We start from the raw sequence: 143295 nt of genomic DNA, 5'->3' as shown, positions 1-143295 counted from the left end.
TTCATTTAAAAAGTGACCCTGGATGAGACCCTCGACAAGGCAGGGTGTAGATAAGTCTACTGTACATCTAACATCTGTTAACTGTATGCGCACAGGTTGTATGTGTACTGAAGATAACCTGTGCACGTAGCTTTCGTAGGGAGTCAAATATGGTACTGACAACAGTTAGCCTCTGAATCAGTTATGACACTGAAACCAATGAGACAAATTAGTCCTGAGTAATATAAACCTCATTAATTTCAATTAGACTTAGGTTTCTGGTGAGCCAGAAATAGTGTAGACCACTGTTCCCTCTAACAGCGATTCCCAGAGGATGTTGACTACAACTCCCAGAATCCCCAGCTGCAACGGCTTTTGCTTGAGGATTCTGGGAGTTGTAGTCAACCACATCTGGGAATCGCTGTTAGGGGGAGCACTGGTGTCGAGTTAACCCAGTGTGAAAACCAGACAGATCTTCCCAAGTGCTAAGATGGGCTACTGACCTTGAACTTTCCACCAGTTTGCCCAAGTTTAATGGACATAAACGAACACTACATATATTCAGTTTAACTTTCAGATATTCCCTCTTGAGAAGCTTGTAACGCCCCTGCCCCAACACTGTGAATGTATTTACCAAGCTCATCTCCAATTGAAGAAATATTTAGACCAATCATGATCGCATAACATCTCTACTTTAAATTATTAACCCAATTAGTGCTTTATTCACATTTTAAAAACTTGTACAATTTTATTACAAATATAAAACAGTGCAGTTTTCCATACATTATCCCAATTCTGAGACAAACACTTAAGACATGGAAAAAGCTTTAATTTTTATAAACATAACATTTGCACCATTCACACTCTTTATTTTCCTCTACCCTTGATTCAAAAAGATCAAACTTACAACATACTGTAGGTTTATTTTTATTCAAAAAGTTACTTGTCTCAAGACATAAATACAAATCAGAAAACAGTACAATTAGGACAATAGAAGTGGAGGACAGCAGGTTAAGGTAAATATATAAAACATTTTTTAGTTTGAAAACATAAAGCTGTAAGAACTGCTTTCACAAAGAAACACTCCTTCAAGAGTAAGAAAAAAATCAACTTAAGTTTAAAATCATATATACAGTCCTCTCAGCAGTTCTATTAAATGCAGTGGTGTGAAGAAGAAGAAGAAGAAGGAGAAGGAGAAGAAGAAGAAGAAATAATAATAAGATAGGCAGTATTTTTAGACATGAGAATATTTATGTAAAATGGAGCTAGGCAGATCGGGCCTGTGTTCATTAACCCATGATTCCACAAAATAATTATGTTATATCATGATCCTCTAGAGACTCTATGGTTTATGGCTACCACAGCCCAAGATTGACTTTTTCTGAATATATTTGCTCATTTGGGGAAGTTATTGTATTGCAAGCGTTATTAAGGCGCATGGAATGATTAGAAATAATATACCTCAAGAACTGAGAGACAACTGACAAAAAATATACATATGCAATATAAGTTAACAATTCCTTTACATGATGTCTAGCTGCCTAAGCCTTGCAGAGTGAGTCAGTGTCAAAATGGCATAGATCCATGTTTGTATGTTTTAAAATGATTTAATTCAATTGTAAAAAGGGTGCAAAATGAAGTTTAAAGCTTAGCTTTCAAAGAATATTATGGGGGTATTTATGAATTTCTATTATCCAATTAAATTTACATACAGAGGAAATGTACTGTAACCTGTTAGAAGTATCATTAACCTGAAGACTGCTTGCAAAGACAGATAGATAAAACAATATAAAATACAAATTTAAAAATCATTTTTAAAGCATGAATTCTCACGCTTATCTATTTTTAAACATTGTTAAACTTTCAATATATTTCTGAAACCTCATAATTTTTAAGTTGGAATTTAAAAGTAAGAAAAAACTAAACAAACTGCGCAATTATAAAATCAGCACCAATTTATATATATATATATATATTTTATTTAAAATTTAGACCCCTATTCCCACACTCTAATAAGCTGTATATTTTTTGTTTAGAATTTTTCTGCAAACATACTACAATAAGCTTCTTTATTTGGAGACAAAATACAGTGGCACTACTGGAAGGAATTTCACAACATTACATTTTTCTTAAAGGACAAGCAAACTCTCAGGGTCATTAATGGGTAAGCAGGATTGATCTCAGTGCTTTCTGGCAGTTCATGGTTCCTGGATAGTTCATGACTACGCAGCAAGGAAGTGTTGGGATGTTTTGTGTGTGTGTTTAAAAAAATCTAGAATAGCTTAAATAAAATAATCAGCTTGTATGCTTATTTCTTTATGATTATCATAACTGAAGCAAGGCTTCTGTTGACCAGAATTTAAACATTTCACTGAAAATGCTTTAATTTGCTCTTCTGGTTCTACAAATGCCAGGGCTTGAGATAATGTCACCTATCATTTCAGCGCATGGATTTCAACAGTAATCTAGCAAAAGTCATAATTATTTGAATGCATCCAACAGATTACGAAGAGGGGGACTGGAAAATGTACCTGGCACCTCCCCAACAGCTAGGAATTTCAAAAAGGGGATGTTTACTATGATTTGGAAATAAACTAATATTACATAAATAAAATACTGGTTTTCCAACTGAAATTGTAGCTTATCCTCAAGTTGTTTACTTGTCCTTTATGTTTCAGGCAGACAAAACTGCCCCTTCAATGCACTTGATCTTGTAAGCACATCATTCTCCTTAAGAGAAAAATCTTGTTCATAATATCACTGTATCTACCACAAATTTTTAGTTTAAAAATTTCCTCTTCCACATTAGAAAATGACTTCACCACAGAGTTATTTGCTGTACTGTTATTAAAACATTGATACTCCGAGAACCTAGAAAGAGAGAGAGAGAAAGTATGTGTTAGCTATGCATTTTTCATCAACATACAGAAAAATATCAATTAGTGGCTGAGAGTTATGGCATGTTCCCTAATTCAAATTCGGTAAAAGGAACACAGAGAGAACTGTATAAGTAGAAGCTTAAACAACCTCTTCATCTCAAGACAACAGTTTCCAGCAACACATGGAGCAAAATCAAGGAGACCTGGTCTTATGGTAGCAAGCATGACTTGTCCCCTTTGCTATGCAGGGTCTGCCCTGGTTGCATATGCTTGGGAGACTAGAAGTGAGAGCACTGTAAGATATTCCCCTCAGGGGATGGAGTTGCTCTAGGAAGAGCAGAAGGTTTCAAAGTTCCCTCCCTGGCAGCATCTCCAAGAAAGGGCTGAGAGAGACTCCTGCCTGCAACCTTGGAGAGAAGCCGCTGCCAGTCTGTGTAGACAATACTGGGCTAGATGGACCAAGGGTCTGACTCAGTATAAGGTGGCTTCCTATGTTTCTAATAATGTGAATACTTTTAGTGAGCTGAAGGAGACATGAGCCTAAATGATAACACATTTAGCACAAATTTGAGAACTGTAACCAGATTGCTAGAAGGTGAGCTTTTTTTTATTCAACTGTGTGGTGAAGTTTTATTTTGTTAAATTCTTTTGAGTTTAGAGAAGCCAAGGGCAACCTAGAAATCTAAAGGTCTCTCTTTTCATGCTGCCAGACGTCATGTTCACCTAGTTCTCCTTTAAAAAACTGCCTTTCTTTCTTCGGCCTATACTGAAAACAATGAAATCAAGCATGCGATTTGTGGGAGGATAAGCTGAAGTCCGCAACAGTCAGATTTTCTTTAGAAATTAAAAGGCAAACTATATATGTATAGCAATCATAAAACTTAGTTCATGTTGCATCTCTACTGCCCTCGTGTGGTACCACTTCCAAATTGCACTTTGAGTGGTCTTGAAAGACAGCCTTTCAAGACCACTTATGACCTTGGGCCTACAAATTTCGACTGGGGTAGCTACCCAAACGTGTGGCTGCCGCAATCCTGCTCCTCTTCTGGCTTGGGGAAAGTGCAGAGTTTGCCTCTGATGTCTGACTAACTGCACTTGCAGAAGGATGCTGTGCTAGCACCAGGACATGGTGCAGTGGCACGGGCAAGTTCCCTGGAGTCTGGCATTTGCATTCCCGAGTAGTGTCGCACTACCACAAGCACCCTTACACTTGCACAGCAGTTGTGCAGCCTGCATTTTGCGCAGTTCTGCAAATCCCCGCTCTTGGGTGACCTTCTTGTGCCAGAGCAGCAGGGTTAGTTACGCAAACACCTCGTTAGTCAGGCTGTCAGCCACGACCTGCTCAGGAAAGAGGCCCAGCCATTGGACACACTGCACAGCCTCGCCCCACTCTCCTCGGGACAAGGGCAGGGGGGCTTGTCACGCCTGCCAGAGTGGGGAGGGATGCTTGCCCTACCGAGAGCGTTTGTGGACCACTCAGCGTTATGTTATTGAAGACACTCCGTTTATCCTGCTGCACTTACGGATTCGTCCATGATTGAAGCGGGATCAAAGAAATCTGGCTTTAGCTCCGTTCTTTCTCTCCTGTTCTTTGATGGTGGCTAAAAGAGCGAACCAGATATCATCATTATTTGCATGACAGGAGTACAAACATAACCATCACCCACCAAATGATGCATGTTATAAACATGACATAATGCATGGTGATATAAACATGTATGCAATTCTTATTTTAAAATAAACCAGCCAGCTAGTGAATACAATCTAGTAACTTGTCTGTATCAGTTGGGGCACAAGGCAAGAGAAGACGCTCGGTCAACTTTAGCGAATGCAAAAGCAACATCTGTAGCTGAGTCCTAAAGCCTACTATGGCAGAACTACAGTAGCACTACAAGCCAGACTGGGATAGGAAAGGAACTGGATTTTTCTTACTAGATCTATGTCCATGGTGTCAAAATCCATGCCTTCGTTAAGATCTTCAATGCGTCCCTCTGATGACATCATCACATCTTCAACAATTGGCTCCTCATCATCCTCCATTAGACCTGTGCCACGTCGACTGAAGAAGGTATTTCAGCATTAATATACATATTCACAAAGGCTGCGATGCTATGCACGCTTACCTGGGAGTAAGTCCTACTGAATTCAACTAGACTTACTTCTGGTAAACATGCTGTTAGTCATTTAAAAACATACTGAAGATCTCTTGGCAGAGATACAATAACCAGGGTTGATTTAAAAAAATCAATTTTAAAAATTAATTTTCTTTATTTAAATCAGATTTTTTAAAATTTAATTGATTTTAAAAATTAATAAAGAACCTAGTCAAAGATACCATCATGAATATTAATCATAATTATATTCTATGAACATGTTAACAGCAGTATATGGGAATGACAGATAACAGACCTGATCAGTCCTATTCTGCAGGTGGTGTACATACATACACACACACACACACAGAGTCAAGACCTTGCTCTCCCCCCAATCCACATTCCCAATGCGAAGACAAAGAAGGTCAATGAATGAATGGAGGACTGGGGTGGGTGGGGGTGAAGGAAATAGAAAGTAAAACCAAAAGTGAGCAGAATGTATCCTCCATTGTAGAAGGGAAACACCTATCATGGCAGCAGGCCATAAAATAGACCCCATTTGGGAATGCGTGTGGAAATGCAAACAGTGCAACAACAAAATGCAAGGCCTGGTTGCCTGAATGAAACTGCATTATTAGAAGTGTGTACCAAACTTCTACAATGAAACCTACATCTATCTCTAAATGTGTATTAAGGTTATATTAAACAAGAATGTACTTTTATAGAAAAGGATGGCGATGACCAAATAGAATCTTCCTGACTAGTAATTTAAATTGTGATGTAAAATCATTAAGTCCTTCTGTGAAGTGAAGTCATGATTTAAATTGACTAAACCCTGGCAAGAACACTGGCAATAGAAACTGTCAGTCAAAAAGGATGTTGTATTTACTAAGTGAGTCTCAAAATAAATACAAATGAGGCATCCCAGCCCTTCCTTAGTATACATTGCAAATAATCTTATACAGAGATAGCCTTGTTGCAAAGTATGCATGAGAAACCTGCCCCACAGCAAACTACTTGGGCAAACACTAAGATGTCACTCTGCCTTCCAAAGCAATTCATGTAGCACTCCAAGCTTGCAAGCATACGATGTGTCATTCCCAACAAACTATGAGAAGGAATTTGGGGATCGTTCAGGGCCATGGCTGCATGCACATACAGTGCAACCATCCTCCTCCACAGGATGACCAAAGTTCCATGTGGCTGATCAGAAGTGACCATGCACAGATTGCAGAGCGCTGCTTGAGGATCCGGTTTGCTCAACCACATGGAAACTTGACTTCCCCCCCTCCTCTGAACACTGCCTGCCTCACCAGTGCTTTCAAAAGCACTGTTTCAAGTACTTTTGCAAAGTTTCAGCTACTTCTGAAAACTCCCAATCTCAAAAGCACTTTGACAAGTAGCACTGCCCCGGGGAGGGGAAGGGAAGGAGCTGCTTGTATTGAGGGAAAGGAAGCCTCTTCAAAAGCTAGTTTCACAGGCCTACATATCACGGCCCTTAGAAGTGAAGAAAATAAATGAGAACACATGATAATTTGTTGTAAATTTGTTGTAAACTGTTTTTTACTGCTGTAAAATGTTTGGCCTAGTTCTCCAGGGGTTTTTAACTGTTTAAATGTTTTAGCTGTTAATTAGTTTTATGTAGTTTTTGTAGTTTTGATGGTAATTGTTAATTGATTTTAATTGTTTTTACTTTGATGTGAACCGCCCTGAGCCATTTTTGGAAGGGCAGGATATAAATCGAAGGAATGAATCCACATGCTGGCGAAGAGGGAGTAAGCACAGCCTCCTTGCTGGCCGGGTCTGCTGGCACTTACATGGCATGTTGCAAGTTAGTTCTCAGCTTCACGTAATTCATCGCTCTCTCCTGCTGCTGCCTAGCTGCCTCTTCTTGCTGCCTCTGAGCCAACATCCATGTGACCTGCGTACTTGAAGAGAAAAACATTTGCCTTGAAATAACGAGAGGCCAAAGAGTCGAGTAGCGACAGCACAGGACAGAACATTAAAAGCATCCCGTATATACTTGTAGTCGATTGGAGGTTGATGGTGTTCCGCCTGCATGGGATAGACGCTCATGTAATTCTCCTCAGGCCGTAGTCTTTTGGGCTCCCTCATGATGGTGGACGTGAGGTGTGGCGGCGTCTGCATCATGACCGGTGTGTGCATGGTCTGCTCCCTGTTCATCCACAGGCTGTCGCTACTGCTGCTTTCTTCGGCTAGAGACACAGCAAGAGTTTCAGATCAGTTCACGGCCTGAGTCGCTTTAACACAGCTCAAATCTACAGCAGCAGCAGGAGGTGTCACGTCCCACCTGTGCAACTGTGACACGCAAGACGACCCACCGGATGTTGCATCATGACTGTGAGCTAGTTTGCTCTGCTCTACTCTCCCGGAAGACCTCCGCCATGCTCCCTCTCTCTCAGTCTTTTGAAGGAACAATTGAAGCCACATCTTTTTAGAGAGGCCTTTTAATATCTCACCCTCTGCTCTTCTCTAGTAGGTGTCTTGGTCTTTAGCTTTTTGCAGGTAACTTTTAATTTCAGTTGTAAAACATTTTAATTGTGGTTTTAGCTTGGTCCTTAAACTTACTAGTTTCTTATCCTATATTGTGTCTATTTTATTAACGCTGAAAGCCGCCTGGAGCTGTAGTGCACAGAAGGGGCGGGGTATACATATTTCTATGAAGAATAATATACTTAGGTTCCTCCTCTGCAGTTATTTCCCCTTTCCATTGCAGACCTATCCCCTTCCTAGCACCACCGCTGGCCAGCAAACCCTTCAAGCTACACTATGCCTCTGTGCTCCGATGTGCACAGAGGCATAGTATCCTATATCCTGAAGTCTACTGCCCCTTCTTTACAATGATGTCCTGCCCTATCAAAAGAATCCATCGGCTCACTCAGGTTCAGTTCAAACATCATGTTTCCCAGCCCCCAAACAATGATCTGGCAATCAGGAATGTCTTGTGGGCTCATGAGCTCCCTTAGACAAGGAACTCTCCCCTCTGCTGTCATCATAAGCTGGCTAAGACTTCAGGCAAACAACAGTGAGGACTAGCCAGCATTGCCTCCAAATTGTGGACTGCAAACTCACTTCAGCCATGGCTTCAAATTAATATGAGGAGGCCATTTCAGGTTGTTGCTCGAGGGCGAGAGGGATGTCCTATCCCTCATGGGATAGGACATGGTTTCAAGAATGAGTAATAGGCCACTTGAATCAAGCTGAAATATGTCTTGTTTCTATATAAATGAGCTGGGATCAGACCTTGGGAATGGGGAAGGATAAATAGCCTGTATTATATGAGGGAGGCCACAACATACGACAAGGCCAGGCACTATGGCAATGTTTGCCCCAACATCCCCTTTGAAATGACAAACTCTACTCATGCTGTGTAGTAACCGAGATCCAAACCTTCGGGTAGTTTCCGCTTCCCTGTAGCTGGTTTCGTCTTCTTATTCCTTACTGTAGACCCTCGACTACTGATTCCACTAATGACCGACATTGTATCATCATCGCCCCCAGCTAGCAAAGAGTTCCGGTACGACATGAGCGGAAGCCACACATCTTCTCTTCGCAGAGACATCTGGAAGGTCATGAACTTCTCCAGGTAAACATACCTTTAAACAGAACAAGCAAGGATTACTGGACATGCTGCCCGGCGTCTAGAGCAATGAACTGCATGTGGGATGGGCACTGTTGTGCCAGTGCGAGGTGACAGCACTTGTGTGTGCCCAGGATGGCACCCGAGTCTCCCTCTGCCTTAGGCACTCTTACACCTGTTGCTCCTCCAAAAGCTAGATAAGAATGCTGAGTAAGCCCTAAGCTGAACGCAACCACAGTCTAAGTGAGCACACAGAGGCGCCTTTTTAAAAGTGGCGATTCTCTTATATTTAACAGGGGGAGAGCAACTGGCCCTCTCCATCCCCAGCACAGCATCCCTCCAGTGGCCATTGCTGGGGTCTATCTTATGTTTATTTTTAGGGGACCATCTTTGGGGACAGGGGGACCATCTTTTTTATTTATTTGTGAGCCGCTTCAGGAACTTTTCTTGAAATGCGGTATATAATATCCATCAAATTCATATTCTTATTGTTAGAAAGGAATGTCAGTTCTGGAACCAGCGCCAGTTCTTCACTGCAAGGTCTGGGGGCCCCTGGGGGCTTCCCCACGGTGCGTGGCTCTCCGACTGTTTGTTTCAGGCCTCTGCACAGCACTGGCTGCAGAGCTGATGGTCCCCGCGGTGCAGGGCTGCCCTCTGCTCAACACAGGTGCAGCGCCTTTCAGGGAAACAGAACCCTCTTGGAAGGAGCACGTGGAGTGCTCCTTCCCAGCACTTTCCCCTCTGTGCCTGCCTTCAAAGAGGGCAATGGGGCCCAGGATGCCGTTTGAAGCCTATCCTCAGTGCTGCGAAAAGCCCAGCACTGCATGGAGGTTAGCCCAGTGGGAAATGCCTGTCACACCGGAGGTTTCTTTGTGAAAGTGGTCCCCACATGGAAAATGGTGAAGATCACTGTCCTATAGAGTCTGGGGTAAAGAGACTACTGCTCCTCTTTCAGATCTAAATGATGGCCAATCTACTTGCCTGCCCATGTTCTGATGGCTAAAAAGAATGATTTTTTTTTAAAAAAATGGCTAAAATATATCTTAACTCCCAGTGTTAAAAGTTTGTTCAACTACAACAATGTGAAACAATCCTATACAAATGTTTTGCTCACTGTGCTAATATCTGTATTTTTAAAAAGTCCAAAGCTTATTTGACTCCCTAGTTTAGGAGATACATAGGGGCAATTAATTACCAAGTAATGGCACAGTGGGGAAGTGATTTGACTAGCAAGCCAGAGGTTGCCGGTTCGAATCTCCGCTGGTATGTTTCCCAGACTATGGGAAACACCTCTATCGGGCAGCAGCGATATAGGAAGATGCTGAAAGGCATCATCATCTCATACTGTGCAGGAGGAGGCAATGGTCAACCCCTCCTGTATTCTACCAAAAGAAACCACAGGGCTCTGTGGGCGCCAGGAGCTGACACCAACTCAATGGCACACTTTACCTTTACCTAAACTCAAGGTATTCGGCGCGTTATGAAACATGTTTAGTGTGGAAGCAAACAATATATGTTTTCGCATCATCATAATATTTAAACAGATCCTGAAGAAAATCCCAAAATATTAAGAAACATGCGCAAAATACTTACACTGTTTTTTTGTCTTGCCTGAGAAGTTTGGAAGAGAACTCGCTCAATATATCAAGAAATGCCAAATTTAATGGTGGGTGGCTCTCACCTTGAGGATTAGGCTCTTTAAAAGCAAACTCTATGCCATCCCTGGAAAAAATTAGGAATCAGAGTAAGTCTAAGGAAGTCTTCATAGGAGCAAAACAATGGAAAGTCTGTATTCTTCTGACATAAAGAAGCTCTAAACACATTAAATGCTGTGAAATGAGTATTGCATAAGGAAAATCAGCATTCCATTTATGCGGTGTTTTTTCACATGTAGCATATTCCACATTGCATTGGCTTTACAATTGTGAAGGCCACATTGTTCTCCAGTTCAGCTAAAAGTAGCTGAAGGCTCCCCATCCCCTACCATACATCTGAATTCTCACTACATGTAGTAACTTCACAATACTGGAGTACCTTGACAAAAAGGTGCTCCCTCCATGTGATGTTATTAAAATTACAGGAAGAAACCTAGGTATACATTTCAGACAGGATGGGTTCACGCCAGACCAGCCTCTCTCATGCAAGCCTACCTAGAAATGGCCGTCTGATTCTAGTTTTGAAAGCCTATGGTAATTAACAGTTGTAATTAGCGTTCAACTTAAACCAATGCCACAAGGACTGGTTGCAAGTCTATACAAGCTGAGCAAATTTTAAGTTGCCAGTTTAATTGCACTATTCATTTTGGGACTCATTTCACTTGCTGGAGATCCTAAAGAGTGGGAATCACTGGTTGCGTTCAGTTGTGATCACAAAAGCGACACAGCCAGTATAGGGTCTGTTCCTGTTGTCTGAGGCAAAGAAAAACTTAGCAATTACTTGTGCAACATAGCAATGGCTTCTCTCGTTTTTAGTTGATCCAGTCCAAATGTTAAAGCAAAACGTCGCGCTAACTCCTTAATGCCGCTGAAAGCTGGCGATGATCTGTCAAAATTATAACCATTTTCTTGAATCATCTCATTGAAAAGCTGCATGAAGAAAACATGGTTCAGTAATACAAATTTTTAACAGCTATGTTTCCAGAAAACATTAATGCCTGCTCACTCTCTCTGTCAGCATGTTGCCAAGTGTTATCAAGAAACTGGCTTCTAACAACTTTAAAAAAAATCTTAAAAGGTGGTCTGCCAATAATATACTGGTCTTTTGTTTTTGTTTTTTAAGTATTGTACTTTGCATTTGTGTTTACATTTCAGTGACACAAAACACAATCATCCTTGGGAGACCAAAAAAAAGAAAAGGAAAGAAGTTATGCCTTACTGTGTTTACAATGTTTAGTGCTCAGAATGTTCAAAAGGCAACGTCAGCACGCTGAACCTACCGGAGCTGCTGCACACATGAAAGCCAGCCTCGGCCAGGTTGCACAAGAGTGCAGATGTGGACCAACTTAAAAGAGCATGGGTGCACCTGCACAATGCTGCTTCAACGGTTTCATGGGCATGGCAGCCCTGGTGGGTCAGAAGCCTTGTGCAACATGCCTGCCATTGTGTGTTCTAAGAACTAGTCATCCTCAATTTATCGATAAAATGAGCACAGCTAGGGTGACACTTACCTGTTGTAAACTGAGAATAAGAGTCTTTGCACACTGGATTTTGTCTATTTGCCTTGTTTTACTCATTGTTTCTTTGATGATATCGCCATAGTCGTTGTAATACTACCAAACACAAAAGCACAGCACGACATCGTTGGAATTCAGTTTATAGGAGAAGTACATCTATTTGTTAGTAAACTAGGTTTTGCACAAGGAGCAGCGTTGAAAGTTAACTGAAGGGACTGTGCAGGGCTGCACAACTGTGGCTGGGGAGAATGGGAGTTGTAGTCCAACAGCTGAAGTTGTGCAGCCCTAAATAGCGGCAGCAGTGTCCTGCTTTGAGCACACACAGTCCTGTAACTATCACTTCTGCCCTGCTGAGGGAGATGAGAAGCGATTCAAAGGAGACCTTACAGTAAGTGCAGGCTGTCCTTGTGTACATTTGTAATAATGAACTATTACACACGCAGGCCCAGAACTGTCTCATCAGGGGAAGCGAGAAGAAAAGTGGCTCTTCCCCACCCCCGCCCCCACTTAGAAGTGTTGAGTGGAAATTGATATATCAAAGTAGAACACAATTTAACTGATTACAATTAAAATGCAACCCCACCATTCCCTGTGCTTAAAAAAAAAAAGTCTAGAATCTTCATTACCTTCATATATTGCTTGAAAATATCTGCAGCAGTATTCATTTCCACCACAGTATATACAATAAGTTTACAAAAAGCTGCGAGTAAATTTCTTCTTTTGTGCAAAGCTTCAATCTTACTAGCTTCATCATCCTGCTGTCCATCTAAAAAACAAGGGGGTGCACAGCAATAATAGATTTAGATCTGCATACTAGTTTGTATCCGAGGAAAGTGAATCCTGACGCAGCATAACTAAGGCCAATGAGTGGAATTAGCTAGCATTCGAGTCCAACGTTGATGTCAGGAATGCCTCATAACTTGTGCAGCATCAGCATAGACTGGAGGGCCAGCAGGGGCGGGCGGGCAGGCGGGCTGTAATTTATAAAAGCTCTATTTTCTTCCTTAGGCCCCCTGTCCAAGCGAGTGATGGTTCAGAGTGCTGGTACCTGGTGTTGAGCTCTTAGGAGAGAGTGGGGATTCTGTGGTGTAATGCCCACCCCTCTGCCCAGCTGTCTCCCTGCCTGAGCTCACGGAGGTGGTCTGGGAATTGGTGTTGAGGACTTATGGAATGATTATTCTGGGTGATTTCAACATCCATGTTGATGGGGGCAGGGGGAGAGATACTGAACAGAAAGGAGTAATGAAAGGAGATCATTGAAAATAAAAGGGGAGAATTAAAAATAATACGGCTAGCAAGCTTTGCTAGCTACTGCAAATATTTCATTTAGTGTGCCATGGTACTCCCCAATGAAATATTTTAAAAAAAAACAACCCACAATGGAGACACAGCAGCAACAACCATGGGAGAGACACAATGCTGCCTGAATAGTGACAATTGCTCTCCTGCTGCGAAACATAAGAGGCTCCAACCACCCCCTCTAAAAGGTGCCTCTTTTGCCAGTTAGCAGGAAATGTTTATCCTTTCCCACATCTCTTATACTGTAAATATTTACAGAGAGAATGTCGCTTAGGAGAATCCCTAAAGCTTGGTGTCGAAAGTAGTGTAGCCATACAGTTGACCTGTTATAAATGGACAATCTCACAGCAAACCCGAGTTCCTGAAGTTTAGACTGTGTGACCTGATAAGGGAGAAACCAGAGCTCATTCTCACTGAAGTGGACAACTTGTGTCTGGGCTGAACCACTTCTGTTTGTCAATGAAGGCTCACATGTCAGAATGTTCTCTCACCGGGGGGGTGAAGGGGAGGGAAACACCTACACAGAGAGAGCTAGCTTTTATAGCATTTACATCTACAAGATGGCCATCAGCAATTACGTTTTACAGGAGGGCCACACAAGAGGGAATCAAAGTGGTGGTGGGGAGTTAGAGAAGGCCCTATGCCTACCAAAGTGGATTAACAGCAAGTTCCACCACCCAGCCCTCTTGTTGGGCAACCTGGTTGGGGGCCAATGAAGGCCTGGATTTGGCTCTGAGGTCTCCAAGTTGCTGATCCCCACCCCAGAACACTGTGAAAAGTGCATACTGTTTTGGGAAGTCAGTGACAGAGAAAATCAAAGGGAGAATTTCACTGCTGAATGGAGTTGACCTGGGGATATTTTCTAGCCCCATACCTGCACTGTTGCTGTCATCATCCTGGTCAATGAAGACATGATCGAGAATAAAGCTGAGCAGTTCAGATTGCAAAGAAGAATCAGGACTGTAAACTAGTGGCTCTAACATGTCACGTCCTCCTGACATAATCTGATGGCTGAAGATCATTAACACATCACACAAAATAGTGAAGGCCTGCAAGAAGTAGTAAGAGTTTTAATCTGAAATGCTGATGTTACCAAGGACATCGAGTAAAAAAACAAAAGCAAAACCTAATTCCATACAGAGTCTACTCTAGAGGATTATAGGGATGTTTCTTTACTGGCTGCAATTTTTGTACTAAAAGTCCCTTTCTCAATAAATAACTTGCAGCTCTCTAGGTTCTGCTGACATCCGGGCACTAACAGATCTAATTATGCTTATCATTGTCTGTGTATGAATCCTTCAAATCAGCAACAAGCATGACATCCTAAGAGATGGAAGTCATCGAGAGGTGTGGAAGGACTAGAGGCCTGCCTAGTCCCTCCCTTTCTAAATATGAAAAGCTTTGCTAAACGCAAGGGGTGGGGGGAGTGCCCCCAGGCTATTACTGAAAGTAGCCAAGTCAATTTTTAGAAATTGGAACAGCTAGCACAGAGCTTTCTTCCACTCCTCTGGACTAGAAAACCTTTCCCTAAAGAGCTCCCATATCCTCATATGTCCTGAGGTATTGTCTTTCCAGTGTTCTGAATGTGGGCATCCAAATAAACTCTCTGCCAAACACAACCGAAGCATTATTTCTTGCTTAAAATGATTAACATAGATGATCTTCCAATAACCTACGTACAAAACAAAGCGCCGAAGTGCAAAACAGTGACTGACCTGTTCTTTAACAGCAGTATTTACATTGGTAAGGTAGTGCTGGCAGATTTGACAGAACACCCTCATCTGCTTCTTTAGGCGTAGAAGGTCCTCCTTTGAAATAAACGTATGCATGCTTGTTTTAAAATCCTGCTTACTGAAATGTTTCCTAAAAGGCTGAGAATCTGTAGCATAGAAATAATCTAGACAAATAGAAGAACAAAAAGCAGAGCAAAGGGCCTCAAAACACTGGCCTTTTGCTCCTCGTCTGGCCCTGGATTTGTACTTTGTATGACTTGGAAGTGGTTCATGAGTTTCCTCTCCTGCTCTCCTCACTACCCAGGGACAGGAGAGGCCTTTTTGCACATTTGCACCAGATGGGGTATCTCTGTGATCCACTGACCCCCCCCCCCCCTCAGTGGCCTGGAAGAGGTCACCACACTGACAAGCATTTCAAGGAAGAACAAAAAGGGCTTGCATGGTGGCACAACATAATTACAGTTTTTCCAATCTGTTTCCATTCAGTAAAATTATAAAATCGCCAGCGGCATCAGAACAAAGCTTACCTTTGTAGAGCTGCTTTCGGTAATTTTTGCTAGCTGCCAAAGGATTACATAGTGAGTACACTGCAGTGCGTGAATAACAATCTGTGTTTAAGAAACAAGAAAAAGTTAGTAAACGAAAAAAAACTTAATTTTTGTTTTATTTAAACGTAGCTTTAAAACACACACACAAACCTGTTCAGGCATGTCTCCATTTTCAATGCCCGTTTTTAATAACTTGTAGTTGCAACTGAACAAGTCCCATCTTGACAGATCATGGGCACTGAAAACAGGAATAAGGAGAAGGGATAACATCATCATCAGCTCCGTTTCAACAAATCAGGTGCTTTTTTAAAAAAACACTCAGAAATGTACTGATCACTGTATCATTGCAGTGCAACTGGCAACCAAGGCAAGCACCCAAATGACCATCTCAGCATCAGAAATAAACCTGTTATTTTTATTCACTGTGTTTAGCATAGCAGACGACTATAAAGATGGCAATACTTTGCATCCAACCCCAGTTTAAGACAGACAGTGGGAAGGAAGAGACAGACAGCCACACATTCAGTTATAGGTTGTCTGGCTTATGGATCGCTGGCAAACCAAACACTAGCATTAAGGCTGCCTAGATTGACTCTTTCCCCAACATTAAGAGCCAGGAGCCCCTTGAATGCAAAGAGAAAGGGAATTCATGATGGGACAGGAGGAGTAATAGCTGGCTGCATGGAGCAGGAAGCAGACAAATGCATCTGCCATTTATTTAACATGGCTGGTGATTGAATCCCCAACAGCTCAAATAGTTCGTTGTTTTATAAATAAAATAAAGAGTTTGCACTATCAGCTTGAGTAGCGATTTCCACTGAATGGAACGTGCATTTTTAAATAAAAATGCAAAGTTAAGAGTTGAAAAATGTGGGATAGGTAGTTCCTCACTTACTTATGAAACGCAGTGATTCGCTTTAATGTTGATAAGACCTGGTAAGCATCATCTTCATCAGGTTCTTCACCCTGTTTTTAAAGTCACACCATCACAATAAAAGCAAATATTTTCAAGAAGTGACATAACACATCTAAGTAACTCAAAAAAGCACACTAGCAAAACTAATGGCAGCTCTCTTTTTCTTTCCTTTATCAAATAATCTGTGCTTTAGTTTTCATGTCATCTGAACTCAGGCCAGATATAAAATATATCTTCCTATAAAGGCATGAACCCTGAGTGTTTGGACCTCTTTGTTACGAGCAGTCTCGAGATGCAAGTACAAATGCAAACAAACCTCATTTCCACCTCTTTGTAACATGTGAAAAAAGATCTCTCATATCAGAAATGCATATGCTTCCTTTTGCACCTTCCAGCAGCATGCTGTGGTAATCAGAACTCTTGTCTACCTTGGTCGTTTGAATATCGTCATGAGCAACCTAAGTTTGGAAGAAGGCAAAGATATAAGCTGCATACCTCCTGCAGAAAGTCTTCAAGAAGCCTGTTAAATTTGTCTGCCAGTTCGTCTATTAGCTGACTTCTTGCAATGTCAACTCTATTGAAGATTGTGAACTCTTCGTTACAGAGCGCATGGTACGTTTTAGAACAAGCTTCCAAAACATCTGTGTCTGTGTGCTTTTCTACAATATCCCGGATCTGTCGCAATAAGGCATCCAAATGCTGCAAAAGATGGAACAGAGAAATGTTCAGAAGGGTTTTCAGGCACATTTGATCAAGCTGACAAAACCAGAAGGCACTTCACTAAGATTCCTTAAAAACGTTAGGACACAAACTGCACCTAATTACTGTGGCATTAGCATACCCCTTTTGAAACAAGGTACCCCACTGCTAAGCCCACATTAGTGCCCGACTGTGGAACGGAAACCTGCTGGGGCCACAACCATACTATTTAGCAGTTTACGTGCGGGAGAATTATTTGTTCACATTTTCATCCCCTTCAGTTCTTTTGTATCAATCAGTAAGTTTGTTTACCTTTTCTAATCTCCCTGTTGTGTAGATTTCCAAATCAAAATATTGTGGCAACTGTAACAAATTGGTGACCTTCTCTGCATCTATAGAATACTGTGCAATTAAAGAGGAAAACATTAAAGTCTGAATGTTTTTCAAAACATGTCCCAAAATTTACAATCCCAAATATAAATTTCACAATAAGAACCAGAATTTTCAGTATTAAGTAACACTCTAATACCATAACAACCTACCACCGCTTATGATCATATTTTTATTTCAGTTTTTAAACTTTGCATGCTGTTTAAAACAATGCAAGCAGAGGAGAATTGGGACCTAAAATGCTGTGAAAATGCCAAATACAAATAGATATGCAAGTTACACTCACTTTTGCTAATAGCTGAGGGAGTGCCACAGCAAAAAGTTCTGTGATCCTTGTCCTGTCATCCAACTGTGCTTTCTTTTCCTTTGCTGTAAGCACCTAGGTTATGGAAGTGCAAGAACTGTTTGTTAATTAATTAATTAGTGTACTGATATATCAACACATTTAGTACAACCCTGTGCTAACAAGTTACAAAAAGATCACTCAGGACATGCAATTTACTTAAGCAAAATGCCTAAACTCCATTGTGACAAAAAAGATCTCCTGAAAAGAAAAACAGAATTCAACCACACAGCTGTTGCACCCCATTTCCTCCATGCAATCATCCTTGAGTTTGCACACACCCACACATGCTTAAGGACAACTGGGTAGAGGCAATTTGGTTGAGAAGCTGCACATCTGAACTGATTAAAAGGAGTTTTTTTTTTAAACTTTACACCCAGTTTTTAACCGGAGTACAATCACGTTCTCAAAACAGCCTCCCCTAGGTACAAATGAAAAATGCCATGATTGTTTTAGCACTACAAAATAATGTTTCACTATTCTGGAACTGAAGCCCATCATTGGACTGGTTTATTCTGGTCTCAAAGACAAATAAATCTACATTTTTAAAAACATATGCAGAAAATCAGACATTTTCATTGATATTGTACCATAAGCATGATTTTTGTTTCCAGACAGCACATACTGTCCAGTTACTTCTTAGTACTGCAATATTCCAATTAAAGTTAAAAATTGACTGTTCAGGTAAGATAATTTTGAAATGAATTTTGGTACATTTGGATGTAAGCAAAGCAACATTGTAGCACTGTGGTACTGCTTTCAAGTTATTTACCCAAATATGTTGAGAACGACCACCATATATCACTCTTGACCAGAAAACGCCATTAAAAAGTAAAAACGCAGAAAATAAATTTAACTCTATTTTTGTCCATCACGAATGTTTCCAACGGAACACCATACCCGCTTTCCTGTGCCTCTTCCAACAGGGGGGTGACACTCAGCCGCTTGTCTAATGGTACACAGCATTATTTCAATTAGTGCACTTTCCTGTTTGTCTGTCAAAGCTGAAATTATGAAAAGGGGGGGAAAGCGTATTTCAAAACATATACTGTATGTGAAGGAAACCACAAAACTGTCAGCTTGAAATACAGGTTTAAATGCTTCTTTTAAGTAGTTTTTCCTATGTTTCCTTTACATAATTTTTGTTGTATTACAAAGATTGCTTTTATTGTATTTTGATTACTGTGTGCATCACATGGAGGCTGGTTTTTTGTTTTTGTTAGGGAAAATGATATAGCAATTTTGTTTTCTAGAATAGAAAAAAAATTCAGGTTTCCTCCCCATTATAATGTTTGGGAACCTTACATGTGACACAATAAGTCTGGTAATGAGGATATTGTTCTGTAGAGTTGACAGAAATACCTACCAAATTCAAACTACTAATGTAGCATGAATAAGTAATATTTAGCGACTCATTATGAGGAAAAGTCATTACACACCAAAGAGTCTAAACACTTCAAAAATAGTGATCACACATTTTGCTCCATAACTCCATTTCTGCAAGGGCAAGAGCTTGGTTTGTTTTTGGGTTTTTTAAATGAAAGCTGGGAATCACAGGAAATGAATAAGGGAAACTCAAAACTTGAATTGATTCAATTCCAATCGATTTGATTTGAACTCGAATTTGGCCAGGGGTGACTGGGCAAATTCATTTCGAGGTCGAATCACTACGAATTGACCAGATTGGTCAAACTGATTCGACCTCAAAACAATTCGCATATCCCTAGAAATGAGATCTTTCTATCCAGAAGACCCAGACATCTGAAATGGGAGGGCCCAGATGGCCTCCAGTCCAGAAGCAAGAAGGCGGTTTCACAGTAAGAAACCAATGCTCCTTTCTCTGCTGCTGGACGAGGTCATCTATTGTGGGATATGCCACAGCCAACATCCCGGGTGGGTGTGCCTGGGTCTACCAGAGAGGAAGTGCCGGCTGAAGGACTTGGCAGCCAAAGGTAGTCTGTACAGAGGAGCTAGTCTGTGATTTATAGTGCCAGGTGGAAGTAGACAGTGATTTCCAAGAAGCTACTCTACAGATCTTGGAAGAGAAACTTTGGTCGAAAATGCTGCAGACACAGAGGTGGATCAGGTAGATTGTGCTGAAATGTATAAAGGTTCTTAACCACATGTAAGGAAAGACATGGATTGACCCACAGAGCTATCGTGAACAATGACACCTGGCTTCATCACTTTGTTCTTTTAGATGCCAGGTGGAGACCTTCTGTTCACTCAGGCTTTTGAAATTTTTGATCTGATTTTAACTGGTTTTTTAAAATGTCTTTTAAGATTGTTTTGAATTGTATTTTCTTCCCCTCCACCACTTCTTGGTCTGTTATGATTTAATGTGTTGTGTGTTTTTATCTTACATTTTAAAGTTGTGTTGTAAGCCACCCAGAAAACAATTTGTTATGGGGCGGCTAACATTTATTATTACTACTACTGCTGCCACTACTACTACACGCTCCATGGTTTCGCTAGTTTGGGCTCCAACGAGGACCTTCCCCATCAAAAGGGAGATGCTCAATACTTGATTTAGCTTCTGATGTAAACCAGGAGGACCGAAGCCAGGCATGGTGAGCGGAAGCTATAGAGGTCACCACAGTGCATGTTGCGATGTCAGCGTAGTGTCCTGAAGAATGAAGCTGTTTAGCTAGGTGGTAAGCTTCTTTCTGAAAAATTGAGGCAATTTCCTTCTCATCTTGGGGTAAGAGACTCAGAAAGGGGTTCAATGTTTCTAGGAGAAAATGGTTGAACCTGCCCATACAGGACAGGCAATTCCCTGTAGTTGGCAATTTTGAGTCACAGAGCCAAAGTGAAACAGATGCAGTGACCTAGTGAATCCAACTTCCCATCCGCACAGTCAGTAGATGTAGAGAGGTTTCTATGGCGGGATCGTGACTGAGCTACCTCAACCACAATCAAATTTGGCACTGGGTGTTTTTGTACAAAACCACAATTGTCTAGTTGGACTCTGTAGAGCAATTCCAGTTGTTTGGATGTTGGTTGGATGGGTGATGTTCCCCAAAGGGGTGTGTGTGTGTGATGTCTAACCGAGTGAATATCCAAAAATATGCCCCTGAGAGCTGCAGAACCCACAGGGACATATTTTGGGGTGACTCAGGGCACTTCTGGACCCAAAGCAAATAATCAAATTTGCTCCCTGCAGCTGCACGTGAAGCTCCAGCGCAGCTAGGAAAGCTCTCTCTTGTGGGAGTGTGTCTTCCTGGTGCACAACCAGGCTACTTTGGATGTCAGCCAACGAGATTTACTTCCAAGTACTTGCACAGAATCAAGATTTTAGACTCAAAACACACAAATATTGCATGCAATGGTTGTGATCCTGAGTGCAGTGAGGCTTCCCTTTCTCCCCCATGGAAAAGGAAACATCTGTACGTTCGGTGAGACAATGCCTCTTCCCTAACCAGAATCTTAATATTAGAAGGAGGTGCTAAAACAAAATATAGTGAAACCGTACGTTCTTCTCCATTGAGTGGCTCCTCCAACAGAAGACTATTCATACATTCCCAGTCCTTCAAGAGGTCAGTTGCACAATCCCACATACTGTCCACCAAGTAAGCAGCATGCTCATGTAACTAAAAATATCAAAAAAAGAAAGAGATTTTCAGCTGTATTGAACATTTGGTCTCATGAAACCTAGTCAATACACTCATCCTAAGCTAACAAAAAGTCTATGGTTTCTCGACATGTGGTACACGACACACAGGCAGTGAGTACAGGTCAGGGGATGGGGGGAGAGGTGAAGCCCTGAGAATAAAGAGATGCTATCATGCTCTCTCTTTCGCACACTTTTTTCACCAACTCACATTAAAGTTATACAAGATAAGCATCATATGAATAAAGACTGCCTGACTTTGCAAAGCGCATGGGATTTTGTTCCTGGTTCCAATGAAATCTGATGGATGAAAATGTGAAAGGCCTGATATTCTTCACTGATGAAGTTTGGTTCCATTTATCGGGCTAATTTCCAAAACAATTGTTATTAGGAGTACTGAAAAGCCAAATGAACTCCACAGTATCTTCAATGGGATGTTACCCTCTATCAGTAGCACTTTGCAAAATTCTGAAATGATAGTATCTATTTAAAAAGAGGGAGAAGTTGTGTAAAATGATTACATCTCTCCTATTAAGGAGATGTGTATACTTTGCAGAGTCAGAGACACTTCTTCCTAAGGACTGCAATTGCTGGAGTATCCACTCCAAACTAAAATAATAATAAAACAAACATTTCCATTAACTATAGCAACATTAAAAGACACTCACAACTTACCTCACTTTCCAAGAAGAAAAATACTAATGTTTTGACAAGGTTAGCATTTGGGCCTTGTCTCCCCCTTCTTTTAAGAATTCCATCTTCTTCAGGGTCTCTGCGACTAAAAAGCCTTTCAAAGGAAGGGGACACAACAACCACACAATCATTTTATATGACAAGCAGCAGAAATGATTGCAAATTAATTCATTAATTCAGGTTTATTTCAAAATTTAAGAGCAACAACTGGCAATTTAAAGGAAGGTTCTTTTTCCTTTTAAATGGAACTAGCAATTAATAGGGAATCTTCACATGACAGAAGATGAATGAATTTTTGTAACATTGTTGATTAAAAGGAATATTGAAAATTATTCTTAATCTTTATGGACCGGTTGCCTACAGGAATTATTCAAGACAAAAATGTGTTCAATTCAGACATCCCACTTGTGATAACAATGGTTTAGAATTCAAACCACAGTTTGTCCCGCTGAAAATCCAGGCAAACCATGCTTAAGAGCATCTCCTCAGCACTCCAATCTTTAGGTGCAGAGGCTTCCAGAGGCTGAGCTGAGCCATACCTATAGTTCAAACATCATGACAAACTACATCTAGCATAAACTATGATTTACGAGCTCACTTCAAACCCCAGTTTCTCAGTCTGGGTTGCCAGCCAACAGTAAATCACCATTTGTCGATTCACACCAAACCAGTTAACCTTCCTTAGCCTTGATCTAGCACGACGCCTCAATTCAGTGATACAGAAGTGTCCTCAGGATGCGCCTATTCTCCTAGTGCTAGGGTCACATGAACTATAATGAAACACAAGTATCATGTTTCCCTGCAGGAAGCAACAAGAATGGGGCATGGTGAACATGTAGTCTGTGAAACTACTGCTTGGATGAGCTGTTGTCCCTTTAAGATATAAGCAATTGCTCACAGAAAGTCCTCAGTCTTATGACATAATTGGTTCCTAAAAATTGTGTCTTAAGTCATAAGAACGAAAGAACAGCCCCACTGGATCAGGCCCAAGGCCCATCCAGTCCAGCATCCCGTTTCACACAGTGGCCCACCAGATGCCTCTGAGGCATGCCCTCTCTCTTGCTGTGGCTCCCCTGCAACTGGTATTCAGAGGCATCTTGCTTTTGAGGCTGGAGGTGGCCACCAGACTAGTAGCCATTAATAGACCTGTCCTCCATGATTTGTTGAAGCCCCTCTTAAAGCCATCCAGGTTGTTGGCTGTCACCACATCTTGTGGCAGAGAATTCCACAAGTTGATTATGCTTTGTGTGAAAAAATACTTCCGTTTGCTGGTCCTAAATTTCCTGGCAATCAGTTTCATGGGATGACCCCTAGTTCTAGTGTTATGTGTATGAGAGAGAAATTTATCTCTCTCCACTTTCTCCACAAAATGCATGATTTTATAGACCTCTATCATGTTTCTCTGCAGTCGTCTGTTTTCTAAACTAAAAAGACCCAGGTGTTGTAGTCTTGCCTTGTAAGGAAGGTGCTCCAGGACCCTGGCCACCCTGGTTGCCCTCTTCTGCACCTTTTCCAGTTCTACAATATCCTTAAGGTACAGTGACCAGAACTGTATGCAGTACTCTGCCTACACCATAGATTTGTATAAGGGCATTACATTATCCATGGGGGTTCCGTTCCCACATATTGCTGTGGGTAACAAAACCGCAGATAATGAGGCATGGATGGAACATTGAGGAACAAAATGTTCTTACTTTTTGTAAAGAAATTCTCCTGCTGCTACAGCTACTGGCCGATGAGCTGAGTAAACCAGATGGTAGACATTTTCACAGTCTTCTGCAGTCAATACTTCTTCACTACTCCTACAAAATGGAAACAAAGTTGTATCCTCAATACTAAAGGAGTGCATTCAAAAACTTTCAAAAAGTCAACATTTAGATGGCAGGAAAGTGGTTTATAAATTGAAGTAATACTACTAATAATCTGAAATAAGAAGCTGATACATAAATAAGCTGATACATCTGGCAGCTCCCTTAGATGACAACAGTCCCTGTTCTCCAAAGCTAGCACTAGCAATGGTAAATGAAGAGCTAGCTTCCCCAATCCATTCCTCTGCTACTGACAGCTGATAGTCTCCACAGCTGTTAGAGGTGGCAAATGAGAGCTGGAGGAGATTGATTGATTGATTGATTTAGCATATTTGTATACCACCCAAAATGCAAGTCAAAACTATTAAAAACTGTCAAATTATTGTTATGTTATGTTATGTTATGTTATGTTATGTTATGTTATGTTATGTTATGTTATGTTAGATATGCTTGTAACATTATTTGTATTAGGGGAGATGGACCAGATTCCCATTGGTATGGATGTTTCAAAAACACAAATGAAATACATTTTATACTTGTGTCAATCAAAATACAAAAAAAAATGGGGGAGACTGGATGATTGTTTACTTGGTAGCTGCAGCTGCTCAGAAATCTGCAGGAAAGGGCTATGACAGCACCACTTAGCAAAAGAATACAGGTAGTAATTTTACCTGTATAAGTTAACGACAATCTGAAGTAACCATATAGGAGATTGTAAGACCTCATTACAGAAGCATATTCATCAGGCTATGGACCTGCAAATAGCTTCAGAAGAACTTGTGCTCCTGGCAGAACACCAAGAATCTTAACTTTCATTTTGAAAAAGATTAATAGCCCTAGTGGTTGCAAGAAACATTTGCAAACTTGCTCAAATAGCCTACTGGCAACATACCCTACTGTGACTATAAGTGAGTAAACCGGAATAACTGTATTTTCTTCCTCTGTTTATTCCTGCCTCCCTTATGTAAAAGTGCCTTGCAGCTGAGACCTGTAAGCATTTACTTTTGTAAAGTGCCATGCATGTTGATGATACTATATAAATAAAATGAGGTCATCTTTGGATGATCCAAAAATAAATGATCTTTCAGCAACATACATAGTACAAAATCTCACAGGATATATATTTTAATCTATTTTTAAGTCTTTCAAAATAAAGTTCTGAAAAGCAGCTACGCAAAAGAGGCGCAACTATGTTCAATGTTTTGTAAAATTTCATGTGAATAAAAAATTAACTGTGCATATATACTACTGATTGGTCTGAAATACGTACTGTAAAACAAGAGTAAGTAGTTTTATTGCTTGTACTGCAACATCATATTCTTTGTCGAGAGTCATAGACACAATTCTATCCTAAAAAAGGGTAAGAAAACAGTTTGTAACATGACAAATATTAGAAGTGGCAAATCTGAAATACTAGTTTTAAATTCTTTGTTAAAAACACAAACACTACTAACCTTGAATCGACTGGTGAAGAGTTCCAATTTGGAATTAAGTTCTTTATTATAGTAAAGCCCTTGCAAAGCTGTAAGACATTTGAGTCTTACCTCTCCTTGCTAAAAAAGAATATATACCAAAAAAACACATAAACATACCATATTCAGTATCTCACATACATTAGATTGAACAGCTAAATCAATACTCCAGGTTTTCCACTCTTCTTGTTCTGCTCCCATCCCTCCCCCATGGAAAAACAAGACAGCAATCCTGATCCTAATAAATGGGGAATATTCTCAAGAGCATAATTGTTCAATATACTGTACACCCAACAGTGGCCAGGGTGCAAAGAGCTATTTTATACATGGCCACGGGCGTGGACATGCTGAGCATTTTTCACTTTTGCCTTTTTTTGGAACAAACTCTACCACAAACTACTTTTGAAAGTCCTGAGAGTTTCAAAAGTTTGCCATGTAGCATCTGGGGCTGCTGTTCAGAAAACACAATACCCAAATCCCCTTAAGCACGCAAAGACAATGTCCTTTTCTTTTTATCCAGGCCAGAATATAAATCAACACTAATGGTCAAAGCCTTCAGAAATACTAGATGCCAGGTCAGTATTTATATAAACACTTCAGCAGGCAGTTTAAACACAGATAGATGTTTTACAGATATTAAGTTTAATTGGTTTTCTTTTTTATACTCAATTAATTTGGATTTATTTCCGAATGAGCAAAAAAGAACAATCCAAATACTTAGCCAGCAATGGAAATTGTGTGCATGCATGCAGAAATTTATCTCATGTCAATGTTCAAAAACAAGCCACAATACTATAATGATCTTTTGAACCCTATGAGAATATTATTTTTGTATTTCAATTTTACATAAATTATTTTTTAAAAATATATCTATTTTAAAGACCACGGACAGCAAACACAGTATTTTTTCATTCCTTACAAAAACAGGTGCTTCTGTGGCACAGAGCATCTTACCTTGTCATGCATTGTCCACCCTACATATTTTAAGTAACTGTCATTGAGAAAGGCATCGCTATACATTTTCATCCAAATCCCAATTTCTTCAATGCAGATTGCTCTGATTTCAGCTATTGCATCCCTAGAAGTAGTGAAAAGAAAAGGAAATCAGAAGTATGTTCAAGAAAATGTAACCTATTCATAGGCAAATCTTAAGACAGTCTCATAGTTCAGAGAACTGAACTCACCTGTATCGATGAACAAATACTCCTTTAAAAATTGCATTCATCATATTTTCTATTTCATCCTGATTTTCTTGAAGCTGAAAAACAGCAAGTGTGAAATGAATACACTGTAGTTTTAAAGCTACATCAAGGTAATAAATCAATGTAAAATTGATATTATTCTCAAGAGTCTTTCAAGGAAAGTTAGTATACAGATTAATTTGTTTAAATATTTGGACAACTGATAATTTTCTCGACAGTAAAATATACTAACATTCTAGGAGTTGGGCAAACTACTCAAATGCACAAGTACTACTGTATACCATATAATAAAAACATCTTGAAATGCATCCTTAAAGCATGCAATCATGGTAAGAAATGGCTTCGTAACTGTTAACTTTAGAACTGAGGAGGACTGAACAGCCTTGAGCTTCTTCCAGAACATCTCTCAGTACAACACCAAAAGTTTGAAAGTATCCTCTTTCTGGGCTTTTACTCATCTTTCTTTCGTGGGACAGTTATTTTTATTCTCTCCAAGAGCTCTTGGGTAAATTAAATTTGGCCAAGGGCGGGCAGGGAGAGACGAGAGAGTTGGAGAAGCAATGTATGCCCCTTACACCCATGCAAGAGAGGTGCATGTTAGCAAGGTTACAAATTTACACCATTCATGATGCCTTTTAAAATAAAGTTGTGGCCTTAGTTTACTTCAATCTCTCTATCTGATCTAAAGTAAAGTTGTGCCATCAAATTGGTGTCGACTCCTGGCAACCACAGAGCCATGCAGTTTTCCTTGGTAGAATATAGGAGGGGTTTGCCACTGCCATCTCCCGTGCAGTATGAGAGGATGCCTTTCAGCACCTTCCTATATCGCTGCTGCCCAATATAAGTGTTTCCCATAGTCTGGGAAACATACCAGCAGGGATTCGAACTGGCAACCCCGGGCTTGCTAATCAAGTCATTTCCCCACTGCACCATAGGTCTGATCTGGGACACCAAATTTTCAACTTGTATCAACAGCAAAGAGATGTCAGGATACATTTCACTCAAAACTGACAGTCAAGTACATCTCATGAGAATTTCTCAAATAAATTAGAATTCAAATTTTGTAGATACTCTCCCAAATTACTTTCACACATGTATTTGGACACATGAAGTGGTTAGTTGTCATTCTGTCCGTTCGCCTCTTCCCCGATGACAATTAAAACCAACAAATGTTCTAACCTCCTTCCTTTTTTGTAGCAACAGTTCCAGCCTATCATTAGCTCGTTTTCCAATTATTTTATTTCGTTCTGCTTCGTATTGTCGTTGTGTATTGTCCATGTTAATGCTCAGATTTAATGCCACATTCACTAAAGCAGTCATCAGTTTCATCGCTAAAAAGCAGGAGGAAAAGAGTGTGTTACATCAGGTGATGATAAAAAATAAGAGTGAAAAATGAGAGACATGGAGCCAAATGGAAGTACCACACTGAAACCAACCCTTTCAATGTAAAAAATGCACTGGGGGCAAGAGAGGGGAGGGGGGAAATCCTCATCCCCCACTGCCTGGGGGAAAGGTTCTTATACAAGGATGTTACTTTGGATGATGCCCAACAACTTGCTTTACGCCATGAACTATGTTCCAACTTTTAACTAGTCTCCAGAGTCCTTCCAAAAATGAAAGCATCATGACATCATTAAGATGTCAGAGAAGTATTTAGAAATAATTTAAATGGATAAAAACCATCTTTATTAACAAATGCTTACCTGCCAGTGTGCTAGTATGTCGAAATGCCCTGACTTGTGAGTCTGATAGTCCTGTAAGTAGCGAAATGACTGTATCCATCATGTATTCATCATATATGATACTATATTGACACTGTCGGACCAAAACGCCAATGAACTCACAAAAGCTTGACTTAAATTTCTTCCACTGAGGACCCGCCATGGTGAGCGGATAATCTCCACTATCCTACAATGCGAAACATTTATACATTAGCAGCAAAATAAAATTATTTCATATTGTGATCAGGTGAAACACAGGACGACTGAATTCAGATTACTTTTGGAATCAAAAAGCTAGATTTCAGTATTTCTCTAGTTCCAAATTTTTCCACAGCCAATAAGGAACATGGCAATTTTTATCACTGTTTCAAGTAAACAAGGAATTCTGGGTTTCATATGTCCTCCACGATGGAGCCAAGAATTCTGATCACCTCACAAAAATACAAAAATTGTTGCACAACCAGAACTCACAGGCACCAGGTGCATACACACATGCAAAAATTACAATAATTACCATGGAACTGTCTTGGGGAAAGGGGTTATTTTAAGTAACAACACAATCCTGGGGATATTGACAGGTAGTTTTCAAAACAGGCCATTTACAAAATATACTAACTTTGATTTTAAAAAGCTATAATAAAACCAGAGTTTCCTGTACTACAAAACTATGAGAATTTCCTCTCTTTATCTCCTGAAAAGGTACTTGCTTATTGCACATCCTTTGGAGAGGAAATCCCTCCCTATGCAAGGCATAAAGTGGTAGCCTACTTAGAGAAGATTATGGTCTCACATTTACAGCAGGATTTTTTTTTCCCCAGCAGACAGTGTTAGACTATTTAAGGTGAGTAGCTGGTAATGGTCTAAAACACACAGCTATACAATATTTCCAGGAATAAAGCAGCAGTTACATATTATCCAAATAGTCCATGGCATATTATTTCTGAACTACTGCTCTAGTGTATTCAGTACAATACACTAGACTGAACAATGTCAAACACGTAAGAAGGTGAATTAATAAAGCATTTAATTTAAAGGCAAGATGGTCCATTAAGAATAGCAAAAGATTAAAGTTGTGCATTTACACCAAGTACTTCCCATGATTCCTGAGTTAACTACTATAAGAATGTAAGAACTTTAATCATGAAATCAACAACTATGGATTTCAACACACAACACTGTCACCCCTTATGAAACACATTTAATTTATTATAACTTGATTAAAGAGACACAGTCATCCATTCAAAGGAGATATATCCAGGCATTCTGATTGCAAGCCCATTTACACTGCTTTTACTTATCCAGTCCCTCTCCCTCTCCCAAATTAACGACAGGACAATCCATTTCAATCCATTCCAAATCTGAAAGAATTTACATGAAAGTTTGTATCCAGTAACATAATTTGGTGTATTTTAGAAATTCATTCAATTTTCAAAATATATATAAACAATTACCTCATCAAATTCTTCAGTCATTTTCCGAATTATTTCCGAATTCTGCATATGTCGAAACATCTCTGCTGTTACAACCCCTACAAGATAACAAATTGAATGCCCCAGATCAGTCTTGTAGAAACATTATGAAAAAGAATGTGTCCTTTTTTTGGTTTGAAATGTTTAAGATCTTAGTTTTAAAGTACGATTTATACAACTAAGACCTGTTTTACAAGTCTAACGTGAAAAGCCTTAGGAATATTAGTGTAGATGCCTCAAACCTTCGCAAAGACAGCACAGGCCAGTTTGGTTCAACAGTTCGGGGTAGAGCCAAACCGCCCCCAGTTCGGCTCGACCCCAAACTGAACCTCCCCTGGCCATTCAGGTGTTTCACCGGCCAAAAGGGTTTTTTAATTATTATTTTTAAACTTACCCCCTCAGAGGGGGCTTCTCTGAGGCGGTGGCGGGGGGGGGGGGTGCGGAGTCTCCCCCCGACACACACCTCCATTATGCACCCATCTCATGGTCTGGCTGGTCTTCAGCCCTTTCTGGGCCATGCCCCCACCCCCGTGCAGCGGTCATGTTGGAAGCTGCCGCACATGTGCAAATGGCCCTTGCGTGGCCAGATCATGACTCAGGGGGATCTAAGGTTTAAAGCAACAACAACCCTGCATCTCCGGGGGGCTTCTCCAAGGCTGGGGGGGTGTTTACGGAGGTTCCCCCTCCCCCCACTACTGTCCAAATCGCCCAGTTCGGGCAGTCTTTGGCCCATTCTGGGCCTGCTCTTTGTGGCAGCGGACATTTTGGAGGCTACGGCACATGCCCAATGGGCCTCTGCGTGGCCGGGTCATGTAATAGGATACTGAAGGGGGGAAATGGCCTGAGAAGGGGAGTATCAACGGTGGTGGAGTGCAGGGCTCCCTGCAAAAGGGCCGGAGTTTTTTTAAAAAAACAATAGAGATAGCACTTCCAAAATGCACATTACCTTTGCAGCCTGAACACTGTATAAAGAAGTTGATGAGATCAAGAAGTGCTATATCCCTGTCATGTTTGTAGGACTCTATCCAGTCATCCACTACAGACTAGGAAAAAGGAAAGAAAAACACAATTAAACAGAACACAAGATGAACATTACTTAGAATCTGCTCAGGACACAAATGCAAAAAACAAACCAACAAAAACCACCCAAATTCTCATCTGCTTTCCTGAACCACATTCTTCAGACCTGCAAGCTGAAGCTTAAATGTTTAATTTTCTCTCAACTCACAAAATATGGTCTACAGGAGCCACATGCTTCCCATGTTAGTTTGTTTCAAGCCAGAAAAGGTTACAACACAAAAAGAATTTAGCAAGTAAATGTTAGGCTAGAAGTCTAAACATTTGTGAATATATATAGGACTGAATACACACAAACTTCAAGCACAGCAAATTCAAGCCATTGCATTATAAGCGCAATGTATTTTGATGTAAATCAGGCTATTATCTACAAAGCAAAACAACAACAAAATATTTATTATGGTCTTAGACCAGCAAAATAAGCTAACACGCCTTTTATTTTTGACATGCCGTTTTGCTGGAAGGGAATTGTTTTGTTTAGAAGCAGATTCAGTCAGTGAGGGAGATGAAGCAGAAATATTTTAAATATACATTTTTTAAATTGCAGACAACTCATAGTTAGAGTAGAGTCTATAGAATAATGACAATTAAATAAAAATGGGCACACTATCTTTCAATTACCAAAATTATTTTAAAATCTTACATAATGCTGCAATCCTAGGCATACTTGCATTAGCACAAGTTGAGTGGGACATTCGAGTAAACACACATATCTATGTGGGAAGGATGATATACAATAAGGAATACCTTCGGTTTTTCTACCAATACTAAGATTTGAAATTTTAAAAAATAAATTTAGTGCTGGTAGAATTAATTTCTGGAGATAGCATATTGTCTCTTCTTCAGAAACTGTTATAGATTGCATTAACCACCTTTAATGTAAACAAAGTTGAATAATCTATTTTAAGCTCCCTAAAAAGAGGACGTACCTGCATAGCACTCTTGCCCATTTTAACAACTTCAAACAGCATCATGTTTTCCACACCATTCTGCTGATGATGCCCATTCATTCGATTTGGACCACCGGGCTTTCCTCCTCCGTTTCCAACTTTCCCTTTTTCTCCTGTACCTTTTTTCCCCTTCTTACAGGTCTGTAGGAATATCAAAAGCAGAAGAATGCATGGGCAGATGAACAACTTTTTAAGCATGAAGGATGATGCTTAATTAGAGTTGATAAGATTTTTATTAACTTTTTAATGGTTAGCATTTCAACCAATGGTAAACGGCCTTCAGCAGCTGTGTTAGATGGCAGGCTATACTGTGTTTAACAGCTGATTCACACAGGTCAGGACTCAAAGGGCTTCATGGGGGCTTTTCCGCCACTTCATTCCAAAGCTAGCCCACCCCTTACAAAAGCATCTCCCAAGGACATTCTGAGAGAGGCTTCAACTGGACATAGTCCATGAGTCAGGCCTGCCCATTTTGGCCACTGGTACCATCTCAGGAGACGAATGCTCATGCTGATTTTTGGTAACGTCTAACCCCCGTTTAGAGATAGAAAATAGATGTTGTTGCACTTACAGCTTTCTCTGTGTTGTGCATCACCTCTTCTTTACCCCCACCCCCAAACGATTAGGGTGAAATTGCAGTCATTTATGAACAGAGGAGAGGCTTAGGGCAGGACTGTCCCAATGGCAGCCCTCCAGCTGCTGTTGGCCTACAACTCCTGTCATCCCCATTCACAGTGGCCAGTAGCCAGGGATGATGGGAGTTGTAGGCCAACAACAGCAGGAGGGCCGCAACTGAGTTAGGGTAATAATAACCCAATTGATGTACTCTCCGTCATAATCTTTGGAGGACATTCCTGCCAATTTTCATTTCCACTACTCTGACAATGTAACTTTTTAAAGTTGCGGGGTGGGTGGAGAGATAAGCTTTAAGAAGTTTGACACCATTGCAGATTTGGCCACTGCACACCCCAATAGCCAAGACAATAAAAGCTGACAACACACGGAAAGCTGATAGCTTTGCAATGCTATAACTCATTTTCCACCTCTAGGGGTGCAGACTTCGTCAAACGTTGCAATGGGATTCATACCTGCAGGCAGTACCAACCACTTCAGCTGGCTCATGAGGACTAAAAGGGAAAGAAGTCAGGAGTCTCTCTATCCTCACTCCTAGCCATGCCAGTACTGCACCAAACATCTTGGGAACCCAGTCCTATAACTCAGAGCTTGACAAGTCTCAGGAGCCAAGGAGCCTAGAACTTTAACCATGAAGCCTAGACTAGTATATTAAGAGACAGAATTTTAAAAATAAATAAATAAAATCTTCATTTGTCCCAGGGACCCGTTTCTGTTCTAACTGTGTGACTTGTAAAGGGGATAAAGAGAAGCCCACTTAGCCTCCCTGCTCCACGATGTCTGTCACTAAATCTGGTAATTTTGTCAAGCATCCACTGTCTGGCTCCTAGAGCTAAAGAAAATTTGTCAAGGTCTGGTATTGTTATATGAGAGCACTGCAGGCACATATTACAATATAGAGAAGTTTTGAGAACACCATTCTCTCTCTCTCTCTCTCTCTCTCTCTCTCTCTCTCACACACACACACACACACTCACACTCACACTCAAACACACACACACACACACACACGTGTATACACGCACACAGGCACACCCACACACTGATGCCATGGCTATTCTGAATGAACACATCCAGATACACATACCTTTCCTTTTCCTGGCTTCTGATTTTTGCCTTCAATATCTTCGAAGTCAGTATCAGAAGAAAAATGTGTTTCAGAATCCCTGAAAAAACATTATGTTTAAATTTGTTTGCTATAATTTCTCTCTCAAAACTTTTGTATTTACATCTAGTGCTGCTGTGATACATAACGGTATACTATTAGAGCAAATTCAATTCCCTGGAGCACTTTTTAGTATGAACAAGTAGGTACAGGACAGATCTCAGGTTAATAGGCTCACCCAAGGTGAACTTGCAGAGGAAAAAAGAACAATAGTTTCCAGGACCTGCCAGTTTATGCAAATACGAGTACAAAAATATCCTACTTCCCACCTAGCTTTACAGCTGCCAAATTTCAATATATGACAAGTACATGAGGAGGAATGTTTAATAGCAATGTTTGTGTGCACACATTTTCATTTTAGGAGACTGCAACAAAAAAATAAGGAGTGGGGGAGGAAAGGGGGAATTCAAGTATGAAAAGGTGAAAAGGAAATCTCTGTCAGATCATCTGTCCAGCTCATATGTAACTATAGCAGAGAAGCTGCAGACCAAAGGAAAAGGGAGATTTTAAACCATTTCTGCACTGCCCAGCAAACTGTGAAATAATTTTGTAGTTGTGGAGAGCATGCAGGTTTGGAAAAGCTCCATGTTAAAATTATTCCAATTCCCTATCAAGGAAATAGAACATAGCAGCCAGAATAAATGTCCAGATTCGGGTTTTCAAAAGAGTGTAAATCTGCTGTCAAAGAGACAGGAGGGGACAAAGAAAGGGATCCATAAGTGTATCTACTGTATACATGTAGCCCTTCACTCAGACAAGGAGTTTTTGTTGCTGCTATTTTTGCATTAAATCCAAATGCCCCACTTTTCACAACACTACTACACTTTTCATACATCAACAAGTCTTTGTGCTTCAGTTGTGCTATGTGTGACATTTCCAAAGCTTCAAAGAAGGCCTACAAGGAACCAAAGTAAATTCACCAAGTTGCAAGGATTCATCTACTTTCCCCTACATGATTTGCAGAAACAACAAAATCTATACCGTGAGAGCAATCACCATCAGAACCAAAAATAGCAGTAACACATAACTTAAAAAAGGGAAAAAATGCAGTTAAAAGTAAAATTGGCTGTAAATGTTGTTCTGTTGTCTTCTAGTATGCAAGACTTTTTTGAACAATTAAACAGATTTCAGAAACAGAGCAGAAGTTCTTTAGCCCAGCTTGAGGACTGAAGGAAGTTACATCCTTAGCTGTACTGCTCTGCCCAACATTTATAAGCAACACCAGGGCTCAGGAAAACCACTAGTCTACTAGTCTGTGATGAGTGAAAATGATGCCTGACGAGTAAAAAAACCTCCTGATGAGTAATATACCAACATAGCTCGAGAATCATCTGCTGAGTAAAATATTCTGTCTAGCTTGTGAACCGAGCAAACTTTTCTTGACCCCTAAGTAACATCCCAATATTTGTTGAGTTCTTTATTCTCTCAAATTATTAAGTCAAAAAGAGAATAGCTTAAGCAGCACAACCATGGTACAAGAGTGTCATACCTGACAAGTCACAGGACAATTATTTGCAGCCACTGTATTGTGGTAGTGCCTAAATCATTTAAGCATAATTATAAACCCCATTCATCATAAAATTTCTCAATGACATGGAACTATATTATGACTTTTCCATTAGTTTGTGGTTTATATTAAGGCAATGATAAAATATCATCCCTTCCAGCTAAAAAGGAACCTAAAAGATGTTCTGCAGTTTTATAATTTGACACTATACATTTTAGTTACTTACTGAAGAAGAGCAAAATTAGTTGTTGCGTCTTGAGCTGCTATCATTTCTTTATCATCTTCTGGATCACTACTGTATTAGAAATACATTCAAAAAGCAGTTGTAGGTGGATGTGTCCTCTCGATTTATACTTTCTTTCTTTGTTGTAACAAGCTATACCTATTAAAAACAAACCAGAGGTCGAAATTATACTTTGTGAGAAGATAACAGTCTTACTAGATCAGACCAAGGGTCCATCAGTCTCCTGTTTTCTACAGTGGCTAGCCAGATGCTTTCTGGAAAGAAGGCATGTCATCTCTTCCTGGTTACTTACTCTCACACTAAATAACTGGTATTTAGAGGCATATCGCCTCTAAAAATGGAAGCTCCATGATAAATCCAACCTCCATTATGAGGATGTCCAATTCCCTTTTAAAGTCATCTAAGTGAATGACTAGCACCGCATCTTGTTGCAATGAATTAAGCAGATTGTGCAAAATGTAAAGAATGTTCATTTATCTATCTTGAATCTATTAATTTCATTGTGCAATTCCAAGTTTTGGCTGATTACTAGGAAGGCAGGAGAATCTCTCTATCCACCTTCTCTGCACTAATCATAGATGGCGCTGCAGATGGTCACATAACTCAGTTTGTTGGAAGTAGCTGAGTTGAGACAGATGTACACCCCCTGGTTGGACCTCCCAGTAAGGCCCTGGATGCTACCCCAGCCTGCCTGGCACTGCCCTTCAACTGGCAAGCCTTGCCTACATCATCCACTTTGCAGTCATTGGTCTGATGGCAAAGGGTTGTTAGCTCCCCTGCTAACCTGGCAAAGAGGCACCTTTTAACGTGGAGATTCTCTTTATTTATCAGGGGGAGAGTAACTGGCCCTATCCACCCCCAGCACAGTACCTCCAGTGATTGTTGCTGGTGTCTATCTTATGTTTCTTCTTAGATTGTGAGCCCTTTGGGGACAGGGAGCCATTTTATCTTATTTATTTATTATTTCTGTGTCAACTGCACTGAGCCATAATTGGAAGGGCGGTATAGAAATCAAATAAATAATAATAATAATAAGGTTCATGAAGCGCATAGAAAGGACTCTCTCTCAGCCTTATCTTGGAGATGCTACCAGGGAGGGAACCTGGAACCTCAATGCTCTTCCCAGAACAGCTCCATCCCCTAAGGGGAATATCTTACAGTGCTCACACTTCTAGTCTTCCTTACATATGCAACCAGAGAGTGGACCTTGCTTAGCTAAGGGGACAAGCCATGCCTGCTACCACCAGACCAGCTCTCTTTCACATGCCATGCCAAGGCTTGCTGACCCCTGTTCGATATGTTTAATCATTAACTAGCAGAGCATCTGAGCCCAGTTCTCCTTGACTCCCCATCTTCATTTTCCCCTTCCCAGTCTGCTTTCCCTCGCCTGTCGGCCTGGCCAGCACTTTCCCTACCCGCCCACCGCCATTTTCTCACCCCATCCCTATCCAGGCAGCTGCTCACAAACTCTCGCGAGAGCTGCCATGCATGGGATTAGTGACAGGTACGCCTTGGAGAAATATATATAAAGATGATGCTTTCCGCCAAATTCCCCAGGCCGAATGGAATGCTCATCGGCTAATAGTTTCCTTTTAAAAAAAATAATAATAATCAGTGTTATATTGGGCTACCTTCCACTCTTCAAATAAGAAGGTAGATTTTAATGACAAGTTACAAATATTTGTTAGAAAATCAACTTTCAAATGCACACTCTCCAGACCTAGTGACTTGATCATTGTCCATTTGTTGGTTTGCCCAGGAACTTCATCTCTCCTCTTCACTTCCCTGCCCCACCACCAACAAACTTCCCTCCCAGTCAAAAAACCAAACAGTTCAAAAGAGGATATCTGTCTAATATTGTCTACTGTGGGCCAATAATTTGCTTTGCTTTAATCTCATCTTCCTTCAGTAATTCTTAATTCTTTCGCACTTGTCATCCAACCATCCAATGATTCCTTGCCTTGTTTTCTCCTTCCAATATATTTAAATAAAATTTGTTTCCTTTAATGTTTTTCACAATATGCTCCTATACACTTTTTTTTGCTTGCTTTATTGTCAATTTACATTTGTTTTGCCAATGATTTCTGCTTCCCTCCCTGCCTAATTTTAAGACTTCCAGGAAACCTCATCTTTAAAAGTTCCTTGACTCTGAGTGTTAGCCACATTGCTGCTCTTCTTGACTTATTTGTGCATCTTTCAATTTGTGATATATATTTCATCCAAAATTATATTGCAGTGGTTGTATAAATCCTCCCAAGTATCTTGAGAAGATCTGACTGTTGTTCAACTTCCTTCCAAGCAACGCTCTCCTTCCTGCTCTTTTGTTAATAGCTGTGCAGTCCTCATGGACATATTTCCAAAAGTGAAAATGGCTTTTGCAAGGAGGGGAGAGGAGTGAAAATTGCTTTCCAATCCCACATCCACCCATACACTAGGTTGCAGAGCAAGCCTTCGGCACTACAAGTCTCAAGGCTCCCTGTGAGAGCAGAGCCAAGCAGAAATAAAAGACAGGCAGTTGCATGGGGGTGGGGGGTGGAGTTCTAGAGGACACTCCAGCACAGCATGCAGAGAAAATAACAAAGAGCAGAGAACAGATCCCTGAGGGACCCTAACAAAAGAGAGGAGAAACAGAGGGAAAGCTACTCTGCAGGAAACACTGAAATTAGGCAGGCAGAGCCATAGAAGCCTAGCATGAAAGGAAGTTACGGACAAACACATTAGACCTTTGCGTTAGGCAATGAGAAGATCATCAGTGATTTTGGCAACAGCGAATTTAGTGGTGTGCAAAAGGCAGTCGCCAATTTGTAGGGGTAGTCAGAAAATTTGGATTTAGTTCCACCTCTTTTGCGGGTTCAGTTTTGGTTTGAATTCCAGGACAAAAACAGAGAGATTTGGGAAAGAAGTCCATGAAGGGCATTTTCCAACTACTATATTCTTCCAGAGAAAACACTCAATTTTCAACATACAGCATTTCATAAATATATTTTTTGAATTTTATACCACCCTAAACTTCCATCTCTGTGTGGTTTACAACAGCATAAAACAGATTTAAAATAATCTTGGAACAATTTAAAACCACAGTCCAGTTAAAAAGCTTGGGTGAAAAAAATGACTTTTAAAAAGTTGTCAGAGATGGGGTGGCTCTTATATCAGCAGGGCAGAGTCGACGCCAGAGTCGAGACAGTGGCAGCTGCAGCCGAACTTCTCCAGATGATTTCAATGGGCGGTGGGGCTCATAGTGAAGCAGATGGTCTCTTAAATACCCAGGGACTAAGCTGTTTAGAGCTTTATTGGTTATAACCAGCTCTTTGTATTTTGCCTGGAAACGTCTTGGTAGCCAGCAGTGTTCCCTCTAATTTTTTCATCTGTGTGCAGAATGAGTTTTATTCTGGGTGGCAGTATCAAGGCAGTGTGCGTAAACATGCATTCAGAGTGCGGCCTTCCTATTCAACTGAGTGGGATCTAAAATCAACTAAGCAGACATAAAAAAATTTGTGAGCACGCAAACATGCGCACATCTTAGAGGGAACACTGGTAGTCAGTGTAGATCTTTTAGTATAGGAGTAATTTTAATGTAATTTTAATTGTAAACCGCCCTGAGACATTTTGGAAGGGCAGTATAAAAACCGAATTATTAATAATAATAATAATAATAATAATAATAATAATAATAATAATAATATGGCCTCCTGAGTTGACCCAGAGACCAACCTGGCTGCCGCATTCTGTACCAACTGCCACAGGGCTGTGTGGAATCCTTGGCTTTGACTGCAACCGAGGCCCAATAAACAGTTAGTGGGGAAGCCACCACTGGCTTCAGGGTCTCGCAAAAAAGAACAATGGAGTAAACCATCATTTTAGTAGAAGTACACATAGGCAATCCTTGAAAATATAGCTAGGTATATTTATGGGTTCTGAAGGAAAGAGAACTGCCTCCCTTTGATTCAGCTGGCAGTCCTTTCCCTAAGCAAGGATTGCCCAACTGACCCATAAATTTCACACATACTGTATCCAGGATGTTTTCCAAATGGTGATTTAGTCCTGCTTCGCTACCCTTAGAGTAGGGGGGAGTTCATACAAGGGAGGGATTTACAGCGACTTCAATACACTGGCAACAAGGTGCCATTCATACAGCCAAGCGCTTGGGTTGCTGCTTCTCTTGTGTGCGAAAGAAGACACCTGATCCACCCACTCGCCAGCAGAAGCCCGAGCAAGGCAGGGAGCAGAAGCAGGAGGAGGTGGGGAAGGCCAAGCCACAGCAGCTCTTGCTAGTTTTCCCAGCCACTGAGCAAGAAGGTGGACGGGTTGTTTCTTCTATTGTTCATGCACAAGAGAGAAAACACTACCAATCTGCCCACTCACCAACAGGAATCTGTGCAAAGCGGGCAGTGGAGACAGGGGGACAGTGCAGAGAAGGCCAAGTCACAGCAATGTGAACAGTCCAGTTTACTCAGAGTTTTGTGTGCTTAAAGATGCTTTATATACTCTCATCCTAACTCATGCCAACTTAAGTCACTTCCTCCCACATTAACCTCACAGTCTGGGAAAAGCTCCGGAATTGTTAATGCAACCATCAAATACAAACAACAATGCAGCATCAATAAAGCCATCTTTAAAGACGGTCTGGAATGTAATCAAACATTCCAAACTATAACAGAATATAATCAACTAGCTTAACCCATGCAGAGAATCTGCACGCTAGCACTTGATTGCTCCCCTCAGCCCCCACCAGAGCCCCCTCATCTCACTGATCTCTCCACCCTCACCTGAGCTGCACTCACCCTCCTCCTCCTCCATCCTGTTGCTTCCACCCCCATTAACTCCTCACACCTCTTCGTCGCTCCTCCACTCCATTGCTTCACCCCATTTGGTCGTGGCTGTGGTGTTGCCGATGCCAAATGGCCAAACCGCAGCCCCCTAACCCCAAAGACCTGACCTCCCCACCCTCACCTGCTCTTCTCTGCAGGAGCAGCAGCAGCAGTTGACCGGGCCCTTCCTCACTGCCACCGCCATGGCTGTTCATTCCCCTCATGACGCTGACAGGCCTGGGCCCATCCCTTGCCTGCCTCTCTCTGCCAATGCCCTCAGCAGCCCCAAGCAGCAGCAGTGGCGGCAGTTGACCGGGCCCTTCCTCGCTGCTGCTGCCGCCGCCACCACAACCACTTGTTCCTCTCAGGCCACTGACAGGCCCAGGCCTGTCCCTCACCCTTTCCCCCCCTCTTCCTCTCCCTCCTTTTTCTCTTTCTCTCTGTCAGTCAGTCAGTCATGTTTATTTACGGTCATAGACCAAAATTTAAAGCATACATAATAATACACATGATATAATAATAATATATACAGACCCCTGCCCACTATCCTTTTATATATATGGATTCCTCTCCTCTACAATCAAGTACATCTCCCAACCAGTAACAGATGCATTCCAACTGACCGTAACCATCACAGGCTCCTCCTCCCTATCTGCATTTGGAATCCCCACTGCCCAATCACCACAGTGCATCTGCTCTGTTACCTCCGATTGGTAAAGCCCTGTGTGGGCGGAGCTTGCCACCTATGTCCGTAGCCTTTTAAATATATATATAGATATATGGGACAGTATAACTTTTGGTATGAAATAAGCTATTTGCTTTGTATATTAGGAGAAAGGTTAAGTAAAGGAAAATAGTGTAGCATAGGTCAAGCAGACAAAAAAACATATTAAGGGCAACTGTGGGTTGCAGCTAAACCACTCACTTGCATCAACTGTGTGTGCTATCATCCAAATGTCTGACATGCAGGCATTTTAATAGAGGTTGAAAGATTTGCCTGGAACAGACATCTTAAGACTGACAGTATAGAGTTTGTTTGTTTGATTGATTGATTGATTGAGGAATTTCTATACCGCCTTTCGTTAAAAACAACCCCAAGGCGGTTTACAAAAGTTAAAAACATACAATAAAAATGACAATTAAAATATTAAGCTAAAAATATAAAACAAATCTAAATTTTAAAACTATAAAATACAAGCATAAAAACTATAAATGAGTATCGTTTAAACCAATCCCTGCCACTAAAACAGAATTAGTTTGCCACAAGCTGGAAATAGTTGTTTGCTTTGTTGTATCAATATATGTCCTGCCACGGTGCCAAACAAGATGCCTCTTCTGTAATGACACGGTAGCACACATTAGCTAGCAGCAGATACCTTGCTTTCTGCTAACAGTGTGCCACGACAAACACACACATACCGATTTTAATTTCCAGCATCTGTTTGAAATATTGCCACACCGAATAATCAGAAGATGGTCTTTAAGAAGTGTATGCACAACCCCTCAAGTGCCATTCAAGAGGTTTCAGTTAGAAGCAAACTCTGTAGCTGAGGACTGCATACAAATGTTTCAGATTTCTGTAAACTTTAAACCCAAATCACTGAACTGAAGTACTGTTCAATAAAAATGAACACTTGGTTTGTTTTTAGTTTCTGACCCAAGTTCCAACAGTGCAATTTTATCGAGTTCATTTCCCAGCCTGGGAGTGAAAAAAAGGAAATTTTCAAACTGCCACTAAGTGATGCTAAAACATAATCAGCTTACTTTTTAAAAGAAAATGTATCATGCTGAAGGATCACTTGGTGGAGCTCTAGCCTAAAGCTAAATAAGACAGGTCACCCACGGGTTGACCTAGCTATTCCTTGACGTAAATACATTGTTAAGACAAGCAACAACACTATAAATGAAACAGTTTGTATTTTGCAATTCTCTAGAGTTACCCAAGTAAAGAACTCCCTCAACTTAATCATACTGAGCTCATCAGAGAACAACTATTATCCCTCATAATTTGGCATAACAACAGTGTTGCAGGAGAGGGGGAAATAATGTGCAATTGTTTGGGAAAGAGGGGTTGGCAGGAATTTCACAAAATTTTGACGACTTGTTTTCCTGTAGTGATGAAACTAATCCAATAGCAAATCTGAATATTTATTGTTAGTTAATTTTGTAGGCTAACAGTGTTTCTGAAACGTGATTGTAAACAGGAAGCTTATTTCTGGAAACAGGCCTTTTTTAAAAAAAAAACATTTAGTGCTAGAATGTTTGAAAAATTAATGATGGACATCCACTAAAAATCATGGTACTGCCATGCCTCACACGGCCACTAGGCTAGCGGCTCCCAAACTTGGAAGAACCTTCTTTACCAGCATTTCAGTGCATGAGCAAATATATACCATTTTGAGAGAGAGCACTGTTCTGTATTTTATTTATGTATTCATTCATTCATCCCTCCAAATTTGTAGATCGCCCCAAACCTCCGTCTCTGGGCGGTTTACAACAACATAAAACAGATTAAAAATGCAAACCTTAGAACAATTTAAAACCACAGTCCAGTTAAAAAGCTTGGGTGAAAAAAATAAGTCCTTTGAGGCTTTTTAGAAGTTGTTAGAGATGCGGAGGCTCTTTATGAAAGGAAAGTTGTATCTGCCGTTATACAAACAGAAACCTCATTTATATGCAGTTGTTCGCTCAAATGACAAGAACTTAAACACCACGCTGCTTCCTTAGGTCAAGGACAATAAACATCTTCTGCATCAAAAGGCTAGGCCTGTGCAAAGATTTGGCTTCAAAACCAAAACCAAAACCAAATCCATTGCCCATACAGGCAATGCAGCCCTTCCCCATTCAGCTCTATAGGAAAAGGGGCTGGCAAGGGCTATATTCCTCGCCATTCCACGCTTGGCTTCCACAAAGTCACTGGGGCTCCCTGAAGCTCCACTTCCCCTTCAAGGGTCTTCCCTGGTGTTGAGCACACAGACCACTCTGGGCTGCCTCCACATGGTGCCAGGAGCAAACATGCAAATGATTCAGCTTCATGGATTCAAAGCTAAACCTCTGCAAGGGCCTACAAGAGGTGATTTGCACAAGTGGTTGAGCACCACAAAAAACCCTTAGCTCACAAACAACGCTGCATGCATTCTGCTGGCTGATGAGAAATTGAGGGGCGTGTATGCAAGTGCAAGACAGTTCTAAATCTATATATTAATCTTTAAGATGGGAATGCCTAGCCCATGTTCTGCTCACCCCAAAGAGGAGTCAGCACCCTCATTCCCTCAGTAATCAGTTTGAAATTGATTGAAATAAATAAAATATTTTTCTATAGCCTTTTAGAACTATTTATTATCTAATAATAAAATATTTTAAAATATTAAAGAGTATAAAATACTAATGACCTTCACTTCCACAAACAAAAACATAGAAGTTTCAAAACACTGGCAGCAACTTTCCAAAATAGGATTCCTTAAAGCAATCCTTTTTTTGATATTTAAATATGTTTTAAGTACAAACTATTTCAATTCATCCTACAATCACACATTTACAAACAACTGATAAGTATCCCAAGGATCCTAAATACTGGCATATCTTGCGCTGCATTTTATACAAATGGGTATTAATAATAATGACTTTGATAGGTCCTCATTTGATATCAGAGTTAGCATATATTCTTAGATTTATTGAACAGGCCTAAAAATAATCAGCTTCTTTCAAAGAAGTCTTATCCAACATGATAGTAAGACCAGTTCTTATGAATTAACCATGAATGAATCCAACTGAAAGCAATGAAACAAGCTGCTATGATTAAGAAGTCCACGGACTTAAAAGAGAACGTGTACTGCATTCATATACTTATTTACTCTGAAGGATGTCTCCGTGAGTTAAACTGAACTTTCTCCCAAGTAAGTGTGTCTAGGTCTACAGCCTTAGACCTAACTTTTACTGGATTGGGGCCATCGATTATCCGTGACAAGTAATTTAGAACTGGTAGTCTTACCTCATCACTCTGACCAAAGCCTTAAGGACTACACTCAGAATGTTAGATGGAAATTTCTGAATTGCAATATTTCCCCATGCAATTTTTTCCTCATATGAATGAAGTTTACATTATACCCCACCCCCGCCCCTCAAAAATGATGCAAATTCTCCTTATGCCTTAATAGACTGATGTGGCTTGGCAGCATGTTATTTGACTTATTTAAAAACCCACCATTTTAATGTGTCTCACAGAATACTTCAAAGAAATTTCAAGTAGTTGAACTGAAATTCTTGATGCAAGGGAAATCAATGTGATTTAAATGATATACTGAAACAAATAGGTGGAAAGAAAGTATTTTTATTGGATTATTCTATAAATCAACATATATGTAGTCTCTCTCACACTTCTTACAGATAACCACACGAAAATCATCAACTTCAAAATTGCCAAACTTAACTAATATTGTTTTGACATCCTTTCACTGTTGCTAATGAGTTTTAAGAAACAATGATTGGCATCTGGACGAGCACGGTGCAGGGAACTGGGTGATTTTCACCCATCATCCTTTTCCTCTGGAACCCTTAGTGCAACACCAAAGTATGTCCCTGACCCCCAGGGACATATGCTGAGCTTCATTCAGAGGGAAAGAGAGATCAATAAAAATTGTTCCTTCCTCCGCTCCACTGTGCATGTGCAGCAGGAGTTGGGACTCATGGTGCTGCACGTGTACAGTGCTAACCTGGATATCGACCAATGATTTTTTTTAGAAATGGAAAATTCTCAGCAGAAATATGGGACATTTTCTGGATTCTTTCCCCCAGGATCGTTTTTCACCCTACATCTCCATCTGGGTATAGGCATGAATTACAGGGGCAGGGAGAGACCAAATTAGAAAATGCCCACTCATTAAAATTAGATGCTATAGATTTTATATCCCTTTATAGAATGTGAAAGTACAAATGATGAACAATGACTTTAGGATATCTGTGACAGGAAAAAACTGAACAACATAATCGTAAATCATCATCCAAGACTAAGGTACCTTAAAAGAAGAGAAATCCACTACCACGTTTAACATATTTTTGGTGCACTGAATGTTTTGGAGAACGAACAAGGTACACTACAGGTAGTTTTTCGGACACGAGGCCTCTACAGAACATACACACACAGTTCACAATATACCCACAGTCTTTTCTCAGCTACATTCCTAGTTATTTAATTGCACAGAGTGCAACAGATGAGTCCAGGCTTCCATCATGTGCCAGCAAGTTCACTTACTGGAAAACACAAATATTCTATAGTTGAGACATACATATTGTATACACACACAGTAAGCTCTGTATTACACAAACTACTCTACCTGCTTTCTGTGACATTATTTCTTAGTCAGATTGCACTGCCTTGCACACTCGTATGCTCTGCAACTTGCATGTATCCCACGAATGTGATTGCATAGTCTTTCTTTACAGCTTTCACCAAATAGTCCAGTTGCACAGAAGTAGAGGGTTACAGGTTCATTCCTACACCAAAGAAGCTCTCTTTCATTTTGCTATAGGGTAAACAGCTCTGTCAAGCTGTCATGTAGAAAATACACCCTTTGAATTGTGCCCTCCTTAGCCAAAGGAAAGGGGGGGGAGGGGGAAAGAGGCCAGGTTGGAGAAAATTCTTTCCCCAGACCAATTTCCTCCTAATCAGAGGAGACTGATTGCTCTGCCTACTCATTCAAAAGATAGATAGATGGCTGAGACTAGATTATTTTACCACAGACCAGTAGGGAGCAATCTGCAGATCAAACCCAGATTAGCAGGTGGAAACAGGCCTGGTAAATAACTGCCACCAGCTCTGCTAAATATTAGCAGAGAGCAACTAAAATTAAAGTGCTCTCTATGGAGACAAAGGTCCCCCAAATATCCATCCACTTTGGGGGGAAATAACAGCAATGAAACAGTTTGTGCTTTTATTGCCATGGGGGCGGGGGGGAGTCTCAGATGGGCAGGGGTGGTGGTGAATGAATTATGGTCCGATATTATAGATATAGTATTACATATATCAAGGCATCACACCAATAAAGGTAAAGGTAAAGTTGTGCCATCGAGTCTGTGTCAACTCCTGGTGCCCACAGAGCTCTGTGGTTTTCTTAGGTAGAACACAGGAGGGGTTTACCATTGCCATCTTCCATGCAGTCTGAGATGATGCCTTTCAGCATCTTCCTATATCACTGCTGCCCAATATGCCTGAAAGTTCTAGAATAAAATATTCTAGGAATTCTCAGAAATTAACTGGGTAAAGAAGTTAGCAAAACAGCTGCAGAATCAGTTTTCTTTTTCAAGATCTTTTTCAAGATCCTATAGAGGGAGCACAAAATCTTCCACCACCATTACAAAATTACTTGATGGTTCTAATTAACATGCTCACTGGTTTTGGTCTACCATAGTTGGTCATTAAAAGCTGTTGTGTGTCTTAAATGGCCAGGATCCATGGGCGTTCCATGCTCACGGGAAGCTGAAATTTCCTTAACTTTCTACACTCCTGTTCTGAATTAAACATCAAATGGGCAAGATATAGGACTATAAGCACAGAACAAGACTAAAAATCTTCAGGTGCCCAGACACCTAAAGTACATGCAGAGGCCTAATAACATGGAATACAGGTGGCTACAGTAACATAATTTTTTCATCTACTGAGGCAGATGTCACACTATCACAAAACTGCTTATGGGGCTTGTATCCCTGGCATTCTGTGTGCCACTTGGCTGGTAGCCTTTGATGAGAAACAATTCCCTCATTTTAAAGGGTTCTTTAGCACCTATTTACTTCCTCCTTGAACTCTTGTTTTTCACAGCAAGCATCCTGCTCAAAGCCCTTATGTGGCTCTGCACTAGTGGTGTGCGGGCCAGCCGTTTGGTTGGCTCGATTCAAATCCAGACCAGATTTGAACCAAACTGAACCAGACTGGCTTCGGGCTTCATTTTAAATGGTGAAGTGGTATACCTGTAAAGGGGAATCCTTGAGGATACAAGTAAAGAGCATACCTAATCCTAATGGTACCAGCACAAGTTGGGCGGGGGGGGGGAGAGCCAAAAAAAGTGGTCTCCTTACCTTTAGGAGGAGGTGGTGGAGGCAATGGAGAGACAGCAGAGAAGTGGTGGAGGGGACTCCTCCGAGCCCCCCACTGGCCTTCCAAATTACAGCCCAGGTCACTGTCATTTGGGAGGCTGCCGTAGGGCATGGAGGAGCCCCTGACACCACTTCTCCACCACCTCCTCTAAAAGTACAGAGGCCACTTTCCACTAGCGCCACCTTTACCATTAGGATTATGGTAATCCCTTTACTTGTAAACTGGAATCCTCAAGGATTCCCCTTTACAAGTATACCTGAGCCGGCCCGCAAACAGGTTCTTTGAACCAGGGGCTGGTTCAAACTTGGATCAGCACCATCCTTAGGAGGGCCCGGGCCAGGGCCAGTCCCAATTTGGACCACCCAAACCGGGCCAGTTCGATGTCAAGCCAGCTCGCACATCCCTTAACAATCAATCACTCTGCCCATCTCAATTCCATACAGCCAATCAAAACACACATTGTGCATATGCAGGCTTGAACAAACAAATTAAAAGCAACTCAGCTGCCAAGCCCACAACGAAAGATGACCTACAGAAGATTAGTTAAAGGCAGCTAAGCAAAGTCAAGAAACATGCTTTCTCTGGACAAAGAGTACAGCACCCTGGGCTCCTTGGAGGAAGAGCGCGGCAGAAATGTATGTAAAAATTTAAAATAGAGGTGGCAGAAAGGAAAATAAGGGGAAGGCAAAAGAAGAGAGGCAAGGATAGTGAGGTTTGTACTTGTGTTAAATTTGGGAGGTACTGAGGTCACATATATAAAGGATCTCTCCTTTCTCCCCACCAACTTCAGGGATGAGGTCCCTGTGCAGTGTTTAAGCTGGAAGAGTGGTGGTTTTCCTAAGTCAGTTTCATACTTGTTGCACTGGCTCCCAGTCCATTTTCAGGCCCAATTCAAAGGGCTGGTTTTGTTTATATAACATATTTATACACCACCCAAAACTCTGGGTGGTGTACAACAAAGGCGGTGTTTTAGCCTTTAAAGCCCTAAATGGCTTGGGACCAGGTTACCTGAGAGAGCGCCTTGCCCCATATGTCCCAACTCTGACCTTAAAATCTTCTTCGGAGGCCCTGCTCCAAGTACCCTGCCAAACAACACGAGTCAAGTGGCTACTAGTGAGAGGGCCTTTTCGGTAGTTGCAGCCTCTTTATGGAACAGCCTCCCCAATGAGGTTCACCTGGCACCATCACTTTGTTCTATTCAACGCCAGGTAAAGACCCTTCTGTTTTCTCAGGCTTTTTAAAGTTGATTTTTAAAATTGATTTTAATAGGATGAATTTTTAATTGTTTTGTATTATTTTTATTATTATGGTTGTGTTGTGATTTGAAGTGTTTTTTTGTTTTTTTTATTGGATGTTTTAATGTGTTGTGAGCTGCCCAGACAACACTTTCTTATGGAGCAGCTAACAAATAACGTTGCTTTATTATTATCATCATTAGTAGTAGTAGTAGTAGTATATTTACACACAGTCTACCAAATGTTGTTATTATTATTGTGTTTTTTTATTTTTAGCTGCTTAGATTACCTACTTGTGATTCTCTTTTCCTTCTGAGTAAATTTTATGCTTCCCAGTTTGTGGTCAACTGCTGCCTATTAAAGCAAAGCAGCTGTTTCAGCTTCCTGAGGGGTCGCTGTGTTAATCCACTGCAGTGAAAATAGTACATCAGATGCATGATGAAGCACCTGATGTAGCGGACTGTGCTCCACAAAGTTTTTGCTATAACAAAATTCGTTAGCATTTAAGGTGCCACAAGATTCTTTGTTGTTTATGCTGCAAAAACATTCATCTTCTGTAAATAACTATGAAATTATACAGTTTAAACTGTACATGTGCTTTAGGAACAAGTGACAAGTTCAAATCATTATGCTCACACACTTTAGAGTGCCAATTTTTGGAAAATCAGATTTCAAATAATTACTGACAGACCAGCTTGACACCTAACAATCACTTTGTTAGATCACCATTCGGTCTCCAACAATGGACAATCAAATACCTCCGAGAAGCTCACAATTAGGAGAGCATAATGGTTTTAGTTATCTACTATTGCTTGTCCACCAAAATCTCATACTCAGAAGTATACTACCTGCAAATAAGGATATTCCACTTAGCCATCAAAAGCTTTATAAAAAGCCCATGTATGCAAGGAGTGCAATCAGATACCATCATTATGAAGATTAGGACTGAGAAGAGGCAAGCCTCAGGTTTTCACATGCCACCTTCTGTTTCCCCATGTGCACATCAGGAACTTGGAGGCTCTTTCATCTAGTTAGAAAAAAATCATATTTTGCTATTGCATCAAAATGTGGCAAACTAGGGTTTTTCTCAAACCAAGATCCAACCATTGCTTGGGATCCTATCTTGCGGGCAAACTATGGGTTCAGCATACCAACATTCCTCACATTCAGACACAATGGCAAACCAGGATTTTACTGCAACTAGAAGCAGAAGCCCCTGATCTCATCCTCTCACGCATGGGGATGGAGAGGAGGAACCATATGAGTCTGAGGCTCATTCCAGTTCCTCCAAATTGAGATTTGGGAGATCATCTGAATACAACCAGTGTTTACCAGTTTATTCCTACCTACCTGTCTTACCATACTCATACCAATTCTAAAAAGGCTGGGGAGAGAAGACTTCCCCTTTGCAGAATTCATACCCATTCTTCCTCAGAGGGACCCGTGCCTCTGATTCTACCTATTTGTTCTGTATTTTCTGGTGGTTGTCTTCCATGTTTTGCAATCTAGAGCCATGCTTTTTGCTGAACTGAGTTCCCCTCCTTCAGACATCTATGTTATTGGCTAGTAAAAAAAGTTATTTTCAAGATAGTAGTGTTCATGCCACCAAATTTTGAATTACTTATAAAAACTGAACATTTAAGTGCAAAACATGTCAATTCAAATTATTACCAAGGTGTCACTGCACACCTTTACTTTGACCTGGAGTGCTCTTTAAAACCAAACAGATAGGTTACTAAATAAGTAATTGAAGGCAATCTGTAGGTGCCCAGAAGGGATGTTCCAACTAGAGGTCTGATAGTCCAAAAGCCCATGTCAAAATCCTTATGTCATATGGTACAGCAGGTTTGCCTGTCTAGACTTGTTAAACTAGTTCTGGCATTTCTAAAACTGCCTGTCTAATGAGTGGCTGCTGGGAAATTTATGGGATTGAAGTCCCCCACCCCCAAATGCGGGGGGGGGGTGACGAGGTGGCATTAATTGCACCACTTGATAGAGATGACTTCCTGCATCTTAAAATGTGCTGCCGTCTGACTGTTTTACATGGGGCCAATCCCAAATCAAACTATTTAATGTTCTTGGGGCCATAATGCTTTCCATTGTACTGAACTGGAAACTTGGAACCTTCTGCTCTTCCCAGAGCAGCTCCATCCCCTGAGGGGAATCTCTGACAGTGCTCACACATCAAGTCTCCCATTCATATGCAACCAGGACATACCCTGCTTAGCTAAGGGGACAAGTCATGCTTGCTACCACAAGATCAGCTCTCCTCTCTTGTTAGATGTTATCAATGTCTCAAAATTTAAGGTTGTATCTAGAAAGCTCGCTACAAAATTAAACACTATCAACAGGCAACTACATTACCCTTACCCGAGTAACTGAAAAATGTAAGCTCCAACGTGCAAACTTTATCTTTAGGAAGCAATAAAATTAATTTCCAATTAAATAAGTGAAAATATTGAAATTTTCAGTCTCTGTAAAATTACTACCATTTCCTGTTTGTCGTTTACAAGTTTTTACCAAACTGTTTACAGTTTTTCTTCCCAAGACTGTCCCTTCCTAGCAACACTGTCGCTTTGACCCTGTCAGGGTTATTATATGTGCAAAGCAGGCTTCTGTATATATCTACTTGGACAGGGAACTGTGTATGCTAACAGAACATGCAAGGGTCCCCTTTAAAAAAAAAAAAAAGATTCAATTCCTGCCAATCATCAGTTGTTCAAGATTCAGGCCCTTCTCCGCTCTCCTTTGCCTATCAAACAGAAGATCAGCAGACCTTTGATTACATTGAAAAGACTCCACATGCCCAGCCCTAGATTCTTCATGCACACGCCGCTGGGGGGAAAAGTGTGTGTCTTTTGCCTCCCAGTGCCTGAAGTTCTAGTACAGCAGGAAGCCATCTGTTCACCACACTTCTTTTCCAGCAGCTAAGATCATAAATTTGTGCTGTCCATTAACTGAAAGGAGGAGGTGGGGAGGGGAAAGCTGTGCAAACTGGTTGCAAGAAATCGACTATAGAAATCATGACAATGACAAGTCATAGCTTAATTTTCTCCTCCAAGCTAAGCAAGCTCAGTTGTCAGCATATGCATTTTTTTAAAAAAGCTCGAAAGTGACAAGTATGGATTTTCAAGGCCACACAATAGAAATAAGCTTTATATTCCACAGCAGCATATGGCAGGCAACTCCTGCGTCAAATTTCTAACCTTCAACTGACTAAACAGTGGCCACCAAATGCCATAAGTCTGAACAGACTGCCGGTTAAAGTCAATCCAGCTAAGCCAAATTAGCCGTGTTTAACGTATCCTTTTAATTTCAATTCGCACTGCCAGTTAGTCAACCCAGGTTTTAGCAATCCCTGAGAGGATTCTAGGGCAGCCACCAAGAAAGCCTCTGTACATGCTAAGAATGAAGAGTACAGTGAGAACTGCTGATTATCGTACTGGTGGTCAAAGTGCGACTGTCCAGTTACTGTATTATCAAGGGCCATCCTTCCACGTGAAGCAGATCAAGGTGCTCAACAAAGGTCTGGAAATACAATATAGGAAGGCAAGCTAAAGTCAAGAAACAAGGAACCACTAAAAAATCTATAAGGCAGACACAAGCAGCAGCCAGCAGAGGAAAGCAAATTATACAGGAGCATAACTCCAATATTTCACTGTTGCCCACACAAGGCCAGTTAGCTGTTCATGAAGCAGTTACAGCAAAGCTGCTTAACTTCAGCCCTCCAGCTGTTTTTGAACTACAACTCCCATAATCCCCAGCCACAGTAGCCAATAGCCAAGGATTATGGGAGTTGTAGGCCAACATCTGCATCAGGGCCAAAGATGAGCAGTCCTGATTTACAACTTGTATGATCAGCAAGGCAGTGTGAGGATGGAGCTATCCTATTACTCTGGACTATGCACACCACCATCGGCAAGCAGGTGTCAGTATGTCTGGATACTAACTAGAAGAAGCACCAGTATATCCTACACAAGATTCCTGGCTCAATCCGATCATTTACCAGGTTCAAACCTACAATGGCTCCTGAACTGAGGAGATGCTGGCAGGCATTATTCAGCTTACAAACCACCACAGAAAATTCTGGACAAAGGGAAGAACTGCAAGATGGCCTGTTGAACCTGTATGGGAACATCAGTGGGATAGAGCAAGAGAAGGTCTGACCATTCTTATCACTGTTTATTATTGATTTGTATGCAACTTCTCAACGAAGGAGGAGGAGGAGGCTGCTTGCGCCCAAAGGGATTAATCTACATATAAGGTAAACACCAACAACAGCCCCACTGGAGGGACTTGTGCTGAGTGGGATCAGTTATTTTCCCCTTGCTAAAAATATGAGAGCCACCAATTTAAAATATGCCCCTTTGCCCATATAGCCGGGGGGGGGGAGAGAGAGAGACAGTTTCCTCATCGGGTCTGTTCTCTAATCACCCAAGAGGGCTTAGCTTGCAGCTGCTCCCTGCCACAGGTCCTCCACCTCCCTGCCACCCAGTCTTGATTTGTTCCTTGGATGCACGGACTTGACAGGAGTCAGTGAAGCCACTGCCCATGATAGGGATAGAGAGAGGTAGTGTTCTCTGAAGAATGAACCAAGCAGGCATCCTCCAAAAGGACAGCTAGAAAAATAATGCCGGTGCTCTGTGCTGAAATCAGGCTATAATACAGCAATGGCAGACAAGTAATTCCAAACTATGCAAACAGCTCCCTTTTGTTGGCAAACTATATACATCACTGTGAGTTAAGGGGGCAAACAGAACTGGCTGAAGTGTTCAATCGTGTTCCAATTCCATAGACTTTTTCTTAAGGCGAGATGAAACTCTTCATATATAAAAGGAAAGCTCTTCAACACTACTCGTGATATAATTGAAAAGAGTAATAAAAACATTATGCATTCCAGATATAACCCCTCCCCACTGCCCTGCCACTAGCAAATTACTGAAGTGGACTGAAAAGAACAGTTAAGAGTGACTTAACAGGTAATGGCTGAATTAAGACAAAGGTTTACATCAGACAACTCTTCTCAGTTCTTTACTAACAGTCAAACTTCTTATCACAACCACTACTGTGGAAGGAGAGTCAGTTATACAGAATGTCATCAGTGTGTAGCTATTCCAATGTACTGGTGTACCAATAACTAAAGTGACACAAATAATTCAATATACTGAACTTGATGCTGCCTCTTGAATGTAATTAATGCTTTAAATGCAGCTCTTCATTAACTGGAGCATAGAGATGGATTTTCTTGCCTTCCTGGATGTTGCTCCTTCATGAAGTCAACTCTTTTCTAAAACACTGGCTACACTGAATGCTCCTGGATCTTTTTTGGTTTTTTTTTTACTTTTGGTGAAAGTACAAAGGGAGGTACATCTGTGCACCTCCCTTTTCTGATCTTCCCCAACATGAGAAGTGGGGGGGGAGCACAAATATGCACATCTTTGTGTCTACCAATCTTATGTTAAGCTCCCGCTGCTTACTGAGTCCCAACACCTCTTGGATTTTATTTTTAAACAACAAAAGCTAGAAGAAAGGGTTGGTGCAGACACAAAAAACAGCTGACTACTCAGCCAAGTCAACATTTGTAGGCCCCTGAAACTGTACACATTACTTCTCCCTCCCCTAAGGCTTCCCTAGCAAGGCCAGTGCTTCTCTTTAGCAGGAGGCCTAGTCTTACCCAGTGTTCCCTCTAACAGGAATTCCCAGATGATGACGACTACAACTCCCAGAATACCCAGTTGCAATGGCTTTTGTTTGGGGATTATGCGAGTGGCACTCAACAACATCTGGGAATCCCTGTTAGAGGGAGCACTGGTCTTACCCAGTGTTCCCGACGACAGGTTGGGAATGATAAAAGGAAGAATTGACTTTGGGGATCAAGGCTGGGTCAAGCTTGAGGACGACTGCATCCCATTAGAAGGCACAGAGTTCCTTACGTACCAACTTACACACCAACACAGTCAACTCTGAGACTCTCCTGGTAGATATGATAGCTACCAGGAAGAATACCTTGAATGAGAGATTCTTAAGAGAGGTTTCCCATAGTGGCTTGAAAGGCATCTGAGGGCATTGAGTATTTTATTTAAGTCCTAAGATGGAAATCTGTGGATAGGAGGTGGCGCTTCAGAAAGCATCTGATGTGCAGGTGAAGCAGAGTGGAACCAGGTGCCGTGAGCTCAAGGATAGAACCTAATGCAAAAGTTTGTCTGCAGAGTGTGCTAGGATGGAGACTCTGATCTAGTCCCCTTTACAAGAAAGACAGGACCCTCAGGAACACCCACTGAGTGGGAAGAAGACTCTTCCTTCTAGCCCATCTAGAAAAAGCCATCCAGGTGGTTTGATAAATTCGGGTAGTCGAAGGATGTCATGAAGCTAGGATAGTTACCTGGACTTTAGAATCATACCCCTGGTCCACTAGTGCCGCATGCTCAGTGTCCATGCGGAGGAGTGGTCCTTGTGACAGGAGGTGTGGGAGTCTCAGGAGCAGCCAGGAAGGCTGGATGGACAGCAAGAGCCGGTTGGTGAACCATGAGCTCCTTGGCCAGCGGAGGGGGGGGTGCTACTAGGATGAGTAGGCCCCTTTCTCAAGGAAGCTCCTGGAGCATCTTGGTGATTATTGCCATGGGAGGGAATGCATACAGAAAACGCCTTGGCCATGGGGATGATAGTGCATCTATGGACTGCACCTGTGGATGGCCGAAGCAGGAGAAGAATCTAAGGAGTGGGCTGTTGGTGTGAGTCATGAACAGGTCCAGTACAGGATAACCTATAGACTTAGACAGTGTTTGGAATACTTCCAGGTGAAGAGATCATTCCGCCAGATGAAAAAAGAGATCATTCCGCCAGATCAACGTTCTGATGACTGAGCCAGTCTGCTCTTTAAATAGAATCTGCTCAAGTGTTCGGCAGTTATGGAGAGGAGATTCCTTTCTACCCAACTGAAGAGTCTGGCAGATTCAGTCATTAGGGATTTGGACCTTGTGCCCACCCCCACCCCCCCACCCCATTTCACTGTTACACTGTCAATCCTGACCAGAATGTGATGTCTGATGAGAGGGACAAAGTGAATGAGCGCCAGGCAAATGGTTCTTAGTTCTAGAAGGTTGATGGACATCCTCTGTTCCCTCGGATGCCATGTGCCCTGAGTGTAAGTAATGGGTGACCCATCCTGAGAGGTTTGCATCCGTGGTGATGGTTACATGGAAAGGTGGGTTTAGGGGCAGCCCCTGTGATAGGGCTGAGGATCTTCACCATAGTAAGGACATGCAGACATGTAGTGGAATGGGGATCTGAATGTGGGACATGGTTGCGATCTGGTCCTGGTAATAGGCGCCATTGTAAGGAGCGGAAATGCCACCTGGCCCAGGGAGTGTACTCCAGACATGCTATCGTGGAACCCAATAGTTTGGCCAGTACCATGAGATTGGCTGATGGGTTTTTTAGCAAGTTGTTGATGAGAGAGACTATTTGAGCTGGGGGAAGCGAGATTAGACCCTGGCGAATATCGAAAATGGCTCCCAAGTGGAGGAGCCTCTGAGTGGGTTGTAGGTGACTCTTTTGTTGATTTACTACAAAAACCATGTGACTGGAGAAGGTGAAGTGTGTTCCTGTCATCCTTCTGAGCCTGGGAGAGGGACAATGAGCAGATCAGAAGATAATCCAAATACAGATGGATGTGGATCACTTGGGTGTGCATGTGCTCTATCAAGGCTTTGTGAATACTCGAGGGGGGGGGGGATAATAACCCAAAGGGCATTACACAATACTGGAAGTGAAGTTTGTTGAAGCAGAACTTGAAGAAGTGGTGGTGGTCTGGGTGGATTGGAACATGAAGGTATGCTTCTGTTAAGTCCACTAAAACTAGGAATTCCACGGCCTTCACTGCTTCTTTGGTTGGTTTGAGAGATTCCATCCTGAAGGAACATTTGAGGATGTGACAACTGAGGGACTTGAGGACCAGGATTGCCCTCCAGGTCCCATCTTTCTTTGGGACCAAAAATAGAATAGAATATACACCGTGACATGATTACGTCCAAGTTACAGGTTCTGTGACCCAGATGGTTAAGAGGTGGCAGATAGCCTGGAACATGCGAAGTTGTTTGTCCTGTTTCTCCGGAACTAGAGCTGCGATGAAGTGATTTGTTGGAGTTGAGGCAACTCCAAGGAAAGACCTTGGGATACAGTCATTGTTTTTGGGTTTGGAAAGAGGTAGATTGGGAATGTCTGTAAAACTGTTGCCTGAAGGTTGCCCTACAACATTATTGCCAATGGGGGCAAGTAGATGTTTTAGCAGAGAAGTTTCTGTTGTCCCAAATGGAGCTGCTGGAGGAGTAGCTTAGCTGCTTGGAGGAGGAATGAAATTAACAGAAAGAGGATGAGTTACCCCTGACCGGTCTACAAGGGTCTGTCCTGGAAAGAGGCATGGCCTTCTTTTTATTGCACGTCTCTACCAGGATGGGATCGAGGGAGTCATCAAACAGTTTAGCCTCTTTGAAGGGGGTATATGTGAGGCTGAGTTTAGATTTGGGATCTATCTTCCAATGTTTTAACCAAAGACATCTCCTGACCACCACCGCAGAAACCATCATTCTAGATGTGTGTTGTATGCAGTCAAGGCTGGAGTCGTCCATGAAGGTTGTGGCTTTAGCCATCTTATTAACCCCTTGTCGTAGTTTGGTGTTTTCAGAAGGGATGTATTGCAAGAGCTCCTTGGCCCAAAGGACAGAGGTCTTGCAAAAACAGAGTTTGCTGCTGCAGCTTTAATGACCGTGGCCGAAGCATCATGGTTTTTTCTAAGAAGAAACTCACATTTTTACAGGAATGGTATAGATAACATCCTTGGTTGCCGGAGGGGGTGGATAGGAAGGGGAATTATGGTCTTAGAGAACAAAATTCATTGGCAATAAACTCTCTAAGCCACTGAGCGGTGTCATCAGAAATGGGGGAGGTAGCTGGAACTAAGGGCCCCGTGTCAGTATTATTCACATGTACCAGGACAACTGGTTGTTCTCCAGGATGTTGCCCCTCCTTTGGTGCCTCTAATGTTGCTGGCTGGGCTCCAGGAGGAAATGGGTTACTCAGTCCCCGCCCGGCCCCCACAAGTTAGAGCCAGATAGTGAGATCGCAGGCGGTAAAATGGTACGTGTCTTAGCCACTTTCATGTTCACAATTTGTGAGGTTCAGCAGGAGCGTTTGCGAGGAGGTACAGAGATGGAATCCTCCGCACCTACCTTTGTCGGTATATTTATTTATATATATATATATATATATATATATATATATATATATATATATATATATATGCGCATATAAAAGAAGCCATTCGCTCAGCTGAGCGACTGGAGGTTTGCTCTTCTTTTGCGGCTTTGTAAGCGGTGTGACAGTTGGTTGGGTGTGTTTGTTTTTCTTTTTAGGCGGCTTCGAAGCTTCTGTGTTTGCTAGTGGAGCAGCTGAAGGCTGAGCAGAGGCATCCTTAGTGCCTAGGGAAGTGGACAGAGACCATTTTCATGGGGTGGAAATGAGGCAGTGGAACAGTCGGGGCTTCCATGTGAGGACCCTCGGACATCAAGCCCAGTAGGACTTCTGCTGCTTGTGAAAGATCCATATAGGAAATCTTAGAAGCCAAAACGGAACGAAAAAACCAAATTGTCCCAATGGATCAAATTGGAAATGAAAAAAGATTGTTTGGAATTCAAAAAGTTTATGCAGACTCTCTTCCCACCCTCACACACAGAAAAATGAGGAGGGGGAAGGGAAGGGAAGCTAGCAGGGATAGTATATCTGCAAGGAATTGAAGCACTCTCTCTCGATGCTGTTGCCTGAAGCAAGACATGAAAGGAACTGGGGTCTCAGGGCTCCACCTACTCCTGGCTGGAAATTATGGTGTGGAATCCTCCTGTCTGTGCCTGAGGCATGCTGGGTATACAACCCTAAATATGAGGATGGGCTTCGATTACGGTGGAAAAATCAAGAATAATTCTGAATGGGTCATTCTAAAATTGAAAAGATAGATTAATCATATTCTGCAGGGGCTATTTCTGGTTCAAGATCTGAATTAATGAATCAGATAAAGCAGAGCAGAGCTTATCTATTTGGCAGGTGACCCAATCCTAGCAGGGTAGAATTAGACTGAAAAATGATTTCATGAATAAGAGGGTTTATCCTCAAAACAATATTAAATGTCTAGTCACACAAGGAAGAACAGAACAGCTATAAAAGTAGGAAGCAATGAACTAGGAAGTTGTGGCAAAGAAAGACCCAGAGATTACTGTTGATCCCAAACCAAGTAATATGAAGTAATGTAGCACACATTAACGAATAAAATGTTCTATACAAGATGTCAAAAGATTCTCATTGTGCAAGACATGCAGGGACTAATGAATGTGCATAATAAGAACATGCATCAAATGTACCTGGTCTGCTCACGCAACTATTATATGCCACAGATTCTCGTGGAAAATGTATCATTTGTTCAAATACTGTTTGAAGTGAAAAGAGGTTAGAAAGGTGCCCGCTCATTTGCCAGTTCCAAATGGAATCAATTTTTACTCTCCACAGGTAACCAAAATAACTTGGAAAAATGTAAATACAAGTTTGTATGTGCATAAAATGTATTTCATTATATAGCTAGTAATAGTAACAATAGATATAACATCAAGTAGACAATATTGTGAATATGAGCAGTAGGCAGGTTTGGGAAAATCTCAGGTCCTGGTCACAGTTTCCTAAAAAATGTGATCCACTTTGGAACCTGATCCCCACCCCCAACAGTGTAAGAACTGGACTTGAGATAAGTCAGAAAGTATATGTGCAGGAATACTTCAAAAAAAGAATATGTATCCTTAAATGTTAATCAACGCTTCTCCAATACAAAATAAAGCAAACATTCTTTATTACAGACAGTAACTAGTGGCCAGTATGCTGCAATACCTATTTGTTTAAAACAAAATCAAAACAAGCAAACTTCACAGAGTTGTTTTTCAACACGGTTAGCGATTACCTTTTGAAAGGATAAATTGTATGTATGCAAGATAAATTGTATGCTCAACTTACAACTTCTATTTCCATGTCCAAAATTATTCTTAGACACACTGGCCCAGTTCAGCTGCAACACCATACAATGGTTGCCATGAGAATGAGCTACAGTCAGCCTTGGCCTCATGAGCTCCCTTATTTTTCTCCTTTTTTGCATGCAAGGGGTTGAGGGGCAAGATGAGGAACATTCATTTCTATTAGGCAGCAAACTCCAAGTTGCTATTACATCCAAATGTGGCAAACTGTGATTTCTATAAACCATCACTTGTTCTCAAATCAGGGTTTGAAGTTGGGTTGCAGAACAAACTATGGTTTACAGTTTGCTGCATTTGGGTGCAACGGCAATCTGGAGTTTGATGGAAGTCGAAGCTTCTGATATTCTTGTAACATCAAATCAAAGTTTGTTGTTACATCTGAGCCAGGACGTTATTACAAATGAGCTTATGGCTGTAATCATCAAACCAGATGTCTCTGGGACAAACTCGGAGGCAGGCAGCGTTCCCTCTAACACGGATTCCCAGATGTGGCTGACTACAACATCTGGAAATCCCTGTTCGAGGGAACTCTGGTGGCAGGAGCAGCCCTGACTTTCTGACCAGAAAATCCGGGTCACAACTTTGGTCCTCCAGACTGCAACTCCCAGCCACAGTGGCCAATAGTCAGGGTTGATGGGAGTTGCAGTGCAATAACAGCTGGCAGGCTTATGTTGTGCACCCTTGCCAACATTGTTATCTACTCCATTCCTGGTTGTTCTGGGAAACACTTGTTATCTGCCACAAGACCTGATGCTAATACTAGCAAGAGAAGAGGGCAATTCCTTCAATTATAACGACCCTCAAGCTTTCTGTGGAAAGATCTGTGTAGAGGAACCCTGACCTCATCCTGGATATTACTACCTGCTCTGCTCTCAGATTTGGGGGAAGGAGAGATGATAGATGATTCCAGGGAAAACTTAACTGGAGGGCAACACCAGAAAATGCTGGGTTTGCCCTCCAGAGCAGACATCCAGCACAGAGTGAGGTTTGTTGGTTTGCTATCAAGTGTAAGACCTGCATCTCAAAGGCTACTTACACTGAGACTAAGAACAACTTGTTCAGATGCTTACTTGAAAACTGAAATGGTGGAAAGGCAGGACACAAATCGGTAAAATAAATAATAGTTGACTGCAGTATAATACTGAGAGCACACGTGGGTGGGTATTCAGTAACATTTTACAGTGTGCGCTATCTTATCATAAAGAAACTATGAACTCCAAGTATCCTGAGGTGACTTTCATAACTAAAATCTAGGAAAGCAAAAATAGCAAAAGTTGTTAACTCATGGAACAACTTTGGGGCAATCACCACCTATTGGCCTTACTAGAATGCCTGTGACCTTTAGAGGGAAAGGCAATTTTAAAAAATAAGGAAGTAAGAGATGGTATAGCCAGGTGCTCTATCAATTTAAGAGTCAATGGTACAATTTAAGAGTAATGGAAATCCTCTCCCCACCACACACACCTCTCAGTGTAACTACACTACACCATCTGAGGATAGCAACTCTATCTCCCATTTATGCAACCATGTCTACTGGAAAAGGTAGGCACAGTTGAATTTATTTAACAAGCAGCTCCTGAAACCAAATTACTAATCAGAACGCCAATATTAAGTCTTTATTTGCCAAGAATACATTTTCCACCAGTATATCATAATAAAGATAGTGGCACATTGTTTTCTGATAGACTTTGATCAACGTAAGCATAACTTTTAAATCAATGGCGAAGCAAGGATGATCCAAAGGTTTCTGAACACATATGGCCACATACATTCTTGTGTGCATGGAAACAAATGCAGTCAGGAATTACACCTAATATGCCCCAAAGAAAACCACTGGATTAGAGTTATTTATATTTGCTGAACAGATCCTGAATGTTTCTTGTGCTCCTGAACCTGCATAATCTATAGACAGTGGCCATTTAACCTGTGCACACTGATCACTTAAAAGAAGAAGAATCTGTTATTCTGGGACCCATCAACAGAGATATATGTATTGTCAACAGTTTTCTTCCTTGTAGGTATGAGTTCAACAGAAAATACAAAGGGTAATTGTTAGATATTCCCCTTAGGGGATGGGGCCGCTCTGGGAAGAGCAGAAGCTTCCAACTTCCTTCCCTGGCAGCATCTCCAAGATAGGGCTGAGAGAGACTCCTGCCTGCAACCTTGGAGAAGCTGCTGCCTGTCTGTGTATGTAGACAATACTGAGCTAGGTGGACCAAGGGTCTGACTCAGTATATGGCAGCTTCCTATGTTCCTATGTAGTTCTGCTGCAGTAAAACTAACGGAGAGTCTGGGGGCATCTTAGGGTTTAACTAATCTAGTGTGACAGATCGTTAAAGAGATCCCCTAGACTGTTGGTTGCTTTTACTTACAAAATAGTCACTAAATAAATGCTTTAATAGAAGTCAGCAAGTATCACAGAACTAGAAAAAAAAACCCTGAACACTCTGTGACAAACTTACTTGACAGACAGTACCAAGTGTTACATAATGTCAAAAATGGCCTTGTTCAAGTTTCTAGGGCACTGATCCCCAACTGGTGGCTGAGGATCCACAGTTACATCACCTGCCAATGTAAACTGGGTTGCGAGAGCAAGCACCAATATGTTCTTGCTTAGGTTTTTCACTTTGCAGGTGTTTGTGTGTGTGTGTTTGTTTTTTTTTGGGGGGGGAGAGAGAGACAAGGATGAAAAAAGAGAACGGGGGGGGGAACTGAAGTGGAAGGCACTGGGAGACAGAATAAGCAACACAAAATTAAAAGTGGTTCAACATTTCAGGTTGGGATTAAAATGAAAGTTCTGGGTCTAAAGAAGATAAAGACACTATTCGCCACCTGCTTGCTTCCTGTGCAATATTCAGCTGTTTCTTAATCAATACTCATGCCATGGAGAAACTGAGTAGACTTGTGCATACCCAAAAGACAGTTCAGTGACACAACCAGCTAAATCTCCCACAAGCACACACAGTGGACAAAGGTCTCCTGTAGAAGCCTGCTTGGACACCCAGGCTGCCCATCGGAGCGCAGGGGCGAGGCCTGCAAACCCCTAGCCTTTCTGACTGGCGGCGGTCCCCAGGCCTGGATCGAAAGACTGCTGCTCCTTCACAAGGCATCCCCTGGGAGCAGGCAAGCCCCAGGTGCCCTGCAGCAAGAGAGGGGTCTGTGTGGGGGGAGCACCCTCGCGCCTCTTGGCCGAGCCCCTTGCCCCACTGAGAACGAAGAGCCAGGCGGCGGGAGGCCCTGGGCTGCTGGCGAGGCTGGCCAATCCGAGCAGGCAAGGCGGGGAGGGCGGGCGATTCCTGCGCAACGGAAACAACACACACAAGCGGCGGCGGCGGCGGCGGCTGCCGAGCAGGCCCCACCGAGGACTGCGAGTGACGCACTTCGGTAACCCGACTCTCCGCCCGCCCCGCTCCACGGCGCTGCTGCTGCTGCTGCTGAGACACACAGACCCCGCTTTCCCTCGAGCCGAGGGAGGGAGGGCGCGCGCGGCTCAGCAGACCAGAGGCCGGGGCTGGGCGGGCCAGAGGTTCCGCCAGGAGCGCCAAGCTTCCCGGGGAGAGGGGTGGGGGGCGGATCCACGACCAGAAACAAACATGGTGGGGTGTGGCTGGCCGCCGAGCGCGCCTCCCCCGCTCCCCGGCAGGAAGGGAAGGGAACCACCGAGCCCCGCGGAGGAGGAGGCGGCCCAGGGTGGCCCCGACCGGCTGGCATGAGTGCTGCAACAAGGGGGCACCGCTGGGACCGGAACAAGTCAAGGAGAGGGGGGGAGGGAGGAGGGAGGTAGGACACTGCCCCCCCCCCGCGCCCAGAAATCAGCCGGCCTTGGCCGGGGAAGTCGAGCCAGAGTCCACACTTGAGGCCACTCCGGACCCCCCTCCCCAAGGACGAGTCGCCTCCTCCCTCCCCACCGGCGAAAGGGAGGGAGCCAAACCTCTACAGGGAAGGCAGCCCGCTTCCTACCTGGGCAAGGATGGGGGGGCGGTGGGGGGAGCGCAGAGCGAGGCGACAAGAAGAATCGCAAAGCAAAGTGGCGCCAAAAGGGCCCCAGGAAGCCGCCGCCGCCTCCCGCCCCCTCCTCTCCTCCCACCAGGCAGGGACCCAGCGGGGTCCCCGCAGCACGCGGACATCCAAAAGTTCCCGGGACAAGGGCGCCCGCCGGCCCCGCCGAACTGAAACTGACCACCACCCCCCTCGAAAGAAAGACGGGACGGCAGAGGCTGCAGCCCCCCAGGCGCATCTCTTCGGGAACAAGCCCCCGCCAGAATCCGGCCAACACGCTCAGCCAGCCGGGCTGCCGGGCTCTCTCCCGAAGTGAAAAGTCTGGACAACGGTGGACAAGCAACGCAGCCAAAAACCAACTTTCCTAAACGGCCCGTGCTCGGGATGGAGGAGAGGCGGCGAGGGAAGTGCTCGGCCCTGGCGGGAGCCGAGCTTTGACGCTCTCTCCCCACCCACCGCCCGTCCCTTCTCCAAGCCTCCATCAGGACCCAAAGGCGGTGGGGGGGGGCGGAGTCCAGCCCCTCCAAGCCCAAGGGGCTTACGCGCAGAATGTACTGGGGGGTCAACCTCTCTTGCCCAGTGGCGGGGCCAGGGGGCGGGTTGCAGAGCGCATTCAGGGCTTGCATTGCCGAAAGAGAACTATGCGGGGGGGGAAGGGGCTTGTCCCCCAGGCGGCGCAGCAGCAGCCCCATTTCCGACCCCCTGCCAGGCTTCCTGGCGAGGGGAAGCTGGAGCACAAACACACACACACTTCCCAACTTGGGGGGCTGTCAAGTTGGGATCAACAGACGCCCGACTGCTGCCCCAGGCGCCTCTCTCGGCCTGCCGGCCACCACAGCTCAGTGGGGTTGGTGGCCGATGGGGAGGGGGACACTGGCCACCAAGACCAGCCCCTGATCCAACCGCCCTCGTAGGGGGCTCGGCAAGGCGCCCCTGGCTACCCCTTCGATTCAGACCCCGCCAACCGGCTCGAGTAACGTAAAGACCACAAGCCCGACACGAGGTAGCCCATCAAAACAACCCGAGAAGGGGGAGAAGCCACTCCAGACCCATGCCGGGTCGGGGTGGTGGTGGTTGCTGTGTCCTGAGGCCGGAGTGTGGGGCCTGGGTCCACACACAAAGGCGGGCCAAGCCCCCCCACCGCTTCCTGGGGGGGGGAGAAGAATCGCAGGCGGAAGAGCCCCGGGCCAGCTCTCCCCAAGCCGGCGGCCCCCTTCCCCTCGGGGGCCCAGGGACCCCGGGGCCCCCTCCAACTGGCACCGCCGCCGCCGCCTTCGAACAACCAGAGCTCTCCCAGCAGTGGAGAAGACAACACGGCTCCCGGCCTGCCCGCCGCCCCCAGGTCCCCGTCAACTTTTCAGCGGCCTTGCCGACCCCCAAGCGGCGAGCGCCTGGAAAGGCTCCCCGGCCGGACCCCAAAGGCAGCGGAGGGGCTGGAGCGGGGAGGCGTCTCCATTTTACTGGCGCCCAGCCGCGGCGGGCCTAGGCCGCTGCCCTCGCTCCGAGGAGGGGGGGCGAGGAAGAAGAGGGGAGTCCCACTCCCAGGGCGGGCGCCTGAGATGGGGGGTCCGCTTCGGGGCGGGGGGGCGCCGCCGCGGCCCAGCCCCTCCGTCCGTGTCCCCCCCCCCGGTGGAGAGGGAGGGCGGCGGGCGGGCGCGCGCCTCTCGCTCTCGCCTCTCGCGGCGCTCCTCCTCGGCCCGCGCGTCCTCCATCTTGCCTGCGCGGAGAGTTTCCCCTCGGCCGCCGCCTCTTCCTCCTCCTCCTCGGCGGCCTCCTTCCCCACCCCTGCCCGTGTGTCCCCCCCCTCAAAAAAAACCCCCACAAACAGTACCCCCCCTCAAGAGGCCGGGAATAGGCACGAACTCCCAGAAGCTTCCGCGGCCCTCCGAACTTACCCGGCTGTGGCGGCGGGGGCCTGAGGCCTGGTGTGGTGGCGGCGGCGGCGGCGTCTCCTCCGTCGGGCCTCGCGCGCCCGCCTGACCCTCCCCGGCCTCCGGGCCCGTCCCAAGGCAACTCGCTCGGGTCGTCGTCGTCGCTGCCCCGCGGCTGGCCCTCCTCGGCGGCGGCGTCGCCCGCTTACCTTCTCGGCTCGGCCTGCCTGGGATGCGGGTTGGCGCGGGGAGGCTTGGAGGCCTACACCAGGCCGCGGCCGAGTCGGGCCCGGCAGGAGCCCGCGCGCCGGGACGGTGAAGGAGGCGTTGGGGGGGCGGCGGGGGGGGCGCCACGGGCGGATTGTTTAATTTGGCGGTAGCGGCAGCGGCGCTGGGGATTGTTTGGGGTGTTCGCGGCTCGGCGGCTGGCGAGCGAATGGAGGGCGCAGGCGCCACCTGGCGGCCACTGAGCACGCTCCGATCCGCCGGGCCTAGAGCGGCACCTGCCGGACGGAGCCGGAAGTGCAGCCGGGAACTAGAAGCGGGGCGCGCTCTCTATGCACCCAGAACGGCTCCAGGCCCAACTCCTTCCTCCGGGCTGGAGGCAGAACGGGGTAAACAAAGTGCCGCGCATGCGCGGTAGAGGCAGTCCTCTTTCTCTCTCTCCCCCTCCCCCCCCCGGCCCCTCTCTACGTCATCGCTCAGTGGCTGTTCCTCGCCGCGCGCGGGGGAGGCTCAAGTTTGCACGTAGCGCCCACTTGCAGGAGGAGGAGCCGGCAGAGGCGCCAGAACGGGGAGGGGGCGGGGCCTGCTCTCGGATACCCCCGCCCCCCCGCCCTCTGCAGCTGCAAGAGGCTAGAGCTGACGTTGCACTCGCTCAGGCCTCCTCGGGAGCAAGAAGTGCTGTTGAGCTCGGCCCAGGGCTGGCTTCCGCCTGGACCTGGCTGGGCTGGCTCAGTTTGCAAGGCCGTGCATTGGCCCCTTTGCAAGACCCATTGCTGAGGCTTGCCCTGGGCTCCTCGCCCAGACCTGCCTGTTGCAAGTCCCGTCGCTGTTTGCAAGCCTAAAGGCTCAGCCCCACCGAAATCTGCGAAGCAAGAACATAGATATAAATAAACAAACAAACAGGTGTCTGTGTGTAAACCGCTTTTGGAACTTTTTTGTTGGAAAGCGGTATATAAATCTATTCAGCGTATTTGTCCTTTGGCGGGGGGAGACACGAAGAGAGAGAGGCGAGCAGAGGGGTGCTTGGATCAGGCCCCACAGTTGTAGAGGTTCCACCCGCTGGGGAATTTCTGAGTAATCCTGCTGAGAATCAGGCCAGCATGGCTGAGTTGGCACCTCTAACTAGGCCAGGGATGGGCAAATCTGGCCCGCCAGCTGTTCTTGAACTACAACTCCCACCATCCCCAGCCACAATAAACTGTGGAAAGATGCCAGTGACTTTATTATTTTTTTATTTTCACATTTATATCCCACTCTTCCTCCAAGAAGCCCAAAGTGGTGTACATGGTTATGTTTACCCTCACAACAGCCCTGTGAGGCAGGTTAGGCTGAGAGATCCGTGCCTGGCCCAGAATCGCCCAGTGAGCTTCATAGCTGAATGGGGATTTGAACTCAGGTCTCCCCGGTCCTAGTCTAACACTCTAACACTGGCTGTTTAACAACAGCTGGAAGGCCAAGTTTGCTCACCCCTGGCCAATGCCAAGGGTGGGGGAACCCAAACAAAATCTGAATCAAAAGCCAATAAACACTTGGGCCATGCTCAGGTGCATGTACATATTCAACTTTCCTAACAAGTGTACCCTTTCTGTCCGAAACCTTCAGCTCAGGTCTTCCCCAGAGATTTTCAGTGCCCCTTCATAAACATACACACAGCGGAGTCCTAATCGGTCAGTGAGTCAGGAGGACTCTGAGGACCCCTTACAAGCCTTAAAAGTACCCCCAGGGGTTCATGTGCCCTTTTGTGGGAACCACTGCTCTATAGAAAAGCAAGGTATGAAGAGAGGTTAATACACAATTGTGCCTAGGATCAAGCTTCATGGCTGCAGTCATTCTATCCGCACTAATTAGGGAGTAAGTCCATTCAGCTGAGTGAGGCTTCTTTCTGAGGGAACATGCTGGTACCTCTTCCTAACAAACAAAATCTGAATCAAAATAAATTGCCTTGGTCACATTTGTCTGTCAATTCATTGAGGAGGGGAAAACCAGATCAAGGAAAAATACAGATGAAACAGATCTCACGTCGATCTGTATATGTAGTTTTCAAGAAGCAAATGGCTATCTACCTGGGCATCGTTAATCATCATTAAATAAACCTACTTGCTCTTTTCTGAAGGGGTAACTGTCTTGGTCTGTTGCAGCGAAATCAACCCCGGGGCTTGTGCTCCTTAAAAGACTAAGACATTTATTGCACCATCAGCGTTTGTGGGCTGTATAGACCATCAGATGCAAAAGTGTATCCTGGGCTGGCAAACATAGAGATATATAGGCATAGAGAAAATATTTTCTGTTGTGGGGCCCAAAGGACATAAATGCTACCTGGGGCAAAGAAGCACCTTCTAAAGTGGCAGTTTTCTTATATTTAGCAAGAGGAGCAACTGCCCCCCTCTTCAACCGCAGCAAAGCTTCTTTCCAATGTCTGAAAAGGTTCTCTGAGAACTTTGGGGTGTGTGTGAAAAGTGGTATTACTAATAACAAGGGTAGTAGAGCTGCAACAAAATGTTGCAGTATATCCCTGGTGTGTGTTACCTGAGCCTGTACCTGATCTTCGTCAAAGTTGCCTCCTTTGTGTTTGTGGCTGATGGGGAAAGATCCCTCCAAGAATGTGGCAGAAACATCTCCAGATGCACTCCTGACAAGTCCAGGGAAATCAGCCACAAACACAAAGGAGGCAACTTGCAAGCCACTGAAACTGGGATTGACTATGAAGTAAACATGACTAGGATTAGAGCTGTTGCTCAAATAAAGATGTCAGCAGGTTTTTAACCCTTCTAACAAGGGGAAAGGGAAAGTGTGCTGTCAAGTCGATTTTGACTCCTGGCGCCCACAGAGCTCTGTGGTTTTCTTATGGTAGAATCCAGGAGGGGTTGACCATTGCCTCCTCCCGCGCAGTGTGAGATGATGCCTTTCAGCATCTTCCTATATCGCTGCTGCTCGATATAGCAGTTTCCCATAGTCTGGGAAACATACCAGCGGGGATTTTAACCAGCAACCTCATGCTTGCTAGTCAAGCATTTCTCCGCTGCACCACTTAAGTATAGGCACCCCATATAAGCAGCCAAGCGAATTAAGTCTTTCCAAGTGTTGTTGATGGCTTGCTGCTTGTTGATTCTGGTCAATAACGGTAATCAAATTATCCGATCTGATCTAAGACTTTCCATAATTGTTGGGAAGTAAAATACAAGCCAGAGCTGGTCTTGTTTATTTTATCATATTGGTTTATTATTTCTCTATGTAAACCACTTTGGAAACTTGTGTTGAAAAGCAGTATATAAATATTTGTTGTTGCTGCTGTGGTAGCAAGCATGAATTGCCCCCTTTGCTGAGTAGGGTCTGCCCTGGTTTGCATTTGAATGGGAGACATGTGAGGGCACTGTAAGATATTCCCTTCAGGGGATGGAGCCGCTCTGGGAAGAGCAGCTACATGCATGCATGAAGAAAGTTCAAAATTCCCTCCCTGGCAGCATCTCCAAGATAGGGCTGAGAGAGATTCCTGCCTGCAACTTTGGAGAAGCCGCTGCCAGTCTGTGTAGACAATACTGAGCTAGATGGACCAAGGGTCTGACTCAGTCGAAGGCAGCTGCCTATGTTCCTAATAAGCCCTGGAATCAGGAAATTCCCCCTCCCCCCCAAAACCCCCAACACCCCAACTCTGCTCTATGGCTTCCTGCCTCCTCATAGCCAGAGTTCCACAGCATAGATGCCCCTGACCTGGCCCCGCCTTTCCCTCCTCCTCTCCATATGATTGGTTGGCTAGGTGCTCAGGTTGCTCCACCCACCCACCCCAGTTCCCCAATAAGCTCAAAAGCAGGGGCGGTGCCCACACTGAGTATCAGCCAGCATTTCCATGGCTGTTGAGCCTGTCAATCAGGTGGAGGGCGGGGTGGGTGGAGACTGAGGATCTCCCCACCTTCGAAACAGCCCGTCCTGTGTGAGAGTGAAAGGAGAATGCTGCTGCTGCTGTATTGTGATGGTGCCGTCTGCGGATTTTTAGAAATATTCAAAGGAAAGGTCCCCAATCAATTGGGAAAGGCCTTTAAGTGATTAGATTCCAGCCCCGTTTCGGACTGGGGTGCAAGAACGATAAAGTAACAAAATGCCCATGGTTATGCGGGATATCATGTTTTTGCTGCCACACTTGATCTTAGCCAAAAGGCCCCAGAAGCCTTTGGGGCTTGTTGGTTTGTTTGTTTGTTTGTTTTTGGTGTTCTCCAGCTTGAGTTCCCAGCAGCTGTTGGACTACAACTCCCATCACCCCCCAGCCACAACGTCCAGGTTGTGCTCCAGCATCATCCAGATCTGAGAGCCCCGACAAGGAATGTAGCAACTCCTCAGTTAACATCAACCGCCAGCCTCAGTCAGGGCCGGCTCAGGTTGCCTGGTGCAGCCAACCATGAGATTTGCCTGAGGTTCTTCTCCAGGAGTTAGTCTTAAATCAGCAGTAACATACGCTGCAGGCAGAGGGTTGGACGCCCAGTGGATAAAGAAAGTCTTGTTTTGCAACGGGGAGACACAACATCACCCACACTCACCTGGGAGGGATTCGCACCTGGCTCCTTGCTGCGGGGTGAATGTTGGGCGAAGCCTCGACGAATCACCCTCGCGGCATGGAGGGAAGCAGCCCCTCCTCTCTGCTCTCGGGTTTTGTTTTGATGCAAGTTCACAGGGCATGCCTCCGTGTTTTCCTTCTAGCCATTCGGGGAGGGGGGGGAGCTTTCTAAAGAGCTGCCTCTGCATTTCTAAAGAGAGCATCCCTCTTCTGCTAATGATTCCACATCAGTGCCTCTCCCTTTTTGCTGGGGCGCTTTCAGAAAAAGGAGCATAAAACCAGCTTTTTAAAAACCTGGTGGAAATACACCAAGATAAGCTAGAATTTGCAAGACAAAGCCCGACTGGTGTGTGGAGTGGGTCCAAGGATCTTGAAGGGGCTTTGGGGTAAGTTTGGCTGGTGAAGGAGAAGGAGATTCAGGGTCACAGCCCTGTGTGTAAAGCCTCCTGCTGACGACGGGGCCACCCAGGGTCAGAGATGGGGAGTCAGTTTTCCTTTCGCTGCACCGTGAACAGCAGCATTTTACTTTCCCTTTGTGGAAAATAACCACTCGCCTCCATTGGGCCCTCCAGCACACAGCCAGTTAAAATCGACCCCATCCTAAAGGCCTTGGCCTGCTCTCCACACCCAGGAGAAGAAGCTGGCAGAAAGGGCTGCAGAAACACTTCAGAATGCAGGTGAGGGGGGCGCCACTTTTGAATGTCCCCCTCTGTCATGAATTCCCTGCAAGTTGCAGGGGATTCCTAGTGCAAGGATGCTAGTGCATCTTTGGCTCTCCAGCTGTTGAACTACAACTCCCATCATCCCCAGCCACAACTGGATGATGGGAGTTGTAGTTCAACAACCGCTGGCAAGCCAAGGTTGCCTACTCCTGCGCTAGTGCATCAGGGGAAACGGTTCCGGCCTAGTCCTCCCCTCCCCCCTGGGCTCTTATTTTCTGCTGATGGACCCAAAAAGAACCCACCACCACCCCATAAATACCATGTATCAATATATAGTGACCTTATGGAGGACTGATCTGCAAGTTGTGAAATGCCTTATATATTTATTTTGGGGACCTCAGTAGCAAGGTTGATTGTAAATGTTCATTACACAAACTTGCTCTGTACTCATGTTTCCCATGGTAACGTGTATTTTGTTATGTACATTGCTCACATTGATGTCTTAATTGAGATTATTAGAACATAAGAACAGCCCTGCTAGATCAGGCCCAAGGCAGCCCATCTAGTCCAGCATCCTGTTTCGCACAGTGGCCCACCAGATGCCGCTGGAAGCCACAGGCAGGAGTTGAGGGCGTGCCCGCTCTCCTGCTGTTACTCCCCTGCAACTAGTACTCAGAGGCATCCTGCCTTTCGAGGCTGGAGGTGGCACACAGCCCTCTGGCTAGTAGCCATAGACCTCTCCTCCATGAAGTTATCCAAACCCTTCTTAAAGCCATCCAGGCTGTTGGCTGTCACCACACCTTGTGGCAGAGAATTCCACAAGTAGATTATGCATTGTGTGAAAAACTACTTCCAAAGGACCAAAGTTGTGTCAAGTTATGTGTGTTTGTTTGTGTGTGTAACAAGTAACAAAGTAACAAGTTGTGTGTGTTTGTAACAAGTTGGTAAGTAACAAGTAACAAAGTAACAAGTTGTTTGTGTCAAGTTGTGTGTGTGTTGACCAAAGTACTTCCAAAGGACCAAAGATTTCATGGGATGACCCCTGGTTCTAGTGTTATGCGAGAGGGAGAAGAATTTATCCCAAGCCACTTTCTCCACACCATGCATGATTTTATAGACCTCTATCATGTCTCCAAGCAGTCGTCTTTTTTCCTAAACTAAATAGCCCCAGGTGTTGTAGCCTTGCCTCATAAGGAAGGTGCTCTAGGCCCCTGATCATCTTGGTTGCCCTCTTCTGCACCTTTTCCAGTTCTACAATGTCCTTTTTTAGATGTGGTGACTTTCTTTCTATATTATCTCCCACCCGCCCATGATGTTTGGAGAAATTGCTTACTTCCACCATCCATCGACTTGATAACTTTCCAGAGTCCATGCACAAAAGCATAACCTTTTAGGATATTATATGGTAGTGGGTTCTTTTGGGGTTCATTCACATACTTGGTTGAAGTATGCGAAGGACCACCCAGGTCCTTTTCAGCTGCTTATTTTCTGCTTCCATTTACGGGAGCCAGTTTGGACAGAAATGAGGAAAGTCAAGCATGAGTGCCTATAGGCAGAATGTATTCTCGTAGAGTGTATGTTTTCATCAAAGCAATTAAAACTGATAGGAGAGACCTATTTCGGTGTCTGAATACTTCATTGCACCTACATGAGGAGGAAATGCATCCCTTTTCTGTCCCCCTGAAATGGCCAGCTGTGAAGAAGACACCCACTTTGCCTAGCACAGACTATAAACCCATCAAGAGTCTTTCTGTGGCGTTGAGATGCCACAGCCGGCCTATCCTTGTGCCTGCAACATCATAATAGGCCCCCTCCCTTGAAGACTAAACTTCCAGCCTTTGAAGATTATAAGAGCTCATGACAGCACAGCTGCAAAGCAGAGTCAGCCATCCAGTCTCAAGGTGACTATTGACTCCACATTTCTGCCTAGTGGAGGGAGGCAGGCCAGCAAAAAAGCAGGCAGGCAAGGCGAATGTTTAACTGGCAGTATGGAGTCCTCAGCAGCAAACACCAACAGTGGCCAGCCCCGCACCCCGGCATCCCAACTGAGAGGAGAGATGGGCTTGTGGTAGGAATCATGAATTGTCCCCTTTGCTAAGCCGAGTTCACCCTGGCAGGGCTGTCCTTAGGACAGGGCAAGCAGGGCGACCGCCCCGGGCCCCATTCTTTTAACCCCCTTTACACTTAACTGGAAGGAGCCCCACACTGGCTGATTTGCCCCAGGCCTCACACCCCATCAGGGCTTCCTAAAGACACCCCAGACCCTGGTTGCATCTGAATGGGAGACTACATGTGTGGGCACTGGAAGAGATTCTCCTTAGGGGATGGAGTCACTCTGGGAAGAGCATCTGCAGGCTTGGTTCCAAGTTCCCTCCCTGGCATCTCCAAGATAGGGCTGAGAGAGATTCTTGCCTGTGACCTTGGAGATACTGAGCTTGATGGACCAATGGCCTGACTTGGTAGAAGGCAGCTGCCTTTGTTCCTAACTGGTTGCCAAAGGAGTCATGCCAACTCCCAGGTCGTTTGGCTTCCAGTGGAGCAAACGGCAGCACCAGGAAGGCCAAGAGAACTTTTTTTCCCACCAGGGCTAACAAGGAGCAACTGCTGCCTTCCTCATTGAAGGGCCAGGGGATGGGCGCCACGTCAATAGCCACCCCAACTCTCCTACCCCCCCCTTAAGCCCATAGAACTTGGTTGAGTCTGCAAAACAAGTTCCTTTATTCCTTAGAGCCTTTTCAAACTCCTCCCTCCTCAGTAACAGAGAGCTGTGAAATGACTGGTGAGAAAACTAAAGGAATATAGACCCCCTTCACCCTCAGAAGAAGGGTTGTTTGTAACCGTCTTGAGGAAGTATTCATCAAGCTGATAAATTTCCCCACTTTTTGTGCCACCCCCCAGTTCCATTAGCTCCCCTCACCTGCTTATCTGTTAACTGCATTCTGTGCATGAATATTCCATCCCACTGATTAACATGGGGCAATTGTGGTTGCCCCCCTTGGACCCTCTCCCCTGTTTTTCAACACTGATATATCTACAGGTCACCCTGAGACTGCCATTTCTTTCAGAAATAGATATAAGACGCCCCCAAAATATAATGCAAAATCACAATCCTATTTCTGCCTATAAGCCTCTTTCTCCCAGTCTCAACATCCTCCCAAAGATTCCCATTTCATTGTATTGGGTGAGAAAATGGACAGAGAAGGGGAATGACATACGTCAGGGACTGAGGCTTGTTTGTGGTAGCCCTTATAATCATTTGTGTGAATGCAAGAAACACACTTCAGTACACAAGAATAATCACTTTATTAAAAATTGTCACCAAAGGCAGAACTGCAAAACAGCTCTAAGATTATATTACACAATTACAATACTTTAAAAAAATAAATCTTCTGTGAGTACACTGGAATATGTTTGCTCAAAGCCTTTATCTAGCTGGAAAAAAACTATATCTCTGTTAAGGATTAACAAATAACATTTACAACCAAACATTATAGAGTCTTGATTCCAAATCTAATTCTATATACATACGTGTATTTGGATGCGGTCTACTGATCAGAAGAGATGCATAGTTTAGTGATACCATCAACGTTTACTTTATCTTTTAAAATCATATTATTTTCTAAAGCAAAGTGATGAAAGAAACTAAAACAATGACAGCAAATGCCATGATACTGCAGAAGGGTGTCTTATGACTTGTTTTTCATTGTAAAAGTGTCTTCTTGCCATGCAAGCAGTTCAGATAGTTAAGACAAGGACCAGAATGGAAGCTGTAAAGATATACCAGGATGGGTGGTCAAGCCACCCGCTCAGGGTGCAGGTCACCAGACGGTGCTTTGTACCAGCTTAATTAAAAAACAAACTCACACAGAAGACAGGCAGCATAAAGTGGATCGCACTCAGGATCAAAACACGTGACTTTGGGATAGCTCTAAAAATAGGTGGTGAATTGGATGTTATGCTAAAGTGCAAGTACATACAACACACCAAGCTACTTGTGCTTGGTTAGTCTGGGATTTTTACTAGCTTGCTCAGTTAACTTTTGACCCCACAAGCACTGCTGTGCTGAGAAGCTCTGCTGAGATTCCTCCCGGCAGCCTCAACCCGAGCAGATTTCAACCAAACCTGGGGCTGGGAGATTGCACGGCCCCACTGTTGCTGCTCCTTCTGGCAGCTTGTGGGGAAAGGGTCAACAAGAATCTGCAGCAGGACTGCAGGCGGCATCCCTCAACCCGGTTACTCCTGTGAGGTTCTCATTAGGCACAACGGGACCAACACACACACACACACACACACACACACACACACACAACTTCGGACAGGACTTCACTTGTAGTGCTCCACTACTGAATGCACCAAGGCCGACACCCTACAAATTTGTGCATGTGAGTGTTTGTAAGACCCCACACATGCACACCTTTGGTTAGTGTACATGCGACTCTCCAAAAGATAGCAAAGCAGCATGGTTATGGCATATCGTTCATCTGACCTTCAAACATCTATTGATTATGGTCAAGAGGGAGGCAAACATAGGTAACTGGCGGGAGGACGCCCCCCCCCCCAACCCTATGTATATCACCAGTAGCTGAAAACACTGGGGGACAATTCATCTTGAAAACACCCTGATTCAACGTATAGCTAACATCTTCCAATCACCTACTCTTGAGTATCCCCCCACCCCCAAAGGCAGATGACAGGAGACGTCAAATTAGAGCACTTGCTATATGTCAGCTCTGTTGCCATCGTTCGACCCAAGTGATGGGAGACTAAAGAAGCATTTGGTTAGAACTACTCAAAACAGAATCGGCAAGTCATAAAACGTGTCTCTAAGCACTTGCCTTGAAAAGTGTCCTATTAAGAGGTTTCATCTGCCTTACTTCCCCGCCCCCCCCCTTTCAACCCTAGCTCATTTACTCTTTCAGAAGTGAGACTGAGAGGCTCTCAACGTCTAGCCCAACAATTAAGCAGCAAACCAAGTACTCAATTTGTTGTTTCACATATTCATTGGAACCCAACGCATATGCACTTACTTGGCAGTTGTTGGTTCCATTTACTTTGCGGTTGTTATTTAGGAAGGCTGCATGTGCAGCTACCAAGACCACTCCACCAGCAACTGCTGAAAGCCTTCTTGTTTACTTTCATGGAGTCTTTAGCTATATTTGCACACCTAACTGGACACTATTAAAAATAACTCCAAGAGTCAAGGTCTGACCACCTCTCCACTGCCACAACAATGGAAGCAGGATGAAGGGCAACCCAATTCTGAGCACAGGGATTTGTGCTGCAGCTGAAGAGGCATCGCAAGGGGCTCAAACATCGACCCCTGCCCCCCAACTCCAGCCAAGCTCCCAGTGAAGATGTAAAGCTTTGCCTGGGAGGCACCACTTCAGATGGGGGCCGAGATGACTGAATGCGCTTCCCTAGAGAACATGTACTCCTGACGGCAATGAGACAGCTGAGACACAGACGTGCCCCCTTGGTGCATACTAGGCTGGTGAAAGACCTTCGCTGGATCATGGGGTGAAGGGGCCAGGGAAGAAAGTTGCTACAACCAGCCAGCTGGCTTCTCTAAGGCGAGTGGCTGGGGCTGGAGCCAACCCCCAAGCATTAGTGCTAGAACAGGTTTCCGAAGCTGGACTTTACACGCTCATGGCAGCCCAGCACTCTCCGTATAAGCCTTTAGGGCCAATGGACAGCCTAGGAGCACGAGACTTAGCAGCGACAATCCAAACGGTGTCAGTGCGTTGGATTAAAGCTCGATGCTCTTTCAATTCATTTCAGTGTTAACAACCTTGCACGTGTGGTCCGTTACTAGATTGGTGTCACGGAAGGGGAGTTTTGTACTTGCATAGCACAGTGCTGCCTATTAGGACATATATATCTTCTGTCTTTTTGCAATAACTTCACAACACAAAGGGCATTTGTGAATGGCTTCAGCACAATCTTTACAAGCCACAAGATGCCCACAAGGAAGGAGAACGACTGAGATGGTTTTATCCATGCAGATTTTACATAGTTTTTCCTCCTGCAAACGCCTCAGCTTCTCTTCAGTACCAAGATCTGAAACAGAAAGAAACAGAGAGCTGAAAATTGGAAATGGAAATGCCTAGGAGTGCACTAAAAGACTAAAAGGACCTGGACTCTTACGGCTTTGCAACATTTTCAGTTAGTCCTGCCTGGCAGCACATGGAAAGGATAACCCACTCAGAGATGGCCTCAGCTCCAGGCAGCGGAGGAAACAAGCATTTATACTTTCCCCCCATCTTACGTTAAAACCACAGCCTTTGATGTAAAGAGGACCAATTATGGGAGGGGAGGGGGAGTTGGCTTGCCAAAAGACCACTTAGTGGGAGTGTGGCAGAGACGAGACTCAGACTGATTTGCAGCTTGCTCTCTTAGCCGTTACACTCAGGAAGCACCTAAGAGAAAAACACTGAGCCAGTTCAGTTCAGACTTCAGACAGTCATTTGAACCACGGTTACTTTAGATGACTGCGAAATGAGTTTGCCCTCCTCGAGAGCTTGCCGTCTCCTCCTTCCCTTCCTAATCAACTCTTCTCACTCGTGGTAGAGAGGGGAGTGTGTGAACCCGAGGAAAGGGCAGACTCCCTTTCATCGTGTTAATCAAAACCACACTTAAGACGGTTATCTGAACAGGGTCAATTGCACAAAAACATGGTCCCAACAAACAAAAGCGAACGGATACTACCAGCAAGAAGTCACGAGAATTACCAAACGAACCAAAGTGGGGTGGGCTTGATGGCACATCAGGGTTTGTATTATTTTATAATACGAGTCCCTTGGCAAGGAAAGCTCACACAAGTGGCAAGCAGGCTGCCCACTCTTCAAAAGGCTCAGCCAATGGAATGACAGGGAGCTAAACTGTTGGAGGGATCCTGACTGCATGTCTAACTAGAGAAACTCCATACCAAGAAAGAGCAGACACTCCACATTCATAAGCAAAGGCAACGTCCCCAAGCAGAAGAGGTAATACTTTCGCTTTCATTGCCAGAGCAATATATTTTTGTTCAACGGACACATATACACTATAAACACAAGTATATACACTATACCCGTGTATAGTTTTTATCTTTGCCCTTTATATATTTTAGATCAGATTTGTTTCATATTTTTAGCTTAATACTTTTAATTGTTATTTTTATTGTATGTTTTTAAACATACAACAGCCTTGGGATTGTTTTTAATGAAAAACGGTATATAAATTTAACAATAAATAAATAAAACCAATAAATGTGCTTTGAGGTTTACAGTGCTCACCTTTCTGCAGTACACTTTCCCAGGATACATCTTGTATTTTGTCACTTTGTGCATTTACTAAATCTGTAACCAGAGCCTCAACCGATTTGTAGTGTTCTGTGGACAGGTGGCGTTTCCTTTCCATCGTCTTCCTAATTTCACCCAGGCTGAAACCCATACGCATGGCATCCTGGACCAAATGGTTCTGTAGAAGCTCCTCATCTGCAGTATCAGGAGATGAAAATAAAATTCAAACCAAAATATATAGTTGTAGGGGGGAATATAGGGTGTATCCTGATCATTGCATACTTAACAAAAATACAGCTAAGGAAGATCTCAATTAATAACAGAAGCAAGCAGATCTTAAAAGATTTACCATTTGCCTGTTCCTTTCTAGGCCATGGTGACAACATCCTACTGGAGAACAACTCTTTTTTTTCCTTTTAACTTGTGACTTATCAAACCAAATACAGACTGTTAATCACACTTTGTGGCGTTGCCAGTTGTTCAACAACCCCTCTGGTTTTGCAACATGAAATATTTATATACCAGTTTTCAGCAAAAGTTTCCAAAACAGTTTACATAGAGAAATAATAAGTAAAAAGTACGTAAGATGGATCCCAGACCCCAAAGGTCTCACCATCTAAAAAGAAACATTATAGACACCAGCAACTGTCAGTGCCGGTAGTGTTCTGGGAGTGGATATGGCCATCTTTGCAAAGATGGGAACATAGGAAGCTGCCATATACTGAGTCGGACTCTTGGTCCATCTAGCTCAGTATTGTCTTCACAGACTGGCAGCGGCTTCTCCAAGGTTGCAGGCAGGAGTCTCTCTCTCAGCCCTATCTTGGAGATGCTGCCAGGGAGGAGACTTGGAACCTTCTGCTCTTCCCAGAGCAGCCCCATTCCCTGAGGGGAATATCCTACAGTGCTCACACCTGTTGTCCCCCATTCATATGCAACCAGGGTGGACCCTGCTTAGCAAAGGGGACAATTCATGCTTGCTACCACCAGACCAGATCTCCTCCCATTATGGCCTGTGTTAGGCTTGGTGGTCACAAATTCAGCAGGCAAGTTCTAAACAGTACTACGCATACCTTTAATAGATGATGTCTTCTCAGCAGTTTCTATCTAAAAAGAAAAACCGAGATTAGATTTTTGTTGCAGTGCACATGAGGTGAAAACCCACAAGTCAAAGACCATTTGGCAAATATTCAACTGAAACAGAGGGCAGGCCTAAGGGCTGGGCCCATGAGGTTTGTACATATTGTACAGCCCAGCAATTTTAAGCACATTATTCCTAATAATAGTATTATTATTATTAAATTAAAAGAAGTGCTGCATTATAGATGTCATCATTTGGTGCAAGTAGATTCCTTAGCGCGAGCAAGTCATTTAAACAAGAAGGTACTCTGTGGATAACGACATGCACTTCTGAAGCTGCAAGATACTGAGTCAGACCCCTGGTCCTTCTAGCTCAGTTTTGTCTACACTGACTGGCAGCAGCTTCTCCAAGATTGCAGGCAGGAGCCTCTCCCAGCCCTACCTGGAGATGCTGCCAGGGAGGGAACTTGGAACCTTCTGCATGCAAAGCAGATGCTCTACCAATGAGCTACGGCCCCATCTTCCTTTCCTGGACAAGGATTTACAAAAGCAATCTTTTATGTTCATTTTGCACTTCACATTATTCCATTATCAACAAGGAAACACAATCAAATAACTTGAATGTAGCATCTACCACAGCAATTAACCTTTTCAGCCACATATGGAAGCACCATCTGTTCACTAGAAGAGACAGGCAGGCGGTGAAGACAGACTGGAGGCAACAAAAGCCCTTCTAATTATTTAACTGGATCAATAAATTCACAGCTTAGAATTGCATTTATCTCAAATTAGATGCTCTGTGGAGGCATCCCTAAAGCATAGCTACTGGAGGACACACAAATATACTCACTGTAGAATCCTGCAGTGACTGAGTTAAGTGAACGCTGTTTACAAAATCTTGTCCTTTTTTTTCTACCAAGTATTTGCATCTAGGCAAAAAATATTAGAAATAAATAACGGGTGAAATAATGTAAGATGGATAATGTGACGGGGTCAAAATGTACACTTGAAAGAATATATTCACTTATTAAGTTCTGAAAGGGAAAGCAAACGCAGTTCTTCAAAGATGTTGATCATCAGGCTTTTAGGAACATAGGAAGCTGCCTTCTACCGAGTCAGACTACTGGTCCACCTTGCTCAGTACTGTTTACACTGACTGGCAGTGGCTCTCGACGAGACTCTCTCAGCCCTATCTCGAGATGCCAGTGAGTGAACCTGGGACCTTCGGCATGCAAGCAGATGCTCTGCCACTGAGTTACGGCTGCAACCCCTAAGGGGAATGCCTTAGAGCAGACAGTGCTCAGAAGGAGGCACCCATCCAAATACAAACCAGAGCAGACCCTGCTTAGCAAAGGGGACGATTCATGCTCACGACCACAAAACCAGCTCTTCTCCCTTAACTTAGGAAGCTTAAGCTAAAAATCAAAAGACTGTTTAAAACATTAGCGGACCGCAGCAGAGTCGTCATTTGAAAGCAGCAAGAGAGCAGTCTCTGTGCTCTGTAATCCCTGCAGGGAGAAGGATGGCACCAGGATCAGTCACTGTAACCTGCCTTGGTTCACAGGATCGCTCTTTCTGCAGGAACGATGGGCTCATTCCAATGGCGGGAGCCCATTCAAACGGAATGCAGCCGTGCAAAAAGCTCATATAAAGTACGCATCAACAGGCCTTACCCAGGGAACCACTTCGCATGTTGCTCCCAAGGATTTTCACCTTCCTTCCACTCCTGCAGACCACCGCCACAGTGAAAGCATACGACATTGTCACCATTACCTTGGGAGAAATAGGAATAAGAGACGGAAATCAAGTCAGGAATCTGCACACTAACCTGAACACTAAAATATATGCCTGCAAACCAATCTTTGGATAGCTGACCAATAAAGCTCAAGGTCATTAACAGAACTTCTCTCTAGATTTGTGCTGTACAAATATCAGGGGCACAACCACTGCACACAAGCAGGCAAGATTAATTCAATTAGAGCGCCCAGAATAATGTTGGAATTGCACAGAAGCACCAAAAAAAGAAAAAGTAAGTGAGGAGAGCAGGTCTGTTCCTGCTCCTCCACCGCTCCACTCAGCTTCCTGCATCTGTGGGTGGCCATTTGCGTGGCGAGCATGGTTGCCAGCTGTGTGCTGCCGCCACGCAAGGGGTTCTGGGGGACGCGCCACTGCAGCAGAGAGCAGCTGCAGGGAGTGGTGGCGGAACAGGTACGACCGGTTCTCCCCACTTTTTAAAAGGTGCCCAATCTGTGCTTCAAGTAAGTGCACGAATCTTGACTGAATACACAACAGACCCACACAATTCTTCTTTCAAGGTTCTTTAGTTCTAGACATTTTTTAAAAAAAAACAACCAAACCATTGCAACTCACCTTCTGGTTGATTCAAAAAAAGAAGCAATTTATAATTACACACTAGTGGTGCCGTGTCACTACTACTGATATGCTGCTTTTCAACAAAAGTTCCCAAAGCAGCTTCACATAGACAGATAGACAGACAAACGGATATGGATCCCTGTCCCCAAAGAGCTCACACTCTAAAAGGAAACTTAAGGTAGACACCAGCAACAGCCCAACAGCAACAACCAACAAATGTTGCAATATGAATCACAATACTTAGTCAAGCATAAGGCCTCATATATTATTAACACAAAAGAGCAACTAGTATGACGTCTATCTCATCCCTTCCTCACCTGACACACATACCACCACTTCCTTGTTCCACTTTGATCTTCTTTCACCTCTTCCTCTATGATCCTACTATCTGACTGAGAACAGAAGACTTTTTCAATAATTCTGCAGAGGTCCAAACCATCACAATAGAGATACCATTTAATTATTAGAGGCCTGCCTTCTTCTCAATAGTACACTGAGTACTAGATGAGTTCAGTTTTGTTTATTTACGGTCGCTGACCAGAAAAATATACACAAACAACTCAAACAGTAACAATAAACTAATCCAGGAATTCATAAACCCTATGAAATCTAACTATACAGACACACTCTTACTTCAAATTCTATTGGCAACAAGACAGAACTTAGCTACTGCAGAAGTAATTTTGTCATTGCTATCAGATAAAAGATAGCTAACACAGATGACAGTGCATCACCCCAAAGGGAAGATGTACCTGCTTCCAACATTTTTGAAGTTTAGTTCCGATTTATTTTAAATATACTTTTATCCTGCTTTTCTTTCACTTTTCTAGGGAACTCAAAGCAGCTAGTAAAAGAAATACAATATTGTAGCACCAACAACAACAACAATTATTATTATTATTGGTGGGAACAAAAATTGAAAAAGTTGTAGAAAATGAAGATGTAAAAATATTATGGGACTTTTGACTACAAACAAACATCTGCCACACAATACACCAGACAGAACTGTAGCTGAGAAGAAAGAAAGAAAAGTCAAAATAATCGACATAGCAATACCAGGGGATAAAAGAATAGAAGAAAAAGAAATAGAAAAAAAATCACCAAATACAAAGATCTACAAATTGAAATTGAAAGGCTGTGGCAGAAAAAGACCCAAATAATCCCAGTGGTCATTGGCGCCCTGGGTGCAGTTCCAAAAGACCTTGAAGAGCACCTCAACATCATAGGGGCCACAGAAATCACCATCAGCCGATTACAAAAAGCAGCTTTACTGGGAACAGCCTATATTCTGCGACGATATTTATAACAATTGACAATAAAATTCTGGCATCCCAGGTCCTTGGGAAGGACTCGATGTCTGGATAAAACAAACCAGTCAATAACACCTGTCTGACTGTGTAAACAAGAAATAATAGAATTACCCAGCACAAGCCTTTGGATGTTGAACCAAGTTCATTGGATGGCACACACAGAGGTTATTTTTATTTTATTCTCCTTCATGTCTACTCACTCCCTGTTATAGTGAAAAATCTTTATAGTGATGGGTTGGGGGGCGGGGTGGGGGGAGGGAGACAGACAGTCTAGGAAATTCTCCATCCAGCTCACCTGTGCTATAAAACCCAGCTTGGGCAAGCTGCTCCTTGCTAACCGAATACCTCCACGTCATAAAGGTCTGGATTCGGGTTTCATAGTTTGCCATAGAGGGATTCTGGGGAAGGCTTACATGACACCTCTCACTTTCCCCCAGCTCAGCCTCTCCAGAGTGATTTGGAGCACTCCCAACGTTCCCAACATTGCGGCCAAGGACGAAGAAGCACCTTGGGAAATGGCGCCTATGTTCTGACCACGCTTGGTCACAGGGCTCCCAGTTCTTCAGCTTGCCTCCACAACAAAAGCATTCTACTTGATCCTCCGTGCCGGTGTAATAGAGGCCTGCCTTGGCCAGCTCCTCGGGAGCAATCGGGGCGTAGGGTGGCCAGTTGAGGAAAGACCGCAGCCTGGCTTCTTCCCGACACATGGCAGGATTCCTGGGGTACAACGTATCTGAGAGATCCACAACTTGCCCACTTCTCAACAGATAATCTGCACAGAGTTCAGGGGACGGGTCCAAAGGAGAGCTATCTCCCAGACCATTTTCAATTCTGGGCTGACAGTTTGGGAGTACAGAATGTATATCCTGCTTCGAAAAGGTAAGGTCATTAATAAACGTGCAGCTTGGGGAAACCGCTCGGTGTCTTCCGACTGCAGTGTCCATCGGCTGCCAGCCTTCTACAGTTGCATGGCAACTGAAGCACTTCACTTTGTCTCCCTCTCCGGTGTAGAAAAAACCAGCTCGGGCGAGAGTTAAAGAGGACACAGGACAGCGACTTGGAAAATTGGCAAACGTTTGGAGTCTGCAGCACTCTTTAGCCAGTTCTCGGTCAGGATTTTCCTCCGAAGTGGCACAAGGCTCTGCGTTTGTTGATCCATTGCACGTCATGGCTCCCTCAGCAGGAAGGGTTCCCACAAATTTCCTAAAAAGGCACATAATTAAGATCAGCAATCTAAAGATATTGATGACAGCAAGAATGTCACTAGCGCAGAATTTGAAATCCAATTGTCTGCTTCCTGTTCTATAATCCCTTGCTAACTGGGCAAATCCCTTGCGAACTGGGCACCACTTTTTAAAGTGCTGATTCTCTTTATACTTCATAGGGGGAGAGCAACTGGTCCTATCCACCCCCAGCACAGCATCCCTCCAGTGGCTGTTGCGGATGTCTCCCTTATGTTTCTTTTTAGATTGTGAGCCCTTTGGGGACAGATAAAATTTTCTCCCTCTCTCACAACACTAGAACCAGGGGTCATTCCCATGAAATGGATTCCCATGAAATTTAGGTCTGAAAAAAAGGACATACTTTTTCACACAGCACACAATTAATCTATGGAATTCTCTGCCATGGGATGTGGCAATGGCCACTAGCCTGGATGGCTTAAAAGGGCAATTAGACAAATTTATGGAGGCCAGATCTGTCAAGGGCTACTAGTCTTGACGGCAATAGGTGACCTTCAGGCTCAGAAGCAGGACGCTTCCAAATACCAGTGGCATGGGAGCAACAGCAAGAGAGAGGGCATGTCTGCAAATTAACATAGGAACATAGGGAGCTGCCATATACTGGGTCAGACCATAGGTCCATCTAGCTCAGTATTGTCTACCCAGACTGTCAGCATCTGCTGCAGGCAGGAGTCTCTCTCAGCCTTATCTTGGAGATGCTGCCAGGGAGGACTAGAGGCTCTTCCCAGAGTGGCTCCATCCCCTGAGGGGAACATCTTAAAGTGCTCTCACATGTAGTCTCCCATGTACATGCTGTAGCTTGCACTACGGTGACACTAGCCTTACTTAGGGCTTGTAGCACATTCTCCACGACCAGCACCACCCCACCCCCACATAAGGCTGACCTCTCTGATTTGCAGATTGCTACGTTTTAGGGAGTTCGGTCCATCTTTGACTGGGCAAAGTCATTTTGCATAATATATGTCATAGAGTTCTTTATGAATATGCTTGCAAAAGGGAAGTTTTAAGATTTGCAGGACTTAAACAGCAAACATTATTCATTTTATTAAATAATTACCATACATAGTAAGTTTGAATAATAGTAAATTCGAATCTGAGAAAAATCTGCTTCTCTTGGGTATATAATTTTTTAGTTATTTATTTGATTATTGAGTGTTAAAAATCTGTTGAGAACAATAACTGTTAAAATATGATCGTTATATTCAGCATTTCTGCTAAAAAAAACCACACACACAAAAAAACACCCCATATATAAAAAGTTAAACCTTTCAGCCAGCATATTCCGGTGAAAAATGTAGTGCATTCTGCCAATTTAAGTGGCAGGATTGTGAAAGCAAAATTTGGTATAATCGGAAATGACGACTTTATTTTGCATAAACAAATGCACCAACAAACTCTTCAAAATACTTATAAGGCTATTACAATTATATACAGTACCCTCAAAATACATAGCACTTTACAGAGTACCAAGCATTGTTCCCTCTAACAGGGATGCCCAGATGTTGTTCACTACAACTCCCAGCATCCCCAGCTGCAATGGCCTTTGGCTGGGGATTATGGGAGTTGTAGTCCTCAACATCTGGGAACTGCTGTCAGAGGGAACACTGGTACCAAGATACCCCAAAGAGCTTATAATAAAAAATTGGACCTAGAGAAGCCAGTGGTGGGGAATGGCAAGGAAGGAAGAGGGAGGCAAGGATAAAGAGGGGAAGAGAACGCATCCAGTCCAACCCAAGAGCCTTGTAGCAACTTAAAAACTAATGCATTTATAGAAGAATAAGCCTTGGAGTAACTTGCCTAGCGAGCAAGAGGTTGCCAGTTTGAATCCCCGCTGGTATTTTCCCCAGACTATGGGAAACTCCTGTATTGGGCAGCAGCGATAGAGGGAGATGCTGAAAGGCATCATCATCTCAGACTGCACAGGAGATGGCCATGGTCAACCCCTCCTGCATTCTACCAAAGACAACCACAGGGCTCTGTGGTCACCACGAGTCGACACCGACTCGACTTAAGCCATCAGACAGACTGCAGTCTAGAAAAGCCTGTGCTACAACAAATGTGTTAGTCTTTAAGATGCCAAAAGGCACAGACTAACGGGGCTACCTATCTGCAAATTCGCATTCAGTCAAAGTATGCATGCCTAAGTCCTTATTTTGCTGGCTGTATTTTAAATCGAGCATAAAATTAATTCAGAATAATTTGCTTACCTACTAGGAACCCAGGCTTTCCTCATTTCTCATTCTAGAAATAGTCCGCGAGCTAAAGCCATGGCAGAGTGCAGAGATCTTTCTCGCAAACCTTTGTGCTGGCCCGCTCTTGCCCGGTTTTGAGCTACTCTGTCATACAGAGTCACATGCAGCTGCTCAAATACACATGCCTAGCATTTCCCACAGGAAGGCATTATGGAGCTTTTTCCAGAGCGCAAGCTTTGACAGAGTATTCAGGTGGTGGAGAGAGAGGGGGAAAAAACTGGCCGGACCCTTTCCCTTAAAAACAACCCTTTAAAGCCCTTTAAAAGCCACCGGAGAAGCAACATCCTCAATTGCTTGCCAAATCCATGCCCGCTGTAGCACGGAGAGGCGGCTTAGGGCTGCTTGCCTGGCACACAATCAGGCGGCCTCACACCTGCTGTGACACCCACCAGGCCGCCACCGGCACCCCCTCTGGCTTCGCAGCACAAGGTTTCGCTTTTCGTTTCCAAACCCAGTTCCTGCGCTGCTTTTAAAACAAGGATCATCCTGTATTTACCTGAATCTAAGACGAGGCCCCCCCCCCCCGCAGCAGCCCAGGTTCTTTGATGTTAGAGATCAGGGGGGTCGGTCCTAAATCCAGCCTCGCCTCCTTTTCAGGAAAACACAGGTACAGACAATATAGGGATAAGTATTTAAACTTCTGTTTTTAAGGGGACTGTCTTAAGAGTCGTCTTCTATTCAAGTAAACCCAGTATAGGCAGCAAAGGCGAATATTTCATATATATTTTATGCCGCAGGCCAACACATCACCCCCACCCACTCACCCATGGGGTGGGTGGGAATGAAATCATACCCTCCCTAGCCCACCCCCCCAAGCAGGGCTCCCACACTGGCATCACCAGTTCCTGTTGGACGACAGCTCCCATCATCCTCTGCAGCACCAGCCTCGGGCTACTGTGGCAGGGCGAGGGATGATGGGAGTTGTAGTCCACCTGGGGTCTCTCTCTCACACACACATCTCCCCCCCAGCTTGAGAATCCCTGCCGTTTTGCAGGGAAGGGGCTGCTGCAATGGGAGAGTGTGTGTGTGTGGGGGGGGGGAGGAAACAGCCAAACAGGCCACCCGCCCCCCCCCTCCGTTTCCTGGGAGACGAGAAACGGGGGGGGTCCTTTTTCTCCCACCCACCTGCATTGCAGCGCCCGCCAGGGTGGGGGGAGGCCGGGGGTGGGGAGGGCTGGCACTCCGCCCCCGCCACGGACTCACCGTCCTTCTCGGGGAGGCCCGACCACGCCAGCGCCGCCCGCAGCAGCAGCTCCTGCTCAAATGGGGAGGGAGGGAGGAGGGAGGGAGAAAATGGCGGCTCTCCTCCTTCTTCGCCGGCGGGCCTGACGAGCGGCGGCGGGGGGGGGGAGTGGATGCGGGAGGGAGGGAGGGAGGGAGCGCCTGCCCGCCTGCCTGCCTCCCAGCGGCCTGCAGCGCGGCCCGCCGGCGCCTGCGCAGCAGCAGCGGGCCCGGAGCGCGGGCACGCCACAAGGCTTTCTCTCTCTCGCGCGCGCGCGCGCGCTGGGGTCTTGGGCGAGTCCTTGGGAGCGCGGCTGGTTCCCGAGTGGGAGAGGGAGAGAGAGTGCAGAGAGAACCTTGGCACTCCAGCTGTTTTTGAACTACAACTCCCACCATCCCCAGCCACAATAATTGTGGCTGGGGATGATGGGAGTTGTAGTTCAAAAACAGCTGGAGTGCCAAGGTTCCCCACCCCTGGGCCCTAGGTAATTTGGGAGGAGGAGCCTGGATCTCAAGGCCCTGGGGGGAACCCCCCACTCCCTTCCCCCTGCTCCGCCAGTTGACCCCCAACACCATTATTATTATTTTACATTTATATCCCGCTCTTCCTCCAAGGAGCCCAGAGCGGAGTACTACATACTTAGGTTTCTTTCTCACAACAACCCTGTGAAGTAGGTTAGGCTGAGAGAGAAGTGACTGGCCCAGAGTCACCCAGCTAGTCTCAGGGCTGAAGGGGGATTTGAACTGGGGTCTCCCTGGTCCTAGTCCAGCACTCTAACCACTACACCACGCTGCCTCTCCGTAGACCGCTCTTTAACAAAAGGGCCCAGAGCAGTTTACCCAGAGAAAGGAAGGGCTGGAGGAAGGCGGAAGGAAGACTGAAGGCAGACCCCGGCGGCAGCCACTGGAGGGTGGGATGCTGGGCCCGGGGTGGAGCGGGCCGGTGGCTCTCCCCGTGCTCAAGAACAAGAGAATCGCCTCGCTAAAGAGGTGCCTCTTGGCCACGAGGGAGCGGAGAGGGCGAGTGGCTTTTGGAAACCGCCTTGGGATGATTTTGGAAACCGCCTTGGGACTGGTACACCACCTGGAGATTTCTATATCAGGCAGTATAGAAATATGATTAATTAATACATCATCATCATAACAACAAAATAACAAATAACAATTTATTATTATTGTTGTTGTTGTTTACACAGTCAGACAGATGTTATTGATTGGTTTGTTTTTATATTATTATTATTATTATTATTATTATTATTGAGTCTTGTTTGCTCCTCGGCACAAATTAAACCCTGATGTGAGGGAAGAGAAGTGGGGAGAGGGGCAGCTGCCATATGCTGAGTCAGACCCTTGGTCCCTCTGGCTCAGTGTTGTCAGCACGGGCTGGCAGCGGGTGGCAGGCAGGGTCTCTGGCCCTCCCTCCGCCGCCTCGAAAGCCCTATTCAGACATGATGAGGCTGGATGTTCCCGGCCCCACCCGCCGCCCAGCGGCGCCTCAGAGGCTCCTTCGGGCCTCCCCGTCCCGCCCGCCCGCGCGCCTTTCTGGGCTCGGGTCGCCCGCCGACGTTCTAGCCGCCCTCCCGGGAGCCCCCGAGCCTGGCGCGGCCCGGGCTCTCCTTCTCCCTCCCCAGCGCCCCGCCCGCCCCGAGGTTGTTGTTTTGGTTGTTGGGCCCGCCTCCTCCTCCTGCTGCCGCCGCCAGCAGCCAGGCTCGTTTTCCCGTCATGCCTGGCGCGGCGGCCGGCCCCGTCGTCCCCTCTGACCTCGGGCCTGCCGTTCGCGCATCCGGGCTCTCAGCGCCACACGGGGAAGATGGCGGCGGCGGCAGCAGCGGCGGCGGAGGCGCTCCCCGCCGAGTGGATCAAGAACTGGGAGAAATCGGGCAAGAGCGAGTTGTGAGTGCGCCGGGCCGGCGGGGAGGGGCGGGGGCGCCGCCGGGCGGGGGCCGGGCCGACCTCCAGGGACCCCCGCGGAGCCCCCCCTCCCGCTCCCCCGCCCCCTCCCTCCCCTCCCTCCTCCTTCCAGTCCGCCCCCAGTGCTCGGTAGGCCCCCCCCCCCGAGGCAGGCTTTCTTAACCTTGCCTCCCCGCCCAGACCTTGCTGGACTACAACTCCCATCCTCCCCAGCCGTGTCCTTTGTGCCTAGGGATGGTGGGAGTTGTAGTCCCAACAGCAGCTGGGGACCCAAGGTTAAGAAACGCTGCCCTAAGGTGACTACTTCTGGGCTCTGCTTCTTCATCCACCCCCTACCCCCCAGATCCGTGCCCCCCCCGATCCTGCCCCCCTCCCGTCTCTCCTCTCTCTTGCCCCCCTTCTGGGATGCCTCTGGGTCCTCCCCTCCCCGCAGCTGCACAGATGGGAGCCCCCCCCCCTTCCTCTGCCTCCTCCATTTTAAATTTGATTTTCCCTGGGTCTTCTTGTTTTATAGCTGCCTTCTAGTCACTTTACAGCGTCTTCACGTTGTTCTGTCTCTTGCACTAGTTTTGGCAGCTGCCCCAGCAGTGGTGTGCAGGAGGGGTGGGGTGTGGCTATTTCAAACGGGTCTTCCCAACTTGGGGTGCTGTCCTTTGCAGGCTGACCCGTGGAGAGAAAGCCCCGCTGGGCAGAACTAAAAGGAATAAAATAATTATTTCCCCCGGAGTAAAAGCGCAAAGGTCTGGCCTGTTAGAAACAGGGAACCCCTAGTAGGGTGTCTCTCAGGCCTAGTGAAGAGCCCAAGCCTTCTGGTTTCCAGCTTCTTTCTTTCCTCCTTGCTTTTAAAAACTATTCTCTTTTTGTGTCTTTTGTTCAGGAGGATTCCCCCGCCACCACTCCTTCCTTGTTGGCTTGTTTAATAACTTGATTAGGAAAAAGCAATAACATCTATTTGTTTCAAGTTGATTGTAGATTGGGTGGAATCAGGGCCTTTTCCTGCCTGTTTTGCCATGTTCGCCAGGCCTGAGTATTTAGCGGTGAGGCCCTCAGTTCTCACAGGTTTTAAGGCTGAGTCCAGTGGTGTTTGCAGTCCAGTACAATTCCCGCGCAGTCTGAGATGATGCCTTTCCGCACCTTCCTGTATTGCTGCTGCCTGTTACAGGTGTTTCCCATAGTCTGGGGGACGTACCAGTGGGGATTCGAACCGGCAACCTCTGGCTTGCTAGTCACGCCATACTTAACATGCACATGTCCACACTGGATTGGAGTCAAAAGACTGGGATGTAATTCTAAACTCATTTACTTGACCCTGTTGAACTCAGAGGGGTTTATTTCTGAGTAAATAGCCTCACACTGCTAAAGTTGTCATAGTTTTATCCCACTCTTCCTCCAAGTTACTCAGACTGATGTACAAGGTTCTCCCCCCCCAAAAAAATTCCATTTATTCTCACAACAGCCCTGTAGGAACTGCATGACCAAGGCCACTCATTGAGTTTCATGGCTGAGTGGTGGTTAGAACCTAGGTCTGTTAGCTAACAGTTCTCTCCATTACACAGATTTGCCTTTCTCAGCTTGGTTGCAGTGAAACTTGCTGACTTTGTGCCTTCATAATAATCTGCTTCAGTTTATTTTTGAATGTGTCTATGTGTAAAACTCTCGCTTTAGTTGCACATGTTCATGTACTCTGGAAATGAGGCGGATTATTGTTTTATAGGTGTGAGTTGCTCTCTTCCTGTGGAGTGCACCATGGATTTCTGGAAATTAATCTTGGGAGTTTATGAAATGTAGACAGTTCTTTGTAACATTACAGTGGTCACCCCAGATCTGACTCCTTTGGAGCGTGTGGTTAAGATATAGCCTAGCCTTTTAAAATTGGGTCCAGTGACAAGAGCCAAGCACAGCCTGAATCCTACTGAGCCGTAGCTATGACATTGTTAGACACTAGTTCAAGCTTAACCTGGATCCAGGCTTATCCTTTTTTTTTTGGCAAAGTTTTAACTATGTTGGTTTGCTACAAATAACAGTCTCAATAAAGTATGTCTGTTGTTTATCATTAAAGAGCATGTAACAGCTTTTGTCTCCCCAGCAAATACCTGTTGTTGGGTCTGAATGGAGTTTAGCCAGATAACCATAACTTTACAGTTGGCTCAAATCCAGCTATATCTGCACAGGGCTCCACAAAGAACAATACTGTGGAAACCTGCTCTCCAGATGGACTTTAAAAACACACACCAAAAAACACACACAGAGATGGGTGCATAGAGCGTCCACCTCGGGGGGAAATCCCGCAATGCAACACATGTGCCGAGTGTTGCATTGTGGGATGCCCAGAGGCCGGAATAACGGGTTCCGGCTCCAGATCCCTCCACCCTGCTCTGTGCTTCATGGAACAGGGCTGCCTGTGTGGGAGCACGGAGTGCATTCCCACCACCTCCCCCTTGATCGTCGGTGGGGAAGGGAAGGCTTACCCCGCCTGCCTGCGCACCCTGGGGACCGTAAGAATTGCCTCTATAAATTATTTAACTATTTTTGTTGATTAAAAATGATCTTGTTTATGTAGCCTCTCTGTTCACAAACATGTGCTGTTCTCCAGAGACCTCTTATTATCTACTCTGCTCCTTGCTGCGTTCTTGTCCCCTCAAAGCCATACTAGAAATCGACATGCAGACTTGCATATTAGACGTCTAAACTGGTTGTTGGGACGAGTTTAACGTCAAATGAACTGCAGATCAGTGTAACAGGCTTATTAGGCTAACGTCTGTCCTGATACATTTGAAATAATGATTAAAGTGAGAATTATTAAACATATGCAAGCACAAACCTAGGTGAGGAAGTATCAGTATGACTTCTGCCTTACCAGTCTTTTAGGATTCTTTATATGTATATGTAGGGAGGTAGGCTTGTCAATATTATATGCTACATTGGGACCAATGCAATCTAACATTCATAATTGAGGGTGGTGAAAACTCAGTCTCCAGAAGGGTCTCTGTAAACTGGGTGGAGGTTCAACATAAGTACATGTAAAGTAATGCATGCTGGAGCCAAAAACAGCAACAACCCTCAAACTTCACATATACACTGATGATTGTCAGGAGAGAGGTCCTTGATAGTTCATAGCAAACATCAATTGCCTGATGTTCTCAGCAATTAGTTAACATTAGTAACTGTTAAAAAGGCAAACTCCATGCTGGGAGTTTTAGGAAAGATTTATATAATGCCTTTATAAATATCTGTTTTGCCCCTGCATTTGGAATACTGTCTATCGTTCTAATAGTCCCATCTTAAAAATATATATATATTTGGTGGGAAAGTAATCAGAATTACCATGGGGTTGAAGCATCTCCCTTATGAGGAAAAAGCTAAAGAATATGGGATTTTTTTAAGTTACAAAAAAGATGGCAAAGGGCTGATAAAAGTTTTATAAAATCTGTAAGGTGTGGAGAAAGTTGATGGAAAGAAATGCTTCTGCTTCTCCCTTTCTTATAATTCAAGAATTCTAGATTATCCCATGGAAATGGATTGGCAGGAGATACAGGACAAACAAATCATAACTTTATTAGGAAATTCAGTACTGTGTAGGCAGCACTGTATAGGGAGAGCCACCATAGCATAGTGGTTAGAGTGTTGGACTAGGGCCGGAAAGACCCAAGTTCGAATCCTCATTCAATCATGAAACTCACTGGGTGACTCTGGGCCAGTCATGTATCTTTCAGCCTAACCTACCTCACAGGGTAGCTGTGAGGATAAAAATAACCATGTACACTGCTCTGACCTCCTCGGAGGAAGAGCAGGTTGTAAGTGTAATTTTAAAAAAGAAGAAGAAAGTACGTTTTGCATAATTAACATACAGAATTTGCTGTCATTGTATGTGATGATAACTATTTTAAACCTCCATGTTCAGTCTTATATACACACTGCCTGATATGTGCATCTCTAGGTGGTGCACACAATTAAAAACCCCAACAAATACAAAACAGAGTAAAAACAATTAAAACAACAACAAATAAGAAGTTAAAACAATCTAATAGGATAAAAACAAACACTTAAAAACCAGTATCAGTTAAAAGCCTGAGAAAACAGGTGTGTCTTGAGGGTTTTTCTAAAAGCAAACCGAGAAGGAAATGCACTCATTTTGACAGGAAGCATATTCCAAAGCCCTGTTGCAGCCCCAGAGAAGGCCCAGTCCTGAGTCACCACCAAACAAGCAACTGTAACTGGACCTCTCCAGATGATGTTAATAGGTGATAGGGTTCATGACAGAGAATGCCACTGCATACCAGTTTTACACACACACACACACATGCCCCAGTTACCATCACCCTCCACGATATCTCCACAATGGCTCTCACTAAGTCTGGTAACTTTATGAAGTGTCCATTGTCTGACTCCCAAATGGACTGATTCCTGGATCCAAAGAAAATTTATCAAGACCTGGACTTCTGGTCTGATCCATCAGGTGGTTCTTGTGTTCCTATACTCCTTATAATCAATCAATCAGTCCTTTATTATGGTCAGAGACCAGCATCAACTCCTTGTAATTATTTTAAAGGAAAGGAGAGCTGGTCTTGTGGTAGCAAACACGAATTGTCCCCTTGGCTAAGCATGGTCTGCCCTCATTTGCATTTGGATAGGGAACTACATATGAGTGCTGTAAGATCCCTGAGGGGGTATAACATCCCTTAGGGGATGGGGCCATAACTCAGTGGAAGAGCATCTGCGCGCTTGCATGTAGAAGGCCCCAGGTTCACTTGCTGGCATCTCCAGGTGGAACTGGAAGAGACTCCTGCCTGTAACTTGGGGGAAACCGTTGTCGGTCAGTGTAGACCAGGGCTGCACAATTTGGGTCCTCCAGCTGTTTTTGACTACAACTTCCATCATCCTCAGCCCTAATGACCAATAGTCAGGGACAGCGTTCCCTCTAAGGCGTGTGCACGTGCATGCGCTTACATGTTTTCTGATGTCTGCTCAGTTAATTTTAGATCCCGCTCAGGTTGAATGACGAATGGCCGCCTCTGAATGCCTGTGCAAACAAACTGCCTTGATGCTGCCGCCCAGAACGAAACTCATCCCACACACAGATGAAAAATACTAGAAGGAACACTTGTCAGGAATGGTGGGAGTTGAAGTGTGACATCTGCTGGAGGGCCAAAGTTGTGCAGCTCCGGTGCAGACAATACTGATCTACATGGACCAATGGTCTGACTTGCCCCAAGAGGGGCACGCTTGGGTTTTGGGGGGAGTTTAAGGCTGTTCAGGGGCTGATGGGAGTGTGCAAGCAGTAAAACATCCACGCCTCATCTCCATTTCTCATTGTGTGCTTGTTTAATACCCCAAATTGAAGTTAACATTCAGAAATAACAATACCTTATCATTCTAGGGTTGTTTAAGACTGTGTTTTCTTAGTCTCAACGCCAGTAGTGAAAAGGGGCAGAAACAGGTTCAGACCTGATTGTTTGTATTCCTGGTTGCATAGCGCTTGGGCTCCTTTCAGTCAAGCCTAGCATCTTTTGTATCATGTCCATATCAGCCTGAAATTGCAAATGAATACTCCTGTGAGAGAGTTGTCTCTGACTGGAGAGTTACGGTTGCTGGACTGCTGAAAAAATTATCAGATCTAGTCCTTTTGTTCTGAAACCACAAATACTTCCTTTTTGAGTGAATGATTGAAATTATCTGTGACAGGCACAGAGTCTTCAAAAGAGCCATGTTTTCATGTCAGTCCCACAACTATAACATTCTTTCATATATATATATATCAAGCATCTGAAGTACTAGACACTCTTCTAACGTAGCTGCCTGCAGGCTGGTAACATACATTTACTTTGCTCAATAATTGTATATCTTGCACTAATGAAGTTTTTCTTTCCTTTGAAGGACTATATAATTGCATCATTGTATTCGATATCTTAGGCCATAAAGATAAAATGGAGAAAGATGAAATGAATGTTGTGTTAGTTTATTTTTGATAAACTGAAGACACATGCTTGTCTTCTGTTGGTTCCTCCTTTGCTGATGCAGTTTATTGACATTTCTTGATTTTGCTTGCTATTATATTTTTGTGGAGAATCCACAGTTCTTGCTCCCCAATCCTAAGCAGAGCTCCACTTGCAATGCTAGAGCTTCCACTTCAGGGGCTTATGACTGGAGTGCTTGTAACCTGATTATAAAACAAGGCATGAAGTCAATTACAGTGACCAAGACAGTACAAACAGTTATTCAAATTGGGACCTTTATTTTCTCCTCCCCACAATAGATGCACTTTCCTTGAGCTATTCTTGCAGCCATCAGTACCTGAAAAACATCCAGACTGTGTTCACTTTACTTGTCCAAAAATGAGGACATCTAGGACTGATTGGAGATGTTGATGTTGCTAACAGTGCCTCAGGCCAAGGGTTCTCAGACTTGTTCCAGATGTTGTTGCACTTCAACTCCCATAATCCTTTTCCTTTGACCATTGCAGCTGAGGATGATGGGAGTTGAAGTTCAACAACGTCGGGGGACCCACGTTTGAGAACCCCTGCCTTAGGCCATATGTGAAGGGTTCATCTGATCTTATCGTCGGATCAGGGCCTCTTAAACTACACATTCACTAATGCAGGATAGGAATGAATCCTACTTTACTTCTTTACAGTAAAGAAGCTAAAACAAATTTTCCAAGCATGTTTTAAACTTCCATTTGTCTTCCTCTTGAATGTCTGGATTATATTTATGCTTGAAGTCGAGTCCAGACTGTTTTGATCCAGTCTCTTTGCCAAGTTTATCTGTCAATTGATTCAGCAGCTGCTTTGCCTGGATTGGATGGCAGCTGCATATTGTGCTATAAGTGGTGACTGGTTATGATTGTTATGTGAAATTATTATAGAAGAATTAACCATCAATCAGTTTTTATGTTTCTCCGTTGAATTCAACAATAGTGTTTGTCATAGCATGAGTGCAAACAGATGCTGATTTTATTTTTCAGTCAGTTTGGGTGGAATATAGCTTGATTGAACTCACGTTGTTCAAACAAAGCATGTGTGAGAGACTTTTCCCTGTCTTCTAGAAAATATGGTCATCACGTTTAGATCTACTGCTTATAGGCAAGCCTGTTTATCATGATTCTGTAGTGAGAGCAATGCTGGTAAGACCTTTGTGCCTGGTGACAACCTGCCCACAGTCCAAGTTCAGTGTAGAGTGTATCAGGCTGAGCCTTGGCGTTTGTAATGCAGCCGTGGCTTCCAACTGTCAGACAGAGACGCACAACTCAATTCTCTCTAACGCTGAGATGAAAACTCAGTTCTTTGCAAACATTGAAATTTGCGTGTCCCAATCATAAATGCATCACATACATTCAGTAGGTTACTCAACATTTTAAAGTGTGTGGCTTAGGATATGGTGTAAAACATAAAACATTTAATTCACTGAAATGTTTTGAAGTGTCTTCATAGCACTCTGTTACTTGGGGATAACATCATGTTCACGAAGTTGCTATGAAAAATTAAGGAATTTCCCTCTTCTTTGGAACAGTCTTGCCCCCCAAATTCATCCAGCCCTCTCCCTGGCTGCTTTTAAGGCCCTTCTTAAGACCCACCTGTTTTGCCATCTGTTTGCCCTTTATTTATTTATTTATTTATTATTATTATTATTATTATTATTAATATTAATTGTTATTGGTATTGGTATTGTTGTTGTTCACCGTCTTTGGAGGAGGCGGTATATAAGAAAATTTTAGTAAACAAACATGCCTGTTCTAGTAAATATATGCTTTTGTTCATACCACTATATCATCATGCATTATCCATATAATATAATATCAATATAACGGGGAAATCATCAATATTCCGGCTTAAGCAAAGGTTCTATGTGAAGAACATAGGAATTTTCCTCCTACTGAGTCAGACCGGTGGTCCATCTAGCTCAGTATTGTCTACATTGACTGGCTGCAGCTCTCTAAGGTTTCAGGCAGGAGTCTCTCTCAGCCCTATCTTGGAGATGCTGCCAGGGAGGGGACTTGGAACCTTTTGCATGCAGATGCTCTTTCCAGACTGGCCCCATCCCTAAGGGGAATATCTTGCAGCAGACGGTGCTTGCATGTCAGTCACTCAAGCAAATACAAACCAGGGCAGACTGTGCTTAACAAAGTAGACAATTCAAGACCATCCGTTTGTGGTTCACATTCTGTAAATGACTAGCTGTCGAGTGAAGCCTTTTGAAGTGTTTAGACCTATTTTGCACTTCTTATATGAGCAGTTTACTTCTTTTGTGAGTCCATAGCATGTACTTCTTTGCAAAAAATCCATATTAGATCAACTTTCAGCATGGAATTCTATTGACTTTTTTAAAAAAATACTTTATTTGTGTTGCATAAAGAAGACTATCCAACCTTTAACCAACTTACATTTTTACTTAAAAATCAAGTTAATCAGCAGTATCTCATATTTGAAATAGACATAAAGTATTAAACATGGATCAAACATTCCAAATGCATCTAGTAATTAAAAGGCAAAACTGTGTTCCTGTTTAAACAATACAGTACTACAGAACATAGAAAGCTGCCATATACTGAGTCATACCATTGGTCTTCCTAGCTCAGTATTTTCTTCACAGATTGGCAGCAGCTTCTCCAAGGCTGCAGGCAGGAATCTCTCTCAGCCCTATCTTGGAGATGCTGCCAGGGAGGGAACTTTGAAACCCTCTGCTCTTCCCAGAGCAGCTCCATCCCTTAGGAGGAATATCTTACAGTGCTCACGCTTCTAGTCTCCCATTCATATGCAACCAGGGCAGACCCTGTTTAGCTAAGGGGGCAAGTCATGCTTGCTACCACATATTTCTGTATTGTTATAAATACTAAAAGCCATAGAAGTTGGGATAAGAAAACTCAGTTATTTGATGATATTCAGTAGCAGATAATTGGCCTCATCTTTTTTGATAACTTGATTAAATTATAATGTTCGGGCTGTGTGCATGTTCTGAAGACAATTTAAATTATGGTGGACTGTGTCCTATTAAAGCAATAGATTTCAGAAGGCAGGCTTCATTATAAGACTCTGGAATGTGCTCCCTGCTGAAATAAGAGCCTCCCCATCTCTGACAAAGACTCAAGTCCTGTTTTTTCAGCCAAACTTTTTAACTGGACTGTGGTTTTAAATTGTTTTAAGGTCTTCATTTTTAATCTGTTTGATGTTGTAAACGGCCCAGGGACGGAAGTTTGGGGCAGTTTCGGATTTGGAACATGAATGAATGAGTTTGGTAAACTGAGATGCTAAATGTTGTTTTTAATTTCATTCCAGCTTGCAGTTATGTCGTTCTCTCTCTGAAAATACAACATTTAAAGGTAAGTGGGTGTGCTTTGGTTTGTTTGTTAATAAATAAATAATGTTTAATACACATTTAATAAGTGAATGTTTTGTTGTTTTCATAACCCTTTCGTGACTTAACCCATACACTTACTAGAATGATTGTTGGATCAGAACTGTTGAATAAGGGCGACTCCACTGGGCAACTCACATCCATAAGCCCCACTGAAATGAATGGGTGTTATATAGGAAATCTGAGATTTCATATCTTTCTTCAAAACACTCTCTGGGAAGGATCTGAATATTTTTGTGATATTTGAATTATTTAATGGTTTTTGTCTCTCGGGGCTACTTAACCCTTTAAATGTTCATTAAAACACCACCTTAAAGTTGGGTGAAGGAATGAAGGATTAACCATAACCTATAATAAATCGTAACTGTTTATTGAATCAATTTGGTGAAATAGTCAAGTTATAAGTACCTTGATAATGATCACTGCATCATTTGGTGCAATTTCCCCGCAATGTCCTACAGGTATCCAGCAGGCTCTGTATGCACTTGCATATCATGTTGTCAAGGGAGACCTAAAACATGACCAAGCGTCTAATGTTCTCAGTGATGTTATAGTAAGTATATACTGTGGTGCTTGCTAAACACGTCTTACTTGTTTCATCTTTCTTAGGGAGGCAGCTGGGAAAGTCTGAACAGCAGCTGCTTTACATTTTAGTAGTGCAATTAAACAAGTTGAAGAAGACTGTTCTGCCATCGTGTTTTTCTTGAACGGACTATTTCAGGGTGTTTAAGTAGAAGGGTTGAATGTTAATACCGTTATTAATTTTAGTTTCTCCAACAAGGAGCTGTTTCTGATTCATACATATCTTCTTCTGTATATTTCTCTTAGACATCCCTGTCGCTAATCCCATGCGTGGCAGCTCATGCAAGAGTTTGGAGAGCTGCCGGATAGCGACGGGGATGAGCAGCCGAGTTAATGGCAGCGGTGGGCGGGCGGGCAAACAATGGCACTGGATGGCGGGCGAGCGAGGAGGCAACGGCGGCAGAGGCGGGCGGGGAGGAGGAAGGAAACCGTGAAGGGAGTAGGCAGGAGGGGGGAGATGGGGCGGTCGGGAGAAGGTGGCGACAGGTGGTGGGAGGAAGGAAACGGTTGTGCGGGGAGAACTAGAGGTGCAGATGCTCTGTGCCTGGCTGAGCTAGTTTTGATGTCAAGATGCTATTTTAACACTAGGAACCGTGCAATGGCTTATGAGTACCATGAAAAGCACAGCTGTGAAATGAGAAGGTCACTGTTCTTAGTCCAACATTTAAAGCCACTCATGCTGCAATCCTGGGCATCCTTACCTATGTGTCAGCCCCACTTTCTGCAAGTTAATTCTCAATCTTGCATGGGATTGCATTTTGAGCAACCGAGACATGTTGAATTGCTATTGATTTCTGAAGGACAGCTTATTTTTATCGCTGAAATTATTATTATTATTATTATTATTATTATTATTATTACTACATTTATCTCCCGCTCTTCCTCCAAGGAGCCCAGAGCGGTGTACTACATACTTGAGTTTCTCTTTCACAACAACCCTGTGAAGTAGGCTAGGCTGAGAGAGAAGTGACTGGCCCAGAGTCACCCAGCTAGTATATGGCTGAATGGGGATTTGAACTCGAGTCTCCCCGGTCCTAGTCCAGCACTCTAACCACTACACCACGCTGGCTCTCCAATGGAATGACAAAGTGCTTCACGTTAACTGGTGTTGTGGCCTTTTTAATAGGTCTGAGTTTGGAGGTGTGTCTTTGTGTTTATGATAGCTTACACTGGATGATCTCTAGATTATACTGCAAAGGCCATTTATCACTGATTTTTGGAACCCAGACCTGTGGCTTAACACTGCTGGTGGCTTATCTGAACTGTTGGGTGGCAACTGTGTGCTCCAGAATTCAAGGATACTTTAGGAAAAGTTGAGAATTGATGAGACTACTTTTATTTTAATAGGAATTTCGGGATGATATGCCTTCCATCTTAGCTGATGTATTCTGCATATTAGGTAGGTTTTTGTGCCCCCCCCCCCAATCTATACTCTCAGTAGTATTGTTACTTTTAGTTTTGTACCAACAAATGGATATGGAAGATATCATGGGATAGTTAAGCACAGTTAGTACTTCAAAAGAACATTCTTGAAGGCTGTGGTCAGAACAATCTAAACTGTTTAATTAGTATCACCCAGCCTGCTAGCTTAATTTGATTGGGAGATGCAATCTCTCTTTAGCAGCTATGTCTTTTGTATATGTATGCTGCACAGAAAAGCAATGGCCCAATTTTTATTTTGGGTTACTCAAAACAATATGAAATTCCAGGGTGCTTGTCAGTCTCTGGCAGCAATATGAGTAGTACATTGGGTATTTTCCAGACTATTTCCTGAAATGAAAAGATATCTTAACTCAGGAGGAATGGTTGAGAAATTGGGAAGCTGTTGCTATGATGAATAATGTCAGTTTTCCTTCTAATGATTCCTTCTTTAATATTTAATTATAGATATTGAAACTAGTTGTTTAGAAGAAAAGAGCAAGAGAGATCAGTTCATGCAATTGGTGTTAGCGTGTTTGGTAAGTTACAATTCTATATATTTGTGGCAACCTTCTGTGTTGGTGGTCAACATCCAGACTAATCCTGCGGCAGTGCACCAGGGTTTTCTGTTGTGAGGTCCATGTCTGTATGTTTGTTCACACAAAACTTTTGGTGATTCCTCTCTCCCTCTGCATAAGGGTCTCCCAAAACTGTATTTTTGATGTCCCCCAACACTCAAGAACTTTCAGGAAGCATAGGCAACTGCGGGAGGTGATGTGGATCATCAAAAATTGCACATACACACACCCATCACATGATAGAAAGCCCTGGCACAGTGGCACAGCGTAAATTTGGATATTGATCAGTGGTCGACGTCCAGACTAACCCTGTATGTGTGCAATTGACATGTACGTGTACAGTGGACATGCTCCCATTTACGAAGCATGGGTACTTGCATGTGTGTGCGGAATTTTTTGCCAATCTCCCATTTCCCTGGAATTGCTTTCTGCAATGTGCAAATAAGTCCCTGATGGCAGTCCTCGGGGACATATATGTGCATTGCACAGAGCACTTCTGAGGGAAGGGTTAGATAGATATATAAAGTTTATTACGGTCATAGACCAGCTAATCTTTACGTTTTACAAAATATTCAATTGAGTAATACAGACTTTACGAAGCTTACAAACAGTACAACAAAATTTGGCCACATTAACAGACATCCCGGGTTTAAAATTGGACAGCAGATACTCCCAAGTAAAAATGATTGGTGTGGCCAGGACAATTTTTAGCAAAGGTGAAATAAACTTAGAACGACTATCCTTATAAAATTCACAATAAAGAATTACATGGTCAGTAGTCTCTATTTCACCTGCACCACAGGGACAAAAGGCATGCCGCATAAGGTACCCGCTTGTATTTTCAATCCAGGACTGCGGTAGGAAGTACATTGAGGTGGGCAAGGGTCAGTGCTTGCCTAAATTTAGATACCAGAATGTTATCTAAATAATCGGTGGGTTTAAGATTAAAACCTTGAGGGCCTATATACAGCCCTCTTGTCAAGCGTGCAGATTCCTCTTGCAGCTCTATATCTGGAGCTCATTGTTTGACAAATTGAATAGCCTGATCAAATCCCCGCCCTATAAGTTCTTCCTGGGATGCCCCAAGATGATGCAACTTCATTTTTAATGCTGTTTTCCATTTGGATGTAAAGCTATCAACTAATACTTGAGGGGCAAGGCCAATAAGAAAAAATGCCAGGTTCAACCAAAATTTGATTATACACAACCAAATTTTCAGCTTTGACATGGTGACCCCAGCCTCTCTTCGGAGAGGGAAGGGGAGACCAACTGGAATTCCCACCTGCCAGTGCACACGTATGCACCCATACTTCAGAAGCAGGAGCACATCTGCTGGACGCATGCTTCTTTTGGTTGCAAATGTGTATCATTGATTAGAATGTGAATCCGTGGGTTTAGAATACCTATTCCCTCAACTTTGCGTGTTACTTTTAAGCTATATGATCCTGTTTAATGCGTTTGTGATAATATTGGTAATAAGATGGCAGCAACTCTACAGTTCATACTGTCATCTTCTTATGGATACTAATTTAAGTGAAACATAGTGTTTTTCTTGGTATTTGGATTTCGTTCCCACTGAAGTGATAAATCTGTGTCTGGGCAGTTCCACTTCAGATAGTGGGTGGGGCTTGCATGATTGAGATGATTATACTGAAGTATGTCCCACTGTTTGCATGGTAAGATGATTCATGGTCAGATGCTCCTATAAATCCTACCTGTGTTGTGTTTTCCCATCCAGTACTTGGTTTCAGACACTATATTAAAAGAGCGTCTGGACCCAGAAACATTGGAGTCATTAGGACTCATCAAGCAATCTCAGCAGTTTAATCAGAAGTCTGTGAAAATCAAGACAAAACTTTTGTAAGTACAGTACTTCCCCCCACCCCACCCCAGTAAAATGTGTGTCTTCTCCTTTTTAATGTTAAATGCTGTCCAAAAGACGCTTTTCTGTCTTTAAGTTTCAAAACTGTTGGCCTGAGATCTTCTGCACTCTTTTACATCTACCTGAAGGCCCTGCTGATTTCTCCTTCTAACGGCTGCCTCTTGCACCCCATTGAATGTGGTTCTGGAATGATTTTCCAGACTTCAGGAGCGACCGGGATGTGTGCATATGCACGTGAAAATCCCTGCTGCGTGTGTGGGACACAACACACAGCTCCTTGGATCCCCTGCCTTTTATCATTTAGTTTATCATTTCTGAAGGGACAGTATTTTGTGTGATGATTATGCTGGTCCTGTTGCAATTTCACGCAAAGGATACTGTGTGAGAGATAAGCGATTCTGCACTGGTCAAGCCCTCACTTGGAATAGAGGCTGACATGCAGCACAGCCTTGCAAGGGCGGAGCAAGCGCTCTGCCTTCGCAAGGAGCCAGTAAACTAGCTGCATGCAAGGCTTGGCTTGCGGCCTCCCATAAGTGGTGGGCGGCTTCTCTCCTCTTCCTGCAAAAAAATAGGGTTCTTTTGTCAGGCTAGGAACATAAGTGTTCTTCCAGGGTTAGGAACAGAGGAAACTGCCTTGTACTGACTCAGACCGGTGGTCCATGTAGTTCAGTCCTGGCTACACTGACTGGTAGCAGTTCTCTAAGGTTTCAGGCAGGAGTCTCTCCCAGCCCTACCTGGAGATTCTTCCAGGGAGTGAACTGGGGACCTTCTTGATGCAAAGCAGATGATCTGCCACAAAGCAATGGCCGAATCCCCGAATAGCGTACAGCATTCACATGTCGTCTCCCATCCAAATACAAACCAATGTATGCCCTGCTTAGCAAAGGGGACAGTTCATGCTTGCTGCCACCTGGCAAGCTCTCCTCCCCTCTGCGACATATTCCTGACAGAGTCAAGGGCTTTTGGAGAGAGAGGAGAGATGTGAAAATCGCTTCTCCTTTGCCCCGCTGGGCTGGAAGCCAAGCCTTGCATGCAGATGCTTGCTCCACCCTCCTAGACCTGTGTCTCATGTTGGCCACTCTGTTTGGTTTTTGGCCCAGCATTTTAAGAGCGTTGATAAACTGGAGCGGGTTCAAAGGAAGGCAACAAAGATGGTCTGGAAACCAAGTCTGAAGAAGAACAGTTGAAAGAGCTGGGCATGGTTTTGCCTAGAGAAGAGATAGTCTAGCTTGAAAAGGTAGATCATGCTAGTCTGTTTCAGGTTGGAGCATTTAGGCCCATGACCCTTTCTAATGACTTGAAATGAGGTGTGTTGTATGTTTATGGACGTATAATTCAAAAAGCTAAAGATATTTGAGTACAGTGACGACCAGTTCAGCATTGCTGGCCTTTGAAAATTCTAATTGTGTGTATGTGTGTGTGTGTTGACTTTTGTTCTTTATTTAACTGTAGTTATAAACAGCAGAAATTCAATTTATTAAGAGAAGAGAATGAAGGTTATGCAAAACTCATTGCTGAGCTGGGGCAAGACCTTTCTGGAAATATTACTAGTGTACTGATCCTGGAAAATATCAAATCTTTAATAGGTAAGAGAGATAAGCCGAGGCAGTTGTTGCTGAATGGTATGATGTAGGTATGATGTGTCTTGGATTCACCTCAGTATTAAGTTTAAGTTATGAAATGCATGTTTAAAAACTGTAACTGTTGCTAGTTTTTGAATGTCGAGTCTAATCAAGATGTAAGCTGTGTCTCCAGTTTTCTCAATTTGGATACTTAGTCCTATAAAGACTGATTCTTTCAATCAAAACCCATATTCTTGTACATTTGTAAATTTAATATATGGTATTTCTGTTCATAAATCCAAGCAGAAGTCTTGAAGTATTTTAAAATATACTTGCAACCACAGTAAAACATTTCCTTGGGTAGAGGTAACCATGTAACTCCTATCTCTCTCCTTTTAATAGGATGTTTTAACCTGGATCCTAACAGAGTGTTGGATATTATCTTAGAAGTCTATGAATGTAGGCCAGAATATGATGAATTCTTTGTACCTTTGATAGAATCCTACATGTATATGTGTGAACCTCAAACACTCTGTCATATCCTTGGATTCAAATTCAAGTTCTATCAGGTAATACTGTTTTTTTGCAGCTTAAAATTTCCTATGTTGGATTGCCTAATCATTTAATATTTTTAAATACAGAATACTAGTCTTGTTTTCTTCTGCGTACCCAGAAGAAAGTTGAACTTTAATTACACTTTTATTAGGTTTTGCTCTTTTAAAAAGTTTATGCTTTATTTCACATGGGGTGGTTTTTTTTACAGAAGCAATTGTCTGGATACCTTTTAAAGATAACAGAAAGGAAAGGGGAAGATTTAACTTTGTTTTCTGCTTGTTTTTCAAGTCTTACTATTTCTAAATCCTTGGGATGTTCAGCATTTGTGGGATGTAGGGACAGTATATTCAGTGTCAGAAATGTAATGGAAATGTACAGTGTGCTTTGAAAGATACCACTTGTTTGCAAATCCATTGCCACGATTAGCATATGGATATGGGGGGTAGTGGGGGAACTCATTTCAATTGGTAACTGGGGGTGGGGGCGGGGAGGGGATATGGGCCTGTAGCTCAGTGGCAGAACATCTGCTTTGCATGCAGAAGGTCCCCGGTTGAATCCCTGGAAGCATCTTCAGGTAGGGCTGGGAAAGACACCTACCTGTAGCCTTGGAGAGCCACTGCCAGGCAGTGTAGACAAGACTGAGCTAGATGGACCAAGGGTTTGACTAGGCACCTTCCTATGTTCCTTCAAGTCTTGGAGGAGTGTGTTAATTTGCAATCAATAGGCCTCTCTTAAGATTTGCGGTGCCATTTCCCCCCCTAAAACGATTCTCTGAGTTGAACCCATATTCCAGGTTTCAAAGCATGTGTTTCCCATTAGGCTTCAGGCATACATTGTAACATTTTTAGTTTAGAAATGCCACGGAAACCTTGTACTCCACGCAGCCGGTTGGGTGCAAGTGTGAGCAGTACTGCGAAGCAGCCCGGGATGTGTGTGTTGCAATCTAGGTGGGGTTTGGGGCAAGTTGCTTGGCCTGGATTGTCCAGTCTCAAATGGGAACAGTAGATGCCTCCTTTCCCAGAGTGACTGTGGGCATGGAGACTAGGATTCTAAAATGGATAATGCACACATGGACTACAGTTCGAAGCTCCTGTGGGACTTCTGGCATTTTGTTCGCTCAACAGCAGATAACCCTATTGAATTACATACTGCTTTTGAACGTTTCCCTGTGTGAGCGAGGGGTGGCAGCTGCTGACACAAGTTAAAAACATCCACCACCCGCCATTGGATGTTCAAAGCTAATTGAACAGTTCTCTTAACTGTGTAGTTTTCATACCTGTGTAATGCTGTTTGGTAATCTTCTAAACAGGCTTGCTAAAACCATATTTTCATCTTAGGAGCCAAATGGAGAGACCCCTGTCTCTTTATACAGAGTTGCTGCAGTACTTTTGCAACATAATCTAATAGATTTAGAAGACCTCTATGTGCATGTAAGTTATTCAGTCATCTTTAATGCTAAAAACTTGTTCACATGAATTTATTTTTCTCCACCGACTGTTCTCGGTGGTTTTCAACAAGCAATATCTCATTGCTAATTTCTGTGTGTATTCTGGACTTCCTTGTGCACCATGGTACAACCCATTTGCTAATTGCTGCCTTGATATAATCTCTGGTTCTAATGCTGTTGCCCTCAGTTTAAGAAAATGAAAGCTGATCCTCCACAGTTGTATGCATAATAGTGTTGAACAGAACTCATTGTGCTCATTTACACAAAATGCTGAATAGATCAGTGACCAAGCAGTGCTAATGGGTGTTCAAATTGTTACAGAATATTTATATACCACTTTTCAACAAAGAAGGGGCCGGGTTACCTGTCAGACCACATTTGCCCATATAAATCTGCCGGGGCAGATTGTTATTGTTGTAAGCTGCCCCGAGCACTGGAGGGGCGGGGTATAAATATTTTAAATAAATCATAATAATAAATAAAGTAGTTCACAAAGCAGTATAGCAATATAGTCCTGTCCTGTTCCTTGTTAAGGGAGCGTCCTGAATCAACAGATTTTAAAAACTTTAATCCTTCTCTTAATAAATGCAATTACAGAATTCAGTGAAACTTCCAATTCCTCAATTTTAAAAGAGTGTAACAATTCATAGAATTTATTGTGATTAAAATCTTCTTTCCAACTTATGAAAAAAGTTGATTGCTTTGTTGTTAGGCAGAGATATTGCTAATTTTATTATTTTAAACAGGCTGCTTAAATTGCACCGTGTTCTAGAGTAGAGGATGTGCTTTTTCCCCTATGAATCAGGCATTATCAGTAGTGCTAGTTTGCATGATCTTGGGAATTTTCTGTGGACTGAAACTAAATGATTGCTGTGACATCTCTATGATTTGAATTTAAGTGGATTCATAAATGAATGAAAACGTATTTGATATACAGAATTAGACTAAAAACCACTTTGATTTTGGAGAAAATTGCATAGCAATCACCATTGATCCTTGGCACCAATACTTCCAGTTTCTATCCTTTGTGTTTTTGCCAAGAATTACAGTAAATATCAGCAATGTAAACAGCATCTTTGTAAGTTAGTGAATCTTCAAACTCTGCCTCTGTAGCTCCTTCCAGTGGACAATGCTATCCTTGAAGAACACAAGCGAGAAATTGGGGAAGCTAAACAAATTGTGAGAAAACTTACAATGGTTGTATTATCTTCTGAAAAGACTGAAGAGAAGGAAAAGGAGAAGGAGAAGGAAGAGGAGAAGACAGAAAAGGTAAGTCTTATCAATGCTTATTTATCACATTTTATCCCACCCATCCTCCAAGGAGCTTAGGGGAATGAACGTACATGGTTCTCTGCCACCTCCCCCATTTTATCCTCACAACAGTACTGTGAGGCAGGCTAGGCTGAAAGGGAGTGACCGACCCAAGGCCACCTAGTGAGCTTTGCGGCCAAGAGGGGAATTGGGCCTGCTACTGCCTGGTCCTAGTCTGACCCCTTGTTTGGCTCTCTTGTAAACGACTCATCCATTTTTGATCTTCAGACTCTCTTCTCTGCTTCCTGATCTTTTCAGCCACCTGATAACCAGAAACTGGGTCTGTTAGAAGCAATGCTAAAAATTGGTGACTGGCAGCATGCGCAAAGCATTATGGACCAGATGCCTCCATTTTATGCCACTTCACACAAACCGATTGCTGTTGCGCTTTGTCAGCTTCTTCATGTGATGATTGAGCCTCTCTACCGAAGGTGAGACGGATCGTGGCCGTGTTCTAAAGCAGCTTCATAGAACTGATGGCGTTCTGGAAATATGCATTCAGCATCTTTCCAGGAATTGCCTGTTCCTAGGCCTGTGTTCTGTAGTTTGTTTATGATTGATTGATTGAATTTCTGTACTGCCTGATATAGAATCTCCAGGCACTGGGGGTGGGTGGTGTCATGCCATTTCCTGATGAAGTTGGAGAACTAGCTCTGGGTGTCGTCAGCATATTGATAGCATCCCAGACCAAACCTCCTGACGATCTCTCCCAGCAGTTTCATGTAGATGTTAAGAAGCATTGGAGACAGTATGGAGCCTTGTGGAACTTGGTACTTTAGCTCTCGCTTTGCAGAATAACAGTCTCCAAGCAACACCATCTGGAATCTGCCAGAGAGATAGCAACGGAACCACTGTAGAACCGTACCACCCAATCCCACCTCCTTCAAGCGACCTGGCAGGATACCATGGTCAATGGTATCAAAAGCCACAGAGAGATCCAAAAGGATCAGCAGAGTCACACTCCCTCTGTCAGTCACCAATTGGAGATCATCCATCAGGTCTACCAAGGCAATCTCAACCCCATAGCCCACCTGAAAGGCAGTTTGGGATGGGTCTGGGTAATCTGTTTCATCCAAAACTGCCTGGAGCTGAGAAGCAGCCACTCGCTCAATTACCCTGCCCAACCAAGGAAGATTAGTCAGGTCTCTAATGAGCCAACTCAGGTTTCTTCAAATATAAGGTCTAAAAATAGCCTCCCTAAGACAAGGAGGCATCCTGCCCTTGCTCAGAGAAGCATTTGTTATATTTATCAGACCATCTCTAATAGTGTGACTGCCAGATGAAATAAGCCAGGTTGGACAAGGCTCAAGGGAGGAAGTGGTAGGGCGTACAGTCCGAAGCAGGTTGTCCACACCCTCAGAAGTAACAAACTGAAAGGGATCCAATCCAATCCTACAAGAGGCGTTGCTGGACACCTCTATGATAGACTCTGCAGTAACTGGGGGGTCCAGTTCAGCACAAATGCAAGAGGTTTTATCTGCAAAAAAGAAGTGAAAAACATCACAGCGAGTGACAGATGGTTCCAAGTTCAAATTCAAGGCGGAGGGGGCGTGAACTAGCCCCCTCAGAACCCTAGACAACTCAGCTGGACGTGAATTTGCAGAAGCAATGTGGGCAGAAAAGAACTGCTTTTTCGCTGCCCGCACTTCCAGAGCATAGGTCTTCAAATGAGCTCTGTGTTGCAATCTGTTGGATTCACGCTGAGTCTTCCACAGAAAAGACTTCTGCTCTTTTCTACAGTGTGTGTTGTTGATTGCACCAGAGGCTTGTCACTCTTAACTGAGAAAGCAAGGGGTGCACTCTTCCCTATGTGCATGGTCGCGCTTGAATTTGATTAGCCCTCTCTTGGAGCAAGAGCACTCCACCCCACTGCCTAGAATAATCCCTCAGGCAGGAACCAGGGTTGCGTTGTTTCAAAAGCCCAGTTTACATGGGGATTCAGTTACTTTTAACTTTTTTATTTGGTTTTTTTTAAAAAGGAGGGTTTCAAAAAGGCATTCTTTACATACACCCCTCTTTGATTGCATCTTAATTAAATATGTGAGCCTGTAGGAGTGTGCTGTCCTTTGCCACTGGGCACACCTGCTTCACAAGACTCACCAAAATCAATCATGTTGTGCTCTTCTTTTTGACCGATTGTGCATTGCATAGAGGAGATTCCAAAATGTACACAGAAATGAATGTGCTTGTTTAAAAAAAAACAAAAAACCAGACTTTGGAGATGCTTTATTTTTCTGTTTTCCAGAATTGGAGTGCCCAAGGGTGCCAAAGGGACACCAATTCCTCCTTTGCAAAACAAAAGAGCACCCAAGCAAGTCGAATGTTTTGAGGATTTAAGAAAGGAAGTGTTCAACATGTTGTGTTCCCTCGGCCCTCACCTGTCTCACAACCCCATTTTATTTGCAAAAGTGGTGCGTCTTGGGAAAGCGTTTATGAAAGAGGTGGGTAAACCTAGAGCAATGCGGGGGGTATTCTAAAGGCTGCTTCTGCACCCTAAAGAAGTAGGTTAGGTGTTCTTTAATATATGTATATGCAGAAGAGTCCCTCAAAACATTTAAAAAGTATTCTGTTCCATAGCCTAAGCCTGCCCTTATGGACATAGTGAAACAAGTTAGCTTGATGAAAGCTGACTGATAAAGAATAGCCTCTTCTTATTCAATACCAAACAAAACATTTTTACTTACATGAGTGAACACTGGAAACATTTATAGTTTTTTCCTGATGGCTTTCTGGATTTCCTTAGAATTAAGAAATGTGAAGTAGATGTATAATGCATTTAAAATATACGTTGATAACCAGTACTATGTGTGGTATAGTCAGTGGGGAAAATCCAGACTAACTAGTCATAACAAAGCACTACTGAAATTGAGACAGGTTAGCCTTGACCAACTTGTCGCATTAATTTCAGTGGGATTTATCCATGACTATTTAGGTGCTGTACTGCTCTTTTGTAACATGGCATCTGAAAAGGATTTCGATCAAACGCTGAATGGATGTTCAAGAACGGTGGTATTCATTCTGTGTGCTGGGGCCTAATTGTGGGTACTGTTGTGCTGGCATGAATTTGGCAAGGTAATTGACTGAAATGGTTAATGGACAGGACTCCTCTGGTTCACATTTGTTATTTTAAAACAACTAGTGCTCATAATGCTTGCCGATAGCCTGCTGGGAAGGCGTGCCTATATAGAAAGCTAATAAAGCCAGCAAGAAGATGAACACTTCCAACGTTTGGCTTCACTGGCCTTATGAATCCCTCCCTCCAGGCTTTACTTGTGAATTATTTGGCCATCAGAGCTGTGGGAAACAGTTTTTCAGTATGTACCTGATTATAATGTTGCAGTATTCTGTGTGTTGTCCAGAAAAATGTAGCTTGTAAATAAAATCTCAGTGGAGAGAGGCATTTAAACTTTTTCTGGCATATTAAAATTGAATATAAGCACTCATTAAAAAGGAAGAGGAATGTGTGATTTCAATGTGTTCTTCAGCTGCGGAGGGAGAGAACCTTCTGTGCATGGGTCAAGAAAGGTTTAGGCTGTTCTAGTATCCAGTTTTTAACTGTGCTAGTGGCAGCTTTGTAGCCAGATCTTTGCAGCACTGTGTATGATGTTTTTATCTTCTCATCAGTTGCTTCATAATCGCAAAAATCCTGCAGAACAGCAACTCTGTTTTAGAAAATGTATGGATCTGGACCGTGATCCATTGCCATTCATAAACCTGAGTTCTGTGCCTCCACAGGACCTTGTGGGTGGGTTCTACGAATTCCTCCTGGTGCCCATGCTTTTCTCCCATGCTCAGCACAGTCATTTATTTTGGCAGTTTGGGCACCATTCCCACAGTTCCTTTCCAACCTCCTTAGCATTAACCCCGTTCGGTTTCTGCTCCTTGGGTTTTTTGGTTCGGTTCTGTGAGTACAGAGGTTGGCCTTTTCTTTTCTGGCTTTGTGACTTTGGACTGTTTTCATTACTCTTTTGCTTCTTGGATGTCGGCTGTTATCTGTTTTTGCCTGCTTTCCAAATGGACACTAAGAAAACCTTCAAGAAATGTGTTGATTGTGGCAACAAGTTGCCACCTACTGGCTGCCACGACAGTTGTCTTTTATGTTTGGGCGAGAAGCAGAATACCTCATGTATGGTTTTAGATGCAGGGAAGCACACTGCTAAGACGTCGATAGATGCTCTCCACTCTCATTCCTCCCCCCCCGAATTTTGCCTTTCATCTTTTTTAATTGCGAGAGAGCTGTTTTGAACGACAGGTGGCTAAAGAGGAAAAACAGTTAATGCACATTTCCAGGGTCTTAAAATGCTAATTTGGGTGATGAATAACAGAAATGCATAGATGGAGACAGATTTGAAGCTGTTCTGCCATCTTGATATCAGGGTGATCCTTCAAGAAATGTGTTGCAGGTAGTGACACATGCAAGTAATATGCAGTAAATGAAATGATTCTGTTGTCACTTTGTTGAGAGAGCAAATTATAGCCCTTTTCCTAGAGCAAGGCGTCCCCGTCCCCCCCATGTGATCTTATGATTAAATAGCTGACAAACAGTTTCCGTGCACTTAAGGGGTAACATTCACTGAAATTGGTCTTCTAACTCTTAAACATTGTTAAATTACTTGCATAAGTGCCAAGGTAGAATTTGGCAGTTTCTTGACAAGTGTAAATATCACCCTAATGATACAAGATGCTCTGTAGAAATGATCTACGGTACTATCGGGACATAGGGTAGAAGTAAATATCTTAATTGTATACTGTACATGTTTCTAGGTGACAAGTAACTCAGTTCACATGCTAGCCTCTCAAAGGAGGAACCACGCTTACAAGAGCTTCCTTGTGCCTGTTGTAGTTCTAGTTGGGGGCTGGGGGGGGCGGTCATAGCTCAGTGGCAGAGCATCTGCTTGGCATGCTGAAGGTCCCAGGTTCAACCCCTGGCAACATCTGCAGGTAGGGCTGGGAAAGCCATCTCATGAAAACTGATTGTCAGGAAATTTAGGACCAGCAAACTGAGGTACTTTTTCACACAACGCACAATCAACTTGTGGAATTCTCTGCCACAAGATGTGGTGACAGCCAACAACCTGGATGGCTTTAAGAGAGGTTTGGATCAATTCATGGAGGAGAGGTCTATCAACGGCTGCTAGTCAACTATAGGCCACCTCTAGCCTCAGAGGCAGGAGGCCTCTGAGTACCCGTTGCAGGAGATTGAGGGCATGCCCTCAACTCCTGCCTATAGGCTTCCAGCAGCATCTGGTGGGCCACGGTGTGAAACAGGATTCTGGACTAGATGGGCCTCAGGCCTGATCCAGCAAGGCTGTTCTTATGTTCTTAAAGACTCATGCCTGAACCCTTGGAGAGCCACTACCAGTCAGTCTTGACCAGGGCTGCTTATCTTCAGCCCTCCTGCAGATGTTGGCCTATAATTCCTGTCTATTGGACACTGTGGCTAGGGATTATGGGAATTGTAGTCCAAAAATAGCTGGCGGGGCCTAAGTTGAGCAGGCCTGGTCTAGACCAGTGTTTCTCAACCACCGGTCCCTGGACCGCTGCCGGTCCCCGAAGGGTTGAGTGCCGGTCCCTGACTGGGAGTCAACCCCCCCCCCCAACTGAAATCAAGGCACTCACTTCCTCAATTTTGCACATGGCACGGAAGAGGAAGAGTATCACAGAGGCATGGGACCCTTCTTGTGCCTTGCCTCCACGTGCTGCTGAGATCTTCCTACAGCTATCTTATTCCCTATCTTTACAGCTTCAAACTGTATGCGGTGCGGGGGCATGGAGGAAAAGGTATGGCAGTGGGCGCCACTTGAAGGGCTGCTGGTTCTTGCATGCTCATTGTTTGCAGCCAAAGGTTGGTTGATTGAAACCCAGCTGCCTGTTGTGGTCGAGGCGCCTTGAGAGGGAACGCTGTTTCCCTCTTGCATCAGTGGGGCTTGCTTGTATGTTGTTTTCATTGGCCCCATGTAGCTTTTGAATTTTTCTAATGGCCCAACATCCCCTCTCCACTGAGTAATCAGAAGCACCTCCACCACCACCCCGCACATACTGAAGACATACTGGAGACAAATTTGTTCACCCAGGCTTTTAGATTCAGGGGTTCTCAACCTTGGGTACCCAGACGTTGGTGGACTTCTACTCCCATAATCCCCAGCCATAATGGCCAAATGCCATTGTTGTTGGGGGTTATGGGAGTTTAACTGAGGGACCCAAGGTTAAGAACCCCTAATATTCCATGTTTGCAAAAGATTCCAAATTTAATTATTTTAATGCTTATATTATTTTCATTCTAAACAGCCCAGAGATGCAAGTTTTGGGCAGTATAGAAGTCAGATAGATAGATAGACAGACTTGAAACCCCTTTACTAACTGCTGGTCCGGGAAACTGCGCATGAAGAATGTAGCGGTCCTTGAAACTCTGCACGAAGAATTTAGCGGTCCTTGACTCCAAAAAGTTTGAGAAACACTGGTCTAGACAGTGCTGACCTAGATGAACCAAAGGTTTGACTTGATGGAACGTAGCATCCTGTGTTCCTAGCAGGACTACAGGTACTTATGGCTGGGGAGATACCTTCCAGCCTCTTGCCCTGTACTCCGGAGTCATAGGAAGCTGCTATATACTGAGTCAGACCCTTGGTCCATCTCACTCAGTATTGTCTACACAGACTCTGCAGTGGCTTCTCCAAGGTTGCAGGCAGGAGAGCTGCTGACTCCCGCTTATTCCCTAAGCACCACTGCACGTTTCTTGAGCGGCAGCAGAAGACCAAAGAAATAGTTGGTGCCAGGCTCCTTCACAACTATGTGGTTGCATTTGGGAGGGGGAAAGAGCTCCATTGTCTCTGGATCATATCCTTGGTCCGATATGATTGCATTTTAGAAATAGTTTTCTTTTTCTCTTTTAGTACCAATCTGATGGAAGCAAACAAGAAGATAAAGAGAAAATGGTGAGCGATGTTAAAAATGTATTCCCGAACCTGCACACAATATTGATACAGGTCTCCCAGAAACCTGTGTTGATCTAGGTATTCTAGCTAGCTTAGTATAGATCTGGAATGGGCAGAAGCCTGGTCCCGGACCACTCCACGCCCACTGCCTCCGTCTTCAGAGAGTCAAGAGACACGCAGCTTCCGAACAAGCTGTGCCACCCTGCACCTCTCTGGCTCCCAGGGTCTAGTGCTTAAAATTCAGAAATCCACTTCTGTGCATGCACATCCACTCTTGGTTCATTTTCCGGGGAAAGCTGTTCTGGGAATGGGAACCTGCATGCAAAGCAGAGCTTGCACGACTGGAGCAGCTTGCAGGGTTTGGGAGTTTAGAGGAGCATGGCAGTGACCTCAGATGACTACTTGGGCATAATAGATGGCCATTCCTAGGCTTGCTTTGTGGCCTTGAGCAATGAACTTGGCCCAATAAACTTGTAGAAATCAGAGTTGGCAAGCCATGTACCTTGCCTTTAAACTTGTCTCCAGTTGGTGTTATTTTTGACGCTTGGATTCTTTTTCCCCCTCAGGAGGTCTTATTCAGTTGTCTGCTAAGTATAACAGACCAGGTTTTGCTTCCTTCTCTTTCTTTGATGGACTGCAATGCGTGCATGTCTGAGGAACTCTGGGGGATGTTTAAAACATTTCCATACCAACATCGGTGAGCAATTACTTGGAGAGATTTTTTCCCTTTTTTAATGAAAAGTTGGTCTATTTATTTTTAAGCCTACAATGTTTCTTCTTTTTGTTTTGTTTTGACTCCTTGCATTCTGCAATAGGTATCGTCTCTATGGCCAATGGAAGAATGAAACATACAATAGTCACCCACTGCTGGTGAAAGTTAAAGCTCAGTCAATTGACAGAGCCAAGTATATTATGAAGTAAGTTTGCGTTTGTTTCTTACTGGGAAACGTTGATGGTATTTGAGCAACGAATTGTCCTAAACCAGGTCTGCAGAACTTTGGCCCTCCAGTGGTTGTTGAACTACAGCTCACATCACGCCTGACTATTAGCCACTGTGGTTGGGGATAATGGGAGTTGTAGTCCATCAACAGCTGGAGGGCCAAAGTTCTGGAGCCCTGCCCTAAACATCTGCATTTTTACAAATACATTTCATGTTTCCAGAGGCGGGGGTGCGGGGGAACCTCTTGAATTGAGTTTTTTAAAAAGTGTGTCCTCACAGATTTATTAAATGGTCACATTGTTTTCAGTTCTGTCAGAGGTCTGTTGGACATGATCCAGCCCAAATTAGACTTGTAAGCCCCATTGTCTTCAGTGAGAAAGACTTAAGCAGACACTCGCTCTCCTGTTTAAACCAGTGGGAGGTTAAATATTTGGCAGGCTTGTGCAGATAATAAAACTATCGCAGAGGAACATATTCATTGCTCAGAGTGGCTGGGGTAAGGAAATAGATGGTCCGTGGGCTGCAGTAGGTTCTCTGAGGCTCTGCTTTGACCACTCTTTCTGCACATTTTTCTGCCGTACCCCGTGGCTACTAATACCCCTGTTCCAGGCATCCTGTTGTCCATGTGCGTGCAGAATTATAAATAAGTATGTCTGGAGTCCAGGTAGTGTGTGTGCCATGCCAGACACCCGATGGTCCCAAAGCAGTAGCTCTGGTTGAGGCTAGGTTATTTTAAATAATGGTGGATCAGATGATCAAGGGAACACACGTTGATTTTAAAATGGTATATTCTGCTTGAATCTCTTCTGTCTTCCTCACTGGGTTAAATAATTGAACATGGTCAGTGAGATCCCTAAGCTGCTGTGATTTGTTTACCGATTTTATTATGTTCCCATTCCAAGATATGCAACAGAAATCCTATGTGGATATATATAAATGTTTCTTTTCCCTAGAGCTGTCGGGAGAGGATCCATCTTAGGCTGCATTCACAGAAAAGCAGCTGTGTGTAAAGCTGTGAATAGGAAAAATTAAATATAAAGTTGCAGTTAGAGGAACTAAATTGTGACATTGTGTCTCACAGGCGCTTAACCAAGGAAAATGTAAAGCCTTCTGGAAGACAAATTGGGAAACTGAGCCACAGCAACCCCACCATTTTATTTGATTATGTATGTGGCAAGTATGACATACCTTTGCTATTGCTATAGCCCCACTGAAGTTACAGGGCTTCAGAAAATAAGCTGCCTAGTTTTGAATTTATTATTGAGTGCAGAGTGTTTATTCTTACCATTATAATATTGAATCTGGCGGGGGGAAAGAAAAGATCGATTTGCTATTCTAACAGCTGTAGCTTGGTTTTTAATATACATGACTTATTTGCTTTAGAAAGCAAATGTTTTAGAAACATTGTACATCTGCAGAAATGGTTTCTGTGATAATTTAAGGACTTGGAACAGAGTTTTGCGCTTGGAAAAACTCATTTTCATCTGGCTCTTACAGATATTGTCTCAGATACAGAAGTACAATAACTTGATAACTCCAGTCGTTGACTCGTTGAAATACCTCACTTCGTTGAACTACGATGTCTTAGCATGTATCCTTTTGTCAGCCTCCTAGAAGTGTTGCTCACATGTCGTGAGTGGCATATTTTCTGCCCAGTTGCTCATTTAATTGATCTGGGAATTGCTCATGTTGTCACCTTGGGGCTAACATTTAAGTTTTGTGTCTTGATCTTCTAACAATCTTCCACGTGTAACTTGAAAAAGCTGCTTGTTAATATAAGACATGTTAGCTGCAGAAAGCAAATCATAGCCCAACCAGTGTTGTATACAGTTGATGTTTATGGCCACATTGTATGAGAAGGCATCTTCCTTAACTTCAGAAAAGATTGCATTATTGAAGCCCTGGCTAATCCTGAGAAGGAGAGGATGAAACACGATGACACTACAATCTCCAGTTGGCTTCAAAGTAAGTATTTGGTTGGTTGGTTTTTTTAAAGTGCTATCATTGGTTTCTTGGGAGCCAGTGTACAGTGTGTATACATTGAAATGGGTTCCATTTTAAAAAAATCTGCACAGATGAGGACAGAGGGCAGAAGAAGGCATCGAGTGAAGTGGCACTTGGGCACTTCAGTTCGACACGAATCAGCTCCCAGAGTGGCCTTAATACCAAGGTGCATAACTCGACTACCTGGTGGGCCTTCCCCAGGCCTGCTCAACTTTGCTCCCCCACCAGCTGTTTTTGGACTACCACTCCCATAATCCCCATCCATAGTGGTCAATAGCCAGGGATTATGGGAGTTGTAGGATAACATCTGCAGGAGTGCCAGTGTTGAGCAGGCCTGCTCTTTTCTGTCCCCCATGCACTTTCAACACTTGCAAAGGTCAATTTTGAAAGAGGGCTGACCCCCCACCCACCCCCGGACCATGTGGCATTTTGCACCTCACCTCAGGCACAACAAACTTTTGGGCCAGTTTCCAGATTTACAAGCTTATTTTTATAGTGATGGTACTTAGAAGTTGAACCATTTTCTTCCTTGCTTTTTAATTCCTCTTCCTATCTGCTTTTTAGGCTTAGCTAGTTTCTGTGGGGCTGTTTTTCGAAAATATCCTATAGAACTTGCTGGGCTCCTCCAGTATGTAGCAAACCAACTCAAGGCCGGGAAAAGGTAAGTAGACCTTTTTGTCGCTCTGGCTCCCCCCAAATATACAATTTGTGTTGTAGCTGTTACACTGAGGTGATTAAAATGGTGTGGTAATAAACATGTGCTTACGTACTATAGCATAGCTAGGATTAATAACGTGTTGAAATATGCACAGCGGCAGATCAAACATGCAGCTACATTGCAAAGCATGCCCAGTGTCTATCAACACGGCAAAGATGTATCCTAATATTGCTCAACTTAGATTAGGAATTGGATGCTGTAAATGACTGTTCATACTGCCTGTCCCCCTCTAGCTTTGACCTGCTTATTTTGAAAGAAGTGGTACAGAAAATGGCTGGAATTGAAATCACTGAAGAGATGACGATGGAGCAACTAGAGGCCATGACTGGTGGAGAGCAGCTGAAAGCAGAGGTGTGTTTCCCCTTGGAACCAAAAGGAAAAGGAATGCAAAGAAAATATATTGCTGGTCATTTCAGATGTCTTTTTTGGAAGGAGCTAAACAGTTGACTGCTTCAGCTGTGGAAGGAGAAATTAGTAATGGCAACTCGCTACAGAAATTCCATAGTAGGAAACGAGTGTGAATACATGTGCCTGGTGCATGAAACACTACTGGTCCTTAACCACGGTTCAAGGATGGGCAGCGGTCTTCAGGGTTGTGTCTTCCCTGTTTCCTGGCATAAATGTCCTCTGCTGTTCTTCACCATGGCACGGTTAATGCTAACCAAAGTTTTGAAATTGCCATCCGACTCTGATTTCACATTCTGCTGAACCGTGGAACTTGGCTAGCATTAAAAGTGGTTAAGAGTCTGGGTAGGGAGAATTTGTGTTGGAGATGGGAGGGGCTGGAGGAAGGCTATATACATCCTTGTGGCCTCTTGACAAGATTACAGTGGCAAATGGAGCTCATTCGTCTTACAAAGAAAGGCATTGTTGCTCAGAGAATGATCAAGGATAGCGGTTGAGGCTATGGATATATCTTCATTATGTACTTTGTGGTCATTTTTAAACTGTGTGGTGCCACAGTCAGTCCATCTTTAAGCTGCTGTAGGAGTCTGACTCAGTTTAGACATAATGCCAACCATCGTTTGGAACTGTGGGAAGAAGCCTTGAGTTTTGGCTTCCTCCATAGTTTGCTGGGTCTGATGATTTGCTGAAAGCCAGGCAGTAACGAGTTACTCTGAGTACCTGTGCAGGGGGGCGGGGCGTGGGAAGTGTGCAATCCTGAGTCTCCTCCTGGGCTTGTTTCTAATAGCACCAAACTGTGTTGGCATATCTGAGCGGAGCCTTTGTTCTTGCAGTCCTCCCAAGTAGTTGTCTTCAGTTTGGGTATCTTAACGTCCTTTCTTATTTCTTTGGTCAGGGTGGATATTTTGGCCAGATCAGGAACACTAAGAAATCTTCTCAGAGACTAAAAGATGCACTTTTGGACCATGATCTCGCCCTTCCACTGTGCCTTCTCATGGCTCAGCAACGAAATGGTGTGATCTTTCAAGAAGGAGGGGAGAAACATTTGAAGCTGGTGGGAAAGCTCTATGATCAGGCAAGCAGAGAAGATTGCAAACTTGTACCTTTTTTTTTTCCCCAAAGCTATTTTTAAAAAAGTGGATATTCCCTTGATAGTTGATTTCTGAATGTAGAATTGATATACTCTGGTGCAGTGCTCCGTTTGCTTTGCTCTTATCAGTGCCAAAGTTCTGTCTCCCCCCACCCACCCACCCTGCTTCTTTGTGGTCTTTGTGCAATCATATCTGTAAGATTGGTGCCTGTTCTGAGCCTTGTTCAGAAGTCATGCCTCTGTGCAGAGAGAGCACATGCCCAAATGGGTATTGCCCGTGCCTCTTTCCCAAGTTCTTTGGCCACCACCGTGATAGCAGTGCCAAGAACTGTCTCTGGCTTTTTGCTTAAAACAGGGCTGAACTGCCTTCTTTCGACATACTTGTCACTTCAGCTCTTTTCTTGAGTTTTAAAATGTTATGTTTTATCTAAAACGGATTTTGTTTCCTGAAGGCTGTAACCCCTAATACCTTTGTATTTTTCCCTTTAGTGCCATGATACGCTTGTACAATTTGGTGGGTTTTTGGCATCCAACTTAAGCACAGAGGATTACATTAAGCGAGTGCCTTCTATTGATGTTCTTTGTAATGAGTATCATACTCCTCATGATGCTGCATTTTTCCTTTCAAGGCCTATGTATGCACATCATATTTCAGTAAGTACAAATGTTCAATTGACCTGCTTTCTAGATAGCCACTACAAGTGAAATTGTATTGAAAAATAGATCTCAGTTGTTCCATAGTTCTGCCTCGTCAAGTTCAGCAACATACTACGGGATTTTAAGGCCTTTCCTAAGACCCACCTGTTTTGCCAGGCGTTTGCCCTTTCATCATCATAATCATCATCATTATTTTAATTAATTGTTATTGGTATTGTTGTTCACCACCTGGAGTCTTTGGAGGAGGTGGTATATAATTTTTTTTTGAAATAAATAAATACTACATTCAATGACTAGCACAGTCCAAACATGCTGATATTTGGTTTTGGTTTAAATATGTCATAGATGTAACAAGAAAGGGTTTCCCTTTGGGGTAGGAAATTGATAAGTGTTTGTTTGTTTGTTTGTTTTAAATCAGTCAAAATACGATGAGCTGAAAAAAGCTGAGAAAGGGAACAAACAGCAGCAGAAAGTACACAAGTATATTACGTCGTGTGAGCTTGTGATGGCTCCCGTTCATGATGCGGTCATCTCCTTGCACCTCCCTAAGGTCTGGGATGATATCAGTCCACAATTCTATGCCACGTTCTGGTCCCTGACCATGTATGACCTTGCTGTGCCAAACAGCAGCTACGAACGTGAAGTCAACAAACTCAAAGTCCAGATGAAAGCAATTGATGACAATCAGGAGATGGTGCGTATTCTGCTTAAAAGAGATGTGAATGCTTTAAACCTTGAGTTTAAATAGCCCCAGTTTGTGGCAACGTTTGACTGATTAAAAAATTGGCAGAGTTGAGTAATAGGTTTATAAATTCCATATCATGGTCTGCTGTTGAGTATTTGGTACCTTGTGGTTACTAATGAATAGGAAGTACCTTCTAAAGGCACTGAACTTCCTCGCGAGGCTCCTTTGCTAGCAGACTAATGGAGAGAAGGTACGATGACTTTCAGTAGATTCATGTGGAATGTAAACACTGAGCATTTATATAAGAACATAAGAACAGCCTTGCCGGATCCAGCCCAAGGCCCATCTAGTCCAGCATCCTGTTTCACACAGTGGCCCACCAGAAGCCACTATTGGGAGGATAACTGGTCTTGTGGTAGCAAGCATGAACGGTCCCCTTTGCTAAGCAGGGTCCACCCTGGTTTTCATTTCAGTGGAGACTACATGTGAGCACTGTGAAATATTCCCCTTGGGGATATGGTCCTATCTCATTGGAAGAGCATCTTCCTGCTTGCATGCAAAAGGTCCCAAGTTCCCTCCCTAGCAGCAACTCCGAGATAGGGCAGGGAGAGACTCCCGCTGGCAGCCTTGGAGAAGCCGCTGCCAGCCTGTGTAGACAATGCTGAGCTAGATGCACTAATGGTCTGACTCAATAGATGGCATCTTCCTAGGTTCCATTATCAATTTGGAAATAGTCCTGCACATGTCTCAGTCATTGCAAATGGAACTTACTCAGCAGATCTCCACAGGGGATTGTACCCATCTAGGATATGTAGTGCAGAAATCTCAAGCTGGTTTTGCAGTCATATGATATGGAACATAATTACTAACTGAAGCATCTATTCAGCATATGTATGCATTTATTGGTTTCTATCTATCTATCTATCTATCTATCTATCTATCTATCTATCTATCTATGTATCTATCTGTCTATCTGCGTTTCGATAAAGGATTATAATTTATATAAAATCCGAAAGAAATCCAGCTCTCAATAGGAGCCAAGCTTCAGAATGAAACCAGACTCTCTTCCTGACCTTGTAGGATGTTGTTCTCAATATGAAATTCAAACATACAGTGTTGGGTTTCTCTCCCCCTCCACCCCAGCCTCCAAATAAAAAGAAAAAAGAAAAAGAACGCTGTACGGCCCTTCAGGATAAGCTGCTTGAGGAGGAGAAGAAACAGTCGGAGCACGTGCAAAGGGTACTACAACGGTTGAAGCTGGAAAAAGATAATTGGCTTCTTGCAAGTAAGCAGGGCCCTTTGATGGTTTTCTGTAGTTGCCACTGCTGCTTAATCATAGCATGCAGATGACAGCACCATATTTGCAAACGCTGGCCGACATGGCGTGTAATGTCACGGTGGCAGAAGCCAGGAATTTGCACATGTGCAAGAGGGGGGCAGGAGGGGGGGGAAGAGGGGGGAGGGAGAGTGGGGCAGGAGGGTGAGATGAGAGAGAGGGGTGGGTGGGAGGGGGGGCAAGAGAGTGGGGCAGGAGGGAGGGGAGGGAGAGTGGAGCAGGAGGGAGGGGGGAACAGCCGGCCCCAAATAGCACAAAGATGCTCTGTGCGGGTCGGCTAGTGCCTGAATATTTGCTGTATGTAGTATTTATCTCTTTGGATTAATTTGTGACTGACTGCTTGATGGCTTTAAAGCTAACATACTGGTGACATAAGGGTAACCTTTAAAAAACAAAACACCTTTTTCTTTTAATAGAGTCTACCAAAAATGAGACCATAACAAAATTTCTGCAGCTGTGTATATTTCCTCGGTGCATTTTCTCTGCTATCGATGCTGTTTACTGTGCCCGCTTTGTGGAACTGGTGCATCAACAGAAAACGCCAAATTTTTCCACCCTCCTTTGCTACGACAGAGTAAGTAGCTCCAGGCTCTTAATGGTGATCCTTATTTATTTTGTTTGTTTCTTTCTTTATTTAACATATTTCTATACCACCCCAAACTCATGTCTCATGACTCCAAGCTAGCGATCTGGTCTTCCCTGCTTCTGTTTTGAATGATGCTCTTCTCCACAATGTGGGTCTTTATGCGAAGAGGCCTTTCAGCTAGACTCCAGCATCTATGGTTTAGTTATTTGGGAGACGCTTTAGTTAGCCGTGATGAGGCCTCATTAGGCTAGCTAATATGAAAACCCTTTCAGGGGTACCTGTGGTTGTCAGCTAAAGAAACGCAACTTGCTGGGTCATCACACTGTGGAGGGTCTGGCAGTTGTCGTCTCCCCCCGCCCCGTAAATGAAACGGAGAAGTTATCACTTTATATAGAATGATACTAAAGTCTGAAGAGTAATATTTCAACATTTTGGGGGTTATAAAATCATCTATATCCTTTGTAATATCCAGGCCATTCAACATCACTTTAGACACTTTAGACAAGAAAAGGAACTTCTTACTGGGAAATATCTGAGTTCTATTTTTAAAGGTTTGTCAGAAGATTAGTGGAATAAAACTAACGCTGAAGTCAAATGTTATACGCGTGAAAGCGGTCTAGAATTCATTTTTAGTATGTGCCTCTTTAAATTTCTCACAGGTGTTCTCCGATATAATCTACACCGTCGCAAGCTGTACTGAAAATGAAGCTAGTCGATATGGCAGGTTTCTCTGCTGTATGCTAGACACCGTAACTCGGTGGCATAGTGACAGAGCCATATATGAAAAGGTACATACAATGTTCAAAATCCTAACTTGAGAGTCTTATATTTTTAAAGGTGTGTGCTTCAGAGAAGCATCAGACTTTGGGGGTGATCCATGTTCCCTCAAAACTTGAGTTCCGTGCCTTTGTGGTAACCCCCGCAGAAGAATTCCAAGCTCCATGAGGTGCTCTTCGGCTCTGCTGAATCGCATCTGTGGTGCAGTGGTTATTTTCAGTGAGAGTGCACCTTCCTCCTCTGTTCCTTCTTGACTGCCACGGTGCTCGCATAATGAAGGATTCACTCCATCTCACCCCAGTTCGTGATAGAAAATTGACAGCTATGGTTTCTCATCCTTCTCATCTGTCTCAGGGACATCATCAATGTTTCCCGCACTGCCAAAATCTTCTTTCACACAGAGCAGGCTGTGTCTGCCATCCCAGTCGCCAAGTGTTGAACCTAATGGCCTGGAAGCTCAACTGTTAGATGCTATCCTCCTGAATGGAAAAAAGGAATCAACACAGAGGAATTACATATGCAAATGGAAACGATTTATGCTACATGCTGCATCCAAGGGCTTTGACCCTTACAATGCATCAGTCTGTCAAATCCTCCTATACCTGCCAAGTCTAAAACCATCCAGACTTTAAAATCCTTTTATCAAAGTTCACTTAGCAGCACTCTTTGCAAGGTATCCGGGCTGGGATGGAGGCACACTGTTCTCCCATCCTGACTGTAAGAGATTCCTCAAATAAATAAATAACCAATTCCCACCAGTCAGAGAGCCCATTGAGCTGTGGAGACTCTGTTTGGTCTTGTCTTCACTCATTGAAGCACCGTTTGAAGCCCTCGCCTCTGCTTCCCTAAAATCTCTGTCCTTAAAACTTGCCTTCCTGGTTGCCATAACATCAAGGAGAGTCAGTGAGCTTGCACCTCTTCGGGCTGACTCTCCTTATCCCAAACTCTGTCTGGACAAAGTCGTTCTGAGGACAGACTCCTCCTTCAGACCAAGACAGAGATTGTCTTGTTTTTGTTGTCGTCGTTGTTGTCCCATTGGCTCGTAGAGCGTATCTTTATGTGCTACAACCAACAAGGGGTGAAACTTCCCTCAAGGGTCAAGGCACAGCAGCCCACATGTCCAGCATCAGCATAAAAGACATCAGTAAAGCAGACTTGCCCTTCATCAAACACTATGCTGTGGACATCCGCTCAGTGGCAGAAGCCAACTTTGGTCGGGCGGTGCTTAAAAAGTACTCTAGCCAACACCACTGTTCAGGTGAGCTTACTAATCGCCCAAATTGTTAGGGAACATGGATCACCTCCAAGAGTTAAGTTTTTGGTGTCAGGATATCCATGAGCTGCGGATTTTTAGTAACCGTTAGCTCAGCTCTTTGCAGCCGTGACTGTGCCAATGTGTAGCCCTCTCAGCAGGCCCATGCTTCGAAATGTATATGTTTGATTTCTTTACTTTGCCTCTTGAAGAAGCTGAAGAGTTTTTCTTGGTCTGTTTACAGGAATGTGGCAACTATCCAGGCTTCCTCACTATACTACGGGCAACGGGTTATGATGGTGGGAACAAAGCTGACCAGTTAGATTATGAAAACTTCCGCCATGTGGTGCACAAGTGGCATTACAAGTTAACCAAGGTAAGCAGAGGCCATTGAGAAGCTGAAGGTGCTTTGCCATCTTGCTTGGAAGCCTTTTGACTGCTCCTTTTCATGTTCTCTCTAGGCATCTGTTCATTGCCTCGAGACGGGGGAATATACGCATATTAGAAATATCCTAATTGTGTTGACCAAAATCCTGCCGTGGTATCCCAAGGTTGTGAATCTGGGCCAAGCCCTGGAAAGAAGAGTCCATAAAATCTGCCAAGAAGAGAAGGAGAAAAGACCTGATCTATATGCATTAGCTATGGGGTAACAAAACCTTCCTTTAAAAACCTGGCTAAATCGTACGGGAAACCATCCCACACTTCTGAACTATTTTTTAGACTTGCTTTTGGCTCTAGGTTGACATTTGCTTTCTCTTGGAAGCTTCACCTGTCCAGGGTCTGATGTGAGTGTAGTTTCAGGTTTTTATTTGTATATTTATTTATAAAGCACCTTTCTAGGCACGAAATTCCAGGACCCTGCCTCCTCAGAAGGCTCGTGCAAATTTGGATACTGTCTTTCAGAGTTAGATAGACCTGGGCAAGATGAAGAAACGTGTGAGAAAAGATTAAAATAGGATGGAAAGGCTTTGTCTTGCTTCAGCGGTAACACTAAAACATGGTTTAGCACTCTGTGGGCAATACTAGGAGAGTGATGGGCTTGTGGGGCTCCCTCCTCTGTTCTCCGCCATGCAAGAGGAGAGAAATAAAAGCATTTGATTTCACTTCAAGAACACCCCATAACTCTGCATTAACAGGGAGGAGAGCTGGTTTTGTGCTTAGCAAGCATGAATTGTCCCCTTTCTCAGCAGGGTCCACCCTGGTTTGCATTTGAATGGGTGACTACCTGTGGGCACCGTAAGATATTCCTCTTAGGGGATGGGGCCACTCTGGGAAAAGCACCTGCCTGCTTGCATGCAGAATGACCCAGGTTTCCTCTCTGGCATCTTCAAGATAGGGCTGAGAGAGACTCCTGCCTGTAATCTTGGAGGAGCTGTAGACAATATTGAGCTAGATGGACCAATGGTATAAGGCAGCTTCCTATGTTCCAACAAATTTAGCAGATGATGGTTTCTTAACTAACTATAGTTAGAACAAACCAAGATCTTAAGCTGAGACCAAACCGTGGTTTGATATCCTAGCTTGCTCTAACTAAGTTAGTTAACAATACAGATTGTACTGTGGTTTGTTTTAAAGTGAAAGCAAAAGCTTTCATTCTTTCCTCACATGCAAACTTGCATCTCCCTTATGCTCATTCTTGTAAGTGCTAAACTATGATATAGTGTTGTGTCTGAACTGGGCCTTATTTTTCCATATATTTAAAACTAGACATTTTGGGTTTTTAAAAAATATAAATCACATATGTGCGTGTTTTGTGTCATATCCTTATGAACGCTAATCTCCCTTCTATATTTCAGAAACCCCCTTTTTAACCCTGTAATGTGCTATTTCTTAATAGTGCCAGTGGTTTACTTGATTATTCTTTGCAGAACAGGGGGAAAGATATTTTTGGTGGCAGACATTTTGAGGATTAAGGTCTCATAAGTAAGTTATTTGATTCTACCAAATCAAATGTATGGAGTTTGGGTGGGAAGATGGCGAACAACCTATAGATCAACCAATTCATTTATCTTTCCAAACAGCTCTCCAAGATGTTGTCTTGCTTTTTGTTTGTTTCTGCATATTTAACACTTTGTGCGACTTGCAGCTACTCTGGACAGTTGAAAAGTAGAAAACATTGCATGGTTCCTGAAAATGATTTCCACCACAAGGACCCACCCACCAGGAACGCAGTGCCGACAACCGTGCAAAACGGGCCGGGTGGAGCCGGGCTGCCTCCTGCGCTTACCATAAATGCAGCTAAACTGGAAGAAAGCACTGCTGAGGAGACTGGTATGACAGTTACCAAGGATACGAGCCAAATCGTTAGATTGAGAACACCATTGGGAAGGCCCCCATAGGCCCGGGGGTGGGGGGAGAAGCTTCTCCTAGGGGGCTAGCTCACACCTGCGCATCTCTCGCTAGATTACTGAGCATTTGATAAATGTGTGGACTGAATCATCTGGTCCTTCAGTGATGCACATGCATTTGACAACCAGCCCCTACTTAGGGCTGGTGCCCTTCATTATGATCATTACCAGGAAAAAATTGGGCTTCCACATTTCACAAGGTCAGACTTAAGGGCCAGACTGTGCACTCGATTAAAAGACTTAACTGTACCGTTTTTAGTAACAGCTGGACGGGGGTAAGGATCAGGCCTGCAGTAGGGAGGAGGGTTTAACCCCACCCCCTCATCTTCACTGCATTCCCAAGGGAAATCATCTCCTGGAAGCTGCTGTTGGTGTCAGTAGCAGTTTCTCTCTGGGGGTCAGTAGCTTGGGGGCTGTTTTTGTGGGGACTTTGGTGCAAGGATAAGGAGCAACCCACCCTGACCACAGTCACTATCCTTATCTCCTCCCCGCATTGGGGATGAAATGGAAAAGGAAAGTGCAAGATCAAATTACTCGTCCATAGTAACTTGTAATTTGGATCTTAATATCTGTAGTCGTTCTTTTTGCGCATAATTCACATATGGGTGAATGTGTTGGGGTTATTTTGAGTAGTGCCTGCAGTATTATTTCCTTATTAGCAAATGCCTCTTATCTGCTCAGTAAAAATAAATGTGATTTCCTTAGAATAGTATTGGTCTAAAGTCTTTATATGCCACTGAACTGGTCAAATGGGCCAATGATCAAGTATTGTTGTTTCTTTCTTCTTTTAAAAAACACAGATAAATTAAAGGAGAAATCTCAGGGTGCTGTAAAAGTGATTAATAAAGCTGCCAATACAACACCAAAGGTGACCACGAGCAACGGAAACAGTGCTTCTAACAGGTGAATAGCTGCCACCATTCTCCCTTTAGAATGCAGATCACATTAGGAAAGGACACATTTCTTTTTAGGAGGATAAAAGCGGGGTCATAAAGCTCATGCTGCCTCAATACAGGTGGCCCTCGTTATTCGTGGGGGTTCTGTTCTTGCCTGTAGGCACGAATAATGAAATGGTACCCCAGTGGGAATCTAGCGGTTAGATTCCTACGCACACAGAAAGGCTAGAAGTGGAGTGGGGTGAGCATAAATGAGAAAAACAAAGTCCTCTGCTGCTCTCTCCAGGCAGCAATGTCCCCTCAAACCCCCAGTTCCTCCAGTTTTTCACAAACAATTGTGGGGTGGGTGTGTTTTTTGTTTTTGTTTTTTTAAGAGCCATAAAATGGTTCTGCACTGTAAAATGGGGCCAGAAATCCTATTGGAAGTCATTTCTAGCCACTCAGCCTATTTTTATACTGCGGATAAAGAAACCAGGTCTCTAAGATGTGTCCATGGATCCACGAGACCGCGGTGGCCACCTGTCTAGCAATCTTCCAGTGAATAAACAAAGGCAGTCCTTTTGTGACACCCACTACTTTAAGCCACCATAGCAATGGAATAATAACAATTTACATGCCCACTGGCTGAGCTAAGATGGCATTCAGTTTCTCTGATTCATAGCCCAAGCATCTCATGAGCATCTCATGATGTTTGCGTTCTTAGAATTATAGTCTTGGCTGTGGTCAGTCGCTCATAATGCCATGAAATTAAGTGGCAGTTAATCCTGGTTTTTTAATTCTGGGTTGGGGGTAAGGAACAGTGGTGTGTTTGAGGGCCCACCTTGCTGCTGATGGCCCCCTTTTCTGCCAGAAAGACCAAACATTCCACAAAAAAGTTCCACATTCATTGATGTTCTTCTCATTGGCCAAGTGTGCATTAAGTAAACTCCCATAGTTGTTAAGAGTCAGGGACAGCAGAATTTAAAGGGTGTTTTCAAAAAAGTAAAAAAAAGGATGCTTTTTAAAAACTGGGTAAGCAAAAACTAGCTTTGATATGAATATTTAGTTCATTTTGTTACATGCAGCAAAGTTATTAAAGAGAAAGAAGACAAAGAAAAATGTGGGAAGGAAAAAGAGAAGGAGAAAAAAGAGAAGACTCCAGCTGCCACTCCTGAGGCCAAAGCACTTGGAAAGGATGGGAAAGATAAACCAAAGGAAGAGCGGGCAAATAAAGAAGATAAAGCAAGAGATACCAAGGAAAAAACTCCAAAGTCTGATAAAGAGAAGGAAAAAGCCAAGAGAGAAGAGAAATCGTCCAAGGATGAAAAATCTAAGGTTATTGTGACCAACGCTGAGTCAAAGTCAACTGCAGAAAAGGAGAGAGAAAAGGAGCCATCCAGAGAGAGAGATGTAACCAAGGATATGAAATCCAAGGAAAGCATTAGAGGAGGAGAGAAGATGCCCGTTGCTGGGTCCTTGAAGTCGCCTGTTCCCCGATCAGAGGCATCCGATTCTGAAAGGGGTAAGGCCTTTCCAGCTTTTCCATTTCTTTAAAGAGGACACACTAGGCAGCAGGCGTTGTTGTTTTTAACTGCATGCACGTCTCCCATCCAGTGTGTCATGGCATACTGGCCAGTGTATTACCCGCTTTTGAGGCTAAACTTGTCCCATGATGTACTGGAAGGACAGGTCTTTCCCAGTTCATAAGCGAGTTTTAGCTCCCCACGTTTGGAGCCAGCTCACTTCCTTATGCATCAGGAGTGATGAGTCCTTCCGGGTGCATTTTGGGGCAAATCAGTTCCAGCAGGGACATGAGGGATGGCTATGAAGAAGAATAAAAATTATATAAGAATAAAGATGAGAAAGGAATCTACAATCAATTAATAAAAATTGTACAGTGGCTTTGTCAGCATACACATACCCACACCCCAAAAGGGAATTGTGTTGGCAGGGGGTATTTTAAGAGAACGTCTTCTTCGTCATGAACCCCACCGCCCATTGAGATCATCAGGAGAGGTCCGTCTGCATTTGCCACCGGCTAGTCTGGTGGCTACTCAGGGACGGGCCTTCTCCATTGCTGCCCCACAGCTTTGGAATGTGTTCCCTGAAATCAGAGCCTCCCCATCTCTGATAGCTTTCAAAAGACAGTTAAGACACATCTGTTCACCCAGACTTTCAGTTAGACTCATAGAATTTTAACATTGTTTAAAATTTTAAATTGTTTTCATGTTTTAATTTTGTTTAAGATGATGGTGTTTTATTGTAAACTACCCAGAGATGCAAGTTTGGGGCAGTATATAAATGCTAAATAAATAAAATGGGACCCCATTTTATTTTTTAAAAAATGTGTGCCTCAGGTTGAGTAATACTAATCTGAGGAATGGCTTGTTTCCTGGGGCTATTCCAAAGTTTGAGAGGGCCTCTGAATATCTAGATGAGGGCTGAGGGTTTCTGATTCCAGTGATCTGATGGCACATTGATTTGAATGGTTTTGAGAAGTAAGAATCTCCGTGTCTCTCTCTCTCTCTTTCAGAACAAAAACGTCGCAAAGTTGATACCCATTCTTCTCCATCACATTCCTCAACAGTAAAGGTTAGTATAGCCTGAGGAAGGCAGCACGCCCATTTTAGGCTCTCGTGTTTGGAATGCCAGTGTCCGACTTCCTTCAAGTTTTGTGCCAAGTGGAGCCACTGGTTGCATTTGAAAATGCAATCCTTTCTTGGTTGGACTCTTTTTCATTTAAAAAAAAAAATCTTATATTTTTAATTAGAAAAAGGAATTAAAGCTTCAAGGACCTAGCACAATTTTTGTAAATAGAGTTTGGAAGTGTCAAGAGAAATTTTTTTTTTTCCCAAACAAACAAACCAGAAAAGTGCCTCACTGTTTTAAACAGTCTCTCATATATATATATATATATTTATATATATATTTTTTGGAGTGCAGTGGTAGCTACAAGCAAGTGGGTCTTGCAGCCAGCCGAGAGGAGCCTATTTTTCTGCACTAATATTGAAGAGTCTGTAGCACAGAAGAGTTCCCGGAGGATTATGGGAGACCCGATACCTCTGAATCCATCAGGCTTCTTGATGAGCATCCTACCGCTGTGTGCCTTCCAAAGAGGAGCCTTGAAAAGGCGTTCCGTTTTAAAAGTCTCCTTGGTGATCAGTTCTCCTCTAGTTGTGTGTATTGAGTGAGCAGGCAGCTTCTGTTGCACCTTCCCTGCGAGGTTTGTTTATATTCCAGTGGGTTCCCGCCCGTTGAGCTCTGCGTTGTGCTTAAACCAGATGTGGCAGCCAAAACCTTCCACCCAGCCAAGAGAAAACCCCCACCAGCCGAGTGCAGCACAAAACCCACGGCTCTAGCCTTCTTGAAGACTCAGGGTAGCAATTCCTTGCTCCATATTTATAATTTTATTTCTAAGCTCCATCTAAGCTCATGGAATCTTTTGAGTTTGCAGTACGTTGAAGCTTTAAAACTGTAAGTTGCCAATACTTCCTCCGAGCACTGGGATGGATTTATGGGGGTGTCACCATCTGGCCAACTCTTAAAAGAACCTGGTCTCTCTCTTAAGAGGTTGGCTTTAAGGTGTAGAGCAGCTGGCTAGGGCAGTAAAATGGCATAAGCCAGTTTGAGCAGTCGCTGCGGTTGTCTGTCGGCTTCCTCGGGAGTATTTCTGACTGCTGTCGATAGGACTTACTCCTGCACAGGTGTGTGGCAGAGACTGCAGCACTCGTTTATAACCTCACACTGTGTTTCTGTATGGTTTTTTTTAAAAAAAGTAATTGTAGCCATTAAGGGGAACACTGTCCACAGATGGATGTTAAATTGAGCAAAGCAGATATCCCGCCCCGCCCTCCACAGTTGCATAGTTGGGCTAGAAGTAGTAACGTGTTTTTCTTTGAATAGTTTGCGTTATGGGGTGGCTTACTGGGTAACGTGTTTTTTTTGTTTTTCCTTAGATTTTATTTTGTAATCCATCTGCTTGCTATAACTAGCATAGGGATGTGAGTCTGATTTCCTTCTTCTTTGAGAAACATTAACACTGGATTTATTCCCAGAAGGAGTAGCTGTTTTTTGTTTCGAGGGTTATGGCCCTGCTTTCCCAAGTTCCTGTGGTTTCTGAGAACTGTGCGAGCTTATGTGTCGTCTCCATTCATTTTCTGCAGGACAACCTCAGCGAACTCAAGGACTCTTCAGCAAAGGTTTGAATCTTTCAGTCGCCACAAAAAGATTCTTGTGTTGTTTTTGCAGTTGTGCCAGATATGTTGAAAGGACTGTTAAATAGTATGTTGGGATAGCAGCTGGTCCTGTAAGCTCTCTATGACTCTATAAAGCTGCCTTATACTGAATCAGACCTTTGGTCTATCTGGCCCAGTATTGTCTGTATTGACTGACAGTGGCTTTGTAAAGCTTTGGACATGTCACGGGCTTTTCCTTAGCCCTATGCAGAGTACGTGCTCTGTCGCTGATCCCTTTCCCTGCAATGTGGATTGGAAGTATATCATTAGTTATTCCACCCGTCTGATCTGTATAAATGTATTTATGATTAAATCTTGTCTGCCTTGCCTTTTCAGTGTTTCCGCTCTGAGGGCAGTTTGCATCAAAGCAACAAAATAAATAACCATTCAGAGTGCCATTTAATAATAATAAAAACTTTGTTAGCCGCCCCATAACAAATTGTTCTCTGGGTGGCTCATGACGGAGGATTGAAACATACAATAAAAACGCACTGGAATGTGCTCCCTGCTGAAATAAGAGCCTCCCCATCTCTGACTACTTTTTAAATTCCTTAAAGATGCATCTGCTTGTTTGTTTGTTCTAGTTCTATACCGCCCTTCCAAAAATGGCTCAGGGCGGTTTACACAGAGAAATAATAAATAAATAAGATGGATCCCTGTCCCCAAAGGGCTCACAAACTAAAAAGAAACATAAGATAGACACCAGCAACAGTCACTGGAGGTACTGAGCTGGGGGTGGAGAGGGCCAGTTATCTGTTCACCCAAGCTTTTAATTAAATACTGTTTTAATAGCTTTAACTCATTTTAAAATTAGTGAAAAATCAGATCAGATCTGAAACTCAGAATTTAAAAGGCCTGGGCGAACAAAAAGGTCTTTACCTGGCATCTAAAAACAAAGTGATGAAGCCAGGCAAACCTCACTGCAGAGGCTCTTCCATAATCAGGGTGCAACTACTGAAAAGGCCCTCTCCCCGGTAGCCAGCCACCCACCTCACGTCGTTTGGCAGGGGCATTTGAAACGGTTTATAGCAATTACAACAGCAGAGAAATAAAAACCCGGATTAAAAGGCTGCTTGGAGTTAGAAAAATACATTGAAGTTGGTGCCAGGCAAGTTCCGCAGGGGGACACAACCAAGAAGGCTCCACCTGCCTAAGCTCTGCAGGCTTATCGGTTAGGAAGATGGCCCCAGATGAGGCCCTTCGCATGCAGGCAGCTTCTGATTTTAAACTGGTAATTTGGCATGCCTGTAGTTCTCAAACTGGGGGGACTCTGGAGTTCTTGTGAAGCTTAGCAGAAGCTCTTCAAGGAGAAGATTTGTAGTTGCCAGCAGGAGAACTGGTCTTGTGTTAGCAAGCATGATCTACCCCTTAGCTAAGCAGGATCCACCCCGGTTGCATTTGAATGGGAGACCACATGTGAGCACTGGAAGAGATTCCCCTCAGGGGATGGAGCCGTTCTGGGAAAAGCAGAAGGTTCCAAGTTCCCTCCCTGGCAGCTTCTCCAAGATAGGGCTGAGAGAGAGAGACTCCTGCCTGCAACCTTGGAGAAGCCGCTGCCAGTCTGTGAAGACAATACTGAGCTAGATAGACCAATGGTCTGACTTGGTAGACAGCAACTTCCTATGTTCCTAATGCAGAGTAAAAAGGGGAAGAAAACAAAATTTATATCCATACCACTCATAATGTAAGCAGGACAGGAGAGCTAGGCTTGTCATAGCAAGCATGACTTGTCTCCTTAGTTAAACAGGGTCCACCCTGGTTGCCTATGAATGGGAGACTAGATGTGTGAGCCCTGTAAGAAATATTTCTCTTACGGGGTGGAGCCTCTGTGGGAAGAGCAGAAGGTTCCAAGTTCCCTCCCTGGCAGCATCTCCAAGACAGAGAGCGATTCCTGCCTGCAACCTTGGAGAAGCCACTACCAGTCTGGGTAGACAGTACTGAGCTAGATAGACCAAGGGTCTGACTCAGTGTATGGCAGCCTCCTATGTCCCTTCCCTAAAACACAGCATGCCTCCTCCCACCCCTAGCCTGTGAAGTGACGTGGAGGGTTTGAGTGTGTTCAAGGTGAGGATTTTAGTTCAAGCAGTGGAGTGGTCAGGCCCGGCACACCTGACCAGTACTGTGCTGAATGTTCATACTAGAATATGCCCCAGTAACTTTTTGTAACGGAGTCTGACAGACATACAGGGACTCTTAGCAACCCCATGAGCATGCTGCAGACTACTCTGGCGGTTGAAGACTGCAGTGGGATCTAGCCATCCCTTGCCTACTTGTGGAGCTTTCCAGAGGAACCCAACAACTCCCCCCTCTCAATACGAACTGTGTGGACCCTTGGTATGGCTCCGCAGTGCTGGTGTTCTTACTAGCCCTCTGGATAATAGTATCCTATGGAGCAGTCACTTAAATCCCCCCAATTGTATCCAATCCCATAATCTTTATTTCAATGCGCTTAACAGATTTTCTTAGTGATCATTTTTGCACCAGGGAATCAGCATTTAGGCTACAGTTCAGATCAGTCTTACTAGTGTGCACAGACTTGCTTTTCAACACAGCTGCATGTGTCCAGTGGCTTTTGTCAGCTACCAACACCGAGACATGTATATTATTTTGTTTTAACTGGCTGAGATATCATGAATTGGAAAATTCCTAAACGTCTAAAGGAATTCAACATTTATTTCTTTGTACAAGCAGCAATTTCATGCCTATGCCCCAGCTAAAGCTTCATAACAGTCTTCAAAGAAAGTGCTTCACGGGACAATTTGTGGTAGTCTAGAGGCTACGAAGGCACGGTTTTGAATGTGAAAAAGAAGGTTGCAGCCAGGGGCCCATGATTGCATTCACCATGGCTGTTTTCTCACCCCCTTCTGTTAGAGTGTCAAGGCCCAGGCTTCCTCCTAACCTTGAAGCTGAAGGTTGGCTACTAAGACTAGCCAAAATTTTCTGGACCCCTGGTTGCAGCTAACTTACCAGATCTGGCAACTGGTGCAGGCAGAGATGGATGATGCAGGAGCACCCTAAGATTGCACAGCAGGTGCTGAACTGGAAGATTCCCCATCCTTTTGCCACTCAAGAATCCTAGTCTGGATTTAGCCTCAATGACTCACCCACATGCAACTAACGACTGCAGCTGAGCACTTGGCAAGCACCAAGATGAGAGACCCAGATCTAACAGGAGACAGTTAGTCCTAGTCAGTCTTCTAATCCCACCGTGCAGCTTCAGGTGCAGACTGGAATAATTTACGGAGTAGACAGCCTCAAGTTGTGGTGATGGTCACAGTCCTAGGGGACTTTAAAAGAAGAATTGACAAATTTGTGGAAGGTGGGTTTCTCAGTGGCTATGAGCTCTGATAGCTAAATGAAACCTCCGTGTTCAGAGAAAGTGCTCTACAGAAGACCAGTTGCTGGGCCACTGGTGGGCCACTGTGTGAAACTGGATGCTGGACCAGATGGGCCTTGGGCCTGTTCCAGCAGGGCTGTTCTTACGTTCTTATCTATGCTTTTGGTTCTATCCTAGATTAAATCTCAAAACAAAACCACTGGTATGTTTTATTGGCTCTGGGGTGTTTTATAATTCCAGAATAACCAGAAATAGATGCCCCTGAGGAATAATGGTGTGTGTGTGTGTGTATAAACTGCATATGCTAAAAAATTCAAATACAAAGAACTTAGAAAGAGAGGAAAATCTTAATACCATTTTCCAGGGTCTGTCATCTTCCTTGTTGCTGCAGCATAATTATTCTATTTAATCCTCAGCAACATGCAATTCGTGGTTTTTAAAATTATTTATTTAAACAGATCTTGTTCAATAGTTCCTTTGGCTGAATTCCATGTTGGGAGCATGTTTGAATACTGGTTTTGTCTCTTGTCCTTAACTTGACCGTGGTCTTCAGGATCCTGTGTGTCAATATCCGCTTTCCTTTTTTATCAAGACAAATTTTGCATCTTTTCTTTTGAGATATTTGAAGAGTTTTCACAGCAGTATGCAAGATCGAAATAATTCGGGGGCTTTCTGGTGCAGGAAGCAATTACTTTGATGTTCCATCTCCAGGACGACACCTTAATCCTTGGTAATGTTGCCTTAATTTAACAGCACTACATTAACCACTCAACTCCAACGTTGTCCAAGAGTAAGGAGAGAGAAGAAGACAAGAAAGATTTGGACAAGTCAAGGGAAAGATCCAGGGAGAGGGAGAAGAAAGATGAAAAGGAGAGGAAAGACCGAAAAAGGGTGTGTGATCTCTACATACTAGTTTAAATCAGTGCTCTCCTGTCTTCCCCTTCGGCCTTGACCATCCATGAAGACCGGCTGTTGGAATTCCTTCTGCCAGCTTGAGCCTCAGTTCCGATTACCTTGTCGAGCTCAAGCTCTGTGGGGGCCAGTTTTTCATCAGCTGGGCTCCAGAGTCCATGTGAGAGGTGGGGTCTGGGGTGTTGGGCTTAAAAGAAGTGGGCAACCCGGAGGTACAGCTGCTGCCTTTAGTGCCCGGCCTTTGGTATGGGGCTGAGGTCTGAGGGGAAGTTCTGTTTGGGGTCCTCCCAGTTTTCGTTTTGTGTCTTAGTGGTTGGACTCTCTTGTTAAGGATGGAGCTGGAGGCATGTTCGATGAGATTGGGGTGGCTACTTCAGTAACGGTGGAGAATAGAGGATTGGGTGTTGGCGGGCCAGCATGCCGTTGCAGGGGAAGGGAGTCCAGTAATTTAATTAATGTTTTCCCTTCTGGCTGCCCTGTCAGCTTTCAGGCCTCGGGGAATAGTTCCAACTCCCCACTGAACCTAACCATGCTCCTCTGTAAAGCCAGGTCAGTTCAGCTGTAAAGCCAGGCTTGTATAACCTGGTTGTGGGAGGCTAGTGGTCCTGTGTGGGCCCAACGTCTTCTCCCAGGGTGCTCTGTTGCTGAGCAGGTTAAGGGCAGGTGGGGTGGCTGTCGTCCATAAGAATAACATCTCCTTTACCAGGATCCCTGTGAGAGAATTGTTTTATATTGAGTATGCTTACTTTAGGATTGGGGATTCTGTTGGTGTGCCGTCCACTCCGTTGCCTAATCTCCCTATCTCTGGCAACTTTTAAAAAGGCATTGAAAACACATTTATTCACCCAGGCTTTTAGATTTATAGTCTTAAATTTTAATACTGGGTTTTAAATGATTTTGTTAATTGATTTAATCTTTGAAATGATTTTAATTGTAAACCACCCAGATGCGCAAGTTTTGGGCGCTATAGAAATATTTTAAATAAAATAAATAACAGACTCCCTAACTGAGCTGATGGAGCTGGTCACTGAATTGGTGTTGGAGTTGCCTAGGCTTTTGGTGCTGGATGATTTCAACATCCACTTTGGAACTGGCTTGTTTGGTGCTGCTCAGGAGTTCATAGTGGCCATGACAACTATGGGCCTGTCCCAGTTAGTCCTAGGACCTGCACATGTTGCTGGTCACACGCTGGATTTGGTCTTTTGCTTGGATCAGGGGGATGTTCTGTGGGTGGGGTTGCCTATAGTTTCCCCATTGGTTAATCCCTCCTGGTTAAGGTTGGTCTCACTCACAGTTGCGTCTGACCCCTGCAAGGGTGGTGAACCTATTAGAATGGTCCGCCCGAGGAGGCTGTTGGATCCAGTAGGATTCCAAAGGGCCTTAGAGGGTTTTGGAGTTGGTTTTGCCAGTGATTCTGCAGATGCCCTGGAACAGGGAACTTTCCAGGGCAGTAGTCGTGATCACTCCTAAGCATCCTCTCCAATCCACGTCAAAATTAGTTCCATGGCATGTGCTGAAAGCAACTTTCTCTCCTTTACTTGCTCCTTGAGAACCAAGGACTCCTTTTAGGCTCTGTCCTTCAGGAATGAAGGTCGTCGTCCCCCTTACCTACCCTTTACTCAACTTTAACCCTTTTAGAAGACTGGTGTTTAGTTTTTGTTGTTTCATTTGCTCTTAATACTTGAAAGATCAGTTTTCGTCATTAAGAGATTTTAAACAATGATCTAATGTTACATTGTGTGTTGAGAAATAAACCAAGTGCAGCTGTCTTGAACCATAAATATTTAAACAACAATCTTGTGTTGGAAACCTATGTGTATTAAATGTGTGTGTCTTGAACCATAAATATTTAAACAATAATCTTGTGTGGGAAACCTATGTGTATTAAATGTGTGTGTCTTCGTTGGTTGTATCTGCCTAGGATCACTCAAATAGTGACCGAGAGGTGCCCCAGGATTCAAACAAAAGGCGGAAAGAGGAGAATGGAACAAGTAAGTCCTCTCCATCTTGCTTCTCTGCTGGATGGTGCCTAGCCCAGAGTGGTCATGGTGACAGTTTTGTCTGTCTTTTCAGCTGGTTCCTCCAAACATAGTAAGAGTGAAAGTCCCTCCGACTCCCCTCGTTCAAATGAGAAGGAAAAGGAGAAAAACAAATCAAAATCTTCAAGCAAAGAAAAAGGAGATTTAATCAAAGTTGAAAAGATGGAGAAAAGCTCCTCTGGTAGCAAAAAGGTCAGGCAACCATTTCTACTACTTGGTGGTTTCTAGCAAAAGTACTTGCTAGGATACCTGGTTGCTGTTCCATAGACATTGGGTAGCATTTCCCACACCCCAGTGATAGCCTTTGGGAGTCTGTAGGGTTAGGACCAGTTTTTTTCTGGCTTGATCTTCTAAGTATTTTGTAACATCTGAACTACAAGTAAAAATTCTGTTTTAGGTGACTGAATTCTGATTTAGATGACTTTGTTCTCAGGATACTTTGGCCTTTCACTGCCCTATGAGAGAAGAAACAAATGTGTAATACTTGTAAATAACTGTTTCTTTCTCCATTTTATGTAGGAATCCAGACATGATAAGGAGAAAACGGAGAAAAAAGAGAAACGGGACAGTACTGGGGGGAAAGAAGAAAAGAAACAATATCCTTTTTAATAATGTCATTAGCAGAGCTACAGAAATCCACTAGTCTGTGACGAGTGAAAAATGACACCCAAGTTTAAAAAAGTCCTGATGAGCAATGTACCAACATAGCTTGATGAGTAGAATATTTTGTCTGGCTGATAAACTGGGCCGACATTTCTTCACCCTGGTCACTAGTCTTGATGTAAGATTGTCTTTTTTTAAAAAAAAAAAACCCTTAATGGTTAATCTACTCATAAATCTTCAGACAAGCACAGATAATGAACGCCGTTCTGAACGAGGTAAGAATCATTTTGATGTCTTTCATCAAATTTCAGAAGCCTTTTTCAGAAGCCTTTTCTTATGAGGACATGGTGTGTGTGTGTGTGTGTTTAAATTTTAGTAAATGGTGGGGCTCTCCAGATTAATTTGTACCCAAGTAACTTATTAAAGCACTTTATCTAGCTTCTATCACATAATTGCTTTGTTCTTTGATTTTGACCTTGCACTAACATAGCTACATGAGTACCACACAATTTGTGTAATTGCTCTGTGTACATTGGTGTGCTGCTGGTGTAGCAATTTTACAGATCATTGCAGTCCAGTGTTGTGCCACCTCGGGTGGATGACGACTACGACTACTATAACTACTACTTATACACCAATTATATACCACTTTTCAACAGCAGTTCTCAAAGTGGTTTACATAGAAAAATAAATGAATAAGATGGCTCCCTGTCCCCAAAGGACTCACAATCTGAAAATAAACATAAAGGAGATACCAGCAACAGCCACTGGAGGGATGCTGTGCTGGGGATGGATAGGGCCAGTTGCTCTCCCCCTGCTAAATATAAGAGAATCTCCACTTTAAAAGGTGCCTCTTTGCTCAGTTAGCAGGGGACTTAGTAGCAACTTTGCCTGTTCATGATTATTCCATGAGACATGTAGACCCATCCTGAGCCTGAATCATTTTGACACTGTAATAAACAATATGTTTTGTACTTTTTGAGCACATTTGGGCCGTTCTGTTGGGTTAGTTTCACATCTCACTTGGTTTCAATTCATGATCCAATAAGAACATAGCTTTAATTGTCTGATTTTTTTTTAATTTTAGGTGAGGAAGATCTTGAGCTGTGACCAGAAATGTATTTTCCGGAATATAGATTGCACAGAAAATTGTGAATGAAGAGGACCCATCTGCATCTCCTTAAATTATTCAGTTCTCTGCTTTGTTTCCCTCCCATTGCTGAAGATTTGATCGTTGAGTTGTACATTACTGTATTTTTAACTTGTCGCTTAGTTTCTTAAACATTTATTTTCAGTACCTGGCTGAAAGTGTTACATGTTCCATATTTTTAGCACAATGTGCTGCAAAGAGTTGCCATCGTGCAAATGAGGGTTTTTCACATGTACAGAATTCCACATTAGGTTCTTCAGAATACTGCCTGAGTTTAGTCATCCTTTTCAATTGGAAATGCATTCTTTTAGGTGTTTGGAAACCAACAAATAAACAGTTATTGAACCTTCTGGAATTTACCTCATTTAAATCCAGTTTTTATTTATTAATTTTAATATCAGTAACTAAAACCAAGTGGGAGCACTGTTTTTATGCAATGCTTAGGAATTATTTGTATATTATGTGCACAACATTGACCTGTTTAAAAAAAGAAAAGAAACCACCCCCCCACACACACACTCTTATCGTCCCTCAACTACACCTTATGTTTGTCATAATGTTTTTAGAGAAATCGGGAAATACTTTCTTCCAAACAGAAGTTTTAAAAAGAAAAATTAGGTTTCAATACTGCAGCTACAGGAGCTTTGTATCGCTGGACTTTAGTCAAAAACGTTTCACAATGACATTTTTAAGAAAAGGAAAACAATTTTTTTATCTGATGAATTCTACCAGTGTAACCTTTTTTCTAAATAAACAATAGTTTTCTCAATGGGTCGTAAATCATTGTGTGTGTTGCTTATTCCGGTGGTTTATGGGCTGTGATTTTTGCCACGTGCTCTGTCCTCTTCAGTTTCCTTTTATAAATAATACACAGATCAGACTTCAGTTTCACAAGTATTGAAGGATATTGCTACCCAAAGCAATCGGCCTCATCCATTCTCCCGTGGTCTCTATTTTTGGGAAGTACCTCCCATTGGTTGATGGGCAGGGTCCATCAGCAAGAACAGCACCAAGGGGAGGGACTTCCCCTCAGTTCCCAGACTGGCTCTGCCCGGTTAGTAGGCAGCAGGGTTCTGGCACTGCTTGTATCTGAGCTGTTGCAACACTGTCTGAGTCTTACTTCTACACTATGTTTCTTTTCTGTGAGAGTGGTACCATTTGTGGCAGGGACTTGGGCTGTGGATTTATTTCACCCAAAACCTGAGGAAAAGAGCATTCCTGAGGACACAACCTTTCCTCCCCGGCGTGACTTCCCACACTCAACTTATAGGAAGATAGGAAGCTACCTTCTACAGAGTCAGACAGTTGGTCCAGCTAGCTCAGTATCGTCTACCCAGACTGGCAGCAGCTTCTCCAAGATTGCAGACAGGACTCTCTATCAGCCCTATCTTGGAGATACTGCCAGGGAACGAAACTTGGAACCTTTTGCATGCAAGCAGGCAGGTGCCCCATCCCCTTTGCAGAATATCTTTACAGGGCTCACACACGTAGTCTCCCATTTAAATGCAAACCAGGGCAGACCTTGCTTAGCAAAGGGGGCAATTCATGCTTCCTACCACAAGACCAGCTCTCCCCCCAAGAACAACTTCTCCCCATCACTTGTATGGAGTGGGAAAGCAGTTTACTCTTGAGTCTGGTCACTGGTGACCTTGTTTTCTCAACATGGTTCCTCATCACCCACCTTCAGGCAGGAAGAGGGCCAAGGCTAAGAAAGGATCGCCTAGCAACACAGAAGGCAACCAGGTTCTGGGCCTTCCAGGATTTGATTCCCTCCAATTTGGGCACTAATGGTCTACATTGATCACCAGAGAAACACATTTCATCGTTGAGATTCTTCTTCTTCTTTTTAATGAGCAATCTAAATAAGTAGAAATGAGAGAACCTCACCAGACCCTCCTTTTGATAGGATGGCTTGTCCTATCTGTTTAGGCAGGTAGCTTTAAGCTTATGCCAGCCAACTTACAAATGCACACACCTTGGGTTCATCTTTTTCTGCTCATGAACCACCAAGCTACTGATCATGCAGTGGTGTGAAGGATACAATGTGAACCCAAGAACTTCACTGACTCTGGAGTTAAACAAAGAACTGGAAAAGAAAATTAAGAATACAGTCTCAAGTACCTCGAAATGGTGAATGTCGGCTTAGCTGCCATTCTGATGGCTGACATGATAAAGAAAGTAATTTCCCACCTCCGGGTACTGCAGCATTCCAGTTTGACTGGCAGCTTAGGGATCAAGTCAGGTATAATGTATATATGCTGGAAACTGGTCCATATGCTCACTGTTGTACCACTACATTTGTCTCTGATTTGATATGTCATCCCAAAGGTGCTTCTAGCAAATCTATTACATATTTT

The 143295-nt window shown here is 43.8% G+C and overlaps 3 protein-coding genes across 10 annotated transcripts; 1 reads left to right on the top strand and 2 right to left on the bottom strand.

Annotated features, from left to right (window-relative positions):
* Window positions 1-893: 893 nt before the first annotated feature.
* Window positions 894-65695, bottom strand: STAG2 (stromal antigen 2). 3 transcript variants are annotated; one of them, XM_053273844.1, is made up of 34 exons: window positions 65297-65695; window positions 35186-35341; window positions 33375-33453; window positions 31634-31795; window positions 30574-30670; window positions 29610-29686; window positions 28141-28345; window positions 27617-27768; window positions 26420-26493; window positions 26190-26313; window positions 25218-25316; window positions 25034-25113; window positions 23650-23757; window positions 21938-22049; window positions 21125-21242; window positions 18553-18656; window positions 17596-17688; window positions 17232-17321; window positions 16716-16919; window positions 16200-16270; window positions 15455-15542; window positions 15284-15364; window positions 14739-14831; window positions 13898-14072; window positions 12351-12490; window positions 11719-11820; window positions 10989-11137; window positions 10146-10274; window positions 8363-8568; window positions 6975-7167; window positions 6769-6879; window positions 4791-4917; window positions 4382-4459; window positions 894-2850 (listed from the first exon to the last, which is right to left on the bottom strand). In XM_053273844.1, the coding sequence occupies exons 2-34, from the start codon at window positions 35227-35229 to the stop codon at window positions 2827-2829; spliced, it is 3789 nt and encodes a 1262-aa protein (XP_053129819.1). In that variant the 5' UTR covers window positions 35230-35341; window positions 65297-65695; the 3' UTR covers window positions 894-2826. The 3 variants fall into 3 exon arrangements, with proteins under 3 accessions (XP_053129819.1, XP_053129820.1, XP_053129821.1); XM_053273845.1 differs by lacking the exon at window positions 65297-65695 and adding an exon at window positions 40546-40787; XM_053273846.1 differs by lacking the exons at window positions 29610-29686; window positions 30574-30670; window positions 31634-31795; ... (1 more) ...; window positions 35186-35341; window positions 65297-65695 and having other exon boundaries at window positions 28141-28191; window positions 28282-28345.
* Window positions 65696-73989: 8294 nt separating this feature from the next.
* XIAP (X-linked inhibitor of apoptosis) lies at window positions 73990-87599 on the bottom strand. Of its 3 annotated transcripts, none has more exons than XM_053274301.1 (7): window positions 87442-87599; window positions 83041-83948; window positions 80736-80835; window positions 79913-79991; window positions 79056-79089; window positions 77980-78180; window positions 73990-76762 (listed from the first exon to the last, which is right to left on the bottom strand). In XM_053274301.1, the coding sequence occupies exons 2-7, from the start codon at window positions 83912-83914 to the stop codon at window positions 76569-76571; spliced, it is 1482 nt and encodes a 493-aa protein (XP_053130276.1). In that variant the 5' UTR covers window positions 83915-83948; window positions 87442-87599; the 3' UTR covers window positions 73990-76568. The 3 variants fall into 3 exon arrangements, with proteins under 3 accessions (XP_053130276.1, XP_053130277.1, XP_053130275.1); XM_053274302.1 differs by having other exon boundaries at window positions 87364-87594; XM_053274300.1 differs by lacking the exon at window positions 87442-87599 and adding an exon at window positions 86194-86752.
* Window positions 87600-89212: 1613 nt separating this feature from the next.
* Window positions 89213-141718, top strand: THOC2 (THO complex subunit 2). 4 transcript variants are annotated; one of them, XM_053273770.1, is made up of 39 exons: window positions 89215-89352; window positions 98640-98683; window positions 99180-99271; window positions 100648-100699; window positions 101188-101258; window positions 103036-103157; window positions 104632-104765; window positions 105144-105310; window positions 106634-106726; window positions 107857-108012; window positions 108313-108485; window positions 110300-110495; window positions 114948-114989; window positions 115556-115686; window positions 115805-115906; window positions 117011-117095; window positions 117427-117520; window positions 117814-117894; window positions 118498-118594; window positions 118885-119002; window positions 119952-120131; window positions 120636-120800; window positions 121222-121497; window positions 122632-122773; window positions 123241-123398; window positions 124070-124198; window positions 125684-125815; window positions 125901-126085; window positions 127526-127710; window positions 128588-128690; window positions 129748-130184; window positions 131196-131254; window positions 132826-132861; window positions 136988-137125; window positions 139068-139137; window positions 139220-139377; window positions 139705-139781; window positions 140016-140063; window positions 140876-141718. In XM_053273770.1, the coding sequence occupies exons 1-38, from the start codon at window positions 89270-89272 to the stop codon at window positions 140041-140043; spliced, it is 4791 nt and encodes a 1596-aa protein (XP_053129745.1). In that variant the 5' UTR covers window positions 89215-89269; the 3' UTR covers window positions 140044-140063; window positions 140876-141718. The 4 variants fall into 4 exon arrangements, 2 of the variants coding, with proteins under 2 accessions (XP_053129747.1, XP_053129745.1); XM_053273772.1 differs by lacking the exon at window positions 136988-137125 and having other exon boundaries at window positions 89214-89352; XR_008311619.1 differs by lacking the exons at window positions 136988-137125; window positions 139705-139781; window positions 140016-140063; window positions 140876-141718 and having other exon boundaries at window positions 89213-89352; window positions 131196-132136; window positions 139220-139274.
* Window positions 141719-143295: the final 1577 nt, after the last annotated feature.

The sequence above is a fragment of the Hemicordylus capensis genome, chromosome 11 (genome assembly GCF_027244095.1).
Source record: "Hemicordylus capensis ecotype Gifberg chromosome 11, rHemCap1.1.pri, whole genome shotgun sequence".
In the NCBI taxonomy this organism is placed as follows: Eukaryota; Metazoa; Chordata; class Lepidosauria; order Squamata; family Cordylidae; genus Hemicordylus; species Hemicordylus capensis.
Note: the sequence above shows the minus strand (reverse complement) of the source record. Positions and strands in the feature narration are given on the sequence as shown.

Excerpts from the sequence above, each read along its gene's own strand:
- XIAP (XM_053274300.1), bottom strand. The coding sequence starts at position 86,219 with ATGAGGAAAGCCTGGGTTCCTAGTAG. Across the intron at positions 79,992-80,735 it reads CATGCGAAGTGGTTCCCTGG|ATGCAAATACTTGGTAGAAA; the intron begins GTAAGGCCTGTT and ends TTTTTTGCCTAG. Across the intron at positions 76,763-77,979 it reads GGAAAGTGTACTGCAGAAAG|ATCTTGGTACTGAAGAGAAG; the intron begins GTGAGCACTGTA and ends TTTCTGTTTCAG.
- STAG2 (XM_053273844.1), bottom strand. The coding sequence starts at position 35,229 with ATGATAGCAGCTCAAGACGCAACAACTAATTTTGCTCTTCTTCA. Across the intron at positions 25,317-26,189 it reads GGTGGACAATGCATGACAAG|CAAGGAGAGGTAAGACTCAA; the intron begins GTAAGATGCTCT and ends ATTCTTTTTTAG. Across the intron at positions 11,138-11,718 it reads TTATTCTCAGTTTACAACAG|CTTTTCAATGAGATGATTCA; the intron begins GTAAGTGTCACC and ends TTCTTCATGCAG.
- THOC2 (XM_053273770.1), top strand. The coding sequence starts at position 89,270 with ATGGCGGCGGCGGCAGCAGCGGCGGCGGAGGCGCTCCCCGCCGAGTGG. Across the intron at positions 98,684-99,179 it reads TGAAAATACAACATTTAAAG|GTATCCAGCAGGCTCTGTAT; the intron begins GTAAGTGGGTGT and ends AATGTCCTACAG. Across the intron at positions 124,199-125,683 it reads ACAGAGCCATATATGAAAAG|GAATGTGGCAACTATCCAGG; the intron begins GTACATACAATG and ends GTCTGTTTACAG.